Source organism: Pleurodeles waltl, chromosome 7 (assembly GCF_031143425.1).
Source record: "Pleurodeles waltl isolate 20211129_DDA chromosome 7, aPleWal1.hap1.20221129, whole genome shotgun sequence".
Classification (NCBI taxonomy): domain Eukaryota; kingdom Metazoa; phylum Chordata; class Amphibia; order Caudata; family Salamandridae; genus Pleurodeles; species Pleurodeles waltl.
Genome location: NC_090446.1, coordinates 137,919,715 through 138,063,893, shown reverse-complemented (window position 1 = coordinate 138,063,893; position 144,179 = coordinate 137,919,715). Strand labels below are relative to the sequence as shown.

At 46.0% G+C, this 144,179-nt stretch overlaps 1 protein-coding gene across 3 annotated transcripts; it reads right to left on the bottom strand.

Moving 5' to 3' along the window:
- Positions 1-59,417: 59,417 nt before the first annotated feature.
- On the bottom strand, positions 59,418-143,566 carry MAPRE1 (microtubule associated protein RP/EB family member 1). 3 transcript variants are annotated; one of them, XM_069243405.1, is made up of 8 exons: positions 143,439-143,566; positions 141,732-141,855; positions 124,695-124,840; positions 122,904-123,108; positions 122,455-122,535; positions 122,126-122,244; positions 86,236-86,388; positions 59,418-60,713 (listed from the first exon to the last, which is right to left on the bottom strand). In XM_069243405.1, exons 2-8 carry the CDS (start codon positions 141,850-141,852, stop codon positions 60,657-60,659), a joined length of 882 nt encoding a protein of 293 aa, XP_069099506.1. In that variant the 5' UTR covers positions 141,853-141,855; positions 143,439-143,566; the 3' UTR covers positions 59,418-60,656. The 3 variants fall into 3 exon arrangements, with proteins under 3 accessions (XP_069099506.1, XP_069099507.1, XP_069099508.1); XM_069243406.1 differs by having other exon boundaries at positions 143,381-143,455; XM_069243407.1 differs by lacking the exon at positions 122,455-122,535 and having other exon boundaries at positions 143,439-143,565.
- Between the last annotated feature and the right edge of the window lie 613 nt (positions 143,567-144,179).

Sequence of the window (144,179 nt, the reverse complement as noted above, 5' to 3'; positions counted from 1 at the left end):
CCCTGGGGTACAGCTACCCCAGGGCTACACACCAAGTAGGAAGCAGGTTTGGCAACTGGTTTCCCCTTTCTGCTCCCTGGGCTAGCCTGTCTGCCTAAACAGTAAAGCAGCCTGCCTCCCGAGTGTGACATCTGCCCTTCAAAGGTGGCTTCTCCATTGAAGTCTGCCTTCTAGGGCTAAAGCCCTAGTGGCTGGGGGCTGTGGCTTGGCCGAGCAGTAAGATGACCGCTCTCTAGAGAGGCTCTGCCAGCTGGACATTAAATCCGACAAGAACCCTTCACATCGTGCTGTCTGGCCTTATGCAGCTAACTCAATGAATTGCCCTACATTGCGGGGCCTGCCTGGTGAAGCCGAGGTGCTCCCGGACACCAGGAAGCATTGCCCTAGTGATAGTCATCGGCCCAGGCTGGGCCTACTGGGGGCCACAAACATTCTTGGCCGTCCTGGGGAGGTCTGCGACATGCTGTCTGGAATCGTCACGCTAGGGGCTCACGTGCTGACCCCACCAACCCTGCTGTGAGACATTTTGGACATCGCTGATAGGCAGGCAGACAGACAGACAGCTGCTGGGCTCACACACCGATCGAAGAACTGCGCAATATCCAAAGGGCCTGTCATCCATCCGACCCGATGCCCGCCTGCCCCTTGCCATAGGAGGGCATTATTGTAACACCCAGCCTAGCTGCAGTACCCACGAAGGGACACCCAAGCAGTTTCGACAGGTGGGCGACTCTGGGCAAACTACATTATGGCCTGGACCCTGTGAGTTGGAGCTCTGTTGCTGCAATTGTAATTGCTGTTGGGCCTCGACCCAGACTGCCCTCGGTGGTGACCCTGTTCTGTGTTGGCGGGGTCGCACACTGTGGCCCTCGGGTTTGCAGGGAAAGGGGGGGGGGGGGCTGGGCCTACCTCGATGATGGGTCTGCCTGTCTGGCAGGGGGCTTCAGAATCACAGCTACATGGCAGATCGTTGCCAATGACCTGCTTGACTGCAGGATAGGAACAGATCACAAGCCGCAATCATTCTGGCAACATACTCGGATGTGAGGTGAGTTCCAGCAACATCTAGGGGTACTGATGTTGCTGTGTCAACAACAGCAGGCCACAGAACGTAACAACCCTGGAGACCATTTTTCCCAGAGGTGCACTTACCCCTTGCCCAGCCCACCCGACCAGCCCTCTTATATCCTGATCCACACAATGGGTCTACCTGGTGCCTACCTTGCAGTGCCGGTGGAAATAAACCTTCAGCACCGAACACCGACTGGCCAACAACTGCATTCACTAGAGATGCCTGCCGTGGAGGGGTGGGCTGCGGGAACCTGCTGTGCTGGCTCTGTGCCCCACCTGCAGCAGTAGCTCCTATTGCCCCCCAACTGGCTTTTTCTCCCGGGCATGGAGGGACCCAGGGGTGTCTAGGTAACAGGAGGGGAAAGAAAAAGGAAAACAAAGAATACAAAGTAAAGAGACTTCACATTCCCCCCGCCCCCCCCCCCCCCCCTTCACGTCAGCTGCCAGGACTGCTTGCATCCTCCATGTGTGGTCAGAAACGTTGAATGCTATTTAACGCAAGTGCATCTGCGACCGCATCCACATCCTCCTATAGAACCTACAGTCGGCCACAATGGCAAAGAACAACACGAAACAGAAACTCTCCTTTGACCACAATCGTTCCAAACGGCTAACAGATCAGGAGCCATGGCGGGACCCATCACAGGAACCCTCAGACCGGGGACCTACACACTAGTAGACTGGACCACGTCAAACAGGGCAGATAAACACGAAAATCAGCTGAACCAGATGGAGAACTGTATCTCAGATGCTGACGACATGCAGGCAGGGGCCATCCTCCTCTTCAGAATGGACAAAGTCCTGGAGGTTATTAAAGGCAAGAATGAATACCTGGAGGCACACTCCACTGGCAACAACCTGCGAATCACCGCAATCCCATTATCAACAGCAATAACTAAAAGGGAGGACTCTGGAAACTCTTCTAAAAGATACCTTCACTGAGGACCTATCTCAGATGTTCATCGTGGAATGTGCTCACAGCTCCTTGGGGCTGTGCCCTCCCTCTGGAGCTCCTCCATGACCAATAATTGCTTGCCTCCTCAACTGCAGAGACAGACATGATACCACGACGGGCTCGCAAGCAGGGATCGATTTAATACCAGGGAAGCAACATATACTTTTATCCCGATTTCACCCTGCCAGTACAAGCAGAACGTTGAGAGTTCCTACAAGCAAAACGGCTGCTGCAAAAGGATAACATTCCCTATGTGCTAATATACCCAGCCAAACTTCGGATTACAGTCAGCAGCAAACAGCACTACTTCATGGATCCCAAAGCAGCTTTCAAATTTACAAAGCAGGTTGTGGGAAACACAGGCTCTCCCCAAGGATCAGACCATACCTTTGAGGAGAAACATTTAAGTGACAATAACTAAATTACCTGTTACAATGTGCTCTTCAGTGCTTAGTTTCTGTCCAGGTGGCGGGTCCCGCGCTCGAGCTATGCAGAAACCAAAGATCCGAGGCTCCCTACTTTATCTATTACTGCTTTTGGCCTGGACCATTGTAAGATGTACCAGTTCCTGCCAGCCCCTATTATACCTTGCTGGCAACCCAGCCATCTAGGTAGGGAATGTCTTCTGGTCACCCCTCACCCCTGGAGATAAGTCCCAATTTTAATGCTTTTCTCTTTCTGGTTTCAGGATCTGGGAGGGATCACATTTTTCTCAACTGATTTTGGGGGTTGGAGTGGGTGGAGAGACATATGGGATGTTTTCAATGTTCTATGCTTGCCGTCATGTAATGATTAAACTGTCAACATCTAAGCCTGTTTGTCCCACACCATATTCCCTTGTTAAAAGTAACCTGGGACCGCACATAACCAGCTACCACACAACTAGGTAATATGTCCACAATCAACTGCATTACCTGGAGCATCCGTGGGCTGAATGACCACAGAAAAGCACGCCTAGTGCACTCACACCTAACATGATATAAAATCAATATATATTACTTGCAGGAAACTCATCTGGCCACTTCAACAGCTCTGGGCCTACGGGCCCGCTAGTATGGTGAAACTCACTCTGCAGTCTATTACAACTACACATGAGTAGTTGCTATTCTGCTGTGCAAGGGCGTTTACTGGCAACCTACCCACTCCAGAATTGACAAAGAGGGCCAATTTGTTATTCTTGCAGGTACTTTATACAAACAGCCAGTAACCCTCGCTGCTGTATACAGTCTAAACCTTGATAACTATGAATTATTATGAATGAGTATGGAAATTCATAACTGAGATAGAACCACATGCATTTAGATGTGATGGTGATTTTAATGTAGTCTTAGATGACAACATTGACAGCTGTGGGATTTCTAGATGTTCACACCCACAAGCTGTGCGAACCTTCACCGCCACAATCCAAGACAATCACCTGGTCTGGTCTAGAATTGACTTTTGGTTGGTATCAAGAGATAGTCAGACTTGATCGCTAAGGTAAAACACTGACCACATACTCTGTGTGATCACACCCCAGTTTTGCTTCCGCTACGACCTCCCCAGACCTCACACCAGACATTCTCATGGTGAATCCTGCCAGGAGAGCTGCGTGACACGGCTTTCTGTGAGGAAATCCGATTGGCGATAGTGGAATACGTTGATCATAACAAAGGCTCTATACAATCCCCCTCAGTGCTATGGGAGGTATTCAAGGTGGTAATTTGTGGGGTGTACATTGTACAGCAGGTGGGAGTTCCTAAAGCTATTCGCGAATCACTTAGCAGATTGGAAAATATATCTCTTGCAGGGTTGCTGCGCAAACCCCATGTTTCCACATAAGTGACTGAGTTAATAGAAACCAATTCCCAATCAGTAACCTACACCCCAGAACTTTTAAATATAATCATGTCCTTTTATAAACTCCAGTACCGGCCCCATCTGAACTAGCAGCCTATTTTGATACCATACAATTAATATGGCTAGACTTGGTACATTGTGAATACCTTGACTCCCCATCATCACTGAAGAGATCATACACGTTATTAGGAGGCTTCCAGGTGATAAGGCACCAGGCTTTGACGGTTTTAACACAGCTTTTTATAAAGAGTTTGCCACTCTACTAGCTCCACAAGTCCTGGCGATGTATCAAGACTCCCTACCCACAGGTTCACTGCCACCTACATTGTGGGAAGCTGTCATTATTACCCTCCTGAAACCAGATAAACCAGCTGAACAGTGTGACAACTACTGAACCTTATCACTTATCAGTGTGGATATTAAAATATATGCAAAGGTCCCTTGGAAATAGGTGTTACATGGCTTTGGAGGGGTAGCCTCCCAAAGCCATCGGTACGCTTTGAAGGGCACATTTGGTGCCCTTCTTGCATAAACCAGTTTGTACCAGTCCAGGGACCCCCAGTCCCTGCTCTGGTGTGAAACTGGACAATGGAAAAGGGAGTGACCACTCCCCTGTCCATCACCACCTCAAGGGTGGTGCCCAGAGCTCCTCCAGGTGGCCACTTGATTCTGCCATCTTGAATCCGAGGTGGGCAGAAGCCCCTGGGAGCATCTGAGTGGCCAGGTCAGGTAGGTGATATCGCAGCCCCCCTCCTGATAGGTGGTCACCCTGCTAGGTGACCAATCCCCCCTTCCTGGGCTATGTAGTGTCTTCCTTTTGTGTGGGTCCTCAGATTCGACGTGCAAGATTCAAGCAGGACTCCTCTGCATTGTTTGGCTCATGATCTGGCCATTGGACCCTCCAAAAAACGAGAATTTGCAACTTCAGTGATGACTCCGCTCTGCAACACTGTTTCTCTGGCTCCTTCCAGCAACTGGAACATTTCCCCAGCTGTGCATCCTCTGAGGATGACGAGTCTTCAGCCTGCACAAGAAGTAAGAAGGAATCTCCTTTGGAGTGAAGGAATAACTCCCCTGCATCCACAGACACCAACTACAACAACCAATCTTCCCTCCTCCAGGGCTGCGTGGATCCCACCTCACTTGGTCCTCTCTACCAGCTGTCCAACTTGGGAGACGGTAAGCCCTTGCCTCTCTTTGCAGGACACCATGACTCTTGCAACTACCAAGGCTTGCTTGTTCCTCCTCCAAGGGATCTCCAGGCTCCGTGCAGCCCTGGCCCCCAGCACTCCTTCCCGCAAAGCACAGTCTCCTGCCTGATGCTCCAGCGACGTGGAACTCTTCAGGTGTGCTAAATGGGCCTCACTCTGACTCTTGTGCCAGCTGCCAGTGGGTTGCCTGTGGGGGCTGCCTCCTCTTTTTGTGACTCTCCCAATTGCTGATGTTCACCCTGGACTCCTCTCCTTGGGTCAAGTCCCCTGGACTTTGCTGGTCCTCTTCAGCCTTCAAAACCTTCTTCTCTGACTCTTGCATTTGCCAGGGCTTGTTGGTGGTTTTCCAGCACCACTAACTACTACATCTCGACTGCTGATGTGGGTCACTTGCATCACTCGCTTGGGAATCCTCTGTGGCTCCTGTGCTGCACTGCTGACCTTCTTCGTCCACAGTCAAACTGATCCTGCATCCACAGATGAGTGGGTAGTGGCTCCTGCCACAACCAGACACTCCATCTCAAACTTAGTCCCCTTCCTTTGCAGGTACTCTTCCGTCAGGATCCACATTTGGGTTCTTCCAGTCTTGACTGGGTCTTGCACAATCCTTTTCCAAAGTCCTCCTGCTAGTTTTGGGGAAAAAACAGATACTTACCTCTGCTCTCCTGGTCGCTGGGGGTCACCCTGGAACTCACCTCTTGGGGTTCCCCGGTCTCCTTTAATGCTTCCACCTCCTTGAGTGGGGAACTGCCTTTCACAGTCCCTTTTTTTAGTATATGGTTAGTTCCTCCCCTAGGGCGATCACTATTTGCTATTGCTTTTTCCAGTGCCTATTGCTTTCTATGCTATTTACTGATTCCTAATGTGTATTTAATAGTGTGTTTACTTACCTCTAGTTAGGGTATTGCCTATACAGTATTTTAGTATTTGTGTTACTAAACTAACTCACTAACTAACTAAACTAATTAATCTCCTCATCTGATAATATTCGGAGGTTGGTTGATGAGGGACAGGGTGTTGTTCTGGTCCTATTAGACCTTTCTGCGGCGTTTGATACCATTGCCCCCCACATCCTGTTAGAACGTCTACATCATGTGGGGATTAGGTACTAGGCTCTGAAACTTCTCGACTCCTTCCTCACCGACAGGTGGTCTACCGTAAGCTGCGGAGACTTCAGGTCCCCGGCCTACCTTTGCCCTGTGGGGTCCCTCAGGGGTCCTCAGTTAGTCCCACTTTGTTTAATGTTTATGTGGCCCCTCTGGCAGAACTTATACCTTCTTTTGGCTTCACCCCCACCTTATATGCAGACAACATGCAGATTATTATTCCTATCAATAAAGATGGGGAGATAGTCGCGGCTCGGTTTAACACCTGCATGTCGGCGGTAAGCAGTTGGATGAAGGCCAATTGGCTCAAATTGAACTGTGATATGACAGAAGTTCTCTGTTTTGGGATAGGTAAGGCACTATGGTACCCTAGTTGGTGGCGTAAAGAGTGTGGCACTTTGCCCCTACCGGGTTCCACATCCAGAAATCTAGGATTTCTCTGACGATCATTTGTCTTTCCAACAGCAGGTCAATCTGACCACAAAAACATACTTGTGGACATTGAGGAAGCTGAAGAAAATTTTCCCCTTTCTATCTAAAGAATGGAGAGTTACGGCCATTTTGTCGTTGGTCGGGTCCAGCTTGGACTATGGTAATGCCCTCTTGCTTAACCTGAATAAAAAAATCTCTTAAGAAACTACTGCTAATACAGAATACAACTGCTAGACTAATACTGAATCTGCCACGATCTGCCTCTGCTAAGGAAAGCCTTAGAAATCTTCATTGGCTTCCCATAGCCCAACGGATATCCTTTAAGGCTCTCTGCATTTCCCATAAAGCCGTGCATGGGATTGGACCCAAGCATCTTACTACTAAACTTCATTGGCACCGATCTACGCGGTTGCTGCGATCGGCCAATACCTTTCTCATCCAGGTTCCCCGCACTAAGAAGGTGAAGTGGGGGGATAAAGCCTTCACTATAGTGGCTGCGAGGACTTGGAATTCCCTCCTGTTGGAGCTTAGAAAAGAGCATAACTATTTGATCTTTAGGAAACGGGTCAAGACCTGGCTGTTTCCTTGATAATTGTCTATTTCTCTTTCACTGACATTGCTGCCCTCCCTCAGTCAGCGCTTCGATGCCCCCGGGCCGGAATGCGCTCTACAAATACCTCCATACCATACAATACAAAATAAAGTACCTTTAGTTTTGTAACACTATGTGGTTCTTTCATGTGTGTAAGTGCTGTGTGACTGTAGTGGTATTGCATAAGCTTTGCATCTCACCTAGATAAGTATTGGCTGCTCATCCACAGCTACCTCGAGAGAGCCCTGGCTTCCTACACACTGCCTACACATCACTAATAGGAGATACCTGGACCTGGTATAAGGTGATAACATCACAGGTGCTCACCTCACCACACCAGGTCAGCTTCCTACAGCTTCTATCGGAAGTACCAGGTGGCTCATCAGCCTGCACACTCTGAGTTGGTGTAGCACTTAATTTTTTGCAAATATCTATATAATTGTGGCAAAAAGTGGTTTAATGATCACAAATAATGATAATGGCATTTTGTTTGTATTGTTACTGTAAAACTCAAATACTAACAAGTGTCCTCTTGCAGGAGGGAGGTAAAACCTCCCTGGCCTGCCATCTGTCTTTTTTCTCTTTTTCGAGTCGTTGGCATGTCTCTCTTAGAGAGCAGAAAGCTGTTTCATGTAACAGCCTCCTTATGTGGCCAGGAAAGCACAAGAGTTGTAAAGGCAACAAAGTGCTAGCTTTGTAAAGCTCCACACTGCAACAAGTTACACTAATTCTGACTTGATATACAAGTCACGCTTAATATGAGTTGTTTGACACCTAGGAGTGGCCACTGTGGTTACAACTTTCAGGAGTTAGCACAGTTGAGGGGTCAGCATGCAATCATTCCCACAATAAAAAAGGCGGTTTCACATGTTTACTCTCAGAACATGTAACGTTCATGATCTGCCAGTGTCATGTTGCATCCTGCCCTAGGACTCAGTAGGCCTGCCAGAGGGAGTGACTTAAACAGATGTATAGGAAAAGAGAAGTAGCAGCTTTGCCATTGCTTTCAATGGCAAAGTCAGGCTAGCAGTACAGGACTGCTCTACCTATCTGCAATTGTGGACTGGGGAACTCAACTTTGGGGACCACTGGGGTGGAACAACCGGTGCTGCAAGCCCTGGGTTACCCCTTGAACTTACATGCCCCGGGTACCATATACTAGAGACTTGTAGGGCAGGAAGCGATTTACAATGGGTTATAATGACCACCAAGCTGAATTTTTATTTTAATATGTCTCATTTTCCAATATCCTACAGGTTCATGAATGTAAACAAGCAGGAGAACCTTAGGCTTACATGCCCTATTCCTTAGCATGAGATGAGGGTTGGGAGGTCTAGGTGCCATGAAGAAGGTAGGGTGACCAATTTGCCATAATAGAATCAGCCGAAATATGTTGGCAGATTAGAGATGCCGGAACCATTGAGTTCCAGCTAGGCATCCATAACTTCTTTAAATCATGCGTGGGCCCTGCAATGAATAAAGCTACTGGGTAAACCTGCAATTATTTTTAATTCAACTCAACCTCTGGAATTTTCCAGAACAAATTAATATTTATGAGCTCCTGAAAATGGTTAAGCCCTCTAGTAGGATTGTCCTACCAATGTGAGAAAAACGCAGATAACGAAGCATGCCACCAGTTGGTGGGTGAGTCTTTTTTCTTGATATTTTTAATATTCCTGTAGGAGACAGTACGGAATACTGCCAGAGTAAATGTTTAGGCATTTACATTTTTGGGGTAAATAATTGTGTTATAAGCATAACTTTCTGGATCCACACTGGCACTTATAATATTCACCAGTGGTGAATCTGCAGGTAAAAAATAGCCACCAGAAAAAAAGTGAAAGCATATGCATGTGCCATTACCCATCTGCATATGGATCATGACTCTATAGCAGCCGCAGAGCTACCAAGCACTTGCACTCACTTGTCATGAGGAGGCAGCAGTTTTGTTTGATTTACCCTTCCAAGAAAGCAGATGCCCATCTAGAGCTGTAACTCTAAAAAAAAAAAAACATATTTACAAGTTGCAAAAACACACTTGTTCTAAAAAAAGAAACAAGAGGCCTTCCACCAAATTGCATCAGATGCGCCTTCCGTGTTTTTCTTTTTAAAAATAAAGTTGGGTTAGCAACTATGGAACATGTAGTTGGGGAAGGATTGTAAGCACTTTTGGAAGTAGGTGTGAGAAACAGGGAGGTGGCTGTGGGGGGGTGTAGATATGTTTAAAAAATGTAAAAAGGGAAAAGGCAAGGAAGCAGCAGATGAAAGTGGTACGAATCAAAAGGGCAGGGATTTTAACAGGGAAGGTGCATATGAGAAAGAAAAAACACATGCGCATATATGGAGTGCTGAAAAGAAAAGTAGTTGAAATGTAAGCAGTAAAATAATACAGGCCATCCAACCAAATGTAAGGTCAAAAGGTAAAACTCCAGGAGAGGTACAAAGACGAGAAAGCAAGTGAGACTGACGAAATAATTAACCAATGGTAAGCAGTGGGCTCTTCCTAAGTACTGATATTTTCCATAATAGGTCTTCATCAACAGGTAAAACTGCCTGTAAGCAAGACTTATCCAGTGGCCAATCTTCTACTGAGTACACAACTAAACCATCTTTAAAATATTATCCGCTTTCCGAAGATGGACAAACAACCTTCCTTTTTATCCAGTACTTCTATATAATTGATCTTCAGAGCAAGAGTAAGACTAGATTTTCTAATTTACGGAAACATCGAAGTTGGCCAAAAAAATACCACAATCTTTAAACGTTGCTGCAGCAGATACTGATAATTTGTTTTTTAATGCTAGCTCAAAGACCGATGCACTGCCTGATGATAAATATGACCTGCTTCTACCAGCACTCACTTTGGTGAACACTGGAGGCTGCCCACACATCAAATAAACACAAAGCAGTAATTCTCCACATTCCCACAACCATCAAGCATCAGCTGTGACACCTACTGTGGAACTACAGACCGTGGATAACGTAAGACAACCTCCAATCGATCCTAGAAGGTGATGCATGTGCTCCAAACCAACTATTTTGAATACCTTACATATGTAACTTTGAGGGCACTAAAGGTACGTCCCAGATTCCAATTTTTTTTAGTGGACAGAATTCCTCAGACCTTTTTACCTTCGACTGCAAAAGCAAATCTGGCTTCAGTCTTTAAAAAAATATAAAATAAAGTAAAATCGGAACTTCCTTCATCGCAATGGAGGGAAGAGAGGTGGGAACCAGGGGAACTAGTCAGAAACGGCAGAATAAATAGCTTATTCCGCAATGTGAACGACTCTGATCTGGTGATCAAAACAGCCTACATCTTTAACTGGTATTAAACAGTTCTCGCACAGAGAACGATCACATGACTGTGCTACAAAAAAGGAGGCTGAGGGCAGCTCGTTCTTGGCTGCACATTCTCCTCTGCTGAGCCAAATAAACTCATGCTTAGTCTGTGATGCTGTTGCACTGGCCTATTAAACTAGTCTTTCTAGCCTGTGAACTTTCTGTACTGTTAATAGTTCTTTACAAAAGTTCCCGCAGTTGTATCAGCCCTCACAGTGAGCACTAATCATGAACAAACATTTGCAAAGCAATGGGTCTCGCATTTGCTCGAGTTATAGCTATTAGCGCTGTAAATTCCGAACTGAACCTTTCTTGCCACATAATTTGAAAATGAAAAGTAAAAAAGTTGGCATAAGTGAGCCAATTCAAAGCACCACGTTCGCCATGAGTATGAGCTCAAAGGAGAGAGACAAAAGGAAAAAGAAGTTTGCAGGCAGTCAAACATATCAGTAAAAGTGTGATTAGCCATGTAACAGGGTCGGTGTCCAAGGCTGTAACAAAACTCCTAAGGAGGGACAAACGTAAAGCATTTACCAATGATGAAGGATTTTTGAAAGGCAAGCCCATGAATGTGTGATAGTGATGGACATGCGGTGGGTGTGGTTAAAAGCCCACAAATAGATTACAAGTCAAAGCGCTTGTGCGTTCAACCTAAAAAAGCATGCTCATTACTGGATATACCACCCCAAAGAGCCAGTTAAACTCCTACACATTTATTTTGGCAAGATACCACGGCAACGCATTGGATGCTCTGAGGTCAGTGTGCCTAGCTGCCTGCATACCATCCTTCAACAATCAGAAACCATTCCTTAGGAACTCCTAGAAACCAAAGAATGCTTTAGCAAACAACTCTTACAAAGTCTGGGAATGTCTACCATATAGTTGGTATTACATTTTTTATCACCAGACAACCACATGCAAATACATATTTTCTAAAGAATTTATGCCCATATTTAAGGAAAATGACGCACAACTGTGCTCACTCAATTGTGCATCATTTTTCTTAACGCGAGCTAACGCCATCCATGCGCCATATTTAAGAAATTACGCACAATAACGCTAAAGAATGGCTAACGTCTTTAAAAAAAACAAAGCTGCTAGTCAGTGACGGGTGGCGTTAGTGGGTCAAAAATTACCGTAGGCTGACAAGCGTCAGAATATCTGCCGCTATTCAGCCTAGCGTCATTTTTTGACACAAAAGCAGCCAAAATATAACCCCTGTCTAAGTATAGAAAGGAGTGATTACCACAACCCCAATGCCCACTACAGGGGACCAGTGTTCCCAGGACAAGCCAACATACCCAGTGGCAGCCATGGGGCCCCATGTAAGGGGCCCCCAATGGTACACCACAAACAATTACCTGTGATGGGCTCCCCCCTCCAGTAGTGTCCCTGTGGTGTGGTGGTGGTGATGCTGGGGGTTTTGGGTGGGCAATTATGTGCCCATTCCATGGTGCTTCCCAATGGAAATGGGCCTACCAGCACATTAACGCCTGGTCTGACCAGGCGTTAAATAATTACGCTAATTGGGGTTAGCGCCATTATTTAGGTCCGCCTCTTAGTTGCGTGTTGTTTCAGCGTCAGGAGTTAAATATAGCGTCAGGAGTTAAATATGGCGCCAGGGGACTAGCATCATTTTTAGGAAGGGAACGCCTACCTGGCATCTCATTCTCGCAATGAGGCGCAAGGTGGGTTGGCACTTCCTAAAAATGGTGCTAACCCCAATATTTTGACGCTAGACTGGTCTAGCGTCAAAATATAAATATGGAGTTAAGTTAGCGCTGCTTTAGAGCCAAAATAAATTACGTTAAGGTGACGCTAACTTTCCTTAAATATGAGCCTAAGTTGCTTTTAAACCATCAAAGAAAATTTGGGAACATATTCTGCTTCAATTTAGCCAAAAATGCCTAAACCACTAAATCATCTGGTGTAGGAAGCGTCAACAAAAACAAGGGCTCACCCTTTGCTTCTAAGCAACAGGCCTAGAATATAATCTCTACACACAATGTACAGCCCATATCAATATTGTAGCCTAGACAGACCCACCAATCAATGCTTTCATTTGGCAGGAAAGGTAGAATGCGCTTTGAAATCCAATGATGGGAGTGGAGAGTATTAGCTGCTTCAATTTGAGGGTTAAGAGGCAGATGGCTCAGGTTTCCCATAACCAAAATGCCTGTGGGAAGGCACTCAAAACAGCAACATTTCAAAATTATTGTAATAAAATTTGTAAGTCATGATCCTAGCTATTAAAAATATTGGGAACTTTAAAAAGACAGCAATGTGTAAAAGTCTACTCCAAATATGTTCAACTTGCCCTCAACAGTCCAAAGGTTACAACTGTGCTTTTTATTACTGGCAGATTTTAATGGGGCCAGGGTTTAATACACCAGAAATACTGAAGGCCACCCCCATACACTGATTCACACTGAAGCTGCATTTAGGAAGGCCCACGGGTTCCAACTAGGAGTCACCTACTAGTCCAGCAGCTTGGCTTTTGGTTAGGGTTTTCTCCTCATCAATAGCTGAAGTAAGTCATCCACTCTAGAGTGTAGACACTCCTGGTCGCTAGACTGGATAAATCATTCCCCAATTGCACACTTTACACACAATATGTTGGTGACTTAGTAAAGCCATGCTTGCAAGATATTCCTTTGTGTAAATAAACAAGGGCTTCCACGCCCCCAACTGACCTCTCATCCTGGAACATGTCAAAACAACGTAAAGCCACTACAACCGTTTTATTAGAAACAACCAAATTGCTGATATCTGCAAAAGTGGCTAGGTAGAGGATTTGTGCATACATCAACCAGAAAATATTTCTTGGCCTCTGATACTTGAGCAGACACCTTGCTTGGCTAAGTTTTGCCTACTTCTACAAACTTTCAAATTCTTACTTGTGGGAATCTGTTTTAAAATTGTAAAAAGGTGTAAATGTGGACCCAGAATCCCTTTCAAAAGTAAAATCAAGCAACTACCAGTACAAAGTATTGTGGGATCTGGGAGCTGCTTGTTTCCATTAAGGAGAAGAAAATAAGTTACTCACCTCCAACTGTGGTTCTCAAATATGGGCATTTTCCATAGATTCCGATGCTTGAATCATTCCCTGTCGAAGGGGGAGTCCCACAGTACATTTAAAACCAGTATAGGTTATTTTTAGCCCATAAGGGGAAAAAATGAAGGGGAAAAAAATCACTTAATTAACTTACTGCCATCATTACAAAGGAATGAAACTCCACCCAATAAGGTGACAGCACCCTCTAGAGCACTCCCCAGAGACTTCACTCCCTCAGAATTTCAAGCACTAGTGATAAACTGAAGACGCGGGGAGATGGTGAGCCTCCTTAGGGAAAAGTGTTACGTACATGATAGTATTGTTTGCACATGTGTGGATTAGAATGGGTGGAACGAAATGGAATGAGGATGTTGAGTGTGAGGGTTATAGAAGGCAACGGGAGGAGACGAGTCGGGGCTGTATCGGAACATGCTTTAATAAATGGTTTTGAAAGAGGACTTTTAGTGTTATCTCAACAAACTTGGCAATGATTTCTGCAGGAAGCAGCCCTGACACTGGGACCCAAAACTTGACAGCAGCGTACAAGCCAAACACACTACGTACTGAGGGTACGGCATAAGGAAGTGCAACGGCACCTCAGACCACCGGTGACAAACTCGTTTTTAATTGTTTACGTAATGTGAGTTGAAGAAAATACAAATATACGTTATGCACCGGAGCGTATTTTTTTTAAATACGTTGAAGCGACTGTTGCGGTTTCTCTCGCACGTATGCTCCATGTTTCCTTCCATTATGCTGTCATGAGCGTCAATGATGTAATATGTTTTCACATATACCCGTTTTGCAATTCACATGTATCGGACATTAAAAAAAGGTAACGTTTAAGGAACACGAGTATATTTTAAACGTGACCACCATTGTTTTTTTTTTATGGAAAAAAAGGTTACTTTCAAGGGAAACAAGTACATTTCTAATTTAATCACCATTTTTACTACAATAAAGTAAACCTATTCAGCATTAATGGCTTCCAATGGTTCTTGAAACTTACCACCTCCACATCCGTTCCAATCTGTGGAAGGGGACAACGCTATAAAACAGCAAGATGATTTCACACCAGCAAAAAAGAAGAAAATACTTTTACATTGTCTAGGTCCTCAAGGTTTAAAAATCTACAATTGTATAGAAAAGAATCCAGATCAGCAGGTCAAATGTGATGTTTTTACAAATGCAATTGAAGCCCTTCACAAATACTACGCACCGACAGTATGGGTTGGGATCGATAGATTTAAAATCTATCACAGAAAGCAAATAAAGGAAGAATCAATTGAAGATTACATTTCTGCCTTAAAGAATTTAGCATTCACGTGTCGATTTGGGGCCCTACACAATGAAATGACTAGGGACCAAATTGTAATGCATGCTGCAAATCCTTCTATGCAAGACTGCCTTTGGGCTCAAGGAGAGGAGGCATTGTTGTTAGAAGTTGTAGAAGTAGTTAAAAAAAAAACAACTTATGGGCAGATGTGCAAAAGCAGTGCTGCTTGAAAACAAAAAGAAAAGTGATGCTTAAGAATGGATTAACAAAATTAAAGGTGGTACGAAAAATACAACAACTGTACGAGACGATATTACTCTACAAGACAAGTGTGGCAGACAAATAAAAAAAAAAAAAAAAGTAAAGTATATAAATCCACTGTGAAATTTTATAGATGTGGTTTTACGGGTCATTATGCGAATGACAAGAAGTGTCCAGCACAAAACCAGAAGAGCTCAGGATGTGGGACAGTATGCAAAAGAGAAAACAGAAATCCATAAAATTATTGGAGAACAACTCAGACTCAGAATCTTTAGTTTCAGATGATGACGACGACTTGATTATGTGTGTGTTCAATATAAGAGATCAGTCTGACTTGGAACATTCTCATACACCAAGGAAAAACACCTATGTGTGACATGTCCAAAGAAGGAATTGTAGTTACTATTAATGCGGATTACAGTTCTCCATATACCATCATCAGCCAATCGGTGTGGCTGGATAAACCTGAACCTAAATTGGGAAACAGGTTGGAGCCTCCAGACATTTCTCTAAAGAGTTTTACAGGAGTACATATAAAACATTTTTGGGGTATAGAAAAGTGTGTTGTGTGTTTAAAACCAGAGAAGCAGAGTGTAAATTATATGTTTCGAAGTCGGGACCACCAGTTTTAGGATGGTGGGACCAAGTGTAGTAAAGTACCCTCTTTTTGGCATGCTACCCCCAATTTCGGCCTGATGTCAGTGTGTTTGACTGTGTCACTGGGATCCTGCTAACCAGGACCCCAGTGCTTATGCTCTCGCTCCTCTAAATTTTGTCACTGCATAGTGGTAACCCAGTATTTCACCCAATATTGGCATACTGGTCACCCCTTTTGAGTCCTTAGTATATGGTACTGAGGTACCCAGGGCACTGGGGTTCCAGGGGATCCCTGTGGGCTGCAGCATTTCTTTTGCCACCCATAGGGAGCCCAGGCAAAGGGTTCTACAGGACTGCCATTGCAGCCTGTGTGAAATGGTACATGCACCCTTTCACTGCCATTAACACTGCACCAGGTCACTTATAAGTCACCTATATGTAAAGCCTTCCAACCCTGAAGGCTGGGTGCACAGTACCTGTGTGTGAGGGCACCCCTGTACTAGCAGAGGTCCCCCCATGTCATCCAGGACCATTTTCCAGGACTTCATGAGTGCGGGACGCCATTTTACACGTACATTAGACATAGATTAGTAGCTATGTACGGGTTCACAATGGTAACTCCGAATATGGCCATGTTTGGTATCAAACATGTTGGAATCATACTCCAAGCATTTTGCAAGCATTGGTTGTGTGATTCCATGCACTCTGGGGGCTCCTTAGAGGACCCCCAGTACAGCCTTCTGAGGTTTTCCAGGCAGCCCCAGCTGCTGCCACCTCGCAGACAGGTTTCTGCCCTCCTGTTGTTTGAGCAGCTGAAGCTGAGGAAGGCAGAACAAAGGATTTCCTTTGGGAGGAGGGCATTACACCCTCTCCCTTTGGAATAAGTGTTACAGGCATGGAAGGGGTAGCCTCCCAGAGTCTCTGGAAATGCTTTGAAGGGCACAGATGGTGCCCTCCTTGCATAATCCAGTCTACACTGGTTCAGAGAACCCCTGTCACTGTTCTGGCGTGAAACTGGACAAAGGAAAGAGGAGTGACCACTCCCCTGACCATCACCACCCCAGGGGTGGTGCTCAGAGCTCCTCCAGTGTCCCTTGGTTTTGCCATCTTAGATTCCAAGTGGGCAGGGCACTCTGGGAGCATCTGAGGGGCCAGTGCCAGCAGGGGATGTGAGAGCCCTCCCCTGATAGGTGCTTACCTGTGTAGCTGACCCATCCCCCCGTTAAGGGCTATTTAGGGTCTCTCCTCTGGGTGTTTCCTCCGATTCGGATTGCAAGACTCCAGCAGGAATCCTCTGCATCCTTTACTTCACCTTCTTACCAAAGAAACTGCATCTGAACCCTCCAGGAACTCTACAAACTGCAACAAAGAAGCCAAGATGACTTCTGCAACATTGTGTCTTCAGCTCCTGCAAGCACTGCAACTGTTTCCAGGTTATGCATCCTCCGAGGACTGCCGGTCTTCAGCCTGCAACAGAAGAACGAAGGAATCTCCCTTGAAGTAAAGGAGTCACTTTCCTGCTTCAGCAGACACCCCTCAGCAGCGACGACTGGCAGCTTGAGTCCCTGTCCTGAAGAAGTGTGTGGATCCAGCAACACAGATGGTGGACTGAAGAGGTCCCGACAATCCAAACGTCCAGCTGCCCAACTTTGGTGGAGGTAAGAGCTTGCCTCCCTACACAAGACAGTACCCCTGTGCACCGTGTGTTTTCCAGTTGCCAAGGCTTGTTGGCATCCTTCCACGAAGTTCTTCGTGCAGCTCCAGCTCCCAGCACTCCTTCCTGCGATGCGTAGTTCTCCAGGGGCATGGGATCCCTCTCTGTAGTGCTGCGTGGGCCTCCTTTTCCACCTTAGTTGACCCCGTGCTGTGGGACTCGTGTGCGTGCTGCTTGGTCTTCTGAGGGCTCTTTTAGTTGCTGAGAGTCCCACCCCAGGTAGAGGCCACCAGGTCCAAGGAGGCGCCATTTTCCGCTAACAGCAAACTTTGCATGGACCAAGGCTTGTTGACGGAATCCAATGATGCAAACCAGCCTGCAATCATCCATCCGGCATGGGACATCGACAACCAGGAACCCGCATCAGTCTTCTTGGGTGCAGTACTGACTGTTCTTCTATACCGGTGGTGGTTCTTTTTCACCTTCATCCGGGGTAGCAGGGGCTACTGTTCTTCCTGGACTCTTCAGTGCTTCTTGGACTTAGTCCCCTTCTTCCACAGGTCTTCAGGTCCAGGAATCCATCGCTGGTGTCTTGCAATCTCTTCTGGTTCTTGCTAAATCTTCTACCACATGTTCCTGTGTGTTCTAAGAAAGTTACTGTGATTTACTCCTGCTTTCCTGGGCACTGGGGTGGGTTCTATTACTTACCTTTGGTATTTTCCAACACTCCCAGCGCCCCTCTACACACTACACTTTCCTAGGTGGGAAACCGACTTTTGCATTCCACTATTTTAGTATATGATTTGGGTTCCCCCTAGGCCCATTTTCAATTATTGTGATTGTCACTGTTTTCTAACTGTTTTTACGGCTATATCTGCATTTTAGTCTATATACTGTGTATATTACTTACCTCCTAAGGGAGTATAGTCTCTATGGTATTATTGGCATTTGTGTCACCAAAATAAAGTAACTTTATTTTTGTAACACTGAGTATTTTCTTTCGTGTGTGAGTACTGTGTGACTACAGTGGTACTGCATGAGCTTTGGGTGTCTCCTAGTTAGGTCTTGGCTGCTCATCCACACATGCCTGGCCTATAGACTCTTGTCTACATTTCACTAATAAGGAATAACTGGACTTGGTATAAGGTGCAAGTACTTTAGGTAACCACTACAAACAAGGCCAACCTCCTACATTGGTGGTGCAGCAGTGTGATAAGTACTTGCAATTGCCTTATTTGGTCACTGGTGTTTTCCATAGGAAAGAGTACTCTGTACCTAGAGCTATACATACATATACGTAGTGACAGGATCTAGTCTCTTATCTTCCTTTCTAAGAGACTAGAGGTTAGGTAGAGTAGGTTTGTTTTCACTTACACTACTCTAACACTCACTACATCATGTCTACTGTTGGGCCTAACTCTGAGGTCCTGGGTACTCACTATGAGGGCATGACCTTCAAAGAACTTAAGGGGCTTTGCTTAGAGAGATGTAGAGAAGAACCCTATTAAGAATTTTTTGTTGTCTTCTTCTCCAGGATCATCAAGAGCATGCTGATAACCATGAGGATGAGGGGTATTCTGATCCCTTAGAATCAGAGAATCATGCTGAAGATTCAGGGGAGGACTCTTCCAAAGATCTATCCCCTAGCAAACCTTCTAGTGTAGCTGGCAGTGGGAGGGGTAGTCACTCTGGGAGGGCTCCCTTCACACCTAGAGGTGTGGTTACCAGGGTTACTAAAGTTACGGAAAGATCTACCTCTGCCCACTCTCAAATCACCGCAGTTTCTGAGGGATCCTATGGTTCAACTCCAGGTGATGACTCCATAAATAGGGAGCTCAGGAACCTGAGACTGTATATGGCCAGGATGAGGCTACAGCAGCAACAGCTAGCCATAGATAGGGAAGCCTTGACTGTGGAGACAGAGAGTGAGGCAGGGGCTTGCATAAAATTGTTCCTCCACAGAAGGCGGGGGATAACATCTACAAGTGGTTTGCTGCACTTGAGAGGGCCTGCACAATTCAGAGGGTCACTCAAAGGCAGTGGGCTGCTATTCAGTGGTTGTCCTTTTGTGAAAGGGGGAGGGACAGACTTCACTGTCAGAGAAGAAGACTCAGACAATAACAGTATTCTCAAAACTGCACTCTTGGATGGTTTTTGCTTAACCACTGAACAATACAGGATACAGTTCAGAGAAACCAAAAACGAGTCTTCACAAGATTGGAGAGACTTGGTTACATGGCAGCAAAGTGTCTGACTATGAGGGTCTATATAATCAAATTTTGAGAGAGTATATTCTGAATAACTGTCTGATTTGTTACACCAATAATTGGAAGACTCAGATCTGAACTCTCCCCAAGAATTGGGAAAGAAGGCACACAAATTGTTCAGAACAAAGGTGAGCAGGAAAGCTCATACAGTGGGTGACAAAGACAAGAAGAAGGATGGTAAGTCACATGACAAAGGTGGGGACAAAGATAAAAAGCAAAAGTCTTCATCAGGCCCACAATAATCTTCTGGGGGTGGGTCTAAATCCTCTTCCAACCAACAGAATAAAAGTCTGTGGTGTTATATGTGTAAGAACAAAGGCCATTGGGCAAGTGACAGTACTTACCCAAAGAAAAACACCAAAGCTCCCACCACCATCCCAACCCCCACTGCTTCCACTAGTGTCCCTAGTAATAGCAGTGGTGGTGGGAAAAAACACTACAATTAGTCAGTCCATTGGTGTAGCAGGGTTCACTCTGGGTAATGTAGTGGGGGTTGGTTTAGTTAGGGAAACCACTGAGGCTGTTTTAGTCTCTGATGGTTGCACTGACCTTGCCACCCTTGTTACTGTTCCCCTTAATATGGATAAGTACAAGAAACAACCCCTAATAAATGGTGTTCAGGTTGAGGCCTACAGGGACACAGGTGCCAGTGTCTCTATGGTGATGGAGAAACTGGTTGCCCCTGAGCCACACATACTTGGTCATCAGTACCAAGTGACAGACGCATATAACAACACTGTTAGCCACCCCATGGCTGTTCTGAATCTCAACTTGGGGGGTGGGGGTGGGGTAATGGTCAAAAGAACGTTGTGGTATCCACAGACCTACCTGTAGAGTGTCTACTAGGCAATGACCATGAGACTTCAGCTTGAGCTGAGGTGGAGTTGGAAGCCCATGCAGCCATGCTGGCCATTCCTGGATATATCTTTGCTTTAACAAGGGGTCAGGCCAAGAAGCAAGGAGGACAGGGAAGCATGGATCCTGGAACAATGGACCAAGTGGTCCCAAAAGCTAGGGGTAGAAATGGTAAACCCTTGTTGACTATCCCTCCCTCCACTGAAGATTCCCCTTCTGAGGAGGAGGAGTCTACTCTCTGTGCAGAGCCTACACCAGAGGAGCATCAGGCTGACACAGCTGAACTTTTGGGTACAGGGGGTCCTGCAAGGGAGGAGTTGAGTGTGACACAGCAGATCCGTCCCACACTTGAGGGTTTGAGACAGCAAGCTGTCAAACAGGAAGCAGGGGTTGTCAGTGACTCTCACAAAGTGCACTGGAAAAAACAAATCTCCTTTATACCAGGAGGCTGGTCATTCCCTTACAGTATACGGAGTTTCTTCTGACAGTAGCACATGACATTCCCCTTGCTGGACATTTGGGGCAAAGCAATACCTGGGGCAGACTTGTCCCTCACCTTCACTGGCCAGAAGACGCATAAGAGTTTTGTCGCTCGTCTCACTTGCAAAGCCAGTGGTAAGACTGGTGGCACCCCAAAGGCCCCATTGCTCCCAGTGCCAGTGGTTGGTGTGCCCTTTGAAAGGGTAGGGGTTGACAGTTGCCCCCCTTGACCCTCCTACTGCTTCTGGCAATAGGTTTATCTTGGTGGTAGTGGACCATGCCACTAAATATCCAGAGGCAATTCCTCGGAGGACCACTACAGATCCTGCAGTGGCAAAGGCCCTCTTGGGAATATTTTCCAGGGTGGGCTTTCCAAAAGAGGTGGTGTCAAAGGTAGTAACTTTATATCTGCATACCCAAAAGCAATGTGGAAAGAGTGTGGGGTAACCTACAAGTTCACCACACCTTACCATCCCCAGACATGTGTTAATTGAGAGATTTACTAAAACTCTCAAAGGCATTGTAGGAGGCTGGCCTGGTTTGTAGTGGTACCAAGGGGTACTTACACTCTGCACAGGGTCCAGTTACCCCTTATTAGTGTGGAAGAGGTGTCTAGCAGCTTAGGCTGATAGAAAAGGTAGCTTAGCAGAGCAGCTAAGGCTGAACTAGGAGACGTGTAAAGCTCCTACTATACCACTGGTGTCATGTGCACAATATCATAAGAAAACACAATACACAGATATACTAAAACTAAAGGTACTTTATTTTTATGACAATATGCCAAAAGTATCTCAGTGAGTACCCTCAGTATGAGGATAGCAAATATACACAAGATATATGTACACAATACCAAAATTATGCAGTAATAGCAATAGAAAGCAATGCAAGCAATGTACAGTCACAATAGATTGCAATGAGAGCACATAGGGATAGGGGCAACACAAACCAAATACTCCAAAAGTGGAATGCGAACCACGAATGGACCCCAAACCTGTGTGAGCTTGTAGAGGGTCGCTGGGACTGTAAGCAAACAGTGAGGGTTAGAAAAATAGCCCACCCCAAGACCTTGAAAAGTAGGTGTAAAGTGTACCTAAGTTCCCCAGAGAGCACAGAAGTCGTGATGGGGAATTCTGCAAGGAAGACCAACACCAGCAATGCAACAACGATGGATTTCCAGACGAGAGTACCTGTAGAACAAGGGGACCAAGTCCAAGAGTCACACTCAAGTCGGGAGTGGGCAGATGCCCAGGAAATGCCAGCTGTGGGTGCAAAGAAGCTGCCACCGGATGGTAGAAGCTGTGGATTCTGCAAGAACGAAGAGGACTAGGAACTTCCCCTTTGGAGGATGAATGTCCCACCTCGTGAAGAAGCTTGCAGAGGTGTTTCCATGCAGAAAGTCCGCAAACAAGCCTTGCTAGCTGCAAGGGTCGCGGTTAGGGTTTTTGGATGCTGCTGTGGCCCAGGAGGGACCAGGATGTCGCCAATTGCATAAGGAGACAGAGGGGGCGTCCAGCAAGACAAAGAGCCCACTCAGAAGCAAGCAGCACCCGGAGAAGTGCCGGAACAGGCACTACGAAGAAGAGTGAACCGGAGCTCACCCGAAGTCACAAAAGAAGGACCCACGACGCTGGAAGACAACTCAGGAGGCCGTGCACTGCAGGTTAGAGTGTCGGGGACCCAGGCTTGGCTGTGCACAAAGGAAATCCTGGAAGAGTGCACAGGAGCCGGAGCAGATGCAAATCACGCGGTACCCAGCAATGCAGTCTAGCGTGAGGAGGCAAGGACTTACCTCCACCAAACTTGGACTGAAGAGTCACTGGACTGTGGGAGTCACTTGGACAGAGTTGCTGAGTTCCAGGGACCACGCTCATCGTGCTGAGAGGGGACCCAGAGGACCGGTGATGCAGTCTTTTGGTGCCTGCGGTTGCAGGGGGAAGATTCCGTCGACCCACGGGAGATTTCTTCGGAGCTTCTAGTGCAGAGAGGAGGCAGACTACTCCCACAGCATACACCACCAGGAAAGCAGACGAGAAGGCGGCTGGATCAGCGATACAAGGTTGCAGTAGTCGTCTTAGCTACTTTGTTGCAGTTTTGCAGGCGTCCAGAGCAGTCAGCGGTCGATTCCTTGGCAGAAGGTGAAGAGAGAGATGCAGAGGAACTCTGATGAGCTCTTGCATTCGTTATCTAAAGAATTCCCCAAAGCAGAGACCCTAAATAGCCAGAAAAGGAGGTTTGGCTGCCTAGGAAGGAGGATAGGCTAGCAACACCTGAAGGAGCCTATCAGAAGGAGTCTCTGACGTCACCTGCTGGCACTGGCCACTCAGAGCAGTCCAGTGTGCCAGCAGCACCTCTGTTTCCAAGATGGCAGAGGTCTGGAGCACACTGGAGGAGCTCTGGGCACCTCCCAGGGGAGGTGCAGGTCAGAGGAGTGGTCACTCCCCTTTCCTTTGTCCAGTTTCGCGCCAGAGCAGGGCTGGGGGATCCCTGAACCGGTGTAGACTTGCTTATGCAGAGATGGGCACCATCTGTGCCCATCAAAGCATTTCTAGAGGCTGGGAGAGGCTACTCCTCCCCAACCCTGACACCTTTTTCGAAAGGGAGAGGGTGTAACACCCTCTCTCTGAGGAAGTCCTTTGTTCTGCCTTCCTGGGCCAAGCCTGGCTGGACCCCAGGAGGGCAGAAACCTGTCTGAGGGGTTGGCAGCAGCTGCAGTGAAACCCCGGGAAAAGCAGTTTGGCAGTACCCGGGTCTGTGCTAGAGACTCGGGGGATCATGGAATTGTCTCCCCAATGCCAGAATGGCATTGGGGTGACAATTCCATGATCTTAGACATGTTACATGGCCATGTTCGGAGCTACCATTGTGACGCTATACATATGTAGTGACATATGTATAGTGCACGCGTCTAATGGTGTCCCCGCACTCACAAAGTCCGGGGAATTTGCCCTGAACAATGTGGTGGCACCTTGGCTAGTGCCAGGGTGCCCACACACTAAGTAACTTAGCAATCAACCTTTACCAGGTAAAGGTTAGACATATAGGTGACTTATAAGTTACTTAAGTGCAGTGGTAAATGGCTGTGAAATAACGTGGACATTATTTCACTCAGGCTGCAATGGCAGGCCTGTGTAAGAATTGTCAGAGCTCCCTATGGGTGGCAAAAGAAATGCTGCAGCCCATAGGGATCTCCTGGAACCCCAATACCCTGGGTACCTCAGTACCATATACTAGGGAATTATAAGGGTGTTCCAGTATGCCAATGTAAATTGGTGAAATTGGTCACTAACCTGTTAGTGACAATTTGGAAAGAAATGATAGAGCATAACCACTGAGGTTCTGGTTAGCAGAGCCTCAGTGAGACAGTTAGTCATCACACAGGTAACACATACAGGGCACACTTATGAGCACAGGGGCCCTGGCTGGCAGGGTCCCAGTGACACATACAACTAAAACAACACATATACAGTGAAATATGGGGGTAACATGCCAGGCAAGATGGTACTTTCCTACAGGCATGATTATGGGGCTATCTGAAAAGCTCAGGAGGAGATGGGATGTCCTATTACCATGCCTCTTTTTTGCCTACAGGGAGGTACCCCAGAAGGGAGTGGGCTACAGCCCATTTGAACTCCTTTTTGGTCACCCTGTTAGGATCCATTAGCTCTTGTAAAACAGGGGTGGGAGCAACCCTGGAAGCCCCCTAATCAAGATATAGTGGATTATGTCATTGGCCTAAGACCTAGAATGGCTGAGTACATGAAAAAGAACACTGAAATCCTTCAGGCAAGCCTGGAGTTGCAGAAACAATGGCATGACCAGAAGGCTGTCCTGACTGTGTACCAACCAGGACAGAAGGCGTAGGTACTGGAGCCTGTGGCACCGAGGGCACATTTAGTGGTCCACACCTCATAGTGGAAAATAAGGGTGATGTCACTTATTTAGTGGACCTAGGCACTCCTAGAAGTCCTCAAGGAGTACTTTATGTGAACCGCCTGAAACCCTACTACGATAGGGCAGACTCAACCCTACTCATGGCCACTGATGAGGGACAGGAAGATGAGTGACCCTCTCCCTGATCTCTTCTCCAATACTGCAGCTGATGGCTCAGTGGAAGGAGTTATTCTTGCAGACTGTCTCTGAAGAGCAGAAGGAGGACTATAGGAACCTCCTGGGACAATTTTCTGAACTTTTCTCTCACACACCTGTTCAGACCACTTGGTGTGAGCACACCATAGATACTGGAGACAGTTTACCTGTCAAAAGTAAGACTATTTCAGGGACTCCATTAAGACTGAAGTTCAGAAGATGTTGGACTTAGGAGTGATTGAGCACTCGGGTAGCCCCTGGGCCAGCCCAGTGGTGCTAGTACCCAAACCTCATTTTCAAAACAGGATAAAGGAGACGAGGTTCTGTGTAGATTACAGAGGGCTCAATACAGTCACAAAGACTGATGCTCACCCTATACCCAAGGCAGATGAGTTTATAGATACACTGGCATCTGCCAAGTATCTCAGCGCCTTTGACTTGACTGCAGGGTATTGGTAGATCAAGCTATCGGATGAGGCTACACCTAAAACTGCTTTCTCTCCCATTGTAGGGCATTATCAGTTTACTGTTATGCCCTTTGGTTTGAAAGGTGCACCTGCCACTTTTCGGAGGCCGGTGAACACAGTAATCCAAGGTCTGGAAGCTGTTAGTGCAGTATATCTTGATGATATTGCTGTCTTCAGCTCCACCTGGGATGACCACCAGGTCCCCCTCTGGAAAGTGGGGAACAGATTGAACCACTACAGGGGAAGATCCAGACTATTTTAAACTGATATCCCCCTACAACACAGACCCGGGTCAGGGCCTTTCCTGGTCCCATTGGGTATTATAGGAGGTTCATCAAGAACTATGGATCCATTGTTGCCCCTCTTAATGACCTCACATCCAAGAATATGCCTAAAAAGGTATTGTGGACAGAAAGCTGAGGACCTTAAGCAAGCCCACGTGTACTGCACCTGTCCTAAAAAGCCCAAACTACTCAAAGAAGTTTTTTCTCCAAACTGATGCTTCAGAGGTAGGGGTTGGTGTTGTGCTATCACAACCTAATTCAGAGAGCAGGATCAACCTGTTGCTTTTATTAGTAGAAGGTTGACCCCCACAGAAAAATCGTTGGTCAGCCATAGAGAGGGAGGCCTTTGCTGTGGTCTGGGTCCTGTAGAAGGTAAACCATACCTCGTTGGGACTCACTTCATAGTTCAGACAGACCACAGACCACTCTTATGGTTAAAACAAATGAAAGGTGAAAACCCTAAATTGTTGAAGAGATCCATTTCCCTACAGGGGATGGACTTTACAGTATAACATAGACCTGGGAATAACCACTCCAATGCGGAAGGACTCTCCAGATATTTCCACTTAGACAATGAAGACTCACCTGGGCAAGGATAGCCTTATTGTCCCTCATTTGGAGGGGGGTTGTGTAGGAAAGTACCTTCTTTTCAGTATGTTACCCCCAATTTCTGCCTGATGTCAGTGATATTGACTGTGTCAGTGGGATCCTGCTAACCAGGACCCCAGTGCTTATACTCTCTGCTCTCTAAATTTTGTCCCTGCATACTGGTACCCCAGTATTTCACACAAAATTGGCATAATGGTCAACCCTTATAAGTCCCTACTATATGGTACTTAGGTACCCAGGGCATTGGGGTTCCACGGGATCCCTATGGGCTGCAGCATCACTTTTGCTACCCACAGGGAGCCCAGGCAAAGGCCATTGCAGCCTGTGTGAAACGGTGCATGCACCCTTTCATTGCGATTTGCACTGCAGCAGGTCACTTATAAATCACCTCTGTGTCAGGGGTTCCAATCCTGAAGGCTAGGTGCAGAATACCTGTGTGCGAGGGCACCCCTGCATTAGCAGAGGTGCCCCCATGGTGCCCAGGACCATTTTCCCAGACTTTGAGTGTGCAGGGATGCCATTTTACACATGTACTGGACATAGGTCACTACCTAGGTACAGCTTCACAATGGTAACTCCGAATATGACCATGTTTGGTATCAAACATGTTGGAATAAAACCCAGAGGCTTTTGCAATCATTGGTTGTATGATTCCATACACCCTGGAGGCTCCTAAGAGGACCTCAGTCCTGCCATTACAGCCTTTTAAGGTTTCCTCGGAAGCCCCAGCTGCTGCCACCTCACAGACATGTGCCTGCCCTCCTGTTGGTTGAGCAGCTCAAGCCCAGGAAGGAGGAACAAAGGATTTCCTTTGGGAGAGGGATGTTGCACCCTCTCCCCTTAGAAATGGGTGCTACAGGCATGAGATGGGTAGACTCCCAATCAATCAATCAGGGAATTTGTAGAGCACACTACTCACCTGTGAGGGTTTCAAGGAATTGTGTGTGTGGGGGGGCTGCTAATACTCGAACAGCCATGTCTTGAGATGTCTCCTGAAGGTAAGGAGGTCCTTCGTCTGACGCAGGTAGGTGGGAAGCGTGTTCACGTCTTGACGGCGATGTGCAAGATTGATCTGCTGCCGGTGGTTGTTCTGCAGATGCGTGGGACGGTGGCGAGGGCAAGGTCAGCGGAGTGAAGCTGTCGGGTTGGGGTGTAGAAGGAGAGCTGTCTGTTGAGGTAGTCTGGTCCAGTGCCTTCTGAGCGTGGGTGAGGAGTGAAGGTGATTCTCTTGTAGACGGGGAGCCAATACAGGTCTCTCAGGTAGGCTGTGATGCAGCAGTGGCGGGGAATGTCCTAGATGAGGTGTGCGGAGGCGCTCTGGATGTGTTGCAGTCTTTCCTGGAGTTTGGACGTGGGTCCTGCGTAGAGGGCATTGCCGTAGTCCAGTTTGCTGCTTATGAGGGCTTGGGTGACTGTTCTTCTGGTTTCAGTGGGGATCCATTTGTAGATCTTCTGAAGCATGCAGAGGGTTTTGAAGCAGGAGGAAGAGATGTCGTTGACTTGCTGGGTCATAGATCGTGAAGAGCCCAGGATGAATCCCAGGTTGCGTGCGTGCGTGGTTGGTGGGTGTTGGTGCGGTTCCAAGTGTGGAAGGCCACCATGAGTCGTCCCATGTGGAGGAGGGTGGAGCCGAAGATGAGGACCTCAGTCTTGTCGGAATTCAGTTTCAGGCAGCTGTTCATCCATTCAGCGATGGCCTTCATTCCTTCGTGGAGGTTGGTCTTGGTGGTGTCCTTGGTGAGGGAGAGGATCAGCTGGGTGTCATCAGCATATGAGATTTTGAGGTTGTGAGATTGGGCGATGTTAGCGAGCAGAGCCATGTAGACGTTGAAGAGGGTCAGGCTGATGGACGAACCATGGGGTACGCCGCAGATGATTTTGGTGGCTTCAGAGCGGAATAGAGGGAGGCAGACTGAGTTCTGCCGATGAGAAAGGAGGTGATCCAGTCCAGGGCTCTGTCACGGATTCCAGCATCGCTGAGGTGTGTGCGTAGGGTGTGGCGGCAAACAGTGTTGAACGTGGCTGAGAGGTACAAGAGGATGAGAGCCATGGTTTCGCCATTGTCCAGTATGGTTCTGATGTCATTGGTGGGGGCGATGAGGGCAGGTTTGACGCTGTGGTTGCTGCAGAATCAGGATTGGGATGGGTCCAGAATGTTATTCTCCTTGAGGAAATGGGTTAGTTGTTTGTTGACAATTTTGCCGGTAAAGGGAGCAAGGAGATGGGCCAGACGTTCTTGAGGTCCTTTGGGTCCACCTTAGGTTTCGAGAGGAGGGTGTTGATCTCGGTGTATTTCCAGCTTTCTGGGAAGGTGGCGGATTCGAAGGAACTGTTGATGATCTGGCGGGGTTAGGGTGTGAAGACAGAGCGTTCTTTTTTTGAAGATGTGGTGAGGGCAGAGGTCAGATGGTGAGCCGGAGTGGATGGTCTTCATGATTTCGATGGTGGTGGTGTCATTTATGTGGGTCCAGGAGAGCAGGCGGCTGGTGAGTCTGTGGTGTTGGTGGTTGACGGGGGGTGAGTATGAGTACTGAAGCTGTCATGGATGTCTGCAATCTTGTGGTGGAAGGTGGTGGCTAGGGAGTCACAGAGATCTGGTGATGGCAGGATGTTGTTGATGTTTGAGCCGGGGTTGGAGAGTTCTTTCACGATGTTGAAGAGCTCGTTGTGGCTGTGTGCGTTGTCGATGCGTTCTTTGAAGGCGGTTCGGATGAGATGGTGGTGTCTGCGGATGGCGTTCTTGAAGGCTGTGTGGTTGTGCAGTGTCTGATCTTGGCGCCACTTCTTTTCGAGTCTTCGGCTTAGATTTTTGGAGGTCGGAGGTGAACCAGAAGTCCTTTCTGTCGGTGCGTCTGTTGGAAGGATTATTTATCGGGCAAGAGTGTTGGCACAGCCGTCGATCCATTGCCTGACGTTGCGGGCTGCTCTGTCAGTGCTATCAATGGGTGGGTTCCGGGAGAGGGTAGTGATCAGTTGGTCTTCAGTGACTTTGTTCCATCTGCGGTGGGGAATCCGTTGCAGGTGATGGTGTGTTGTGGGTTTCTCGAAGAAGTGGATGCAGCGGTGGTCAGTACAGTGGAGTTTGGTGGTGTGGCTGAAGGAGACGTGTTTGCTGGTAGAGAAGATGGGGTCGAGTGTGTGTCCTGTGGAGTGGGTGGGTGTCATGACAAGCTGTTTGAGGCAGAGGGTGTTGAGCAGGGTGGTAGAATTGTTATCGTTGGTGTTCGAGGTGTAAGTTCAAGTCCCCAAGGAGTATGTAGTCTGTGGATGCGAGAGAGCGTGCGTGCTAATGACATCTGTGATGGAGTCGCTGAACTGCTGTCGTGGGCCGGTGGGGTCTGTAGACAAGGATCCCTCTCGGGGTGGTGTTTGGGTCGGTGTGGATCTGGAAGTGCAGGTGTTCGACGGTGCCGACGGTGTCTTCGGTGCTGGTCGTGATCCTGAGGCTGTTCTTATGGACGATGGCGATGCCTCCTCCTGGTTTGTTGGAGCAGTCCCCCTGCAGTGATCTTGTAGCAATCCGGGATGGCTATGGCGATGTCAGGTGCTGAGGAGAGGTTCATCCAGGTCTCGGTCAGGAAGGTGACGTATGGGGAAGCTGAGTCGAGTAGATTCCAAAACTCAACGGCGTGTTTGTGGACAGAGCAGGTGTTGAGTAGGATGCATCAGAGATGGTTGCGTCCTTTATTGGTGGGTCGTTGGCATGGAGGCTGGTGAAGGTGCAGTTCCGGCAGGACAAGGGTCCACAGATGAACTGCAGGGTGGCTTGATGGCTGGTGGGTGAGCGGCCGGAGTCGAGGGCGTGAAGGGTTGGTGGCGTTGTAGCGAAGACAGGTGTAGGGGCAGTGGGGGCGAGAGCCAGGGGTTCCGGTGCTGGGCGCAGTCTAGGCACGGACGGGCTTGCCTTTGGCGTGGCCACACAGCGGCCGCCATTAATTAGGGGGCTGGGAAGAGAGGACAGCTGGGAGGTGGGGCCTCCTACCTTACCCTCTGCGGGAAAACAATCTAAGATGGAGTCGATGCCCATGCGCAATGGAGCCGAAAATGAGGAGTCACTCGGTCCCGTGACTCGAAAAGACTTCTTCGAAGAAAAACAACTTGTAACACTCCGAGCCCAACACTAGATGGCAGGATAATGCATAGCATGTGAATCTGCAGCAGAACATGCCACGAACAGATGTACACTGGGTAAGTGACATTTTCCATATCTATCTATCTATATATATATATACAAATATATATATATATATATATATATATATATATATATTGCAACAGAAAGCCGAAGCACCAATCCACAGTAAAATCAAGCGTTTTATTTCCACTTCAGTGCAGCAGAAATTGTGAGTTCTCAATCCTGACGCGTTTCGGCTAATGCCTTGATCACAGGTAATATGAAACAGATGTACTTTCTCACAGTGTTTTTCAATCATCAGCACGTGGTTCCTTAATCTGAAATACAAATCCCATAATACACCTTAATGTTAGTTATTGCACTGGACAGTACACCTCCATCAGTGTCACTGGATACAGAGGGAAGACGTCTTGATAACACAGAAAATACTTTTCTCAATGTCCGCTATAATCGTTGGCTGCCAATTCTCTGGTGATTCTTAGCAGATACGACCGGCAGATGTGGTCTGCTATTGCTCCTTCCATAGATCAATTATTGTAGAATGTAAGAACAGGCAAGAAAGATCTTCCAAGAAGGCAAACCAGTTTCTTCAAAAATTATCAACTGTGCACGGATATTGCCAACTTAAGTTTTTGGCTTTTTTTGGGTGCTGTTCTCTGCAGACAAGAATGGCTTAAAGCTGCGTCCTTCAGACCTGGAGTCCAGAGTACAATTCTGGACATGCTGTTTGAGAGAGGCAGAATTTGGTAGACACATTAAGGTACTACAGTTCATAAAAACAGACATAGTAAAATCACTGGGTTTGCTACAAATGAGGCAAATTCGTTTGTGAGGGGACAGGAGGCAAGGGTATGTCCTCAGATAGAGGAGGATAGCAATTTTATTGATCATTACAGTGCCAGCCATTTCAGTAACAATACAGACCATAATACCCTCAACAACAGTACAGACAAACACCATTAGCAGCTTACAGCAAGCAAACTGCAAGTGGGAAATAAAACATCTTGGGGAAAAGACAACAAACAGTGACAGGACGAACTTGCTGGTTACTCACAAGTATGTATCAGAAACAACTGGGATCCAAATAAGGCTATTTACTTCATTGGAAGTTGATCATAATGGACAAATGGGTCTAGTCTCCTATGGTCATACACTGGAATTTACAAAGAGGCCACCTCATACGCCTCTTCAATGACAAAACCAATGATATTTAGAAATCTGACACATACCCTTGTAGCTGGGCCAATTGAGATTTCAGGCCTCACTGTGAAGCTTGCCTTTGCCATCTGACATGGTAGGCGAGCAAGACGCAGGAGGATACTAGGAAAAGAAGCCTTTGAGTTATCCTCACTGAGACTCAGGACAGAGACTGAAACATGGGAATCATTGCCCTAATGTGCTGGACTCATTGATTTGGGAAGGCATGAAAGCACATAATTTCCAGGATGGCTCGGGAGCCCTCTGTGAAGGAGTCAGGTTGATAAGGGCCCCTGCATGACAGTGATATAAGCATCCTACATGTTTATCCAGTCTCTGAGATCCTGGACAGAGAGAACTTGCGCTGGGTTAGCATTTACCCATGCTCAACAAGCGTATGATACAATGAATACCACCCAGTCAGAGAGAAAAGGCCCCCTCCCCTCTCCCCTGCTGCTTCTTGATCAAGCAACTGGATTGGAGGCCCATTTTAGACCTGCGAAGGATAAACCACTATCTAAGAAAACAGTACTTTTATATGGTTAGTCTCCACAACATCCCCCAGCTCCTGAACCATGGAGACTACATGACCCTAGACCTTCAGGATGCTTATTTTCATATTCCCATTCACCCAATGCAGTGACAGTTCGTAAGATTTAGAGTAGCTGGCATTCATTATCAGTTCAAAGTCCTCCCATTTGACCTCTGAGCCGCTCCATGCATCATCACAATGTCTTTCTCTAGCAGCAGTTCACTTAAGGCAGAAAGGGTATAAAATATTTCTATACCTCGGCGAGTGGTTGATAAAAGCCTCAACATGCCAGGAAGCAATCAAAGGGACAATGGCCGGTCTAACTTATTTAGGAACCTATTCTTTGCTTTAAACCCACCAAAAGCTTTGTTTCATCCATCAAGGACCATAGCGTTTTTGGAGCTATTTTAGCCACCATTCAGGACATAGCATATCCCAGAGGACAGATGAACTAGGCTAAGGCTATTATTGGAAAGATTGATGCAAAGAAAGTCCATTTCTTCTAGGGATGTCACCATGCATTCCTCTTACCATTTTGTCAGCTCCAAAGGCAACCTCTGCAAGAGGAATTGGACAGTCAGTGGCTGCAATCCTGTTGCTTTTTCAGGGACATCATCCAGATCACTCTTTCTTGGTGGACTCCAGATCACCGTGCCATAGGATTGACCTTCCTGCCTCAGATAGCTGATTTTGTGATGAGGGATGGGATGCTTAGCTTCAGGATATACAAATCAAAGGGATATAGGATCCACAACACACATCTTCATGTAAATCTGTTGGCACGCAAGGCAGTTGTATTGAGTCTGCAGGCCTTCCTCCCCAGAAGGCAAGGAGGCATAAGATGTCAACAGCGGTGTAGGAAAGTACCATCTTGCCTGGCATGTTACCCCCATTTTTCACTGTATATATGTTGTTTTAGTTGTATGTGTCACTGGGACCCTGTTCACCAGGGCCCCAGTGCTCATAAGTGTGCTTGAATGTGTTACCTGTGTAGTGACTAACTGTCTCACTGAGGCTCTGCTAATCAGAACCTCAGTGGTTATGCTCTCTCATTTCTTTCAAATTGTCACTAACAGGCTAGTGACCAATTTTACCAATTTACATTGGCTTACTGGAACGCCCTTATAATTCCCTAGTATATGGTTCTGAGGTACCCAGGGTATTGGGGTTCCAGGAGATCCCTATGGGCTGCAGCATTTCTTTTGCCACCCATAGGGAGCTCTGACAATTCTTACACAGGCCTGCCACTGCAGCCTGAGTGAAATAACATCCACGTTATTTCACAGCCATTTTACACTGCACTTAAGTAACTTATAAGTCACCTATATGTCTAACCTTTACCTGGTAAAGGTTAGGTGCAAAGTTACTTAGTGTGAGGGCACCCTGGCACTAGCCAAGGTGCCCCCACATTGTTCAGGGCCAATTCCCCGGACTTTGTGAGTCCGGGGACACCATTACACGCGTGCACTACATATAGGTCACTACCTATATGTAGCTTCACAATGGTAACTCCGAATATGGCCATGTAATATGTCTATGATCATTGAATTGCCCCCTCTATACCATCCTGGCATAGTTGGCACAATCCCATGATCCCAGTGGTCTGTAGCACAGACCCTGGTACTGCCAAACTGCCTTTCCCGGGGTTTCACTGCAGCTGCTGCTGCTGCCAACCCCTCAGACAGGCATCTGCCCTCCTGGGGTCCAGCCAGGCCTGGCCCAGGATGGCAGAACAAAGGACTTCCTCTGAGAGAGGGTGTTACACCCTCTCCCTTTGGAAAATGGTGTGAAGGCAGGGGAGGAGTAGCCTCCCCCAGCCTCTGGAAATGCTTTCATGGGCACATTTGGTGCCCATTTCTGCATAAGCCAGTCTACACCGGTTCAGGGACCCCTTAGCCCTGCTCTGGCACGAAACTGGACAAAGGAAAGGGGAGTGACCACTCCCCTGACCTGTACCTCCCCTGGGAGGTGTCCAGAGCTCCTCCAATGTGCTCCAGACCTCTGCCATCTTGGAAACAGAGGTGCTGCTGGCACACTGGACTGTTCCTCTGCATCTCTCTCTTCACCTTCTGCCAAGGAATCGACTGCTGACCGCGCTAGAAGCCTGCAAAACTGCAACATAGTAGCAAAGACGACTACTGCAACTCTGTAACGCTGATCCTGCCGCCTTCTCGACTGTTTTCCTGGTGGTGCATGCTGTGGGGGTAGTCTGCCTCCTCTCTGCACTAGAAGCTCCGAAGAAATCTCCCGTGGGTCGACGGAATCGTCCCCCTGCAACAGCAGGCACCAAAAAGCTGCATTACCGGTCCCTTGGGTCTCCTCTCAGCACGACGAGCGAGGTCCCTCGAATCCAGCAACTCTGTCCAAGTTACCCCCACAGTCCAGTGACTCTTCAGTCCAAGTTTGGTGGAGGTAAGTCCTTGCCTCACCTCGCTAGACTGCATTGCTGGGAACCGCGACTTTTGCAGCTACTCCGGCCCCTGTGCACTTCCGGTGGAAATCCTTTGTGCACAGCCAAGCCTGGGTCCACGGCACTCTAACCTGCATTGCACGACCTCCTAAGTTGTTATCCGGCGACGTGGGACTCCTTTGTGCGACTTCGGGTGAGCACCGTTTCACGCATCCTCATAGTGCCTGTTTCTGGCACTTCTCCGGGTGCTACCTGCTGCTGAGAGGGCTCCTTGTCTTGCTCGACGTCCCCTCTGCATCCAAAAACCCTTACCGCACGATTTGCAGCTAGCAAGGCTTGTTGGCGGTCTTTCGGCGGGAAAACACTTCTGCACGACTCTCCACGGCGTGAGGGATCCGTCCTCCAAAGGGGAAGTCTCTATCCCTTGTCGTTCTTGCAGAAACCTACGCTTCTACTGTCCAGTAGCAGCATCTTTGCACCTACAGCTGGCATTTCCTGGGCATCTGCCCATCTCCGACTTGCTTGTGACTTTTGGACTTGGTCCCCTTGTTCCACAGGTACCCTCGACTGGAAATCCATCGTTGTTGCATTATTGGTTTGTGTCTTCCCTGCAGAATTCCCCTATCACGACTTCTATGTCCTTTGGGGAACTTTAGTGCACTTTGCACTCACTTTTCAGGGTCTTGGGGTGGGCTATTTTTCTAACCCTTACTATTTTCTAATAGTCCCAGCGACCCTCTACAAGGTCACATAGGTTTGGGGTCCATTCATGGTTCACATTCCACTTTTGGAGTATATGGTTTGTGTTGCCCCTATCCCTATGTGTCTCCATTGCATCCTATTGTAACTATACATTGTTTGCACTGTTTTCTAATACTATTACTGCATATTTTGGTATTGTGTACATATATCTTGTGTATATTTGCTATCCTCATACTGAGGGTACTCACTGAGATACTTTTGGCATATTGTCATAAAAATAAAGTACCTTTATTTTTAGTATATCTGTGTATTGTGTTTTCTTATGATATTGTACATATGACACTAAGTGGTACTGTAGGAGCTTCACTCGTCTCCTAGTTCAGCCTAAGCTGCTCTGCTAAGCTACCATTATCTATCAGCCTATGCTGCTAGACACCCTATACACTAATAAGGGATAACTGGGCCTGGTGCAAGTACCCCTAGGTACTCACTACAAGCCAGTCCAGCCTCCTACAGCGGTCTATCAACACTATATCCTGAAGTTGACCCTGTGCCTGTGTCCATTGTTTTGCTAGGCACTGTTGTAAAGGCCGCATGTGTAGCCGTGCATTTAGGACAATAGCGATGCATGATGCCATCATGCCTAGGAGCTTCATAACAAATCTGACTGTACTGGTGATTTGGGTGTATGTTTAACACCATAGTTTGAAATGATTGAACTCTCTGTGGGCTTGGAGTGGCATTGCTTTTTGTGTGTTGAGTGTTGCTCCCAAGTATTGTTGTAGTGGGGATGGTTGCAAGTGAGATTTTTGGTAATTTATAGAGAAGGCTAGTTTGTGTAGGGTATCTATTACATACTGTGTGTGATTTTGACACCGGTGTCAGGTATTGGCTTTTATTAGCCAATCGTCGAGATATGGGAATACGTGCATGTGATGTCTTCTTATATGAGCTGCTACTACAGCAAGGCATTTTGTAAATACTCTGGGTGCTGTTGTTATCCTGAAGGGCAGTACCTTGAATTGATAGTGTTTGCCCTGTATGACAAATCTGAGGTATTTTCTGTGAGATGGATGGATGGATGGATGGGTATATGGAAATACGCATCTTATAGATCCAATGTTGCCATGTATTCTCCATGTTTCAGTAAAGGAACTACATCCTGTAGTGTGACCATGTGGAAATGTTCTGATTTGATGAAGAGGTTTAATGTCCTGAGATCTAAAATTGGTCTTAGTGTTTTGTCTTTTTTGGGAATAAGGAAATATAGAGAATAAACCCGTTCCCTTTTGGTGGTGAGGTACTAGTTCCATGGCTTGTTTTGTTAATAGTGCTTGTACCTCTATTTGTAATAGTTCTAGATGTTGTGCCGACAGTTTGTGCGCTTTTGGGGGAACATCTGCAGGGAAATGTGTGAACTCTATGCAGTAACCATGTTGGATAATTGATAGAACCCATGTGTCCGTGGTTATGTCTGACCAGTGTTTGTGGTAAAGTGTTGATCTTCCCCCTACTGGTGATGTGTGTTGGGGAAGTGTGACATTGGAGTCACTGTTTGCTGCTGGGGGCCTGCTTGGTAGGCTGAAACTTTCCCCTTGATCTTGGGAATTGTCCCCTGAATGATCCGCGAAACACCCCTCTCTGGTATTGGGACTGGTAGGTGGGTTTTGCTTGAGAGGTGGATGCCTCTGAAGGTTGCGGTCTAAAACCTCCCCTAAATTGTGGTTTTCTAAAATGTCCCCCTATACTGGGAAGAGTAGAGCGCGCCCATGGCTTTGGCCTTGTCAGTTTCTTCATCTTTTCGATGGCTGTGTCCACTTCCGGCCCAAACAGTTGCTGCTGATTAAACTGCATGTTTAATACTGCCTGCTGTATTTCAGGTTTGAATCCTGAGCTTCGTAACCAAGCATGTCTCCTGATTGTGACTGCTGTGTTTACAGTTCTTGCGGCATTGTCAGCGGAGTCCAGTGCATAACGAATCTGACTGTTGGAGATGGCTTGCCCTTCCTCTACTATTTTTTGAGCCCGTTTCTGATACTCTTTAGGTAGATGCTGAATGATGTCACTCATTTCATCCCCGATCGTAACGGGCAAGGAGGGCCTGCGAATTTGCGATACGCCATTGGTTGGCAGCTTGCGACGCCACTCTTTTTTCCGCTGCGTCAAATGCATCTCCTGATGATTGCGAGTTTGCACATTTCCTTGCGGCACCAACCACTACAGAGTCCGGTGGGAGCTGCTGCGTAATGAACACTGGGTCAGACGGGGTGGTTTGTACTTTATTTTCCACCCGCGGTGTGATGGCTCTTCCCTTGACCGGCTCTTGAAACACTTGCTGTGCATGCTTAAGCATGCCTGGTAGCATAGACAGGCTTTGGTGTGATGCATGCGTGGAAGCAAGGGTATTGAAAAGGAAGTCATCCTCCAATGGTTCAGAATGCATACTGACATTATGGAATGTCGCAGCCCTGGCCAAGACTTGGGTAGAAGAGGTGCTATCCTCTGGTGGAGATGGTTTTGAGGGGTAGCACTCAGGGCTATTGTCAGAGAAAGGGGGATCGTAGAGGTCCCAGGGATCTACATCATCCTGTGTTTGCATGGTATGTGTGGGTGACTGTGCAGTTGGCGTGCCAATTGGTGACCCTGTCCTTTGTGGTGACAATATTTCTGGAGAGAAATGGCGAGTTGGTGATTTCGCTCTAGCCACTTTAGTTCTTGGCAGATCAGACTCAGTCTCTGTCTGTGGTTAAAAAGCCGACTTTCTCTTAAATTTGAGAGGAGGGGCAGTTTAAATCCTTCCAGTATCCTTATGGATTGTATTCTTGCTTGAGTTTGATCAAACTCTTCAATGTCCAGCTCCTCTTCAAACCTGTGCCTCTCATTCAGTTGTTTGGAGAGCCCATGTTCCACTGTATAAGAGGAAATTTTCGGATCCGAAGCCGGTTTTCTCGGCACCGAAATGCCCATGGTGATGCGTGGCCTCGGCTCCGAAAGGCTCTTTCGAAGCTTATTGCCTTCGACAAGGCGATGTCGACTTTTTTCGACGCCGGTTTCTCGACTCGAGTCTGAAGACTTCGGCACGATTTTGGCCTTCTTCGGTGCCGAAGGTGTTGCTTGGTCACCGCTTTTTTTATGGTTCGAGCCATGGCCTTCAGGCAGTGGCGTCCCAAGGCCTTTTGTTTTTTTCGAGTGACTTTGGGGTTGGGTCGGGGCAGGCGTACTCACTTTTTGGCCCGCGGTCGGTCTATATCGGAGTCGTCCGTTTCCGATCCCTGGATGGAGATAGCCATCTCCTCCTCTTCGACGTCGAGGTGTTGCGACGATTTCAACGCCATCTGCAAGCGTCTCGCCCTCCGATCTCTTATGGTCTTTTTCGACCGAAAGGCCTTGCAAGTATCCTCTCTGTGCTCCTGTGACAGACACAGATTACAGACCCGATGCTGGTCTGCGTATGGATACTTAGCGTGGCACGTCAGACAGAAACAGAAGGGGGTCCGGTCCATGAGGCTTCAACGACGGGTGTGGTCGGGCCAACCAGGCCTCGGCTGGGCACGGAAGCCACGAAGGGCCACCGAAGCGGTTGTCTCGTCAGTGCTGATGTATTGATAGAAGATCTTTCCCGAACGCAACAATACAGATGATTTTTCGATGATTTTATTACTTTCCTGGTTCGAATCACGGAGCGAAGAGGAACACGTCCGAACCAGATGGCGGAAAGAAAACAATCTAGGATGGAGTCGATGCCCATGCGCAATGAAGCCGAAAGGGACAAGTCACTCGGTCCTGTGACTCGAAAAGACTTCTTCGAAGAAAAACAACTTGTAACACTCCGAGCCCAACACTAGATGGCAGGAACAGTGCACGGCATGTGCCCCTGCAGCTACACATGCCATCGAACATATATATATATTCATACACACACACACCACCCCCCTTCCTCCAAGATATAGTCTAAAACATACAGATTTTCTAGACACCTCTTTAAAATCAAAGAAAGCAATCCAATTGCTTCACTGGCGTGGGCAAGAAATCATTCTGCTGCTTACTCAGTGAAGGAATAGTGTGGGCAAGTTTAGTATGTTTGGAACAGTAGTGAGAAATTCTGCTTACTGGTGTAGGTGGACTTTTCATTACTATTTTAGAAATGCCACTTCTACAAAGTGGGCATTTCTCTATGCTTCTAACTAGTGCTTTTGCAGCCTGACTCCAATCCACGTCCAGGGAAGTGCAACAGCTCCACTTGGTACATACTTTCTAGACAGCCATCACCTAGGAGGGGCTGGGTGCGACAGATGAGACATCTGCATATGGATAGTCTTCCTGGGCTGGAGAGAGGATGGGTCATTCACACCTTACATGTGGATAGGCTGTGTCCTGTTCTCACACAATGGACTGATTAACCGCTTCTGATGTCTGGAGACAGGGCTGGGTTGAAAGGGTGTTGTGCTAGACTTGAAAGGACTCTTTTGAAGTTAGCTCATGTATAAGTAGAAGGGGCTTGCCACCCCATTAGAGGAGCATTTGTGGAACTGGGACTGAACCTCTGCCAGAAGGACTGCACCAAAAGACACATCTGGAATGCTCGTGTTTGTTACCCTGCTGCCTGGGATCTGCTGGGTGTCACAAAGGACTCATCTGGATTGCTTTTCTGCTTGTTCCCTGATGCCAGCCTGTTCAGACTCTGGACTCCCAAGGTTCTGTGGGACAGCTAGGAGGAACCGCCATTATTGCCCTGATTTGCTGGCCTGCCTGCTTTGTCCCCCACACGATGGGTTCTCCCAAGGGACAGTGTGTGATCGCTGATATTGGCTGGTTGCTCCTGCCAATAGAGCACTTGCGGAACATTATACTTTTACATTTATGCCTGCTGGTAGCAAGTGAAGCGCGATTTATTTTCCCATTCAGTCCCCCGCTGCTGGCTGGAGAAAAATGTCCCCTCCGCAAGGCTCTCTTCTTCTGGACAAAAGCACGGAGACGTCCCTCACTGAATGAGAGCGTGGGGAAGGACTATTTCCCTGTGGAAGCACAGCAAGGACCCACCTAGAGCAAGCCCGCCCGCCCGCCCCACTCCACTCCCTCCCCCCCCCCCCCCCCCCCCCAATCCCCTGGCCACAGGGAACCAGCACTTGCACCACATCATAACTTAAAGGAATTGCCACTACTTGGGGCTTCAGAGATACTTGTGCCGACTTATGCTGTGCTCCTGGGCACCCTGATTAAGGCAGAGAGCACCACACCCCTTCTCCAACCTCCCTGACTCGTGCTTCACAGGCTGTGTGCATCAAGGCCATGAGCTGCCTCCTCCCCGGAGCACATTACCAGGGAATCCTGAAACCTTCTCACAGCAACCAGCACCGATTCACCCCACCGCCTCAGGGGGCTGATACCAGTGTAGCGGCTCTGGGAGAAAGGAGTCTGCCTGAGCCTCAGATCACCACATCCCCAGTGGGCCACCGAGTCAACCCTGATCATCAGCCAGCACGGTCCCAGAGAATAGACAGGTTCAGAATGCCCAGGCTGGGTGCTCACTGCAAAGCCAACCCCTTGTCAGACCAAACTAGGGAAATCCTTTGAGGGCTGCAGGCATGACCAGAGCATCACTGGATAGTCTTGTGAAGGTACCATCATTCAATCCCAGCTGCTGCATGCTTGCGGCTGCAACATCAGAGCACACCAGACACTGGAGCCCACCCCCATGTTTCCTGCATGCACATGGTATTACAAATCTCTTGATGGGTGAAACAATGTTTCCATGCTCTACACTCAACCCACTGACTGTGGTGAGATCTGTGAGGAATTCATGGGTGTTTCACTCCTTTCAGACGGCATACCCCCTTCTTGGTAATCCCTTTGCTTATTCATGCTGTCCACGCCTTGATGGTAACAGAGGAATACACCGGTAATGTACTACCCTGTTTCACAATGTGTATGGTGTTTAGTGCTTGCATTACTAGGAAGAAAATAAATTACTTACCTGTAACTGTAGTTCTCCAGTATTGGAATCTTTCATAGATTCACATGCTTGAATCATTCCCAGTCGTCGAGATGGAAGCCCCCGGTATAAAATTACACAAGTAGTGTTAAAATATATTAACAAAAAGGCCCTAGGCCTCTTCACTTTAACAGTCTATCAGGGTAATTTTAGGAAAAGGACCAAACTTGAGTATCCACCAATCAGGCAACACCACCCTCTAGAATCCTCCTGAGAGAAGCTCCAGCACCTCAGATTTTCCAAGCACAAGCACGTTAAAGATAGGAAAAGAGAGAGAAAAAGGTGAAAGTGAGCTTCTCTGGGGAGGTGGGTGGGTCGCATGTGAATCGATGAAAGATTCCAATACTGGAGAACTACAGTTACAGGTAAGTAACTTATTTTCTTACTCCAGTATTGGAACTTTCATTGATTCACATGCTTGAATCAGAGTAGAGAGCAGTACTTAACCATATTGTCGCGCCGCTGTGCGTGGCACGAGCCGAACATTCGGCTCGGGCCGCAGCACGCGGTCATAAGACGCGCCGCTCCCCCAGCCTGCTCTGTACATTACGAGGCCCCAAATTGGGCATTGGGCCTCGTTCTTTTTTAGCGCACCGCGTGTCTAGGCAGGTCTGACCCCCCCCACTCACATGTTCTTTTCTTTCTTCTTTTTTCTGGACATCTGATTGTGCCTCCTTTTATGTTTTTCCCTCTTTCCCATAGTACCCTTCTCTTCCCAACATTCCTTGTTCCCTACTTTCTATGGTTCCTAGTCCATTCTGTTCTATGTGCTTTTCCCTATCTAAGATGGTGTCCTTTTACTTCCTGTTGGTCGTTTCCGGTTTGTTGGTATTTAAGGGCTGTGTTTCTTTCTCTCTTTGCGCTGCAACACTTTGTTTGGATGGTGTCTTCGCTCCTGCTTCCTTGTATTCCTGTGCTTGTTCTCGTCAGTTCCAGTGTATTTTCCTGTATTTTGTTCCTGCTGTTACCTGTTCTTTATGTGCCTGTTGCAGGATTCTATCTTTTTGGAGGTTTCCCCCCCCCCCACCCCCTCCCCCCCCCACAACCCCCCACCCCCCTCTGGCACTACTTCTGAGGGACACGGCCTGTTCTTGGCGTACCCATTGCCTGCAGCACCGTGGCTACCAGAAAGAGTCGCCCCTACTTGGGCTAAGGCCGAACATTCCAGAACAGGATCCACGCCACTCGCTCTGAAGCCTCCAGGGTAAAGCAGCATGTAAGTCGTGACACATATGATACAAAACATGCGCATATATAAAACATAAGTATATACATTTATATAAATCTATATACCTATATATCTATCAAGAAATACTTCAAAGAACATATGGTATGTGAATACTATCATTAATTATGTCCACTTTTCTCTATGTTACACTGTTTAACTCTGTAACCGAACATAAGGGATATAAACAATGTGCATATCTGTTGTGGGATGGAAAAGAAATGGCTCACCTTCACCTGAAGAGATTCCTGAGAACTGCTTGACCCACTGCTACCTCTCCCTGAGATAGAGATTCCAAGCAGTAGTGCTTTGTGAATGTATGACAGCTCATCCATGTTGTGCCCTACAAATGTCTTGTAGGGAAACTCCCACGAACAGCGCTGCTGACGAAGAGACTGCCCTCGTAGAATGAGCATGTACAGATGAGTGCAGAGGTTTACCCGCTGCTTGATGACAGAAACAAATGGCTGAGGCAATCCATCTGGAAATACTCTGCTTGGAGAGTGGTTGGTCTTTTCCAGGTGCACTGTATGCTACGAATAGCTGATTAGAGCGTCGAAAAGATTTAATTCTGTCCAAATATTATTGAACACATCTTTTAACATCTAAAGGAGTGTAATGCTCTCTCTGCCGGAGTAGAAGGATGAGGAAAAAAGGATTTGAAGACTAAAGGATCATTGATGTGAAAGTCTGAAGGAACCTTCAGGATGAAATGTGGATTAGTACGCAGCAGCAGCAGCAGTCTGTCTCGTTTAAACTGTAAGAACGGCTCTTAAATAGAGAGGGCCTGCACTTCGCTGACACGTCTGGCTGATGTGAGAGCCACCAATAAAGCAACCTTCCACGAAAGGAATTTGAGAGAGGCACGATGGATTGGCTCAAACGGATGCTTCATCAGCTGCGCAAAGACAATATTTAGGTTCCACGAAGGAGGTAGTGGTGGTCTGAATGGAGGGAAAACCCTGAAAAGACCTTTCAAAAACCTCTTGATCAGATGAAAGGAATAGAGCGAGGGTGAAGCATCCAAACGTCTGTATGCTGCTATTGCCGCTAGATGTACTTTAATGGAAGAATGTGCCAGGCCTGCTTGCGCTAACTGCAATAAGTACGGCAATATTTGCTCTGGTAGTGAAGATAGTGGGTCAACCTGCCACTGATGAGACACAAAATCGTTTCCATTTGCAAGAATAAGCCTTATTAGTGCTATCCGCTCTAGCTTTGGACAAGATATCCCTACACTCCTGTGGAATATTCGAATGTGCGAACTCCCTGTGCCCAGGAGCTACGCTGACAAACGCATCGACTGCGGATCCGGGTGCCATACTTGCCCTTTTGCTCATTGTTAACAATTGTGGAAACAGTTTCAGCGGAATGTGAGGCTTGATTGACAGAACAAGTTTCGCAAACCAGTGTTGGCGCGGCCAATACGGAGCTATTAATATCAGAGTGCACGGCTCTGCCTTCATCTTTGTGAGGACTCTTGGGATCAATGGAATTGGAGGAAAGGCATAAGCAAAGATGTCTAACCAGACTGTCGAAAACGCATTCGCCCAAGATCCCTTTTGGTGATGCCAACTTGCAAAGAACTGGCATTTGGCGCTGTCTTTGTTGACAAACAAGTCTATTGTTGGTGTTCCCCACTGGGAAAAGATGTAGTCCACTATCGACTGGTCCAGCTCCCACTCGTGGCAGCTTGATTTTTGCCTGCAGAGTGCATCCGCTGTCTTGTTCTCTATTCCCAGCAAATGCACAGCTGAGTGTGATGCCTTGCTGCGAGGCCCAATTCCAAATTCTCTGGGCTTCTCTGGAGAGAGTGAGATCTTGTGCCTCCTTGTTTGTTGAGGTAATGCATCATAGTGGTGTTGTCTGTTCTTATCACTACGTGCAATCCTGAGATTTTCGGGAGTAAAGCCTGTAAAGCGAGGTACACTGCTCTGAGCTCTAGCCAATTGATAAGCATTGCTGTCAATTGCAGTGGCCACTTGCCACTTACTTTAAGATCATGTAGCACGGCTCCCCAGCCTTCCAGAGATGCGTCTGTAGTGATGGTCCACGGAGCCGGATGATTTAGGAACAAAAGGCCTATTGATAGATGATGCCTTTGAGACTACCATGTCAATGCTCTGAGTATTGCTGGGGTAATGTGTATCTGATCTTCGAAGCTTCCTGAAACCTGGAGCCATTGACGATTTAGTTGCTCCTGTAACAGGCGCATCTTTAGAGGAACTAGAGGTATGCATGATGACATCATGCCCAACAGAGACTTGAACAGGCGGACAGAAACACAGCTTTTTTTTTTTGTATAGATCTTGTTAGTGTCAGTAACCTTTGTTGCCTGTCTAATGTGGGAAACGCCATGGTGGATTGCGTGTCCAGGTTCGTCACTAAAAAGGTGATACAGCTTGCTAGCAGAGGTTTGGACTTCTCCCAGTTGATGGTCAGTCCCAGATTGATTAGTAAGGAAACGCACTTTCTTGTTGATCTGAGCGCTCCTACGTAGGTATTTGCTTTTATCAGCCAATCGTCTAAATATGGAAAAATTTGGTGTTGCCTCCTTCTAAGGAAGGCTGCGATTCGTGCTAGACATTTGGTAAATATCCTGGGAGCTGATTTTAGGCCGAAGGCAAGGACACAAAATTGAAAATGGCTGCCGGCTACGGTGAATCTCAGGTATTTTCTTTGGGCAGGGTGGATGGGAATGTGGAAGAATGCGTCTTTTAGGTCTAGTGTAGACATGCAATCTCCCTGGTTGAGGCGCAGGAGGACAGCTTGTAGGCTGATCATACGTAATGATTGCTTTAAGTAGGTATTCTGTTCCCGTAAGTAGAGGATCGGCCTCCAATATTTCCACTTTTTTCAAATGAAGAAGAACCTGGAATAAAATCCTCTTCCCTGCTGTGCTCGAGGCATCTTCTCTATAGTTCCTTTAGAAAGCATTTTGTTGATCTCCTTGAGTTGTTGTGGGTATCTTGAAGGAGTCCTGCGAGGAGGATTGGAGGGAGGCAGTGGGGTGAATTCTAGAGTGTGGCCCCATTTCACTAACTGGAGGACCCACTTGTCTGATGTGATGACTTGCCATTGTTTGAGGAATAGAGATATCCTTCCGCCTAAAACCAAAGGAGGAGAGTTAGTCGTAGCCGGCGCCTCGAATGCCGGGTGAGTTGAGCGTCCTCTACCACCAGATCTACCATAAGCTGGTTGCGGCGGCTGCCTCTGGTGGTAGTACTGACGGTACTGTTGAGAAGAGGAAGGATAGATGGAATATCTATACTGCTGATATCCTCCTCGATATGAAGGTTGGCCACGCCCTATTGCTCGAAAGGAGGGCTTTTGATTTTGTAGGGTCCCTAATGACCTTGCTGTGTCTATGTCCGACTTAATGGATTGTAAAGCCTTATCAATGTGTTTTCCAAATAACGCCTGGCCATCAAAAGGTAAGTCCAAAATCTTATTCTGCACCTCAGGCCGGAATGAGGTAGCCTTTAACCAACCTTGTCTTCTAAGAACAGCTGCCCCTGCGAGCTGTCGAAATGCAGTGGTTGCTATGTCCATTGCACAGTCAAGTTCTGCTGACATGCGTTGACCCTCTTGCAAAGTCTTGTTTGCGTCTGATTTTGCATCCTCCGGCAACTGGCTAATATGTGGGGCAATGTCTGCCCACAGCTGCCTGTCAAACCTAGTCAATACAGCTAATGAGTTGGCAGCTCTTACCACTAGGCTAGCCATAGAGGAAAACCTTTTTACAATGTTATCTAATCACCAACCCTCTGTCTAGGGGTGCGGAAATCGGGGAAGAAGAATTTTTGGACTTTCTCTGCCGCTTGAGCCACCACTGAGTCTGGATGAGGGTGTCCAGTTAGACATGCTGGTGCATCGTACTTTTTGTCTAAATGAGGCAGTACTGCTGTGACTGTAGCAGGATTGCGCATGACCTTTAGACCTTCTTCCCACAGATAGTTAACCAGCGGAATAGAGCACACAGATTTTTGGAAAGGCTCTTTAAAGTCATAGAGAAAACATTCTGTTTGTTTAGATGGCATTGGCAAACCGAAACGCTTGGCAGATCTTTCTAGGAGATTGTGAAATCCTCTGATGTCATCTGGTGGGGACTCCACCTTTGATTGATGAGGAGGAGCAGGGATGATGTATTCACCCCACTCGGAATGAGTGTCCAGGAGCTCCCCTTCATGATACCCCTCTGACATGTCCGTATCCTGAGGCAGCGTCATATCTGGAGTAGCCACCTTCGTGAGAGATAAAGAAGCTGGTCTCTGACGTGGAGTGGTAACTCCAGAGACGGGAGATGGAGGAGGTTGCTCCCCTTGAGAAGGAAAACACCTGCTGTAATCACCTAACATTGCTCGGAGGTCAGAAAATGAGGATGGAATTATATGCCCCTTGTTGGTATGGTTGTTTTTCTCCATAAAATTGAGGGTCATAGGATTCATCATACTCATCCTCTTCTTGATACTTCACGTTCAATTGGGATGGACTATGGGCTGCTCCAAATGGCCCCTCATCGTCAGTCTTCATTTCCCTCTAACAGGTGTAATGGAATAAGGGGGGTCACTGTAGGAAAGTACCATCTTGCCTGGCATGTTACTGTATGTATGTTTTAGCCCCTGTGTCACTAGGATCCTGCTAGGCAGGACCCCAGTGCTCATAGTATGTGCCCTGTATGTGTTCCCTGTGTGGTGCCTATCACGGAGGCTCTGCTAACCAGAACCTCTGTTTATGCTCTCTCTGCTTTCTAAATTTGTCACTGCAGGCTAGTGACTAAATTTAACAAGTCTCATTGGCACACTGGTACACCCTTATAATTCCCTTGTATATGGTACTGAGGTACCCAGGGTATTGGGGTGCCAGGAGATCCCTATGGGCTGCAGCATTTCTTTTGCCACCCATAGGGAGCTGTGACAATTCTTACACAGGCCTGCCACTGCAGCCTGTGTGAAATAATGGCCACGTTATTTCACAGCCATTTTTCACTGCACATAGGTAACTTATAAGTCACCTATATGTCTAACCTTCACCTGGTGAAGGTTGGGTGCCAAGTTAGTTAGTGTATGGGCACTCTGGCACTAGCCAGGGTGCCCCCACATCGTTCAGGGCAAATTCCCCAGACTTTGAGTGCGGGGACACCATTACACACGTGCACTATACATAGGTCACTACCTATGTATAGCGTCACAATGGTAACTCCGAACATGGCCATGTAACATGTCTAAGATCATGGAATTGTCACCCCAATACCATTCTGGTATTGGGGTGACAATTCCATGATCCCCAGGTCTCTAGCACAGAACCCGGGTACTGCCAAACTGCCTTTCTAGAGTTTCCACTGCAGCTGCTGCTGCTGCCAACCCCTCAGACAGGTTTCTGCCCTCCCGGGGTCCAGGCAGCCCTGGCCCAGGAAGGCAGAACAAAATATTTCCCCTGAGAGGGTGTTACACCCTCTCCCTTTGGAAATAGGTATGAAGGGCTGGGGAGGAGTAGCCTCCCATAGCCTCTGGAAATGCTTTGATGGGCACAGATGGTGCCCATCTCTGCTTAAGCCAGTCTACACCGGTTCAGGGATCCCCAGCCCTGCTCTGGCACGAAACTGGACGAAGGAAAGGGGAGTAACCACTCCCCTGACCAGTACCTCCCGTGTGTCCCAGACCTCTGCCTTCTTGGAAACAGAGGTGTTGGTGGCACACTGGACTGCTCTGAGTGGCCAGTGCCAGCAGGTGACGTCTGAGACCCCCTCTGATAAGCTCTTACCTTTCTTGGTAGCCGAACCTCCTTTTCTGGCTATTTAGGGTCTCTCCTCTGGGGAATTCTTCAGATAACGAATGGAAGAGCTCACCAGAGTTCCGCTGCACTTCCCTCTTTGACTTGTGCCAAGGATCGACTGCTGACTGCTCCAGGACGCCTGCAAAACCGCAACAAAGTAGCAAGACGACTACCAGCAACATTGTAGCACCTCATCCTGCCAGCTTTCGATGGATTCCATGGTGGTGCATGCTCTGGGGGTCACCTGCCTTCACCCTGCACTGGAAGCCAAGAAATCTCCCATGGGTCGACGGAACCTTCCCCCTGCTAACGCAGGCACCAAAAGACTGCATCACCGGTCCCCTCTCATCCTGACTAGCATGGTCCCTGGAACACAGGAACTCTTATCCAAGTGACTCCCACAGTCCATTGATCCTTCAGACCAAGTTTGGTGGAGGTAAGTCCTTGCCTCCCAACGCTAGACTGCACACCTGTGTACTGCGTGATTTGCAGCTGCTCCGGCTCCTGTGCACTCTTCCAGGATTTCCTTCTTGCACAGCCTAGCCTGGGTCCCCAGCACTCCGTCCTGCAGTGCTCAACCCTCTGAATTGGCATATGACGTCGTAGGACCCTCCTTTGTAACTCTGCGTGGACTCCGGTTCACAAATCTTCAACAAGTGCCTGTTCATGTACTTCTGCGGGTGCTGCCTGCTTCTGTGGGGGCTCTGAGTTGCTGAGCACCCCTTGTCGCCTCCTCCAAGGGGCGACATCCTGGTCCTCAGCAGCATCCAAAAACCTCTACCGTGACCCTTGCAGCTAGCAAGGCTTGTTTGCGGTATTTCCACGTGGGACCACTTCTGCAACCTTCATCTCGACGTAGGACATCTTCGATCCAAAGGAGAAGTTCCTAGTCCTCTTTGTTGTTGCAGAACTCCAAGCTTCTTCCACCTGGAGGCAGCTTCCTTGCACCTTCATCCGGTGTTTTATGGGCTCCTGACCCCCTGACAAACACCCCCCCCCCCCCTCCCCCCAGGGACACTATCGCGACTCTTGGACTTGGTCCCCTTGCCTTGCAGGTCCAGGAATCCACCTTCAGTGCCTTGCAGATGTTTGTTTTTCTTGCAGAATCCCCCTATCACAACTATTGTGCTCTTTTGGGGTAGTAGGTGTACTTTACTCCTACTTTTTAGGGTCTTGTGGTGGGTTATCTTGGACACCCTATTTTCTTACAGTCCCCAGCAACCCTCTACAAGCTCCCATAGGTCTGGGGGTCCATTCGTGATTCACATTCCACTTTTGGAGTATATGGTTTGTATTGCCCCTAGACCTATGTCTGCCTATTGCAACCTATTGTAATTCTACACTGTTTGCATTACTTTTCTTATTACTTACCTGTTTTGGGTTTGTGTACATATAACTTGTGTATATTACTTACCTTCTTACTGAGGGTACTCACTGAGATACTTGCGGCATATAGTCACTAAAATAAATTACCTTTATTTTTAGTAACTGAGTATTGTGTTTTCTCATGATATTGTGCTATATGATATAAGTGGTATAGTTGGAGCTTTGCATGTCTCCTAGTTCAGCCTAATCTGCTTTGCCATAGCTACCTTCTATCAGCCTAAGCTGCTAGAAACACCTCTATTCTACTAATGAGGGATAACTGGACCTGGCACAGGGTGTAAGTACCACAGGGTACCCACTATAAGTCAGGCCAGCCTCCTACAGTCACCTTACTAGGTGAGGTGTGTTTTGGGGTTAGTTTTTCCTGAGGTTTGTGATGTTTTTTCCTCGTCTACGGTGCATACATGGCCTTGGGCGGCGGCGTAGATGATGAACGCATGGAGATCTTGATGGAAGAGAGCCTCCTGACGAGTCTACCGTCGACGACGGTAGAGCGGATACTGTCATAAGCGCAGTCGACGGAGTGTAGACATTCATCAACGATGACGTTGATGCAGTTCGCGTCAACGGTGGGGTACCTGTTGTCGTCAGAGCAGTCGTCGACGGTGGAAATGTAAAAGTCGCCGTTAGAACAACACTCACCGACTGTCTCATCGACGATGACTCGTCGACTGCTTTTTTAGCAGAAGCAGAGGATGGTTTCTTAAAGGGCACAGAGGAGGATTTTTTTTTTATGCCTCTGAACTGCTAGCAAGACCTCTCTCCCCTTTGTTGGAAGATTTCTGAGGTGAAGAAGATGGGCTGCAGCCCTTGTAAGACCCTGAAGCAGTCTTTTTGGGGGCTTTCCTTGAGTGATGGGAGGGAGATCTTGCGTCTGATCTCGCACGCTTTGATGACCTTTTAGATGTTGAAGAGTCATCACTCTGAGTCAAACTGGATTTTCCCTATATTTTAGTTTCTGCAGCCATATCAATAATCTGCCTTCCCGATCCTTTAGAGTCTTAGAGGAAAAGGTACGACAATCCTTACAGTCCTTGGCTGAATGGTCTGGATAGAGGCAGTAAATGCAATCCTGGTGAGGGTCTTCAGAATGAAGTCTTTTCTTTCCACAGGTTTTGCCATTCCTGAAAAGACCCTTCTCCTCCTTATCAGACATGTTGAAGATGGTTTTCAAAGCAAATCAGATAAGTTTTTCTGAGAGAAAGTGTGTTGACAAGGTGTGAAGAAAGAGCAGAGCTCTGAGGAGACTCCCTAGCACAAGGTGCAGTAGAAAATCTGAGGTGCTGGAGCTCCTCTCAGGAGGATTCTAGAGGGTGGTGTCCGATTGGTGGATATTCAAGTTTGGTCCTTTTCCTAAAATGACTGATAGACTTTAAGTGAAGAGGCCTAGGGCCTTCTTGTTAATATATTTTAACACTACTTGTGTAATTTATACCGGGGGCTCCCATCTCGACGACGGGGAACGATTTAAGCATGTGAATCTATGAAAGTTCCAATACTGGAGTAAAGCAAGTGACCCTACAGTAGTGTTGACTCATGTTCATTAGTCTTGAAATCTGTACATTCCCTGGCCTGATATTACATGTCCCTGCCTTGTTGGTCTGACATGCATATTATCAGGCTCTGCCTTATATGCAGCGGGGGGGTGTGATCATGACATATGGAAAGGATGAGGTTATTTCTGCATTCATGATTACGTGTACAACTTGATTTAAGTGATGATAACCTTGTTTTCACAGAGTATAGTAACCTGTGTGATGTTCTGACAACTGCTTGTGTAGCAGGGTATTACAGATACATGTTTTTGGTCTAATGTTTTGTGCAATACAGTTTATTTTTATATAACTTGTTGTGGAGTCTCCTTTGTGTTGTATTTGTTTCACTAGTGTTGGGTGTGTTGTGCAGATGCTTTACACATTGCCTCTGGGATAAGCCTGACTGCTTGTGCCAAGCTACCAAGGGGGTAAGCAGGTATTATCTGGGGTGTGTAACCTATGCACTCTGATTAGAGTGTTGGGCTCTGGCATACCCTGGCCAACCCGAACACCCATGTCTAACACTGATGATCAGCGGTGAGGATATGACTTGCATTTGCACAACGCCAGTGACTCATTTTGCACAACAACTCTGCACTTTAAACAGGAGAATCACAAAATACAGCACTTAGACTATTAAGTCATTTGTATTTATCACCCCTACTTCATATTATTACACCTGGGACTCTTGTTTTACACTTGTTTTGTTGCACTGATGTGGCTAAAATGAAGGCAACCTTTAGTTTTGAGGAATTGGTGTATTACACATTGGATGAGTAATGAAAATGTCACTTACCCAGTGTACATCTGTTCGTGGCATTAGTCGCTGCAGATTCACATGCTGTGCATAGTCCGCCGTCTGGTGTTGGGTCGGAGTGTTACAAGTTGTTTTTCTTCGAAGAAGTCTTTTCGAGTCACGAGACCGAGGGACTCCTCCTACTTCGGTTCCATTGCGCATGGGCGTCGACTCCATCTTAGATTGTTTTCCCCGCAGAGGGTGAGGTAGGAGTTGTGTATGCTAATAATAGTGCCCATGCAATGGAACAAATAAGTATGTACAAAATTAAGGTTTAATGTAATATTTACAAATGTTCAAGATCTACTTCTAAACGGCTACAGGCTCCCGGGGAGGAGGGTGGGCGCATGTGAATCTGCAGCGACTAATGCCACGAACAGATGTACACTGGGTAAGTGACATTTTCAGTTTGGTGGCATGTGTTGCTGCAGATACACATGCTGTGCATAGACTAGTAAGCAGTTATCTCCCCAAAAGCGGTGGTTCAGCCTGTAGGAGTGGAAGTAGTTTGAAATAAAGTTCTTAGTACAGCTTGACCTACTGTGGCTTGTTGTGCAGATAGCACGTCTACACAGTAGTGCTTAGTAAACGTGTGAGGCATAGACCATGTTGCTGCCTTACATATTTCGTTCATTGGAATATTTCCTAGAAAGGCCATGGTAGCACCTTTCTTTCTGGTTGAGTGTGCCTTTGGTGTAATAGGAAGCTGTCTCTTTGCTTTAAGATAGCAGGTTTGGATGCACCTAACTATCCATCTAGCTATACCTTGTTTTGATATTGGATTTCCTGTATGAGGTTTTTGAAATGCAATAAATAGTTTTTTTGTTTTCCTAATTAGTTTTGTTCTGTCAATGTAGTACATTAGTGCTCTTTTAATGTCTAATGTATGTAGTGCTCTTTCAGCTATTGAGTCTGGCTGTGGAAAGAACACTGGCAATTCTACTGTTTGATTTAAGTGGAACGGTGAGATGACCTTTGGTAAGAATTTTGGGTTGGTTCTTAGAACTACCTTATTTTTGTGTATTTGAATAAATGGTTCTTGTATAGTAAATGCCTGAATTTCACTTACTCTTCTTAGAGATGTAATGGCAATGAGAAATGCAACTTTCCACGTTAGATATTGCATTTCGCAAGAGTGCATGGGTTCGAAAGGTGGACCCATGAGTCTTGTTAAGACAATATTGAGGTTCCATGAAGGAACAGGTGGTGTCCTTGGTATAATTCTTTTTAGGCCTTCCATAAATGCTTTAATGACAGGTATTCTAAATAGGGAAGTTGAATGAGTAATTTGCAGGTATGCAGATATTGCTACGAGATGTATCTTTATGGAAGAGAAAGCTAGATTTGACTTTTGCAAATGTAGTAAATACCCTACAACATCTTTTGGAGATGCATGCAATGGGTGAACTTGATTATTTTGGCAGTAGCAAACAAATCTTTTCCATTTACTTGCATAGCAGTGTCTAGTGGATGGCCTTCTAGCTTGTCTTATGACCTCCATACATTCCTGTGTGAGGTTTAAGTGTCCAAATTCTAGGATTTCAGGAGCAAAATTACTAGATTCAGCGATGCTGGGTTTGGATGCCTGATTTGTTGCTTGTGTTGTGCTAACAGATCTGGCCTGTTGGGTAGTTTGACATGAGGTACTACTGACAGGTCCAGTAGTGTTGTATACCAAGGTTGTCTTGCCCATGTTGGTGCTATTAGAATGAGTTTGAGTTTGTTTTGACTCAATCTGTTTACTAGATATGGAAGGAGAGGGAGAAGGGGGAAAAGCGTATGCAAATATCCCTGACCAATTCATCCATAGAGCATTGCCTTGAGATTGCTGGTGTGGGTACCTGGATGCGAAGTTTTGGCATCTCGCGTTTTCTTTTGTTGCAAATAGATCTATTTGAGGTGTTCCCCACATTTGGAAGTAAGTGTTCAGGATTTGGGGGTGAATTTCCCATTCGTGGACCTGTTGGTGATCCCGAGAGAGATTGTCTGCTAGCTGGTTCTGGATCCCTGGAATAAACTGTGCTATTAGGCGAATGTGGTTGTGAATTGCCCAATGCCATATTTTTTGTGTGAGGAGACAACTGTGTCGAGTGTGTTCCCCCGTTTGTTTAAATAATACAATGTTGTCTGTTTTGACAAGAATGTATTTGTGGGTTATCATTGGTTGGAATGCTTTCAACACTAGAAATACTGCTAACAATTCTAGGTGATTTATATGAAACTGTCTTTGATGTACGTCCCATTGTCCTTGGATGCGGTGTTGATTGAGGTGTGCTCCCCACCCTGTCATGGAAGCATCTGTTATCACGTATTGTGGCACTGGGTCTTGGAAAGGCCTTTGTTTAAATTTGTACTGTTCCACCATAGAAGCGAGATGTATGTTTGGCGGTCTATCAACACCAGATCTAGAAGGTGTGCATGTGACCATTGTGATGCTAGGCACTGTTGTAAGGGCCGCATGTGCAATATTGCGTTTGGGACAATGGCTATGCATGAGGACATCATGCCTAGGAGTTTTAAGACCATCTTTGCGTGTATCTTTTGTGTTGGATACATAGCTTGTATCACCTTGTGAAAATTTTGAACCCTTTGTGGACTTGGAGTGGCTATCCCTTTTGTTGTGTTGATTGTCGCTCCTAAGTATTGCTGTGTTTGACACGGCAAAAGGTGTGACTTTGTATAGTTGATGGAGAAACCCAGTTTGTAAAGGGTTTGTATAACATAATCTGTGTGGTGTAAACACTGTTAGCGAGTCGGTTTTGATTAACCAATCGTCTAGGTACGGGAACACGTGTATTTGCTGCCTCCTGATATGTGCAGCTACTACTGCTAGACATTATGTAAAGACTCTTGGTGCTGTTGTTATTCCGAATGGCAACACTTTGAATTGGTAATGTATTCCTTCGAATACGAACCTTAGGTATTTCCTGTGCGAGGGATGTATCGGTATATGGAAATACGCGTCTTTTAGATCTAACGTTGTCATGTAGTCTTGCAGTTTCAGTAGTGGTATTACGTCTTGTAACGTGACCATGTGAAAGTGGTCTGATTTGATGTAGGTGTTTAGTGTTCTGAGATCCAATATTGGTCTCAGACTTTTGTCCTTTTTCGGTATTAGAAAGTACAGTGAGTAAACTCCTGTGTTCTTTTGTGTTTTTGGTACTAATTCTATTGCGTCTTTTTGCAGTAATGCTTGAACTTCTAGTCCTAGAAGGTCTATATGCTGTTTGGACATCTTGTGTGTTTTCGGGGGGACGTTTGGAGGGAGTTGGAGAAATTCTATGCAATAACCATGTTGGATAATTGCTAAGACCCAAGTGTCTGTTGTTATCTCCTCCCAAGAATTGTAGAACTGGCTTAGTCTTCCCCCCACTGGTGTTGTGTGAAGGGGTTGAGTGACTTGTGAGTCACTGCTTGTTTTGAGGGGTTTTGGGCCCTTGAAATTTTCCCCGGTTTCTTGGGAATTGGCCCCATCTGTATTGGCCCCGAAAGCCTCCCCTTTGATACTGTCCCTGGTAGGTAGATGGTGTTTGTGAGGTGGTGGCTTGTGTGGCTGGACCTCAAAACCCTCCTCTGAAAGTAGTTTTGCGAAATGTGCCAAATGTGCCTCTGCCCTGCGGGGAATAGAGTGCGCCCATGGCTTTAGCTGTGTCAGTGTCTTTCTTTAATTTTTCAATTGCAGTGTCCACTTCTGGTCCAAACAATTGGTGTTCATTGAACAGCATATTGAGCACTGCCTGTTGTATCTCAGGTTTGAAGCCGGATGTGCGCAGCCATGCGTGCCTCCTTATCGTTACAGCAGTAGTTATAGTTCTTGCAGCTGTATCTGCTGCATCCATAGAAGAACGGATTTGGTTGTTGGATATGTTTTGTCCCTCTCCAACCACTTGTTTTGCCCGTTGTTGGAATTCTTTGGGGAGGTGCTCAATGAGATGCTGCATCTCGTCCCAATGGGCTCTGTCATATCGCGCTAGGAGTGCCTGCGAGTTGGCGATGCGCCACTGATTTGCAGCTTGTACTGCAACCCTTTTCCCGGCTGCATCAAACTTTCAGCTCTTCTTGTCAGGAGGTGGTGCGTCGCCTGATGTGTGCGAGTTGGCTCTTTTACGAGCTGCTCCTACGACAACTGAATCTGGTGTCAGTTGTGATGTAATAAAAGCAGGGTCTGTGGGTGGTGCCTTGTATTTCTTCTCCAACCTTGGGGATTTTGCTCTGCTTTTAACTGGCTCCTTAAAGATTTGTTTGGCGTGCCTTAGCATTCCTGGGAGCATCGGAAGGCTTTGATAATTGCTATGGGTGGAGGACAGGGTGTTAAAAAGGAAGTCATCCTCGATAGGCTCTGAATGTAGCGATATGTTATGAAACTCTGCTGCCCTAGCTACCACCTGAGCATACGCTGTACTGTCCTCAGGTGGTGAGGGCTTAGTGGGGTACGACTCAGGGCTATTGTCCGATACTGGGGCGTCATAAAGATCCCATGCATCTTGGTCATCTTGGCTCATGGTGGTATGAGCTGGCGATTGTGACGGAGTCTGTGCCAGTGATATATGAGTTGCCGGTGGTAAAGAGGGTGGTGGAGTTACCTTCTTCACCACTTTTGCTTTAGTGTTTTTTCTTGTTGTTGGAAATCTAGTTTCCATTTTCTTCTGATTGGGGGAAGGGTGCTGATCTTCCCTGTACCAGTTTGTATAAAGATCCGCTTTTGCGTGTGATCTACAGCTGTTGTTTGTAATTCCTCCTCAAATCTGTGTTTTTGAAGTTGGGAGGACAGTGAGTGTTCCTCTGAGTAGGAACTGGCTTTCGGTTCGGTTGCTGGGCGTTTTGGCACCGAAACCGTGTCTTTTGTTGTTTTCGGCTCCGAAGAGATTTTCCTCTTTTTTGGTGTCGAACCTTCTTGGCGTCGACCATCTTCGGTGCCACTATCTCTGTGCCGAGCAGGTTCGGTGCCGCTGCCTCGGTGTCGACCCCTTTCTGCGGCAGTTTCTCGGTCCCGAGATTGCTGCGTGCCTGTGTCTCGACCCGAGTCGAACGATCTCGGCACCAGCTCGCCCTTTTTCGGTGCCGATGGACGGTCACCTACTTTATGGGTTGAGCCATGGCCTGTCGGCAGTGGCGTCCCCTGGGCCTTGTCTGTTTTTCTGTGTGATGCTTGTTTCAACGTCTTACTCACGGTTTCTTCGACGTCGAATTCTTCGGAATCCGATTCGTGGATGGAGAATGTTTCTTCTTCTCCCTCTTCCTCGAACCGTTGTCCTGTTGGCGTGGACGCCATCTGCAACCTTCTGGCTCTTCGGTCTCGGAGCGTTTTTCTCGACCGAAACGCTCGACAGGCCTCACACGTTTCTTCTTTGTGCTCGGGTGACAGGCACAAATTACAGACCAAATGTTGGTCCGTATAGGGATATTTACTGTGGCATTTAGGACAGAATCAGAACGGGGTCCGTTCCATCAGTCTCGATCTTGGACGCGGTCGGGCCGACCAGGCCCCGACGGGGGATCGAAAATTACCCCGAAGGGCTACCGGAGCTCTTCAAGATTCGGCGTAGATTCTAATCTAACCCGATACCGAACGAAACAATACCGACAAATTTTCCGTTGATTCTGACTTCTGAGGAAGGGGTGGTTGTTACAGGCATTGCTTCGGTTTTGTCTTGTGGAATACCATGCTGGGCGGGGGGAGGAGGGGAGCCTTTGGGTGAGGGGGCGGAACTCTACGAGGGGCAGGGGGGGGAAGGAATCGCTCCTGACCCCAGGGGTGCAGATTCTGGGTGGAGAGACCAGTTACAGGGTAGCACCCGTAAACTGGTGGGAGAGCCGAGCAGGACAGTTGACAAGCACCCTGACAGTTCTGGGATCTGAGGGTACCACTCTCTAAAGGAGGGTACGGAACCCCAGAAAGGGAAGAGGGAGGAAAGCCTCACCTGGCTCCTGTCCAGCCTAATGGTACAGACCATTACCTGGAGGACCAATCTCAGGAGTCCTCTGAACTGCTGGGAAGTGGCGTGGAGAAAGACATGCAGTTATTGCCACACTGACTTGGCAAGTCAAACTACTTGCCAAGGCCTAAACTTTTTTCTTTTCTTTTTAAATACCTACGTCAGCCTGACTGCTCCTGCCAAGCTACCACAAGGGTGAACTGGGGGTTATCTTGGATATGTAACTTACACACCCTGACTAGAGTGGTGGGTTCTGACTGCTTAGGTGCATATCCTAGCCAATCAGAAACCCCATTTCTAACAGTGTGGTAATCAAAATTAAACAGGAACGACAGCATTCAACGTGTGTGTGCTTCACAAAAAGTGACCCACCAAACAGCCCAAAAAATGCCCTTGGATGACTAGGACGGGACTCTCGTTATACAGGCATGTGCCCTTCGTGGTTGGTTCACCAGTATATTGACCCACCCTCGTCCTCCCATTCAAAGAGACACTAAGAAATGAAACATGTCAACCAGTATCAAAGATCTATGTACTTACTTGATCTTCGACCAGACTGTATACCTTTGCACAAGAGACTAGGCCGACTATCCAACTGTCAACTTGTTTTTAACTCAAGGACTTGGAACCCTATTAAAAAGCTAACCCCACCAAGTAAACAGTTGATTTTACTTCGCATAGTTTTCCAGTCTTCTGACCAACTAACTGAACACACTCACCTTGCCAGTCTTCCACTGGTGATCGAAAGATCTCTGGCAAAGAACTCTCCCACGAGGGCAGTTGGTCATTGCAGCACTAACCCAACAAGGATCAAGCCCAATGATGAAGCATGCAATCTTTGGGTGGGTGAGCGCACGCTTCCAGTGACTTCACAGAGATCCCATTGAGAGTCTGTTTAAGTCAATGTGGAACATTATACTCCTAGATTAACTGTGTATTGAGAAACAAAAATTAAAAGAAAAAACATCCCACAGCATAGTCTTGCCACATTTCAAAAAGTATCTAGAGGATCACTCCAGTAATTCCTAAAGCCAACCCTGGCTCCTCCAACAAACCCTAACAAGATTCCTCTTTCCTCAACACGTACCACCAACGATAATGACACGTTTCCACAATGTCCAAGCAGTGACCTATAACCCTATATTATGCAGAGTACTACTTCTCTCTTATTTCTCCACTTTTTCATATCCATTACTTCAGATCAAGTCCAATCTGTAGGGGTGCCCTAAACATGGTAGCAGGATTTCGGAGGTTAGCACTATAATCAGCCACTGATATCAATACAGAATAGCCATGAGAGACTGCTACAATAACTGGCTTATAAGATCCAAATAACAAATGTAAAAAAAAAGGCTAGTCAATTCAAATACATAACTTTATTTAGAAACATTTTCAAGTAGAAAAAACCCTGTCAATAAAGTCAAAGTGGAACATGTTTCTTCGATTAAATGAACTTTTCAGGGCAACAAAAGTCTAAAAGGCCACTAGAGAATCAAAAATAGCACCACTGTAGAGGAAACAATGGCTAGTTAATCACATTTTTGGCATATATTCTTAACTGACGGGTTTTTTCTCTGGATTCCATACAGATATCATGCATTACACAACTGTTTTATAACCAAGGTTTGCTTTCTACTACATCTTTTAGGACAAATTACCATCATAATTGTTGTAAGCACATCAGGATCAATCAGTCTGAGTACTAGAAACCCCTCCCCTTCCCACCCACCAAAATCCTGCAAGATACATGGAAAGGAAAGAATGAAACAGGCTCGACAGATAGCACAAAGAGACAGTGCAAGAACAAATCATTTTAAATACAAATATTAAACTTTGACATAACATAGATATGGAAGGTAGGGTAGGAGTGTGAGGATAAACTGCTGACAACGAAGAAGGGCAACAATTGTAGAATCAAATTCATAGGCTGCTAACTCCAACTTTTAACTAGCACATACAGTCATATCTGTGGCCACATACAATGTTCATTTCAGACTGTATGGAAGGTAACTTTAAGAAAATCTTAAAACCATGAGACACTTGAGTGCCTCTAGTTACAGGCATGACGCAGACTTCATTCAAGCCCTTCGATGTGGCCTACGGATCCTTGGGTGTTCTGTGGGAGTAAGACAGTCAATCCCGCAGCACCAGCTTGGAAGCATACTTTAAATACTCTTAAGGCATTTATTTGTCAAGAAGTTCCATTTCGCTCTGATCTAGCTTAACCATTTCGGCCTTCTAGGTCCAATAAACTTCTGTTTCTCAAGTATCCATCACGGCCTGCTTCATGCACCTGTGAAATCTCCAACTTTCCTGGCCATCAACTGCATAAACCATCCTGCATCGAGAAATGCTGACACCTTGCTGCACATACTATACCTGCTAGATGTTAATACTGCTCTAAGAAATGGGAAAAAGCTCCTACTCAACCCCACTGGAAAAGGAGTGAAACTTCAGCAAGTGCACTTTAAGAGGTGAGGTCTTTTGCTTCTGAAAGAGTCCTCCGAGAATAATAAAAAAAGGGAATATTTTATACAGATAAGCACATGATTTGGGGTGAAGAATTCCAATGATTGCTAGGCTGTTTTGAGGGGCATTAATATTCCTCTTGTTCTTCCGGTGGTGCTCCTTCATCTGGTACCACAAAACCCTCCTAAAAATGCAAAAGTAGTTTGATTACTAAAGTGCAAGTGATTTAGTTCAACATTTGTCCCTGTTCCCTTAAAATTCAAGGACAAAAGTCTGAAAAACATTACTGCCCCCCCCCCCCCCCACCCCATAGTGTGTGTGGCAAACTGATTAGACAGTCTACAGCAGAGGAGAGTATTATGTTCAATTGCTGAAGTGACGGCAACAAATGACACTAAACAAAATAAATTCCAAAAGGTAGCAGTTACCAGGAATGTATTGATTTGAAAAGGAGGATGGACAGGTGGGGTGCATTCACTGTACAGCATAGGACCACCATGTACCATTAACCACTCCACTAAACGTGCTATATATCTGCTCATCCTAACACTAACTCAACTACAAAGTCAGATAAGATGCACCTGTGGCATTCGTGCAATGCGGCATTTCACTGAAGCTATTAAAAAGGTACTCCCCCATAATTAAGGGAAGTCGTCGATTGGGGTAGGAGAGGTAAGCTGGATTGGCTTGCCGGCTTTGGACTGGTACTCCAAAAGGTCCCCCCACAACAAGTGTGAGGAAAAATGTACTTGCTTTCAGTAACAGTATTTGTTGGATACTATACATTTCAGTTTGTTGCTCAGTTCCAGGAGCCAGGCAAAATCAGGAAACCTAACCCCAAGCAACAGCTCTCCAGCGATGCCAGGTACTGCCATGTGGCTTCAGTAAAAACTTTGCCTGCCCATAATATGGCTTTAAAGGCATCAACTGGCATGTATCTGGTACTCTGGCCAATGGAGAAGAACCAATAAAAACATACCAGCAACAGCCGTAGACCACACACTGCATACCTTAGGATCGTAAGCGACCAGGGAGGAGGAAAGACTGTTTGGAATCTAGAAATGGAAAATGTCACTTACGCAGTAGTGTACATCTGTTCGTGGCATTAGTCGCTGCAGATTCACATGCTGTGCATAGTCCGCCGTCTGGTGTTGGGTCGGAGTGTTACAAGTTGTTTTTCTTCGAAGAAGTCTTTTCGAGTCACGAGACCGAGGGACGACTCCTACTTTGGTTCCATTGCACATGGGCATCGACTCCATATTAGATTGTTTTCCCCGCAGAGGGTGAGGTAGGAGTTGTGTATGTTAGTAATAGTGCCCATGCAATGGAATGAATAAGTATGTACAAAATGAAGGTTAAAGTAATATATTTACAAATGTACAAATGTTGAAGATTACTTCCAAACGGCTACAGGCTCCCGGGGAGGCGGGTGGGCGCATGTGAATCTGCAGCGACTAATGCCACGAACAGATGTACACTGGGTAAGTGACATTTTCCGTTCGGTGGCATGCGTAGCTGCAGATACACATGCTGTGCATAGACTAGTAAGCAGTTATCTCCCCAAAAGCGGTGGTTCAGCCTGTAGGAGTGGAAGTAGTTTGAAATAAAGTTCTTAGTACAGCTTGACCTACTGTGGCTTGTTGTGCAGATACACATTTACTAAGCACTACTGTGTAGACGTGCTGAGGCGTAGACCATGTTGCTGCCTTACATATTTCGTACATTGGAATATTTCCTAGAAAGGCCATGGTAGCACCTTTCTTTCTGGTTGAGTGTGCCTTTGGTGTAATAGGCAGCTGTCTCTTTGCTTTAAGATAGCAGGTTTGGATGCACCTAACTATCCATCTAGCTATACCTTGTTTTGATATTGGATTTCCTGTATGAGGTTTTTGAAATGCAATAAATAGTTTTTTTGTTTTCCTAATTAGTTTTGTTCTGTCAATGTAGTACATTAGTGCTCTTTTAATGTCTAATGTATGTAGTGCTCTTTCAGCTACTGAGTCTGGCTGTGGAAAGAACACTGGCAATTCTACTGTTTGATTTAAGTGGAACGGTGAGATGACCTTTGGTAAGAATTTTTGGTTGGTTCTTAGAACTACCTTATTTTTGTGTATTTGAATAAATGGTTCTTGTTTAGTAAATGCTTGAATTTCACTTACTCTTCTTAGAGATGTAATGGCAATGAGAAATGCAACTTTCCACGTTAGATATTGCATTTCGCAAGAGTGCATGGGTTCGAAAGGTGGACCCATGAGTCTTAAGACAATATTGAGGTTCCATGAAGGAACAGGTGGTGTCCTTGGTGGTATAATTCTTTTTAGGCCTTCCATAAATGCTTTAATGACAGGTATTCTAAATAGGGAAGTTGAATGAGTAATTTGCAGGTATGCAGATATTGCTGCGAGATGTATCTTTATGGAAGAGAAAGCTAGATTTGACTTTTGCAAATGTAGTAAATACCCTACAACATCTTTTGGAGATGCATGCAATGGGTGAACTTGATTATTATGGCAGTAGCAAACAAATCTTTTCCATTTACTTGCATAGCAGTGTCTAGTGGATGGCCTTCTAGCTTGTCTTAGGACCTCCATACATTCCTGTGTGAGATTTAAGTGTCCAAATTCTAGGATTTCAGGAGCCAAATTGCTAGATTCAGCGATGCTGGGTTTGGATGCCTGATTTGTTGCTTGTGTTGTGCTAACAGATCTGGCCTGTTGGGTAGTTTGACATGAGGTACTACTGACGGGTCTAGTAGTGTTGTATACCAAGGTTGTCTTGCCCATGTTGGTGCTATTAGAATGAGTTTGAGTTTGTTTTGACTCAATCTGTTTACTAGATATGGAAGGAGAGGGAGAGGGGGAAAAGCGTATGCAAATATCCCTGACCAATTCATCCATAGAGCATTGCCTTGAGATTGCTGGTGTGGGTACCTGGATGCGAAGTTTTGTCATTTTGCATTTTCTTTTGTTGCAAATAGATCTATTTGAGGTGTTCCCCACATTTGGAAGTAGGTGTTCAGGATTTGGGTGTGAATTTCCCATTCGTGGACCTGTTGGTGATCCCGAGAGAGATTGTCTGCTAGCTGGTTCTGGATCCCTGGAATAAACTGTGCTATTAGGCGAATGTGGTTGTGAATTGCCCAATGCCATATTTTTTGTGTGAGGAGACAACTGTGTCGAGTGTGTTCCCCCCTGTTTGTTTAAATAATACATTGTCATCATGTTGTCTGTTTTGACAAGAATGTATTTGTGGGTTATCATTGGTTGGAATGCTTTCAACGCTAGAAATACTGCTAACAATTCTAGGTGATTTATATGAAACTTTCTTTGATGTACGTCCCATTGTCCTTGGATGCTGTGTTGATTGAGGTGTGCTCCCCACCCTGTCATGGAAGCATCTGTTATCACGTATTGTGGCACTGGGTCTTGGAAAGGCCGCCGCCCTTTGTTTAAATTTGTACTGTTCCACCATAGAAGCGAGATGTATGTTTGGCGGTCTATCAACACCAGATCTAGAAGGTGACCCTGTGCATGTGACCATTGTGATGCTAGGCACTGTTGTAAGGGCCGCATGTGCAATCTTGCGTTTGGGACAATGGCTATGCATGAGGCCATCATGCCTAGGAGTTTTAAGACCATCTTTGCGTGTATCTTTTGTGTTGGATACATAGCTTGTATCACCTTGTGAAAATGTTGAACCCTTTGTGGACTTGGAGTGGCTATCCCTTTTGTTGTGTTGATTGTCGCTCCTAAGTATTGCTGTGTTTGACACGGCAAAAGGTGTGACTATGCATAGTTGATGGAGAAACCCAGTTTGTAAAGGGTTTGTATAACAATCTGTGTGGTGTAAACACTTTGTTAGCGAGTCGGTTTTGATTAACCAATCGTCTAGGTACGGGAACACGTGTATGTGCTGCCTCCTGATATGTGCAGCTACTACTGCTAGACATTTTGTAAAGACTCTTGGTGCTGTTGTTATTCCGAATGGCAACACTTTGAATTGGTAATGTATTCCTTCGAATACGAACCTTAGGTATTTCCTGTGCGAGGGATGTATCGGTATATGGAAATACGGGTCTTTTAGATCTAACGTTGTCATGTAGTCTTGCTGTTTCAGTAGTGGTATTACGTCTTGCAACGTGACCATGTGAAAGTGGTCTGATTTGATGTAGGTGTTTAGTGTTCTGAGATCCAATATTGGTCTCAGACTTTTGTCCTTTTTCAGTATTAGAAAGTACAGTGAGTAAACTCCTGTGTTCTTTTGTGTTTTTAGTACTAATTCTATTGCGTCTTTTTGCAGTAATGCTTGAACTTCTAGTCCTAGAAGGTCTATATGCTGTTTGGACATCTTGTGTGTTTTCGGTGGGACGTTTGGAGGGAGTTGGAGAAATTCTATGCAATAACCATGTTGGATAATTGCTAAGACCCAAGTGTCTGTTATCTCCTCCCAAGAATTGTAGAACTGGCTTAGTCTCCCCCCCCACTGGTGTTGTGTGAAGGGGTTGAGTGACGTGAGTCACTGCTCGTTTTGCGGGGTTTTGGGCCCTTGAAATTTTCCCCGGTTTTGTGGGAATTGGCCCCATCTGTATTGGCCCCGAAAGCCTCCCCTTTGATACTGTCCCTGGTAGGTAGACGGTGTTGTTTGTGAGGTGGTGGCTTGACCTCGAAACCCTCCTCTGAAAGTAGTTTTGCGAAATGTGCCAAATGTGCCTCTGCCCTGCGGGGAATAGAGTGCGCCCATGGCTTTAGCTGTGTCAGTGTCTTTCTTTAATTTTTCAATTGCAGTGTCCACTTCTGGTCCAAACAATTGTTGTTCATTGAACGGCATATTGAGCACTGCCTGTTGTATCTCAGGTTTGAAGCCGGATGTGCGCAGCCATGCGTGCCTCCTTATCGTTACAGCAGTAGTTCTAGTTCTTGCAGCTGTATCTGCTGCATCCATAGAAGAACGGATTTGGTTGTTGGATATGTTTTGTCCCTCTTCAACCACTTGTTTTGCCCGTTGTTGGAATTCTTTGGGGAGGTGCTCGATGAGATGCTGCATCTCGTCCCAATGGGCTCTGTCATATCGCGCTAGGAGTGCATGCGAGTTGGCGATGCGCCACTGATTTGCAGCTTGTACTGCAACCCTTTTCCCGGCTGCATCAAACTTTCAGCTCTCCTTGTCAGGAGGTGGTGCGTCGCCTGATGTGTGCGAGTTGGCTCTTTTACGAGCTGCTCCTACGACAACTGAATCTGGTGTCAGTTGTGATGTAATAAAAGCAGGGTCTGTGGGTGGTGCCTTGTATTTTTTCTCCACCCTTGGGGTTATTGCTCTGCTTTTAACTGGCTCCTTAAAGACTTGTTTTGCGTGCCTTAGCATTCCCGGGAGCATAGGAAGGCTTTGATAATTGCTATGGGTGGAGGACAGGGTGTTAAGGAAGTCATCCTCGATAGGCTCTGAATGTAGCGATAAGTTATGAAACTCTGCTGCCCTAGCTACCACCTGAGCATACGCTGTACTGTCCTCTGGTGGTGAGGGCTTAGTGGGGTACGACTCAGGGCTATTGTCCGATACTGGGGCGTCATAAAGATCCCATGCGTCCTGGTTATCTTGGCTCATGGTGGTATGATCTGGCGATTGTGACGGAGTCTGTGCCGGTGATATACGAGTTGCCGGTGGTGGAGAGGGTGGTGGAGTTACCTTCTTCACCACTTTTGCTTGTGGTGTTTCTTGTTGTTGGAAATCTAGTTTCCTTTTTCTTCTGATTGGGGGAAGGGTGCTGATCTTCCCTGTACCACTTTGTATAAAGATCCGCTTTTGCGTGTGATCTACAGCTGTTGTTTGTAATTCCTCCTCAAATCTGTGTTTTTGAAGTTGGGAGGACAGGGAGTGTTCCTCTGAGTAGGAACTGGCTTTCGGTTCGGTTGCTGGGCGTTTTGGCACCGAAACCGTGTCCTTTGTTGATTTCGGCTCCGAAGAGATTTTCCTCTTTTTTTGTGTCGAACCTTCTTGGCGTCGACCATCTTCGGTGCCGCTATCTGTGCCGAGCAGCTTAGGTGCCGCTGCCTCGGTGTCGACCCTTTTCTGCGGCAGTTTGTCGTTCCCGAGATTGCTGCGTGCCTGTGTCTCGACCTGAGTCGGACGATCTCGGCACCAGCTCGCCCTTTTTCGGTGCCGATGGACGGTCACCTACTTTATGGGTGGAGCCATGGCCTGCCGGCAGTGGCGTCCCCTGGGCCTTGTCTGTTTTTCTGTGTGATGCTTGTTTCGACGTCTTACTCACGGTTTCTTCGACGTCGAATTCTTCGGAATCCGATTTGTGGATGGAGAATGTTTCTTCTTCTCCCTCTTCCTCGAACCGTTGTTGTCCTGTCGGCGTGGACGCCATCTGCAACCTTCTGGCTCTTCGGTCTCGGAGCGTTTTTCTCGACCGAAACGCTCGACAGGCCTCACACGTTTCTTCTTTGTGCTCGGGTGACAGGCACAAGTTACAGACCAAATGTTGGTCTGTATAGGGATATTTACTGTGGCATTTAGGACAGAATCGGAACGGGGTCCGTTCCATCAGTCTCGATCCTGCACGCGGTCGGGCCGAACAGGCGGGGGATCGAAAATTACCCCGAAGGGCTACCGGAGCTCTTCAGGATTCGGCGTCGATTCTAATCGAACCAGATACCGAACGAAACAATACCGACGAATTTTCCGTTGAATCTGACTAACTTTCCGACCCGAAACACGGAGCGAAAAGGAACACGTCCGAACCCGATGGCGGGAAAAAAAAAAACAATCTAACATGGAGTCGACGCCCATGCGCAATGGAACCAAAGTAGGAGTCCCTCGGTCTCGTGACTCGAAAAGACTTCTTCGAAGAAAAACAACTTGTAACACTCCGACCCAACACCAGACGGCGGACTATGCACAGCATGTGTATCTGCAGCTACACATGCCACCGAACATGTAGTATCCACCAGAAGGAAAACTTAACTTACCCAGTTATCTGTTCAGGGCATGCAGTGTCCGGGGTTTTGCAAGCTGTTTTTCTTCAAAGAAGCATGTTCAAGCCACAGAACTGAGGGATTCTTCCTTCTGTGATACTGCGCATGGGCATTGGCTCCTTTGTTATATTGTTTTCCCCGCAGGTGTGAGAAAAGGAGTGTAGAGGAAGTATAGAGAAAGATGTCCATACAAATGTAACTATGTATGTACAACTATATACAAGTATAAAGTAACAAACTGACAGGCGTCTGGGGTAGAGGGAGGACGCATGTGAATCTACAGAAATACATGCCACAAACAGATGCTTACTGGCTAAGCAACTTTTTCCATTCAATGGCATGAGTGGCTGTAGATAAACACACACTACATAGATTGTAAAGCTGAACATCCATAAAAGCGTAGGTTAGCCTGTGGGAGTTGCAAATGATTGGAAAGGTTTTCGTAGCAAAGCTTAATTTACATTGGCTTGCTGACGTGCTTTGTAAATTTATGTGATGTAGACCATGTAGCTGCCTGACAACTAGGTATGACAGCTATAGGTATGTTTCCAATGAAAGCCATAGTGGCTCTTTTTCCCCTAATAGTATGTGCTCTAGGAGTAACCGGTAACAGTCTCTCTGCTTTAGCGTAATAAGTTTGTACAGTTTACTATCCATCCAGCAGTGGCGTTTCTGGCTATCTTACTGCCTGTGAGGGAGTGAAAAAGCTACAACGAGCTGTTTAGTTTTCCTAAAATCTTTTGTTCTGTGAGTGTAAATTATAAGTGCTTAACATTTGAAAAGTGTAAAGCTCTTTCTGCCACTAAGTCAGGCTGCAGAAAAAGGACTGGTAGTTCAATGGATAGGTTGAAATGGAATTGGGAACTACCTTAGGAAGTAACTTTGGGTTTGTGCAAAGGACCACCTTGATTTGAAAGAAAGGTTCTCCCACAGTTAATGCCTGGAACTCAATAGCCCCGCTGAATGATGTGATGGTAAGTAAGAATGCCACATTCCAAGAAAGATAATGAAGAGGGCATGAATGAAGCGTCTTAAAAGGAGGGCCCATGAGCCTAGTCAGCACAATATAGAGGTTCCGGGGTGGTGCAGGAGGCACTGTGGGTGGAATAACCCTTTTAAGACCTATTCTGAACAAGGAATTACTTTGCCTGTTCCACTGATCTGCAGCTATAGCTGTGGGATGTAAACAAAATGGAAGTGTAAGCTAAATTTGCTTTCTGTAAGTGTAATTTCCTGGACAGTATCTTTAATGGGAATAATATGTTTGGGTTGGCAGTAGCATTCAAAATGTCTACACTTTGCAGCATAACATGCTCTGGTTGAGGGTCTACGAGCTTCCCCGAGAATGTCCATACATTCTACAGGCAATTCCAAGTAACCAAACCATAACTTCAGGAGCATATTGCAAGGTTGAGTTACTTATGGTCTGGATGTCTGATCTTTCCTTGATTTTGAGTGAGAAGGCCCGGTCTGTTGGGAAAAACCTAGTGAGGAACTACTGAGAGGCCTAGAAGTGTGGTGACCCATGGTTGACGTGCCCAAGTGGGAGCTACCAGGATCGTGGTGAGAAAGGTTTGTCTGATCTTCCAAACCAGAGATGGAATGAGGAGAGGTGGAAAAGCATACGCGAATAAGCCAATAAGGCATGGAATCAATTGCTAATGCACCTCTGAGACAAACTCAAAAGACCTTTAAAAAGGTCCTGAAGACATGGCAGTTTCAAGCCTCAGATGAACTCTGCCATACCCATAAGGTGTAGATTTGCACTGCTGTCTTGGTGTAAGCACCAGGATGCTCATTGACAGCACGCTCTACAAATACCATATTAATTAATTCAAATATCCCCGACCAGTTCATCCAAACAGTGTTGCCCTTGGATAGGAGGTGTAGATACCTGGAGGTGAAGCTTGGGCATTTTGGTTTTCAGCTGTAGCGAAAAGGTCTATCTGAAGAGTTCCCTACCTTAAGTAGTATTTTTGAAGGACTTGCAGGTGGAATTCACATTTGTGGACTTGTTGCTGCATCCTGCTATGCAGGTCTACAAAGTTGTTGTCCGCTCCTCGGAAATACTCTGCCACCAGGTAAATGTGATGAACCAGCTACCATATTGCCTGAGAGAGCTGGGACAATTGGGACTGCATTGCCCCCACCATTCTTTTCTGTAAATACATAGCTTCTCATGTTGTCCGTACAGACTAAGACAACTTTTTGAGACAGGTGATAAGGAAATGCCTCAACGGCCAGGAAGGCTGCCTGAACCTCGAGGTAATTGATATGTAGCGTTTGGTGACTGAGATCCCAGAGGCCCTCTACTGTGAGGTCTTGGTGTGGTCAGAATTACCCGAGGCACAGGGTCCAGAAACGCCACCCTTTCAAAAGGTTGGTGTTCTACCATTGCAGAGCACAGTGATTAAGGCAGTCCAACACTAGATCGACCAGGTGACCCTGTGACTAAGACCACTGATGTGGCAGACACTGCTGCAGGGGACGCATGTGGAGTCTGGACAACAATGACAATCTAAGATGCCATCATCCCTAACAGGCAAATGACGGTCCTGATTGGGATTCTCCTGGAACTGGGGGGAGAAGAGACTAAAAACAACACAGGCCAGGTTGGGGGAGGGGCATGCTAGCACCAGCTCTGCATTCAGAATAGCTCCTAGATAGGGTTGCATCCAAAGAGGTTATAGATGGGATTTCACAAAGTTGATTGTGAATTCCAGTGTGTGAAGCAGGTCCACTGAGTGTGGTATGGGCACTTTCTTGGTATGCTGGCTCTGATGACCCGTCTATATTAGGGAACATGTGTATGTTTTGTCTTCTGAGATGTGCGGCAACTACTGCTAAGTACTTTAAGACTCTGGGATCAGTGGGGACTCAGAAAGCCAGCACAATCTTGGGTATTTTCGGAGTGCAGGGTGGATGGGGATATGGACGTAGGTGTCCTTTATTCTGCTTATACAACTGTGTGACTTTGACAGCCCTAGATCTAAAGTCTTGAACAATAACCATGTGAAAGTGTTCTGAGAGAATGTAGTTGTTTAATGGTCTGAGGTCCAGAATAGGACGGAGAACCATTTATTTTGGAATGAGAAAGTATAGGGAATATACTCCTGATCTCTGTTGATGGGGGAAAGGCTCACTGACCCCTTGACAAGCCAAGAAGGGACCGAACTTTGTCTTTGAGAAGTGGGAGATGCTCTTGGGATAATCTGAGTGAGGGGGGGAAACGTCTGGAGGAGCAGTAATGAGCTCCAGAAAGTAACCATGTCCGAAAATGGAAAGCGGCCATTGGTTTGTGGGGATTTTGACACGTTCTGTATGAAATTTTTAAAGTCATCCCAAGCATGTGTGGAGTTGGAAATAGGGGGGGGGACGACTGAGGTAGTCACTGCTTTGCAGTGAAGGAAGATCCTCAGGTGGCAGTGCTCTTACCTCTGCCTTATTTATTGCTTCTATACGCCACCCTGAAGAAACCCCTAGAGTATGATGCTAAAGGCGGTCTGTGGTGTGAAGCAGGCGCCTCGGAGGTTGTGGATTTGTAACCACCTGAATGTAGGTATTGCGACGAAAAGTGACCCTTTGTGAGGGGGACTGAACAGCATCCATGGCTTTTGCGGTGTCCATATCTTTTTTAGCTTCAAAGTTAGAGACCACTAGAGGGCAAAAAAAGTGCTCCTCTTGGAAGGGCATATTGAGCACTGCCGGCTGGACCTCTGATTTGAACCCAGAGCATCAAAGGCATGCATGTCTATTTACACACTAGCGTTAATACAGTGAGCAGCTGTCTGTAGCATCTAGGGCACAGCAGGAAGGGAAGCTCCTCCATCTCATCCCAGTGAGTCTGATCATGGGTGTTTGGACAGTCACCCTTTAGTCAGCGGCATTTTTTTTTTTTTTTTTTTAAACGTACCTGCGGGAGGAGACTTGGGCTGACTATTGGCCCTTTTCCATGCAGTGGTGGCCACTATGGAGACTAAAGGGACCCGAGACCTGACTATGTAGTGGGAGCAGACCTATATTTCTTCTTATCTACTCCAGGAGTGATACTCCTAGAGCAGACAGCCTCCTTAAAAATTTCATCTGTGTGGCAAAGCATGCCAGGGAGCATGGGGAGAAACTATATCCTGGTGTGTGGTTGTAAGGTTATCAAATAGGAAATCCTGTTCGATTGGGTCCCTATGCATCTCAACATTATGGAACGTGGCTGCACGAGCTACTACCCCCATTGATAAGATGTGCTATCCCCTGGTGGAGATGGTCATGCGGAGTATAAATCTGAGTAATTGGTCTACATGGGATCAGGGTTGTATGTGTCCCATGGATCTGGATCCTGTTGTGTCCCACCCAAATCTTCCCCAGTGTATACAGGGGATCCAGCAGGTTTAAAGTCTCCTGCAGAAGGTGAATGAGGAGGAGTGGGAGGTGGAAGAGAAGAATGGGGTGGAGGTGGTGTACAAGATGAGAGGAAGAGGCAGAGAAGGCTTGATAGTTGTGGAGGGAGCCTGGTCTTTAGTAACCTTCTTTAGATGTAGATAAGTGTCCAAAACCTCTTGGAAGGATAATTTTCCCTTGAAAAGTACAGGGTAGGGAAGCAATGTACCCTGACTCCCCTGGATATGAAGGCGTCATGGTAGAGCATCCATGGTCTCCAAAATGGGATACACAGGCGAATGCTTAGATGAAGAGTGGCTAGAGTCCTTTTGTTCCAAAGATCTGATCTTTTTCAGCACCAAAGCTTTCAATTGGTGCACTTTGCTTGGCACGGAGATGGAGACAGTAGCTGTTCGGACTGGTATCGAAGTACTGAGCCAAAGTTCGGATCAAGTGTCCAATGAAGACTGCCTTTTAGCCTTGTTATTCTGGGAGCTGGAGGGTGGGGCAGCCAAAACAGTTTCAGATCAGACCATGGCCTGGTGGCAGTTCAGTGACTTGTAGAAGGGGCTCTTTAACATTCGCCTTCAACCAGAAGGAGATGATCGTGGGAGAGGCAAATGTTACATACCGATGTTGGTCAGTGTAGAATTTAGAGTGACACAGAGGACAAAAACGAAACTGCATCCGTTCCATCAGCTCAGCATACTCATAGGTGCTAAGTGGTGAGGTAGGCCTGAAACAGGCATGGTCACCCCTGAGGATGCATGGTCGGGGGCCAGACCGACAAAAGGAGACTAATGCGAAGAAACAGTCGATAAAGGGAAGACGAAAGAAAAGATTTTGAATGGGAGAGAGTCTAAAGAGAGCAAACATGTCCGAACCAGACAGCAGAGAGAAAACCATCTAACAGAGTCTATGTCCAAGTGCGGAGTCACTTGACTGAAAATGCTTCTCCGTAGAATAACCTGAATATTTGTCATCTGCCAGGTTTTTATTATTATTTTTTGTTTATTTTGAGTACCAAGGAGCTGAAGGTTTAGTTTGCACATCTGTGTTTTAGTTGATCTGTAGGTATCCACTTTGTTTTCAAGCAACATGCTGAAGTTGCTGAGAAGTATGCAGTTGTCAGGAGCACCTGGACTAGTGCAAGAGATGCACTTTAAGTCGCCCATTGAGCATTCTTTAAGCTGGGAAGGTTGACTGGGATTGCAAGGTAGTTGGGTAAGCCTAGAGGCATCAGAGACCTGCTTTGAAAAGTTGAAGGTGGTGGGGTAACAGGTTCAGGAAACGGCCATTCAACTGTGTTGATTGGGTGTCACTGTACCAAATGAGTGTGCCAATGAGGGTCTTTTTTAGGCTCATTTTCCAGAAGTATGATGGTGGTGCAAGCATGCTGATAGAGGAGGATGTCCTGAAAAACCTGTAAATGAGGGATTAGTGAGCTGCAGCTAGCTGGAAGTGGCATCTAAGGAACCCTATTTAAATGAGTGCTGCTTGCTCATTTATGGTGTAGTACTAACAGCAGATAGAGGCATAAACCTTACTTTTCATGAGCACAGTGTGGAGGTTTTGTGGAGAAGAGTGACAAGGATGTGAAGAGAAGCCATGTCTTGGTGATAGAATGCTCAAATGTCTGGTCCATGGAATACTGCAGACTGCACTGATTAGCATGGGTTGATGTGCGTCACTGCCTAGGTCAGTAAAATGTGTCAACATGTGATCAAAGAGGAAAATTAACATACTGGAAGTTGGCTCTACGTGGTATGTCAATAGCTAGATATACAATGTAGATGTCTACGGGTTCCCTAATGAGTGAACATGGGCTTGCTATGCAGTGCCAAAGTGCTCCATTTGCAAGTGATCGAGCAGCCTTAAGCTTAACACAGAGGGGTGAAAGATCCACAAATACACACAAAAGTAAACTAAACAAGAAGCAGATCCACAACAATTTATAAAAATATCAAATCTAACTGTTTTGACATCAGAGAATCGTTCAGATAAGTAAATTTTGAATTATACATTTTTACCTTTAAAAAGTGGGCAATTGTTGCAATTTTTGGGTTCTGCAAGGTTATCCTATGCAAGTCGCCATGTTTGCAGAATTTGTTTTTCCTCCCGAACAGCAATCTCCAGGAGTAAAGGTGAGTGGTAGGCAGGGTCCAGGGCAGCACCAGCAGTACACCACTAGCAGCAAGCAAGGGGTGGCCGGGTGCAGAACAGCATCAGGTGCCCAATGCATTTCAAAAGAGATCAAAAGAGATCAGTCACTGCAAAAAGAGGTTGCAGGCTTTGGTCAGGAAGCCAGTCAAGCTGAACAAACAGCAGGGCCCAGGCCTCATGACTCTGTGGCACAGGTAGACACCTTTGGTCTTCACAGTTCATGGGTGACGGGCGCAGAGGTTTCTTCAGGTGTTGGATTGTCATTATCGGAGCAATCGCAGTAGAGGGGGTGCATGCAGAGGCTTCAGGTGTCATCAGGGATTCCAGTAGGCGGTGAAACCACAATGGACTCGAACTTTGGAGGGCTGGGGAACCATGTTGGCACTGGTGGCCCACTTCAACTTGGGCCAGAGGCAACAGGTGCAGAGGGGACTTCAGGTGTCTGGTTTCAGTGGTTCCAGAGGCTTCAGAATCCCTTTTTGGGAGTTTGGAAGAGAAAAGGTCTGCTGTTCACAGGAGGTCTAGAGTCTTTACTGAAGGCAGGCAGTCCTACCGGGTTTCTCGAGTCACAGCTGCAGATTGACAAGGGATGCAGACAGGCCAGCAGGGTTGGTACCAGGTTAGCTGCTTCTCAGGACCAGCATGTCTGGTGTCACGAGTTCCCCTAAGTAAAGAATTTAGGAGTGTTTCGAGGAGTATAGGGTAGTAATCCATGAACTACTTACCCCTGTGGTCACTAGATTCCCTTTCCCAAAACCCACAATAAAACCACTTCCTGTGGGAAGTGGGCATTACCCTGTCCCAGAATTCCTAAATCTGCCAACACCAAGATGGCAGTTTTGACAAGTTGTGTCAACATCAGGCAGCTCACCTTAGGGGTGAGACTGACCACAGGGTGGACACCTCTCCGAATACTCAATTTCCAGCCTGCCCAGGTACCAAAGGGGCCCTTGGGGCAGGGGAAGGGCATGTCCCTTGTGAGGGAAGCCAGATATGTATATCAAGTGTGGTGGGCTTCTTTGAAGCTCCCTGCCTTTGCTGTGCTCTGTGCCCCATAAAAGTTGAGACCATACCTCTCTGGTACTCACTTTGTTCAGACAGACCACAAACCTCTATTATGGCTTAAACAAATGAAAGGTGTAAACCCTAAATAGTGGAGGTGGTCCATCTCCCTACAGGGAATGTACTATACAGTGGAACATAGACCTGGGAGTACCCACTCCAATGCAAATAGACCCTCCAGGTATTTCCACGTAGACAATGAGGACTCATCTGGGCAAGGTTAGCCTAATTGACGCTCGTTTGGGTGGGGGTGTAGGAAAGTACTATCTTTCTTGGCATGTTACCCCCATTTTTACATGTATGAAAGTTTGTTTTTACCCGTCTCACTGAGATCCTGCTACCCAGGACCCCAGTGCTCAGTGTGTGGCCTGAATGTGTGTACTAATGTGTAGTGACTGTCACTGAGGCTCTGCTAATCATAACCTCAGTGCTTATGCTCTCTCTGCCTTTAAAATTGTCACTATAGGCTAGTGACCATTTTTACCAATTCAAATTGGCACACTGGAACACCCTTATAATTCCCTAGTATATGGTACCTAGGTACCCAGGGTATTGGGGTTCCAGAAGATCCTTATGGGCTGCAGCATTTCTTTTGCCACCCATGGGGAGCTCAGACAATTCTTACACAGGCCTGCCACTGCAGCCTGCGTGAAATAACATCCACGTTATTTCACAGCCGTTTTTCACTGCACATAAGTAACTTATAAGTCACCTATATGTCTAACCCTCACCTGGTGAAGGTTAGGTGCAAAGTTACTAAGTGTGAGGGCACCCTGGCACTAGCCAAGGTGCCCCCACAGTTCAGGGCCATTTCTCCAGACTTTGTGAGTGCAGGGACACCATTACACGTGTGCACTACATATAGGTCAATACCTATATGTAGCTTCACAATAGTAACTCCGAATATGGCCATGTAACAGGTCCAAGATCAGGGAATTCCCCCCCCCCCCCTCCTCCCCCCAACGCCAAATCTGGTATTGGGGTGCCAATTCCATGCATCCAGAGGCTCCACTATAGACCCTGGGTACTACCAAACCAGCTCTGGGGATTTCTCTGCAGCTACTGCCACCCCAAAGACAGGGTTTTGCCCTCCTGGGGTCTGGCCAGCCCAGTCCCAGGAAGGCAGGACAAAGGATTTCCTCTGAGAGAGGGTGTTACACCCTCTCCCTTTGGAAATAGGTGTTAAAGGCTTGGGAGGGGTAGCCTCTCCCAGCCTCTGGAAATGCTTTGATGGGCAGAGATGGTGCCCTCCTTGCACAAACCAGTCTACACCGGTTTAGGGAACTCCCCAGTCCCTGCTCTGGCACAAAACTGGACAAAGGAAAGGGGAGTGACCACTCCAGTCCATCACCACCCCAGGGGTGGTGCCCAAAGTGTGTCCCAGACCTCTGCCATCTTGGATCCAGAGGGGTGAGGGCACTCTGGAGGCCTGAGTGGCCAGTGCCAGCAGGTGACGTCAGAGACCCCTCCTGATAGGTGCTTACCTGACTAGGTTGCCAATCCTCCTCAGAGCTATTTAGGGTCTCTCCAGTGGGCTTTTCCTCAGATAACGACTTGCAAGAATTTACCAGTTTCTCTGCACCTCTCTCTGACTTCTGCCAAGGATCGACCTGCAGGATGCCTGCAAAACTGCAACAAAGTAGCAAGAAGACCACCAGTGACATTGTAGCACCTAACCCTGCAGCTTTCTCGGCTGTTTCCTGGTGGTGCATGCTTTGGGGGCTGCCTGCCTTCATCCTGCACTAGAAGCCACAAAGATATCTCCTGTGGGTTGACAGACTCTTCCCTCTGATCCAGCAGGCACCAAACTTCAGCATCACCGGTACTCTGGGACCCCTCTCATCCAGAAGGGCGTGGCCCCTGGAACACAGGTGGTGGACCAAAGTGACCCAGACTGTCCAGTGGTCCAACTGTCCAAATTTGGAGGCGTTAAGTCCTTGCCTCTCCTCTGCTAGGGCTTCTGTGCACATATCCACTAAATCCTTTGTGCACAGCCAAGCCCAGGTACCCAGCAGTCTGTCCAGCGATGCTCAAGTCCCCGAGTTGATCTCCGGCTTCGTGTGACCCTCTTTTGCAGTGTTGAGGCAACTGCCGTGTTCAGACTTCTTGAACCCTTGTTCAAGTGTTTCTGTGGGTTCTACCTTCTTGTGCGTGGGCTCTCTACATTGCTGAGGGGCCCCCTCTGTCCCCTCTCCCAAGTGGTGACATCCTGGACAGCACCCTTTTTATTCAACTGCGACTTTTGCAGCTAGCAAGGCTTGTTTGCTGTATTTTGCCAAGGAAACAACGCTGCATCCTCCAGCACTCCATGGGACATCTTCTGCACAAAGGAGAATATCCTAGCACCTTTTGTTGTTGCAGAATCTTCAGCTTCTTCTGTCCGGAGGCAGCCATTTTTCACCTTCATCAGGGGTTTAGTGGGCTCCTGCCCCCCTGGACACTTTAACGACTCTTGGACTTGGTCTCCTTCCTTTGCAGGTCCTCAGGTCCAGGAATCTGTCTTCAGTGCTTTGCAGTCTGTTGCGGTCTTTGCAAAATCCTCTATCACAAGTTTAGTATGTTTCTGGGGAAATAGTAGTACTTTACTCCTACTTTCCAGGGTCTTGGGGTGGGATTTATTGGACACCCTTAGTGTGTTCTTACACTCCCAGCGACCCTCTACACACTATACTAGCCTAGGGCTAGTATATGTGGTGTTGCCCCTAGTCCTATTGCATTCTATTGTATTCTACAGTATTTGCACTACTTTGACTGTTCTACTTACCCGATTTTGGTTTGTGTATTTTACTTACCTTCTAAGGGAGTATATCCTCTGAGATATTTTTGGCACATTATCACTAAAATAAAGTACCTTTATTTTTAGTAACGGAGTATTGTCTTTATTCTATAGTACCTATATGATATGCGTGCTATAGTAGGAGCTTTGTATGTCTCCTAGTTCAGCCTAAGCTGCTCTGCTATAGCTACCTCTATCAGCCTAAGCTGCTAGAACACTACTAATCTACTAGTAAGGGATAACTGGACCTGGCACAAGGTGTAAGTACCGTCAGGTACCCACTATAAGCCAGGCCAGCCTCCTACAGTGTAGAACAGCTATACTGAAAGAACTTCACGCACACTCCTGTGACAAGCTGATGTGATCTCAATGGGGTGAAACTGTCCTTAGGATGAGGAGACAGCTGTGTACACCCAACATAAAAAGATTCTGAAGATGCCTGGCTGCCAAGATGACATCCACTATTGTGGGAGGTAGAATCACTATGTATGGAGGTGTGCACAGCTGTCGGGGTGCAAGTTCCTCCTTTGCTACAGCTTGATCACAGGGCATATGCTCAGTCCCAGAGATTTGAGGTACCACACACTCCTGGCCCAATACAGAGATACTAGGATGCCCTGGATCTGACTGTTCTTGATCTTCTAAAGAATTTGGGGCAGGAGAGTGTGTTGGGAAAGCATAGTGGAGTCCTGTGCTCCACTCTAACCTTAATGTGTCTGAGAGAGCCTTCTCGGTAACACCAGCACAGAAGTGTTAATTAATAAGTTTGTTACTGGACGTTGGTAATGTTCTTTCTGGTAAAGACTATCTGTAACTTCATATTTTGAGTATTCCCCACATGTCATATTGCACCTGGAAACTTTAGTACCTCAGTGTGCCATCAGGTGGTGTGGTTGCAACACAGGAAAAATGCAGGCTTCACCCCTTGCGCAGTCCATTCCTTTCAAGCAAAGCCACAAGAGTGAATTGGTTGTGAACAGTATGCAGATTACTGGATTTAAGATCCTACTACTGGATGAAGTTCAGTCACAGAAGGATGAAGATGGAGGGTTGGTGCGGAACATGCGGCTAGACAAGAGTAACAGAAATTGTTACAGAAGGCAACTAACTTGAACTTCTGATAGAGACTAATTGCAGATTTCTCAACTTCTGAATAGATACCAAAGCAGTACCCATTAAGAGATGGGTGAGTGAATGGACTCAGACTATAAAGTCTTGCAGGACCCAGCAGGTCAAATGCCCCTATTGGCAAATCTGACTGTCCACACAATAGTGTTTCGTGAAAGTTATGGAGGGACGTCCACGAACCTGCCTGGCAAATGTATAGGACAGGGACTCCACGTGCTAACTAGGTGGTAGCAGATCTGGGCATGGAAGAATGAGCACACAGCCCCACCAGAGGCTGATTTTTGGCCAATGCATAGCAGGTCTTAATGGAGAGCACAATCCAGCAGAAGGTCCTCTTCTGTACATCCCTGCTTTTTCTTGCTGAAGCGCACCCAACAAAGAGGTGATCACTCATCCGCCTTCTTCCTCATAGGGGTTAGGCAAAGCTTAGAACATCGTCAGGGCAATGGTTAGACGTGGAATGGAGTCACAGCTTTTGGCAGAGAGGCTACCCAAGTCTGCAGAACCAGCCAGTATGGAAAGACACGGGAGGTAGCTCGCTCAAACACCATGTCGCTGAGGAGCATGGTCTTGAGGACAAGCTGTAAGGGGCCAGACACCTGTGAAGTGGCTCAAATGGAGTGCACGCCAGAAAGGTGAGGACCAAGTCAAGGTCCCACTGTGGCATGAAGTTATAGGGAGGAAATAAGTATTTTAGCCTTTTCAAAACTCACATTATAACATGCAACCTAAACAAGGAGGGATGATCAGGAAACTAAGACTGCTGAAGGACTACCTTTAACGATTCCATAGAAAAGCCTTAACAAGCAAGAGACAAAACAAAAAACTTCAGATAACTTGTGCCATATGGGGTCAAAATGGGTGCCACCACAAACTTGCTCCAGCAACAGGCATTTTCATCAGGGAACCGAGAAGCAATGCATCATTCACCCCTCTCAGCACTGGGTGAGGAATGGAGGAGAGTTTGCAAAGGACCCAATTGAGATTCAGTAGCCACCACTGTACATCCTTTTGCAGTCTCCCCTTAAATCTAATCATGGTCGCAGAGGTCCCCACAAAAATGTCAGATCCCCACTGCAGAGCCAATATGCCACTTGGCATGCGACTAGCAGGATCCAGAAGGCAGTCAGTCACATCAGCCTCTGTCGAAAACTCAGATAAACAGGACATAGGATTAAAGATCTAGATCATGGGTCACAATGTCCTGAACTCTTTCTGGGTGGAAAGGCACAAAAAAAAAAAAAGAAGGACTGTCCAGAATGGCTAAGATGAAGCAGGGCATCTGAGGAGTCAAGTGTAACACTGGCACATTGCTAGTGAACCGCCAAAGACAGGAGGTTTCCCACAGTATTGAGTATGTTGAAAACTGCATGAGGTGACCCCTGGCTTCAGCAGCCACTTGTTAAGGTTGTGAGAAGACTGGCGCCCAATCTCTGAATCTATGATACTACTACACCCACCATCATTTTTGCAAACACCCAAGGGCAACCTTGAGACTTAAGAGGAGCACAGCAAACTGAAAATGCTCCAGGCCTACTATAAACCACAGGTAGCATCAATGGACCAGCATGTCAGATATTTGGAAATCGGGGTCCTGCAGGTCCAACACCACCATACAGTCTTCAGGGTCGAGGGAAGACCAGACCTGGACCAAAGTAAGGACTTAAAATTTCTCCTTCATTAAGAAGGCATTGAGGGTGCAATTAGGATTAAGACTTCAGTCCTCCTTGGGCACCAAGAAGTAGCAAGATAAACAACCTCAACCTATTTCGGGTACAGGCACCCATTAGATAGACCCTTCGGGGAAAAAAAAAGGCTCTGCACTTTGATTAAAAACAGACTGTCCTCAGTCGGTGGGGCCGGTGAAAGGTGCAGCAGGGTATAAAGGAAAGGTAGGTAAGAATAGCTGGATTCTGCCTCTCACAGGATTGCCACGTTACTGTAATGGCCCATTAACACATTTGGGAGAGGCTAGGGGCTTCGGGGTGATAGATTGCCTTGGATGCAGAAGTGGCGTGCACCATGGCCTACAAAGCTAAACTGCTGACTTCCCTGTGGGTTCCGGACAGGCCAGTGGTTGTGTACCTCTGCCAGAGCCACGAAAGGAGCAGCTGAACAGATGCTGTTGACAAGGTAGGGTGGACCGTTCCAGAGACAGCCATAGTCCTGTTCTCTTTAAAGCTAACCAGAATTGGGCATACCAGTCGACTGCAGCCATGCACAGCAGTATATGGCAAAACTGGTGCCAATGGCATCGGAATCACCTAAACAAGAACCGGTTGTACATCGCGCACACCAGGACGTATGCTTCCCCCCCCCCCCCTGCACTGGGCCCTGTTGTCCAGGCCCTCCAGTGTATTTGCTTCAACCTCTCAAAGTAAGTGTACAACTGGCTAAGACTAGAAACGTTTAATAAGGCCTACAAGTCCCTGGTAGAAGGTACCTGAGGCACCCAGGGCTACTAAGTTAAATGTCACTAGTGGACTTCAACAATTATTGTGCCACCACTACAGTAATAAAGGTGAAAGCGTGACTCCAGGCCTGTCATTGCAACCTTGCACAGCATTTTAATAACTGCAAACATGGCAAAGGTTTTGCCTACAGCCCTTCTTCCAGGTCACAACCTTCCTTGTTATACTGAGCCCAAACAGCTCCTGCGCTGTCAATTAGTGAACTGTTGTAGATGGTTTGAGGTTCAGCTCCACCCAGGCATTGTGATTTGTGTATGCCAGTGTCCTTAAAAAATCCTTGCTTGCTACTGGGTAATCTTATCTTTTTTCTTTTTTGTCCCCTCCAGGAGATCTGACCAACTACTATCCAAATACACTGTCCACCATTTTAAGATGTGTTCAGGGACTACTTTGATCTTTCATTTGGAGAGGAGTGCTTGCCTTTCCGAGCTCTGTGTAAATCCTATGTAATTATATACGTAGTTGTATTTATGTATAGCACTTACTACCCCTGACAAGGAGTCAAAGCGCTTTTTGTTGAGAAGCGAACTATTCTGGAACCCAAAAGGATTAGTATAGGGAGGTGAGAGTACACTATTACTAGTTAGGGAAATAAGAGTTAATTTGAGCAGTGGATAGGTCAGTGTTAGTTGGAGTGACTAGAATAATGGAGGGACAGAAGAGGGAAGAATCCAGAAAGTGTTAATTGGGAAATTATAGTAGTTTGTAAGAGTCTTGAGCTCAGTGGAGGCACTCCCCCCTCCCCAAGCAGTCACTTGTTACCTGGCGTGCCCCTTCCCAGGACAGCTCCATATGTGTGCAGTATGGTACTACATGAACATAAGGCCTGCTGTCCTGAGGTAAGACCTGCTGCGATCAGGGAGCTTCATTTTGTCTGGTTTTATACAGACCTTATGATGGCTCTCAGTCTCCAGCTGTACAAAACATGTGTCTTTCGTGGGACATGAAGTTACTGCATAGGTAGCAGGACGAAGGCATGCAAAAGCTTCTCGTCTCCACATACTTTTAGTTGTGTTGCTAGCTGTTGAGAGCTGTAAACTGTATAAAAAAAGAAAATAATAAATAAAAAAATAAAAATAAAAAAACTTGAATTCACTTCAGTCTGACAACAGGTGGCTGTCACTTCGTGGGCGTTCTTCCTGTTTCCTTGAAGACCTTGTTTAGTTTGATGCACTAGTCACGCGTAGTTGTCTGCAGAAAAGGAATTAGTTATTGGACAGTGAGCTGCTTCTATAAACTTGTTTCCTTACTGTAAGGAAATGCCTCCTTGGCATGGTTACCCCCTGACTTTTTGCCTTTGCTGATGCCAAGTTATGATTTGAAAGTGTGCTGAGGCCTGCTAACCAGGCCCCAGCACCAGTGTTCTTTCCCTAACCTGTACCTTTGTTTCCACAATTGGCACACCCTGGCATCCAGGTCCCTTGTAACTGGTACCCCTGGTAACAAGGGCCTTGATGCCAGGGAAGGTATCTAAGGGCTGCAGCATGTCTTATGCCACCCTGGGGACTCCTCACCCAGCACAGACATTGCTTGCCAGCTTGTGTGCGCTGGTGGGGAGAAAATGACTAAGTCGACATGGCACTCCCCTCAGGGTGCCATGCCAACCTCACACTGCCCATGGCATAGATAAGTCACCCCTCTAGCAGGCCTTATAGCCCCAAGGCAGGGTGCACTATACTATAGGTGAGGGCTTAAGTGCATGAGCACTATGCCCCTACAGTGTCGAAGCAAAACCTTAGACATTGTAAGTGCAGGGTAGCCATAAGAGTATATGGTCTGGGATTCTCTCATACACGAACTCCACAGCACCATAATGGCTACACAGAAAACTGGGAAGTTAGGTATCAAACTTCTCAGCACAATAAATGCACACTGATGCCCGTGTACACTTTATTGTGAAATACACCCCAGAGAGCATCTTAGAGATGCTCCCTGAAAACATACCCGACTTCCAGTGTGGGCTGACTAGTTTTACCAGCCTGCCACACACCAGACATGCTGCTGGCCTCATGGGGAGAGTGCCTTTGTCACTCTGAGGCTAGTAAAGCCTGTACTGGGTGGAGGTGCTTCTCACCTCCCCCTGCAGGAGCTGTAACACCTGGCGGTGAGCCTCAAAGGCTCAACCCCTTTGTTACAGCGCCACAGGGCATCCCAGCTAGTGGAGATGCCCGCCCCCTCCGGCCACAGCCCCACTTTTGGCGGCAAGGCCGGAGAAGATAATGAGAAAAACAAGGAGGAGTCACTGGCTAGTCAGAACAACCCCTAAGGTGTCCTGAGCTGAGGTGACTGACTTTTAGAAATCCTCCATTTTGCAGATGGAGGATTCCCCCAATAGGATTAGGGATGTGCCCCTCCCCTCAGGGAGGAGGCACAGAGGGTGTAGCCAACCTCCCGGCTAGTAGCCATTGCTTACTAACCCCCCAGACCTAAACACACCCCTAAATTGAGTATTTAGGGGCCCCCAGAACCAAGCAAGATAGATTCCTGCAGCCTGAAGACGAAGGACTGCTGACCTGAAAGCCCTGCAGAGAAGACGGAGACACCAACTGCTTTGGCCTCAGCCCTACCGGCTGGTCTCCCCACTTCAAGAAAAACTCCAACAGCGACGCGTTCCCCAGGGTCCAGCGACCTCTGAAGCCTCAGAGGACCAAGAACTCCCGAGGACAGCGGCCCTGTTTCACAAAGACTGCAACTTTGCAACAAAGAAGCAACTTTTAAAGACCACACGTTTCCCGCCGGAAGTGTGAGACTTTCCACTCTGCACCAGACGCCCCCAGCTCGACCTGCGGAGAACCAACACTACAGGGAGGACTCACCGGCGACTGCGACCCTGTGAGTAGCCAGAGTTGATCTCCCCCCCCCCCCCTTGCTCCCCAGTGACGCCTGCAGAGGGAATCCAGAGGCTCCCCCTGACCGCAACTGCCTGCTTCAAAGAACCAGACGCCTGGTAAAGACACTGCACCGCAGCCCCCAGGACCTGAAGGATCCGACCTCCATTGCAAAAGCGACCCCCAGGTGGCCCTCTTCCTTGCCCAGGTGGTGGCTACCCCGAGAAGCGCCCCTCCCCACCCCCCCGCCGCATCACTGAAGAGACCCCTTGGTCTCCCATTGCGAAACCGCCACCTGTTTGCACACTGCACCCAGCCGCCCCCGTGCCGCTGAGGGTGTAATTTCTGTGCTGACTTGTGTCTCTTCCCCCCCCCCCCCCCCCCCCCTAACCCTGCTGGAGGGAGGCCTCCACTATGAGGGGGGACAGGAGTAGGGGGCTTCATCAGAAAAAGCAAGGTCCCAGTAACATGTTTGTTGCTAAGTGCTAGCTGTCTTGTTTACTGGAGGACAAAAGCAGGGTTTGTTTCAGGTGCCCATGAGAAGTGTCAGTCAGGCTGTCGTTAAAGAGCAGTCAAGTTTCCCATGAGGATTGCCCAGGCTATAGCACCTCAGTGAGAACATTGTCTTTTACCGCAAAGGTCACTGAAGATCCAAGACCTCTGCTGCCTGTCTAATAACCATAGAGGGTCCAAACAGAGAAGCTAGTGGAGTACTGGAAGGCTGATCCTCTGCAAGGGCATTTTTTCGTCAGGATTTAACTATTGGGCTGGGCGTTTTTAAACTGGGCCAAAACACTACTTCTAAGTGGATTCAGAGTTGAACAGGACAATGGCACAGACAGTGACACAGCAGGAACCGGGAAGGATTGTGGTGTTGAGTGGAGTCTGCCCCAAAACCAGAGCTCAACTAGAAGCTGGCTCAAGAGGCACAGACCGCATCAAGGTTAGTCTCACTCACAGTATCTCAACAGGAAGCCTCCTCTGACCTGTAGAGGCCAGAAGGCACACCAGAGGAAGCCAGTAGGGTACCCAAGATGTGGAGCTTGGGCTCCCATAATGCCTCAATCTCTCACTGCATCCCATAGTGAACTGGAAAATCTGGGAGGAGAGATCAGCTGTAGAATCAGGGCCACTTTGACATCCTTGAGACTTCTCAGAGAAGAGTTGCGAGGCCGGATAGGACCTTTTTTTTGTGTTTAAACCTAAAAATCCTTGGAGCAGGAAAGTGGGAACAAGTTCATGTCCTTGATTTAAGAGTTGGCCTTTCATGGCTTCCTGCAGTGTTCTGCGACAGTGAAGGAAGCTGCGTCGCAGATTGCCTTCAGGTTCATCAAAACACTCCCACACACAATTAAAAGTACTGGCCACAAACCCACACCAGAGGCACACCTTGTGGGGTTTGTCAGACATCTGTTTGGGACAGCCCTAAAGTTATAGTTTTAGAAAGGTACTGGACCCCTTGCACACAGGAAATAATGTGTGTTATGCTCATTTGAGGGTGTGAAACAGCTTCAAATGGGTACCACGAAAACTAGTTTATCTCCCACAATGCCCTCCTGATGTTATAAAATACAATAAACACTATTCCTTTCCATATAGGGGCATGTGTGCCTTACCTCAAACCCAATGGCAAGCCACTTTCCTTGGATTTAGTCTCCTGCCACGCAGTCTTCTTAGAGAACTCGCTCTGTAAAGTCACTAGCTTTGTGCGAATATTAGTTTGTTCAATGACACTTTGGTGTTATCTTTCAATGGTGCTCATCATTCACCAACAAATACTGCTGTATCCTAATTTCACACTGAACGTGGTGGTGTAATTTGCCACTGTGATGAAGTTAGTTTAATCTCCTTTCATGATAATTAGAAAGCAAGGTCACTGGTATTCGGAAAACGTTTAGAAGTGCATAAATAAAAAAACCTCACTTACATCTGTGGCATAGAGAATTTCTATAATCTTCTGTAGTACCGGGTCAGTTTCTCCTTCATTCTCCTGGCAGATCAACTCAATGTTTCTCAGCTTCCCAAAATAAAAGTCTCTCTCCTTCTCCAGGTCTTCCACCGTTACTTTGAGTACATTAATCTGAAAAGAAAGTCAGTACTATTATGGGCATCAAATTACAAGGTTTGTTTCAAATAGGTTGCTCCAAAATAATCTGCTCTATGTGCCAAATACAGACTTCCACCTTGTGCAAAAACAATATAGAACATGAACTCCCTATTTATTTGATTTGTAACACTGTGTAAGGAATAAAACCATTGCCACAAGAGGTTTGTAAGTGACACCAGAGAGATCACATAGGATCATAATGCACACGATTTCATTATGAGCTTTGAGACTACATATTTATTGAGGGACAATTATTTTGAGATCATGAGTTTGGGGTGGATGGACGCGAGCGGGGGTGGGAGCGGACTCTGGACGCGAGCGGGGGTGGGAGCGGACTCTGGACGCGAGCGGGGGTGGGAGCGGACTCTGGACGCGAGCGGGGGTGGGAGCGGACTCTGGACGCGAGCGGGGGTGGGAGCGGACTCTGGACGCGAGCGGGGGTGGGAGTGGATTTGAATGGGTGGATGTGAGTGAGGGGTGGGTTGTAGTGAGGGGGTGGGGTGCAGTGGGCTGGAGTGATGGGGTGAGTTGGGGAACTGGTTTGGAGTGGGGTGGATGTAAGGGGGTGGGGTGGAATGGAGCGATGGGGTGGAATGGACTGAGGGGTCTGGTTGATTGGATTGAGTGAAGAATTACGGGCTGTTAAGAGGTCAGGTCAACAAATTGTGAACGTGGAGGCTCCAAGCCCTTTTTAGTTAAAAAGTGTCAAGTGAGATGCATGAGCTAGCTCTCGCGGGCTCGTCCCCAAAAAGAAATAAAGTGCAGTTAACTCCCATCTAGTTTACATTTGAATAGAAGTCCACGTAGTCACACAATATGGGCATACCAATTCCTCCTGTAGAGGTTTTTGAAGGTGTGGACGTTCGGACAGTTTTTGAACTTGCTAATACAAAGTTTTGTTCTTTATGGAAAACCAATCCAATAGTCTGCCATTGACTAAGCACAAAAGTAAAGGTCCATCCACCATTTTGGAGGGAAAGTGCTATAGCAAAGCTGACAGTGCAGGTACAATTTAATATTTTATGCAGAAGTCATCTAGATGAAGCTGTGCTGTTTATTATGCTTCAGTGGAACTATTTTGCTTGCTCTGCATCTGCAGATTAAAATGTACAGTATTCTCACAAGTTCATAAGTGTAATTGTTGATTTGTGTGCTTTTAAAGCACAGAAAGCAGTGGTATTAACCCCAATTTTTCAGTCTATAAGAGAAAATGGCTGTGTCCTTGTTTGTTCTTAAAAAAGGTAGTTAAAACCAGATTCCAGTCGCTGTTCAGATTCCTCATCTACAGAATGTTTGAGCAAAGAAATGGAGGTTGTAGGCAGTTTTCCCTTTTCTGCAGGACCACCCAGATTTTTTTGCCTTTTGCTGGCCCCCACATATTTGGCTGTAAGAAGAACCTGGTTGGTGTAGCCAACCTGTGCTCCATCACAGTTGGTGGCAAGTTGCTACTAGGTCTCGTTCTACAGGGACCATTGACTATCACCACCAGCTTACAAATTTACATAGGAATAGCAACACCTCTAATTTCCCCAAAACACCTCCCCACCCTAAATTGTGAGTTGTCATTATGGTGAGTGATTGCCCATTAAATGTCATTTTTCTAATTTGCGTTGAGATTATTGTTTTGCATTTTAACGATTAGCATTCTAGTCCTGCATACATACTTTACACGTTGCTGAAGTTGAGCATTTCTGCTCTATGCCACAACAAACAGGACTGAGTTCGGATTAATTTAGCGACTGAGGGTTCACCTTGATAAAGGTTGTGATTATTCCTTGGGGTGGTCACCTATCCCAAATAATCCAGATTTTTACAGTAGCTGTCTAAACCTCTGCATTCTTCGCTGCATTTTTCTTTCTGTAATCCAGCGTTTCACCAATTATCACTCTTTGAAGAAACACCTTTTACCAGCCCGGCCCCTGCCAACAGTGCAGCCCGGCCCCCGCCACTCCTTATCCCACCCCATTCCACTCAAACAATAAGTCACCTTGACATTGCAGACTCACACTACCACTAAACTCCACAACACTACTACCCCTACTCGACAGCACTGTACACAAACAAATCCACTCAACACATTATTTTAAGACACTCCATGCCAGCAGCCATGCTTAACAGCAACCACACTGGTTTACAACATGGCAAAAACATTGCCAAAAGGCAATATAGCTTGTGTAGGTGAGACCTATTGGATTTGCCAATGCTTGTTTTTACTACCCTCACACACCTTTTATGCAAGGAAGTTTTGAAACAAATTTGTACACTGCTTGTATTATAGGGAATGTTGGAAGCTGGCCTGGTGTGTGGTGAGCACATAAGGTGTTAACACCGTATACCCGATCCAGGTATCCCCTATCAGCGAAGTGTAGCAGGGGGGTGAAATTCCTATAGCCTGACGCCCAGGACAACAGGTTTTCATGTTCTTTTGTCTTTGAGACAAGTAAGCCCAACCCACTGTAGCACAAACCCTTTGGCTTCCAGTTTACAGGGAAGGGAGCTGTCTGCTGTGGAGGTAATATTTGTGTCCATATGTTAATGCTGTTCAAACTTGTATTAATGGTTCATTGATGCAAAGCTTTTATTATTAGGGTGAGCGCAATAAATAAACGTAATGTCACACTACCTGCAGTGGTTCCAGTAAAAATAAGCGTATACATTTGAAAAGTTTACTATAAGACTACGTACATTTCCGCCAGAATGCTACCTGATTATATGCAAATGTTTGCAGAAGCTTGTAAGAAAGATTGGCGATTCTTGGCTTTTCATTAACGTGTTCAGAAGAAAAAAAAATGCAAGTATGAAAAAAAAAAGTTTTGCTAAATTACTGCAACATGTTAGGTACTATTTCTTGGAAGCATCATTCAGTAAAAGGGGTTGATGCATTTCCCAAAAAATATTCATAATGGAAACTCAGTGTAACCATTTTCAACAAGATTATAGGGAACATGAAAATAAACAATCACTGGCAAAGCCAGCCAGCCTGTCTAACACTGGTTGTCGGTCTTTTGGTTTTGTTAATGCGCGTCTCATTTTGACATGACTTTTGTAACACTTTGTAATGGGAGCTGCCAAGCCCTCAGCATTGTAATACACACTGGCAAAAGGTTAAAAGTGTTTTGGTCTCTAAAAGAACGAGTTACTTACCTTCGGTAACGACTTTTCTGGTGGATACATTAGCTACCTGTGGATTCCTCACCTGATGAATACTCCCATGGCGCCAGCATTCGACGGAAATCTTCTTACTAGTCTCTGCACGTCGACGAGGACGTCACTCTAGCCCACGCGACGCCGTCTGACGTCATACAGGCAATAAGAGGTCCTCGCCGACGACAGTACCAACATTTTTTACGTGCATGAGAATAATAATAACCCAATGTAATGAAAGGGCAAAGCAACATCTCTTAATATTGTAAATCACACAACATTGCAATAAAATAGCTGTAGATTTAATATAACTTTTTTTTTTAAACAAATAAATATATTTATACATACGAATCATGTATATACACAATATATATAGATTTATATATAAATATACACATATTGAAAATGTCACTTACCCAGTGTACATCTGTTCGTGGCATCAGTCGCAGTAGATTCGCATGTTCTGCAATAGCTCGCCATCTGGTGTTGGGCCGGAGTGTTACAAGTTGTTTTTCTTCGAAGAAGTCTTTCGAGTCACGGGACCGAGTGACTCCTCCTTTTGTCTCCATTGCGCATGGGCGTCGACTCCATCTTCGATTGTTTTTCCCCGCAGAGGGTGAGGTAGGAGTTGAATTGTAGTAATAGTGCCCATGCAATGGAGTGACTAAGTATGCACCTATTTAAGGTTGAGATGATACATATAGAAATAATTGAAGGTAACTTCCAAACTGCTACAGGCTCCCGGGGAGGCGGGTGGGCACATGCGAATCTACTGCGACTGATGCCACGAACAGATGTACACTGGGTAAGTGACATTTTCAGTTCGATGGCATCTGTCGCTGTAGATACGCATGTTCTGCATAGACTAGTAAGCAGTTATTTCCCCAAAAGCGGTGGATCAGCCTGTAGGAGTGGAAGTAGTCTGAAATAATGTCCTTAATACGGCTTGACCTACTGTGGCTTGTTGTGCGGATAACACGTCTACACAGTAGTGCTTGGTGAATGTGTGAGGCGTAGACCATGTGGCTGCCTTACATATTTCTTGCATTGGGATGTTTCCTAGAAAGGCCATGGTAGCACCTTTCTTTCTGGTTCAGTGTGCCCTTGGTGTAATGGGCAGCTGTCGTTTAGCTTTAAGGTAGCAGATTTGGATGCATTTAACTATCCATCTGGCTATACCTTGTTTTGAAATTGGGTTTCCTGCGTGAGGTTTTTGAAATGCAATAAAGAGTTGTTTAGTCTTTCTGATGTTTTTTGTTCTGTCAATGTAATACATTAATGCTCTTTTGACATCTAATGTATGTAGTGCCCTTTCAGCTACGGTATCTGGCTGTGGAAAGAACACTGGAAGTTCCACTGTTTGATTTAGATGGAACGGTGAAATAACCTTTGGCAAAAATTTAGGATTGGTCCTTAGGACGACTTTATTTTTGTGTAGTTGTATAAAAGGTTCCTGTATAGTAAACGCCTGAATCTCGCTTACTCTTCTCAGGGAAGTAATGGCGATGAGAAATGCCACCTTCCAGGTTAGGAACTGTATGTGCAGGAGTGCATGGGTTCAAAAGGTGGACCCATAAGTCTAGTTAGGACAACATTTAGGTTCCATGAAGGAACAGGTGGTGTTCTTGGTGGTATAATTCTCCTAAGGCCCTCCATGAATGCTTTAATGACTGGTATTTTATATAGGGAAGTTGAATAGGTAGTTTGCAGGTATGCAGATATTGCTGCAAGGTGTATTTTAATGGAAGAGAAAGCCAGGTTAGATTTTTGTAAGTGAAGCAAGTAACCCACTACATGTTCTGGAGTTGTGTGTAATGGTTGTATTTGATTAATATGGCAGTAGCAAACAAACCTCTTCCATTTACTTGCATAGCAGTGCCTGGTGGATGGCCTTCTTGCTTGTTTTATGACTTCCATACATTCTTGGGTAAGTTGTAAGTGCCCGAATTCTAGGATTTCAGGAGCCAGATTGCTAGATTCAGCGATGCTGGATCTGGGTGTCTGATCTTTTGGTTGTGCTGTGTCAACAGATCTGGCCTGTTGGGCAATTTGATGCAGGGTACCACTGATAGGTCTAGCAGCGTTGTGTACCAGGGTTGCCTTGCCCAAGTTGGTGCTATCAATATGAGTTTGAGTTTGCTTTGACTGAGTTTGTTTACCAGGTAAGGAAGGAGAGGGAGAGGAGGAAAAGCGTAAGCAAATATCCCTGACCAGTTCATCCATAGGGCATTGCCTTGGGATTGTTTGAGTGGGTACCTGGATGCGAAGTTTTGGCATTTTGCGTTCTCCCTTGTCGCAAACAAGTCTATCTGAGGTGTTCCCCAGAGTTTGAAATAAGTGTTCAGAATTTGGGGGTGAATTTCCCATTCGTGGACCTGTTGGTGATCTCGAGAGAGATTGTCTGCGAGTTGATTTTGTATCCCTGGTATAAACTGTGCAATTAGGCGAATTTGGTTGTGAATTGCCCAATGCCAAATTTTTTGTGCTAGCAGGCTTAACTGCGTGGAGTGCGTCCCTCCCTGCTTGTTTAGATAATACATTGTTGTCATGTTGTCTGTTTTGACGAGAATGTATTTGTGAACTATTATTGGTTGGAAAGCTTTTAGTGCTTGAAAAACTGCTAGCAGTTCTAGGTGATTGATATGCAGTTTTGTTTGATGTACGTTCCATTGTCCTTGTATGCTGTGTTGATTGAGGTGTGCTCCCCACCCTGTCATGGAAGCATCTGTTATTACGTATTGTGGCACTGGGTCTTGGAAAGGCCGCCCCTTGTTTAAATTTATGTTGTTCCACCATAGAAGCGAGAGGTAAGTTTGGCGGTCTATTAACACCAGATCTAGAAGGTGACCCTGTGCTTGAGACCACTGTGATGCTAGGCATTGTTGTAAGGGCCTCATGTGCAGTCTTGCGTTTGGGACAATGGCTATGCATGATGACATCATGCCTAGGAGTTGTAATACCATCTTTGCCTGTATCTTTTGTGTTGGATACATGCGTTGTATGATGGTGTTGAAATTTTGAATTCTTTGTGGACTTGGAGTGGCTACTCCCTTTGATGTGTCTATTATGGCTCCCAGGTATTGTTGTACCTTGCGTGGCAGAATTTTGGATTTTGTGAAATTGACGGTGAACCCGAGTTTGAAGAGGGTTTGTATGATCTGATTTGTGTGATTTGAGCACTGTATGAACGAATGGGCCTTGATTAGCCAGTCGTCCAAATATGGGAACACATGTATTTGCTGCCTTCTTATGTGTGCAGCGACTACCGCTAGACATTTGGTAAAGACTCTTGGTGCGGTTGTTAATCCGAAAGGCAGTACCTTGAATTGGTAATGTATTCCTTTGAATACGAACCTTAGGTATTTCCTGTGAGATGGGTGTATTGGTATATGGAAATAAGCATCCTTGAGGTCTAAAGTTGCCATGTAGTCGTGTAGTTTTAGCAATGGCAATACTTCTTGTAGTGTGACCATGTGGAAGTGGTCTGATTTGATGAAAGTGTTCACTACTCTGAGGTCTAGGATTGGTCTCAGCGTTTTGTCCTTCTTTGGTATCAGAAAGTACAGTGAGTAAACTCCTGTGTTTATTTGTGTGTTTGGCACTAATTCGATTGCATTCTTTTGCAATAGTGCCTGCACTTCTATCTCCAGGAGATTGGAATGGTGTGTTGTTAAATTTTGTGCTTTTGGTGGTATGTTTGGAGGGAATTGTAGAAATTCTATGCAATAACCATGTTGGATAATTGCTAGAACCCAAGTGTCTGTAGTGATTTCCTCCCATGCTTTGTAATAATGACCTATTCTTCCCCCCACTGGTGTTGTGTGGAGGGGGTGAGTGACATGTGAGTCATTGTTTAGTAGTAGGGGTTTTGGGGCTTTGAAATCTCCCTCTATTTCTAGGGAATTGCCCTCCTCTATATTGTCCCCGAAAACCTCCTCTATACTGTCCCTGGTAAGTGGACGGTGTTGCTTGTGAGGTGCTGGCTTGTGTGCTTTGACCCCGAAACCCCCCTCGAAAGGGCGTTTTACGGAATGTGCTGTAATTCCCTCTGCTCTGCGGGGAGTAGAGTGCGCCCATGGCTTTGGCAGTGTCCGTATCTTTTTTGAGTTTCTCAATCGCTGTGTCCACTTCTGGACCGAACAGTTCTTTTTCATTAAAAGGCATATTGAGAACTGCTTGTTGAATCTCTGGTTTAAATCCAGACGTTCGGAGCCATGCATGCCGTCTGATAGTTACAGATGTATTAATTGTCCGTGCAGCTGTATCTGCAGCGTCCATGGAGGAACGTATCTGGTTGTTGGAGATGGTCTGTCCCTCCTCAACCACTTGTATCGCCCTATTTTGGAAGTCCTTGGGCAGATGTTCAATGAGATGTTGCATCTCGTCCCAGTGGGCTCTGTCATAGCGCGCAAGTAGTGCCTGGGAGTTCGCGATGCGCCACTGGTTTGCAGCTTGTGCTGCGACTCTTACCAGCTGCATCGAACTTGCGGCTTTCTTTATCTGGGGGTGGTGCATCTCCAGATGTGTGAGAGTTGGCCCTTTTCCTAGCTGCTCCTACAACAACAGAGTCTGGTGGCAGCTGTGTAGTGATGAAAACCGGGTCCGTAGGAGGCGGCTTATACTTCTTTTCCACCCGTGGTGTGATTGCCCTACTTTTGACCGGCTCCTTAAATATGTCTTTTGCGTGCCGGAGCATACCAGGGAGCATAGGCAGGCTTTGGTAGGAGCTGTGGGTGGAGGAGAGTGTGTTGAACAAGAAATCATCCTCGACCTGTTCTGAGTGGAGGCTTACGTTATGAAATTGTGCTGCTCTAGCCACCACCTGAGAGTACGCGGTGCTGTCTTCTGGTGGAGATGGCTTTGTAGGGTAGGCCTCCGGGCTGTTATCTGACACTGGGGCGTCGTATAGGTCCCATGCGTCCTGATCTTGGTCACCCTGGCTCATGGTGGTGTGAGCTGGGGAGTGAGATGGAGTTTGTGCTGGTGAAACGTTAATCACGGGCGGAGGAGAGGGTGGTGGTGTAATTCTTTTAACCACTTTTGGTTGTGGTGCTTGTTCCGTCTGGAACTCCAACCTTCTCTTTCTCCTAATGGGGGGAAGGGTGCTTATTTTTCCTGTCCCCTGCTGAATGAAGATACGCTTTTGCGTATGGTCCACATCAGTTGCTTGTAGCTCTTCCTCAAACCTATGCTTTTGCATTTGGGAGGTTAGCGAGTGCTCTTCTGTATAAGAGCCTGAAGCTGGGTCGCTTGCAGTTTGTTTCGGCGTTGAAACTTTGTCTGCGTGTTTTTTCGGCTCCGAGGTGACTTTTCCCCTTTTCGGGGCCGAAACCTCTCGGCGTCGATCTGTTTCGGTGCCGCTGTCTCGGCGTCGAGCCGTGTCCACACCGGTATCTCGGTGTTGAGGCTTGTCTCCAGCACTTTCTCGGTCCCGAGAAGGCTGCGTGCCGGTGTCTCGACCGGAGTCGGACGATCTCGGCACTGTTTTGGCCTTTTTCGGTGCCGACGGTCGGTCACCGAATCTATGGGTCGAGCCATGGCCTGGTGGCAGTGGCGTCCCCTGGGCCTTGTAAATGTTTCTCTGTGTGTTTCTCGACGTCTTACTCACGGTTTGTGTATCGTCGAATCCTTCGGAGTCTGAGTCTTGGATCGAGAAGGTACCTTCTTCTTCCTGTTCCTCGAACTCCCGTTGGGCTGTCGGTGCGGACGCCATTTGAAGTCTTCTGGCTCGACGGTCTCGGAGTGTTTTTCGGGACCGGAACGCACGACAGGCCTCGCAGGTGTCTTCGCTGTGCTCAGGTGACAGGCACAGGTTGCAGACCAAGTGTTGGTCTGTGTAGGGGTATTTATTGTGGCATTTGGGGCAGAAACGAAACGGGGTCCGTTCCATCGGCGTTCTTCAGCACGCGGTCGGGCCGACCAGGCCCCGACGGAGGATCGAAAAACTACCCCGAAGGGCACCGGAGCTCTTCGATCTTCGATGCGGTGTGGAATCTAAGTACGCCGATCCCGAACGCAACAATACCGACGAAAATCTTCCGAAATTAGCTAATTTTCCGTTCCGAAACTCGGAGCGACAGGAACACGTCCGAACCCGATGGCGGAAAAAAAACAATCGAAGATGGAGTCGACGCCCATGCGCAATGGAGACAAAAGGAGGAGTCACTCGGTCCCGTGACTCGAAAGACTTCTTCGAAGAAAAACAACTTGTAACACTCCGGCCCAACACCAGATGGCGAGCTATTGCAGAACATGCGTATCTACAGCGACAGATGCCATCGAACATACAAATATCATATATGCAAAATGTATTGCAACTTTGAAGACCAAAAGGAGCACACTCAAGGATTGCTTGGAGAGACCAAAAAGGCAACGGGGAGGCGGGTGGGACCGTGAGGAATCCACAGGTAGCTAATGTATCCACCAGAAAAGTCGTTACCGAAGGTAAGTAACTCGTTCTTCTGATGGATACAACTACCTGTGGATTCCTCACCTGATGAATAGAGTCCCAAAGCAGTACCACGCTCGGCGGTGGGTGCCTAAATGGTCAAACCAAGAAATCCTGCAGCACTGACCGTGCAAAATGACCGTCCCTTCTGACCTCAGAGTCCAAACAGTAATGTTTCACAAAAGTGTGCAGGGACGACCAAGTTGCGGCCTTGCAGATGTCGACCACAGGAACACCCCTGGCCAAGGCCGAAGAGGCCGACTTAGCTCTGGTGGAGTGAGCTCTAATGCCCTCAGGCGGATCCTTCTTTGCCAAAGAGTAACAGATTTTAATGCAAAGAACAACCAACCTGGAGAGTGTTCTCTTGTGGACTGCCTTTCCTCTCCTCTTGCCCACGTATCCGACAAACAGCTGATCCTCCAGCCTGATATCCTTCATTCTGTCGATATAGAAGCTCAACGCCCTTTTTGGGTCCAGGCGATGTAGTCTTTCTTCCTCCTTTGAAGGATGAGGCGGAGGATAAAACGTGGACAAAGTGATTGTCTGAGCCAAATGGAAGGGTGAAACAACCTTCGGAAGGAAAGCAGCCTTGGTCCTCAACACCACCTTATCCCCATAAAACGTTATATAAGGGGGTTTAACCGATAAGGCCTGCAACTCACTCACTCTCCTTGCAGATGTTATAGCTACAAGGAATACTGTTTTAATAACCAAATACCTTAAGGGGCAAGAATGCATAGGCTCAAAAGGGGACCCCATAAGGAAAGTCAGGACCAAGGACAAATCCCATTGAGGCATAACGAATGGTTTTGGAGGATATTGATTCAGAAGACCTTTCAAGAATCTGAGAACAATAGGGGATTTAAATAACGATGGTTGGTCTGGAAGACAAATGAAGGCTGACAAGGCCGACAAATAACCCTTAATGGTAGCCACTGCACAACCTTTCTGCGCTAGAGACAGTGCAAAAGACAAAACATGTGACAGATGAGCATGTAAGGGATCAATCTGTCTCTCCACACCACATAACAAATTTAGACCACCTATTAGCGTAGATAGATTTAGTGGAGTGTCGCCTGGCCGCTAAGATAACATCCACTACATCAGGCGGGAGAGAGAAGGAACTCAGGTTGCCCCGTTCAATCTCCAAGCATGTAGGTGCAGACTCTGGAGGTTGGGGTGTAAAACCTGCCCCTGCGACTGCGAGAGGAGGTCTGCCCAGAGAGGGAGACGGAGCGGAGGGCACAGTGAGAGTTGGAGAAGGTAGGAGTACCATACCCTCCTTGGCCAATCCGGAGCTATTAAGATGACTTGGGCCCGGTCTTGGCGAATTTTCCTCAACACTCGAGGAATCAAGGGTATGGGGGGAAACGCGTAAAGCAACTGGTCGCACAAGGTTATCTGAAACGCGTCCCCCAACGCTCCCTGCATCGGATACTGGAGGCTGCAGAATAACGGGCAATGCGCGTTCTCCCGAGTGGCAAACAGATCTATCCGAGGAAACCCCCACATCTGGAAGATTAAACAGACTTGATCTGGATGGAGACGCCACTCGTGGTCTGCCGAGAATTGGCGACTGAGACTGTCCGCACGTACATTTAAGACCCCGGCCAGATGATTTGCCACCAAGCAAATCTGATGGTCCTTTGCCCAGGACCATAGCCGAAGAGCTTCTCTGCAGAGAAGGTACGACCCTACTCCTCCCTGTTTGTTTATGTACCACATCGTGGTAGTATTGTCCGTCAGGACCTGTACCGACTGACCACGAAGGGATGGGAGGAAGGCCTTGAGAGCCAGACTTACAGCCCGTAACTCCAACAGATTGATATGAAACACCTGTTCCTCTGGAGACCAAAGCCCTTTGATCTCCAGATCCCCCAGATGAGCTCCCCATCCTAGGGTGGAAGCATCCGTTATGACCGTGGCCACTGGTGGCGACTGCGCGAACGGCTTTCCCTGTGAAAGATTGTTGCCCGCAATCCACCACTTCAATTCCACAGCAGCATCTCTGGAGATCTTGACAGTACCTTCTAAATCTCCCTTGTGTTGAGACCACTGCCTTCGGAGGCACCACTGAAGAGCCCTCATGTGCCAGCGAGCATGCGTGACCAACAGAATGCAGGAGGCGAACAGACCGAGCAGACGAAGGACCTTGAGGACTGGAACTACCGCTCCATTTCGAAACATTGGAACCAATTCCTGAATATCTTGAATCCGCTGAGGCGGAGGAAAGGCTCGACTCAATGTTGTATCCAGTACTGCCCCTATGAACAGGAGGCGCTGAGAGGGCTCCAGGTGAGATTTGGGCACGTTCACCGAAAAGCCCAGGTCGAACAACTGGGTTGTTGACTGCAGATGATGCGACACAAGCTCCGGGGACTTGGCTTTGATCAACCAGTCGTCCAAGTAAGGGAATACTGCTATCCCCTTCCTTCTGAGCTCCGCCGCAACCACTGACATCACCTTTGTGAAGACTCGAGGTGCTGAAGTAAGACCAAACGGGAGGACCGCAAACTGATAGTGCTGCGACCCTACCACAAACCGGAGATACTTCCTGTGCGACTGGAGTATCGGGATATGAAAGTAAGCATCCTGCAAGTCGACAGACACCATCCAATCTTCCTTGTTCAACGCCAAAAGCACCTGTGCTAGGGTCAGCATCTTGAACTTTTCCTGTTTGAGGAACCAATTCAAGATCCTCAGATCCAGGATTGGTCTCAACTGACCATCCTTTTTGGGAATCAGGAAGTATCTTGAGTAACAACCTCGACCCTTTTCCTGCTCTGGGACCAACTCTACCGCGCCCTTTGAAAGGAGGACTTGAACCTCCTGTTCTAGCAACAGGAGGTGTTCTTCTGAACAATAAGATGGGCGGGGCGGGATGAGGGGCGGGAACTCCCGAAAGGGAAGGGCGTAGCCTTTCCCCACAATGCCGAGAACCCAAGTGTCCGTGGTGATAGACTTCCACTTGTGGAGAAAATGCTGTAATCTTCCCCCTACAGGAGAGGAGTGAAAGGGAAACGGTGGAAGCCTAAGGCTGCTTCCCCTGCTGCACCCCTCCAGAGGACGAGGAAGAGGCAGAGTGCTGTTGAGAGGCTCCTCTGGTACGGGCCCCACCCCTCCCCCTCCCTCTAAATGACCTATAGGGGAGGGAAGAGGCGGGTTGCTGGAACCTCCCCCGAAAGGAAGAGGAAGAAGAGCCACGCCCAAATCCCCGAAACCTCCTGAAAAATCTAGAAGAGGCAGAGGAAGAAGGAGCTTGCAGTCCTAACGATTTGGCTGTGGCTCTGCTCTCCTTAAATCGTTCCAAGGCCGAATCTGCCTTGGCTCCAAACAGTCTGTCCCCATCAAACGGGAGGTCCAGCAGGGTCGACTGCACATCCGCAGAAAACCCTGAGTTTCGGAGCCAGGCCTGTCTTCTTGCCACCGAGTCGGTCGTGTCCAGCCCAGACTGGATAATCTGGGTCGCGGCAGCCTGGGCGTCCGAGACCACATCCAAGAGACCCTGGGGGAGCTCCGTAAATGAAGACGAAATATCATCCATCAGAGCATGGATGTACCTCCCCAGAATGCACATTGCGTTGGTGGCCTTCAACGCCAAACTGCATGACGAAAATATTTTCTTGGACTGCGCATCCAGTTTCTTGGAGTCTCTGTCTCCAGGCACCGTCGGGAAGGAACCAGGCGCTGACTGAGGAACAGGAGGCTTGCACCACCAAGCTCTCCGGCGTAGGGTGTCTAGAGAGAAAGCCAGGGTCAGATGGTGCAGCTCGATACCTCCTGGCCACAGCCCTATGAACGGCCGAGGAAGACACCGGCTTCTTCCACACCTCCAACACCGGATCCAGCAAAGCCTCATTAAATGGCAAGAGAGGCTCAGCTGCAGCAGAGGCCGGATGCAATACCTCTGTCAGCAAATTCTGCTTCGCCTCTGCCACCGGCAAAGGCAGGTCCAAAAAGCTCGCTGCCTTCCTCACCACAGCATGAAAGGAAGCAGCCTCCTCCGTATATTCCCCTGGAGATGAAAGGTCCCACTCAGGGGAAGTGTCCAGCCCACTGGCTGTATCCAGACCATGTAGTCCGTCTCCAGAGTCCTCAATCTCTCCCTCCTCTAAGACTCGCTGGTACTCCTGCTCTTCTAAAAGACGGAGAGCACGCCTCCTCGAATGAAGTCTCTCCTCGATACGCGGAGTCGACATGGCCTCCGCCGACGTCGAAGAACGGCGCCGATCTCCAGAAGCATCTGACGCCGCGTCCGGCGCCACAGGCAGCTTCGGCGCCGAGGTAGGAGCCGGAGGACGAGGTCTTGGAGCCGATGGACCAACCGGAGTCACAGGGCAAAATCCTGACTTCGACGGAAGGGCAACCTCCGGGGCCGAAACATCCGAAGCCACCGGAGCGGCCACCGGCGCCGAGCCCACATTCCCAAAAGGGAGAAAGGGCATAAAGGGTGCCGGCCGAAGAGGCGCAGGATCACCCAACGAAAAGGCCAAGGGCCCCGAAGGACCAGCCGGAGCAGCTCCTGGAGCCATCTGCTGAAAGATGGTATACATCGCATTAAGAAACGCGGTACTATCGGCTCCAGGAGTGGGAAAAGCCAGATACTGGGGTGCCTGGATCGAGGGCGACCCCGACCTCGACGTCTGCGACGCCGGAGAAAACACAAGAGGCTGCACCACCTCAATCACTGACGCCTGACCAGGCGAAGTCGGTGACGCCGGAGAGGGCAACGGCGTCGATGGATGCGGCGTGACCGTGGGGCTGACCTCCCAAGTCCTCCGACGCCGAGCCGAAGGTGACCTCGAACGAGACTCCTTGCTGGAATGACGTCGTGAGTCTCTACGGCGCCGAGAGTCTCGATGACGCCGGTGAGACCTTGGCGAAGAAGACTTCTTATGATGTTTCTCCTTCTTCTTTGACTTTGCCATGAATAACTTGGCCTCACGCTCTTGGAGGGCCTTCGGATTCATGTGTTGACATGAATCGCAAGTCGAGACGTCGTGGTGGGAGCTCAAACACCATAGACAGTCGGAGTGAGGATCTGTAACTGAAATCTTGCCCCCACACTCTCGACAGGGCTTGAAACCCGACTTCCTCTGATACATTATTACCGCAGAGAAGACTACGCAGCAGACAATACACTGTAACCACGAAGGTAACAGTAGCTCCCTCGAAGATAACCGTTTCGAATGCACGGAAAAAAGGGAACTGTCATCGGCACGTCGGCGAGGACCTCTTATTGCCTGTATGACGTCAGACGGCGTCGCGTGGGCTAGAGTGACGTCGACGTGCAGAGACTAGTAAGAAGATTTCCGTCGAATGCTGGCGCCATGGGAGTATTCATCAGGTGAGGAATCCACAGGTAGTTGTATCCATCAGAAGCATACTTTTCCACAGTAGTTCCTGGCACTGAACAAAAATAATTTGTGTGCCAGTATGTCCCTTGTGGAAGAGCCAAGAGAGAAATAGAATTTTAAGAAATGGAAAGTGTCTTGGTTAACACCAGACCTAATTAGGGGCCCCAATTCTTAAAGAAAGTCACAATAGTGCATGCATGCTTGGTCTTTGAATTAGCAGCTTTCACTAATTCACAAGAATTTACAGAGATAGACCAGGAAATCGTACTCATGGAACATATTTGTGAACTTTATTTTAGCAGGAGCAACTATGCATGTCTAGATTTGCTCACGTGAAAATGTATTGAATGTTTACAAGTTCACCTTCCCTCCAACCACTTTTGTCCCAACCCTGGAAGAATGTCCTCTTCTGCCTTAGTGAAGAGTAAATATCCAACCTCTCAGAGTATGGAAAAAGATTAGAGAAGAGCTAGTGAAAATCCTTGAAACATTAACATTAGTAGGTTTGCATAAACTCAAAGGAATTCCAGCCTTGGAAATACCACTTACTGCTATTTCCAGTCCCATTATGTAGATTAGCGGAAAGGTGGCAAAATAAGGAAATTGCTTAAGTAGGGATTGAAATTGCTAGTATTCAAGCCCTACTGTAGTATTACCGCTGGCATAATCACAGAGGATATCAGAGCTCTTACATGAGATTGCTGCTATAAATTTTGTTGCCGCACTACATTGCACCAAAGGGCCAAGTAGATTTTTGTCTTTCTTTTTACAGGACAAGTAGATTTATGAAGCAACTGGTCCCATGGACAAGTAGATATTTTATTAAATTGCACACCCCTGTGTAGGCAGTGTCTAGGAAACCAGTGCTCTAGAGGAAGCTGTAGATGAGCAGCCAAGACTTATCTACAAGACAAGCACAGCTTATGCAATACCACTATAGTCACACAGCACTTACACACATGAAAGAACCACAGTGTTGCAAAAAAAAATAAAGGTACTTTATTATGTTAACACAAATACTGTATAGGCAATACCAAAACAGGGAGGTAAGCAAATACACTTTTATATAACATTAGCAATGAGGAAATAGCACAGAAAGCAATAGGCATTCGTAAAAGTAATGGCAAACAGTGAGGACCCTAGGAGAGGGCCAAACCATACACCCAAAAAAAAAAAAAAGTGGAATGTGAAAGGCAGTCCCCGCCCCAAAGAAGTGGAATCAGTAGAGGGGAGCTGGAGGAACTAGGAACCCCAATAGATAAGTACAAGGGTGCCCCTTGGCGACTAGGTAAGGAGAGTTAAGTACCTGGTTTTCCCCAAAACCAACAGGAGTTCTTTGGAAAAGGACTGTGCAAGACCCAGATAAGTCTGGAAGAAACCAAAAGGTGGATCCTGACAGAAGAGGACCTGCAAAGAAAGAGGGTCCAGTCCAGTTCGTGATAGAGTGTCCGGCTGTCACAGGAGCCACAACCCACTCTTCTACGGATGCAGGACCAGGTTGACAGTAGATGAAGAAAGTCAGCGATGCAACACAGGAGCAGAAGAGGTGTTCCATAAGGGATGAAAGTGATGTCCCACATCAGCAGTCATGATGCAATCGGTCAGTGGTGCTGGAAAACAATCAAGACTTGGCAAATGCAAGAGACGGAGAAGGTTTTGCAAAGTTGATGATGACCAGCAAGGTCCAGGAGACTCGACCCAAGGAGGGAGTCCTTGGCGACTCGCAGCAAATAGGAGAGTCACAAGAAGAGGAGGCTGCCTCGACAGGTGACCAACAGGCAGCAGGAGTTGCAATGAGGCTCACCCAGCACACCTGAAGAGGAGTCCCGCATCACTGGAGCAGCAGGCGGGAAACTGCTTTGCAGGAAGTAGTGCTGAGAGCCAGGATTCCACAGAGCCTGATGATCCCTGGAAGGAGGAACAAACAAGCCTTGTAGCTGTAAGAGTCGCAGTGCACACGGATACTGTCTTGCAAGGAGAGGCAAGGGCTTACTGTCTCCCAAGTTGGACAACTGGTAGAGAGGACCAGGGGGACCACCCCAGACCACCACCTGTAATGCAGGATCCACGCAGCCTCTGGAAATGCTGTGAAGGGTACAGATGGTGCCCTCCATGCATAAGCCAGTCTACACCTGTTCAGGTGAGTGACTACTCCCCAGTCCATCACCACCCCAGGGGTGGTGCCCAGGACATCTCCAGTGTGTCCCTGGTGTTAGCCATCTTGTTTTCCAAGGTGTGGGGACACTCTGGAGAGCGGAGTGGCCAGTGCCAGCAGGTGATAGAGACCCCTCTTGATAGGTGCATACTTGGTTAGGTAGCCGAAATGTCCAGTGGAGTGACGGAGTCATTTCCCTGCTCCAGCAGGCACCATCTAAGACAACCAGTTCTCTGGGACTCCTCTCCTGGCAACGAGCGAGCTCCCTAGAACACAGGTGGTGGACCCCTTCAACCCAGACTGTTCTAAGGTACAGCTGTCCAAATTTGGCAGAGGTAAGAGCTTGCCTTCACGGTTTGAGACAGTACCCCTGTGCACCACGTCATCTCTAGCTCCTGAGGCCTCTGAGCACTATTTGCAAGAATCCTTCGTGCACAGCGTGGCCCAGATCTCCAGCACTCCAACCGGAGATGCTCAACTCACTGAGTTTTTCTCCGGCAGTGTGGGACCTTCTTTTGTAGTGCTGCAGCAACTACAATTTGCACCTTCTTTGTTCCCCGTGTCCTGGGTCTCCCATGGGTGCTGCCTGATCATCTGTGGGTTCCCTCCCATGTTGGGAGCTCCCTCTGATCTCCGATAGCCACACGTACGTAAATTGCGGGATGTACAAAGTCCTAAGCAACCAAATTTAGAGGAAGAGAGCAGTCACTGGGGTCCTAGCGAGCTGGACCCCAGTGAACACAGTCAAAACACACTGACAGCAGGCAAAATGTGGGTATTTTCCAATAGTGAACATCAATCTAAGGGAAAACAATTTGACACCAGAAAGGTATAAAAAAAACTTTCAGCATGTCATATTTTCTAATAGTGTACAAAATGTCACTGGCCAAAGAAAAATGGAACAAACATTGGAGATCATTCTCTAAATCAGTGACAGAGGAAGCACCTTTGAAGTGAAGGAAAAAAAAAAATATATATATAAAGTTAAATGAAAGATGTCAAGGTTACTGACTTATGGTTGGTAGATTGACAATCATCCCTTGAGGGATGTGGGTGTTTTTTTTTTTTTTTTTTTTTTTTTTTTTTTAAATGGTGTGTGATTTAGTGCTCCTTATGTACTGAAACAATCAGTCTTAGACCCTGTTTGACTACTTGTCCGCTTATTCCAAGCCTGATCAAAATCCAACTATGCTTTCAAAGTCTTCCATCACGCCACAATAGACATCCCGAGAGGTCCCTCCCACACGACCCTTCCCACCTCCGCAGCCCCAACTTTTCACTGAACTCTTCCCAAAATTCAAAAACTGCATGAACAAAAGTAGAAAAACAAATCCAGCACATTAAAAGCACACAGCACTACTCCAGCACATGTAATTTATTACACCAAATGAGAAAGAAGGTGGGGAGGGGTGGCGCTCATCGTCAGCAGGTCCAGACCCAGAGCAGTTATGTGCTGTCCATATAATCCCATAAGTCACTCTACTAGAGCTTGTGTATCATCCCACGCCAACATACAAGGGATCACTATATGAAGAAAGGAAGACAACTAAGGGACACTGGGGCATAATATACCTGTCTCTGCACTCCTATGGCTCCTTCAGGTTCCAATATGGACCACAATCTCACCCTCGGAAAGTGTGAGCTGCATATTCAGTGTCTCAATTTTATACAGATTTTTTTTTTTTTTTTTTAAATGAGATTGCTAGCCTAAGTCAGCTCACTAAGAATACAGAAAAACAACATTGCACACCACAGGGTACCAGTTCAACTCATACAGTCAATACCTGTTACTACTGACGATTCTACAACCTGCTTAACAGGACATCCAAAGCCACACTCATCTCTCAAGCTGCCCAGCAGCACTATAAAAATCCATCCATTCTTGTTTCACCTCTGACAGACAAAGGCGGCAGGCGACTGGACAATACAGGGAAGAGGTTCTCCTGGATGTCAGCAATCACTGTCCAGGCAGCAAATACCTTAGCAACTTTAGAACGCTATGACAGCCAGATGTGCCGATATGAGTAGTTTCATAGACCTCATACCCGAAGATTAACGACCCAAGGCGGAGAAAATATTGCAGGAGGGGAAACATTTTCTCAGAAATCATTGCATTAGACATTACCTCTACAAAGTTAGCAAAAAGCAGGACCAGCAATCTTGCACTGCCAGGGTTGGTTGACGGATTTCGCATTTAGACCAGAGGTTCACTGCAAGACATTTGATATGGCCTACGATGGCAAAACCCTGTTTCGTAAGCATACGGATGATGCTTTGCTAGCAATTAAGACAGACGCGGATACTGCCTGCTTTACTGGGACACTACAGTATAAAAGACAGCCCTTTTGCAGGCGCTTCTCTTTATTTAGAGGTACTTACAGGTAGAGCCAGCCACAATCACACTATAGGCCTACTTCTCACCAGGCGTACGTCAACCACCTGCAGCAGCCCATAACAAACAAGATGGCAGAAGGAAACTGCCCCATTCCCCCGGAAAGGTCAGGACACCAACCGCAAACAAAGATTTCCATTGGGTACTGGCTGCAATTCTTTCCTTTCCACAGACCAACCTAATAGGCGCAAACATTTAAAATTGCCCACATCAATAGAGACTGATAACATAGGACAAATGGGTGCTAGAACTAGCGCCTTCTGGTCAGAAGTGGAGTTTTTCTTAGGATAGTTCCAGAGGTTTGTGCACAAAAGCGTACTCACCTCATCTTCACTTACTAAAACAGGAAGCATCTCGGATGCTCTCCAAGGGTGGGATAGAGAGAGAAAGAAAAAGAAAAATAATACACAAAGTTCCCACTCAGGTTTTTACTCGTGGTTCTTCAGTCAGGAGAATGGAGATAGATTCTAGATCTCGGGCAATTAAACAAATTTCTGCGCTAACTATCCTTCCGTAAGATAACCCGGTCATTTATCCTCCACCTCAACTGCTTTACACAAAACCTTAAAGCACGGGTACGCACGGGCAAAATAATCTCAGACTCCTATATAATTGGCAGAGGAACCAGACAAGGCTGCCCACTGTCCCCATTACTCTTCGCCATAGCAATGGAACCACTGGCCAGATCAGGGTCACACTTTGGGGGACTTCTAGTGGGAGCACAGAGACCCCATATTGCATTATATGCAGACGATATGCTACTTTTCTTTGGAGACAAAGACAAAGAACTCCTTGGGGCAATGGCCATGTTAGAGGGCTTCGGCGAGGCTTCAGGTCTTAAGATAAACTGGAAAAATCAATCAATCTTCCCGTTAGCGGAAGGAGTCCAAACGATGACTGATACCAGGGCCCTCCCCTGGACTCCCACGACATTCCGATATCTCAGCGTCAATATATATCACAAACCCTCAGACCTATTAGACGGAAACCTATACACAGCAATCAGGAAACTTAAAAAACTGATATACAGTTCTGGAAGACACTAGCCCTGGCAGTTACAGGAAGATAGTACTTCCAAGATTTCTATATTTCTTCTCCACCATTCCCCTAATCATACCCAAAGCAGTATTTTGATGACTTAAACTATCATGTCTAACTTTATATGGGGACCGGGCAGACATAGGCTAGCTCTGAATACGCTCAAGAGACCTACCTTAGAGGGAGGGCTTGCAGCCCCCGATATGGAAACCTACTACTGGGCAGGTCAACTACAATGGCTGGCAAGATTCCTAAACGAGGATGCAACAATTTTGGAGTCACAGAATAATACTAGATCTTTATCCCATACACTGTTGTAAGTGCTAATATCCCCGGAAGGGAAAAAAATATATCACTGTCCCCAGATTGGCAAGCAGTTCAATTCTCCTGGTAGAGAGCAGTCAGACGCTCACACTCCATATGCACCTGACATTCCAATAACGAGCCTAGTAAGTCTGATAGGAACTCAAGCTTTAGCCGGTTTAAATAAACCAGTCAGACACAATATCACCACACTGGGAGACTTATATCATAATGGGCAACTCCGGACCTTCCCCGAATTACGCGCGCAGTTCGATAATCCACCAGGAACATTAATATATTATGCAATAACTAGAACCATCCAAAGAACCTGGGAACACAAGAACCACCCATACATGAGGGCTGCAGAGTTATTTGTACCAGAGGAGGAGATAGAGGCTTGGTATCTATACTATACAAAAAAAAAAACACTACAAAAAGACACTTACCCAACTAGACAGCCTTAGACTAAAATGCAAACTGAACTAGAGACCACAATAGAACCACAACAATGGGATAGAATTACAGCACATATATACCCAGTATCAAGAAATGCTCAATTTAAACTAATATTTACATTTACCATAGAGCCTCTCACCCCCGTAGACTTGCAAAAAATTTTCACCTCCAGCGGAAATAACTGCCCCAGATGCAAGGAACTAGATGCAGGCCTGGAGCACATGCTTTGGAACTGCCAGCAGGTAGTCCCATACTGGATAGAAGTATTTAAAACCTTGGAAACAATAACGGAACGCAGACTGCAACCTTCCCCGATGTCAGCACTGTTGGGGGACTTTCCCTGCCCAGCTAACAAAAAACAAAACAAAAAAAAACTACTAATTTATCGATTTAGCATTACTGCTAGCTAAAAGAGAAATAACGAGTCACTGGAAAGCATCAACAGGCCCTCAAATACAAGGATGGTTAAGTGCAGTGTTAAAGTGGGTGGAAACACAAGGACTTATATTACATAGAGAGGCAGCTCAAGGAAGGAGGTCCAGAGATACTGTAAGCCAATGGGACACAATAATAGATGAACTTAAATACCCCGAAGAACCAGAATCAGAACACTCACAAAACGTATCTAAGCTCTGATGAAGCCTCTTAAAATACATGACAAGAAGTTAATGACCCGAAGTGACACTGACTCACTGTACAGTATTCAAATATATATCAGGAAATAAATAAAAAAAAATAACAGTTGCTGGGTGTAAGGAGGGAGGAAGGGGACAGTTGGGGAGTATTTAACATTGTGCAAATGGTAATGTTAACTCATGTTTGGAAAATAAAAGAGGTTGTAAAAAAAAAAAAAAAACATTATATCTATATAACTGCTTACTAGTCTATGCAAAGCAGGTGTATCTGCAGCTACACATGCCATCGAACAGAAAATATCACTTACCCAGTGTACATCTGTTCGTGGCAGGAGACGCTGTAGATTCACATGCTTTGCACATCCCGCAATCTAGTGTTGGGCTCGTAGTGTTACAAGTTGTTTTCTTCGAAGAAGTCTGAGTCACGAGATCGAGGAACTCCTCCCATTTCGGCTCCATTGCGCATGGGCGTCGACTTCATCTTAGATTGTTTTCCCGGCAGAGGGTGAGGTAGGAGTTGTGTATTACAGTAATAGTGCCCATGCAATGGAGTAAATATGTATGTACATAATGTAGTTTAAGGTGATATATTTACAAATGTTCAAGATCAACTTCGAAACGGCTGCAGGCTCCCGGGAAGGAGGGTGGGTGCATGTGAATCTGCAGCGTCTCATGCCACGAACAGATGTACACTGAGTAAGTGACATTTTCCGTTTGATGGCATGTGTAGCTGCAGATACACATGCTTTGCATAGACTAGTAAGCAGTTATCTCCCCAAAAGCGGTGGCTCAGCCTGTAGGAGTTGAAGTTGTTTGAAACAAAGTTCGTAGTACTGCCTGGCCTACTGTGGCTTGTTGTGCTGTTAACACATCCACGCAATAGTGTTTGGTAAACGTATGAGGCGTAGACCATGTGGCTGCCTTACATATCTCAGTCATTGGAATGTTTCCTAGAAAGGCCATGGTAGCACCCTTCTTTCTAGTTGAGTGTGCCTTTGGTGTAATAGGCAGTTGTCTCTTTGCTTTGAGATAACAGGTTTGAATGCATTTAACTATCCATCTAGCAATGCCTTGTTTGGAAATTGGATTTCCTGAATGAGGTTTTTGGAAAGCAACTAATAATTGTTTTGTTTTCCGAATTTGTTTGGTTCTGTCAATGTAGGACATTAACGCTCTTTTGATGTCTAACGTATGTAGTGCTCTCTCAGCTACAGAATCTGGTTGTGGGAAGAACACTGGTAGTTCTACTGTTTGATTCAAGTGGAACAGTGATATGACTTTTGGTAAGAATTTTGGATTTGTTTTCGAAAAACTACTTTATGCTTGTGTATTTGAATAAATGGTTCTTGTATGGTAAATGCTTGGATTTCACTTACTCTTCTTAGAGATGTGATGGCAATTAGAAATGCAACTTTCCATGTTAAATATTGCATTTCACATGAGCGCATGGGCTCAAAAGGTGGCCCCATGAGTCGTGTTAAGACAATGTTGAGGTTCCATGAAGGAACTGGTGGTGTTCTTGGTGGTATAATTCTTTTTAGGCCTTCCATAAAGGCTTTAATGACTGGTATCCTAAACAATGAAGTTAAGTGGGTAATTTGCAGTTAAGCTGAAATTGCGGTAAGATGTATCTTAATGGATGAAAAAGCTAGTTTTGACTTTTGCAAATGTAGCAAGTAACTTACGATGTCTTTAGCAGATGCATGTAAAGGTTGAATTTGATTATTATGGCAATAATAAACAAACCTTTTCCACTTATTTGCATAGCAATGTCTAGTGGTTGGTTTCCTAGCTTGTTTTATGACTTCCATACATTCTTGTGTAAGGTCTAAGTGTCCAAACTCTAAGACCTAAGGAGCCAAATTGCTAGATGATTCTGTTGTTTGTGTTGAGTTAACAGATCTGGTCTGTTTGGTAGTTTGACATGAGGTACTACTGAGAGGTCTAGTAGTGTTGTGTACCATGGTTGTCTTGCCCAAGTTGGTGCTAGGAGTAAGAGTTTGAGTTTGTTTTGACTCAACTTGTTTACTAGATATGGAAGGAGTGGGAGAGGGGGAAAAGCGTATGCAAATATCCCTGACCAACTCATCCATAATGCATTGCCCAGAGACTGATCTTGTGGGTACCTGGATGCAAAGCCTTGGCATTTTGCGTTTTCTTTTGTTGCAAATAGGTCTATTTGTGGTGTACCCCAATTTTGGAAGTACGTCTGTAGTACTTGGGGGTGAATCTCCCATTCGTGGATTTGTTGGTGATCCCGAGAGAGATTGTCTGCTAATTGATTCTGAATTCCTGGAATAAACTGTGCTAATAGGCGAATGTGGTTTTGTATCGCCCAATGCCATATTTTCTGTGTCAGGAGAGACAACTGTGTTGAGTGTGTCCCTCCCTGTTTGTTTAGGTAATACATCGTTGTCATGTTGTCTGTTTTGACAAGAATGTGTTTGTGGCTTATTATTGGTTGAAAAGCTTTTAACGCTAGAAATACTGCCAATAGTTCTAGGTGATTTATGTGAAACTGTTTTTGCTGAGTGTTCCATTGTCCCTGAATGCTGTGTTGATTGAGGTGTGCACCCCACCCTATCATGGAGGCATCTGTAGTTATGACGAATTGAGGCACTGGGTCTTGAAAAAAGGCTGCCCTTGGTTTAAATTTGACGTACTTTGTGTGTTGTGAACACCGTTTTAGTGTGTTGGTTTTGATTAACCAATCGTCTAGGTACGGGAACACATGTATTTGCTGCCTTCTGATATGTGCAGCTACGACTGCCAGGCATTTTGTAAAGACTCTTGGCGCAGTAGTTATTCCGAATGGCAACACTTTGAATTGGTAGTATACCCTTTGGAATACAAATCTTAGGTACTTTCTGTGTGAAGGATGTATTGGTATATGGAAATATGCATCCTTGAGGTCTAGTGTTGTCATGTAGTCTTGTTTGAGCAGCGGGATTACGTCTTGTAATGTCACCATGTGAAAGTGGTCTGATTTGATGTAGGTATTTAATGTTTTTAGATCTAATATAAGTCTTAGTGTTTTGTCCTTTTTGGGTATGATAAAGTACAGAGAGTAAACTCCTGTTCCTTTGTTGGATTGGTACTAATTCTACTGCTCCTTTCTGTAGCAATGCCTGGACCTCTAGTCCTAGAAGATCCATATGTTTTGACATAGTGTTTTCGGTGGGACGTTTGGAGGGAATTTGAGAAATTCTACGCAATAACTGTAGGAAGTTGGCTCTGTATGTGCTATTTCAAAGTAAGGAATAGCATGCACAGAGTCCAAGGGTTCCCCTTAGAGGTAAAATAGTGGTAAAAATAGATAATACTAATGCTCTATTTTGTGGTAGTGTGGTCGAGCAGTAGGCTTATCCAAGGAGTAGTGTTAAGCATTTGTTGTACATACACATAGACAATAAATGAGGTACACACACTCAGAGACAAATCCAGCCAATAGGTTTTTACATAGAAAAATATCTTTTCTTAGTTTATTTTAAGAACCACAGGTTCAAATTCTACATGTAATATCTCATTCGAAAGGTATTGCAGGTAAGTACTTTAGGAACTTCAAATCATAAAAATTGCATGTATACTTTTCAAGTTATTGACAAACAGCTGTTTTAAAAGTGGACACAGTGCAATTTTCACAGTTCCTAGGGGAGGTAAGTATTTGTTAGGTTAACCAGGTAAGTAAGACACTTACGGGGCTTAGTTCTTGGTCCAAGGTAGCCCACCGTTGGGGGTTCAGAGCAACCCCAAAGTCACCACCCCAGCAGCTCAGGGCCGGTCAGGTGCAGAGTTCAAAGTGGTGCCCAAAACACATAGGCTAGAATGGAGAGAAGGGGGTGCCCCGGTTCCGGTCTGCTTGCAGGTAAGTACCCGCGTCTTCGGAGGGCAGACCAGGGGGGTTTTGTAGGGCACCGGGGGGGACACAAGTCCACACAGAAATTTCACCCTCAGCGGCGCGGGGGCGGCCGGGTGCAGTGTAGAAACAAGCGTCGGGTTCGCAATGTTAGTCTATGAGAGATCTCGGGATCTCTTCAGCGCTGCAGGCAGGCAAGGGGGGGGTTCCTCGGGGAAACCTCCACTTGGGCAAGGGAGAGGGACTCCTGGGGGTCACTTCTCCAGTGAAAGTCCGGTCCTTCAGGTCCTGGGGGCTGCGGGTGCAGGGTCTCTCCCAGGCGTCGGGACTTTAGGTTCAAAGAGTCGCGGTCAGTGGAAGCCTCGGGATTCCCTCTGCAGGCGGCGCTGTGGGGGCTCAGGGGGGACAGGTTTTGGTACTCACAGTATCAGAGTAGTCCTGGGGTCCCTCCTGAGGTGTTGGATCGCCACCAGCCGAGTCGGGGTCGCCGGGTGCAGTGTTGCAAGTCTCACGCTTCTTGCGGGGAGCTTGCAGGGTTCTTTAAAGTTGCTGGAAACAAAGTTGCAGCTTTTCTTGGAGCAGGTCCGCTGTCCTCGGGAGTTTCTTGTCTTTTCGAAGCAGGGGCAGTCCTCAGAGGATGTCGAGGTCGCTGGTCCCTTTGGAAGGCGTCGCTGAAGCAGGATCTTTGGAAGGCAGGAGACAGGCCGGTGAGTTTCTGGAGCCAAGGCAGTTGTCTTCTGGTCTTCCGCTGCAGGGGTTTTCAGCTGGGCAGTCCTTCTTCTTGTAGTTGCAGGAATCTGATTTTCTAGGGTTCAGGGTAGCCCTTAAATACTAAATTTAAGGGCGTGTTTAGGTCTGGGGGGTTAGTAGCCAATGGCTACTAGCCCTGAGGGTGGGTACACCCTCTTTGTGCCTCCTCCCAAGGGGAGGGGGTCACAATCCTAACCCTATTGGGGGAATCCTCCATCTGCAAGATGGAGGATTTCTAAAAGTTAGAGTCACTTCAGCTCAGGACACCTTAGGGGCTGTCCTGACTGGCCAGTGACTCCTCCTTGTTTTTCTCATTATTTTCTCCGGCCTTGCCGCCAAAAGTGGGGCCTGGCCGGAGGGGGCGGGCAACTCCACTAGCTGGAGTGTCCTGCTGGGTTGGCACAAAGGAGGTGAGCCTTTGAGGCTCACCGCCAGGTGTGACAATTCCTGCCTGGGGGAGGTGTTAGCATCTCCACCCAGTGCAGGCTTTGTTACTGGCCTCAGAGTGACAAAGGCACTCTCCCCATGGGGCCAGCAACATGTCTTGGTTTGTGGCAGGCTGCTAAAACTAGTCAGCCTACACAGATAGTCGGTTAAGTTTCAGGGGGCACCTCTAAGGTGCCCTCTGTGGTGTATTTTACAATAAAATGTACACTGGCATCAGTGTGCATTTATTGTGCTGAGAAGTTTGATACCAAACTTCCCAGTTTTCAGTGTAGCCATTATGGTGCTGTGGAGTTCGTGTTTGACAGACTCCCAGACCATATACTCTTATGGCTACCCTGCACTTACAATGTCTAAGGTTTTGTTTAGACACTGTAGGGGTACCATGCTCATGCACTGGTACCCTCACCTATGGTATAGTGCACCCTGCCTTAGGGCTGTAAGGCCTGCTAGAGGGGGGTCTTACCTATACTGCATAGGCAGTGAGAGGCTGGCATGGCACCCTGAGGGGAGTGCCATGTCGACTTACTCGTTTTGTTCTCACTAGCACACACAAGCTGGCAAGCAGTGTGTCTGTGCTGAGTGAGAGGTCTCCAGGGTGGCATAAGACATGCTGCAGCCCTTAGAGACCTTCCTTGGCATCAGGGCCCTTGGTACTAGAAGTACCAGTTACAAGGGACTTATCTGGATGCCAGGGTCTGCCAATTGTGGATACAAAAGTACAGGTTAGGGAAAGAACACTGGTGCTGGGGCCTGGTTAGCAGGCCTCAGCACACTTTCAATTGTAAACATAGCATCAGCAAAGGCAAAAAGTCAGGGGGCAACCATGCCAAGGAGGCATTTCCTTACAATAACCATACTGGATAATTGCCAGTACCCAAGTGTCTGTTATCTCCTCCCAATATTTGTAAAAATTGCTTATTCTCCCCCCCCACAGGTGTTGTGGATGTGTGACTTGGAAGTCACTGCTTCTTTTGAGGAGTTTTGGGGCTTTGGAACTTCCCTCTTCTTTTGGAATTGTCCCCCTCTATATTGCCCCCGAAAACGTCCCCGCTGATATTGGCTTTGATAAGTGGGCCTTGCTTGTGAGGTTGCGGCTTCTGTAGGTTGACCTCGAAACCCTCCCCTAAATTGTGTCTTGCGAAATGTGCCTCTGCTCTGTGGGGAGTAGAGTGCGCCCATGGCTTTTGCCGTATCAGTTTTTTTTTAGTTTCTCAATAGCAGTGTCCACCTCCGGCCCAAACAACTGCTGTTCATTAAAAGGAATTTTCAGCAAGGCTGGTTGTATTTCCGACTTGAATCCTGACATACGCAACCATGCGTGTCTCATTGTTATTGCAGTATTTACTGTCCTTGCAGCTGTATCTGCTGCATCCATTGCTGACCGTATCTGATTATTTGAGATACTTTGTACTTCCTCCACCACTTGTTGTGCCCTTTTTTGGAATTCTTTGGGTAAGTGTTCTATGAAATGCTGTATTTCGTCCCAATGAGCTCTATCGTATCTTGCCAGAAGTGCTTGTGAGTTGGCAATGCGCCATTGGTTTGCTGCTTGTGCTGCAACTCTTTTCCCCGCAGCGTCGAATTTGCGACTCTCCTTGTCTGGAGGTGGAGTGTCTCCTGAGGTATGAGAGTTTGCTCTCTTGCGAGCTGCCCCAACAACCACAGAGTCTGGTGTTAATTGCTGCGTAATATAAACAGGGTCTGTTGGCGGTGGCTTGTACTTTCTCCACCCTTGGAGTTATGGCCCTGCCTTTCACAGGATCCTGAAATACTTGTTTGGAGTGTTTTAGCATTCCAGGGAGCATAGGTAAGCTTTGGTATTGGCTATGAGTGGAGGATAGTGTATTAAACAAAGAGTCATCAATTGGTTCTGCATGCAAGGTGACGTTATGAAAAGCAGCTGCCCTTGAGACCACCTGCATATAGGATGTACTGTCTTCAGGTGGCGACTGCCTCGCAGGGTAACAGTCTGGGCTGTTATCTGATACCGGAGCATCATAAAGGTCCCATGCGTCGGGACCATCTCGACTCATTGCAGTATGAGTCGGGGATTGCATCAGTGGTGGAGTGGCTACCGGTGATGTGTGCATTGAAGGTGGTGGAGATGGTGGCAGAGTTGTTTGTCTTGCCACCTTTGCCTGTGGCGGCTTGTCCTTTTCTTGAAAGGCAAGTCTTCTTTTCATTTTGATTGGGGGAAGAATGCTTATCTTCCGTGTCCTTTTGAATGTGGAGCCTCCTTTGAGTGTAGTCTGCCTCCATTGATTCAAGTTCTTCTCCGAACCTATGTCCTTGCATTTGGGATGTCAATCCATGTTCCTCTGTGTAGGAACCTGTTTTCGGTTCCGAGGCTGGATGTTTCGGAATCGCAACCTTTTCGGTCGCCTTTTTGGGCTCCGACGAAACCTTCTTTATTTTCGGCGTCGTGGTGTCTCGGTGCGACCCATTTCAGTGCCGAACTTGCTCGGAACAGCTGTCTCGGGCCTGAGATTGCTGTGTGCCGGTATCTCGACCGGAGTCGGATGACTTCGACACAAGCGTGCCCTTTTTCAGTGCTGATGATTGGTCACCTATTTTTCGGGTTAAGCCATGGCGGCCGCTGGGCTTTTGTGGTCCTCGTGAGTTTTAGGTTTAGACGTCTTACTCACGGTTTTCTGCGTTTCTTCGGGATCAAGCTCGTCTGAGTCAGACGACTGAATGGAGAAGGTTTCTTCTTCCTCCTCGAAACGCCCTTGTCCTGTCGGCGCCGACGCCATCTGCAGTCTTCTCGCTCTTCGGTCTCTTAATGTCTTCCTCGCCCGAAACGCTCGACAGGCTTCACAAGTATCTTCCTTGTGCTCTGGAGACAAACACAAGTTACAGACCAGATGCTGATCTGTATACGGATACTTGTTGTGACATTTTGGGCAGAAGCGGAATGGGGTCCGTTCCATCAGCCTTGGAGACACGTGGCCAGGCCGACCAGGCCCCGACAGGGGAATCGAAAAAAACCCGAAGGGCCACCGGAGCTCTTCAAAAGTCGGTGTCGATCTGTTGTAACTAACCCGATACCGAACGCAAACAATACTGCGATTTTTCCGAGATTCTAACTTTCCGACCCGAAACACGGAGCGAAAAGGAACACGTCCGAACCTGATGGCGGAAGAAAAAACCAATCTAAGATGGAGTCGACGCCCACATATACATATCCTCCAGCTTCTTAACAGCAGGGATATTACGTGACATTGCTGGATCTCCAAGATGCCTATTTTTATTTTATTTATTAAATTTTTTTTTTTTTTACACACCCATCTAACCCAACCATCGTAACTACCTTTGCTTTACCGTAGCCGGTACCTATTACCGATTCAAGGTTCTGCTTTTCAGCATCCAGGATTTTCACAGTGTCTCGCACCAGTGGCAGCTGCACTGCACAAGCGGGGTTTTCAAAATGTCCCTTACTTCAGCAGTAAAAACTCAGCAAAAGAGCAAAAACTCAAAGGACCGCATTCACCTCTCAGCATGTGAGGAAGGGGTCCCTTTTGAGCTCTGATCTTTCTGTCAGATGTTTTTTCTTCAAATGACTAATGGCAGGACACCTCCCCTCCCAAAAGTAGTTCCATCCCAGCCACCATAATACTTGACACAGAGGACTCAGATGATGGACCCTTTGGACTGGATTGCATTCCTCTAAAACAAAAAAGGAGGAAATACAAATATCTGGAAGAAGGTGGCCCAAGACTACGGAAATGCAGAGCTTCCAGATCAAAGACATTTAGGGGCTCATAAAGAGTTTGGCGGCCCCAACGCGGGATCGCCAAACTCACGGGGAGGAAGCCATAGCGGTCGCACCCCTCAGCCCTATTACAAGGTTCCCCCCCCCCCCCAGCCTAGCTGACTGATGGAAACCTCGAAATAGTGTGTTCCGTCGGTCTGATCGGCAGAAACAGTGCTACAAGACAGCACTCGGCTCCCTTAAAGGAGCCGAGTGTTATTTCGGAGCACAAAGGGGGCTGATCAGCACCCTCGAAAATGCACAAAGTAGGCAAGGTGCATTCCAATTGTGCTGGCCAAGGGCCTGCCTGCACTGCCCATGCCTCGGAATAGGTAGTGCAGGGGCCCCCTGCGACTCCCTGCACTTGTTTTCCACCAGACATTTCATGGTGGAAAAATAGCCACAAAAAGGCTGGTGGAGAACAAGGCTATCAGCAGCAGGGTGGTGCCAAGATCAGCGCAACCCTGCCTGATTACAACCAAGACTGCCGTCACACCGTCGGGATCTTGGACCCTGGCAGAGATTGCCATCGGTTGGAGGTCCAGCCACTAATATCGTAATGTGGCAGTCGGCCCGCAGCAGCGTTCAGACCACGAGGCTGGTGGTCTTGAGACAGCCAGCCTTGTAATGAGGCCTTTAGTCTTTCGTGCAACACCAGGATGACGAGGATGATTGAACGCAATATGCTGTAGACAACACACAATACAAACATCACAAGATGAGATGTTGCAGTTACTCTAGCCCTTGATCCAAGTCATGCATCTTATGCTGTCCGACAACTATAGGCACTTCCCTCAAAAGGCAGATTTTGAAACCTCCCACACTGACTGCACCAGACCAAACACCAACCACACCAAACCAAACACTCAAAGCATTTTTTGCCTCCAAGTAATCCAATGACTCCATCAACACACTATTAACCTCAAAACACACAGCCCATTACTCCACAGGCACTCGAATCAGATGACAACCAGGAAGACAGACAGTAAATTCCCAGTAGTCAGGCCCCAGATAGGATACCTAGGTGGCTACTACACCATATGAAGTTGCTCCCCCAACAATGGTCTCGCTCTCTCTCTCAACTGATATCAAGGGCTCCCGCAATTTAATAGAAGGCTGTCAAAAAGATCCAGTAGCAGCAAAACCGAATGACTGTTAATCACATGGGACAGTGGGCCTAAAGATTATGAAGACACCAGCCAATTTTGCGGCGATTATTCCATGCATGAATAAACAAGCATTGGTAAAAGCATTAGGTTCCAACTATAGGATTAATAATAAATTAAGAGGTGTGGGAGCAGTGTATGAGTGCAGGGAGAATGGTGTGAGTGCTCTGTGCAGAGCAAGTAGTGCATGAATGAAAGTTAAGTGTGAGTGCAGGATGACAGAGCCTCAATGCATGGTGATGGTTGTGTACTTAGTGCAGAATGAGAATTGTGTGAGTATACAGGGTGAGGGATGTTAGCCTATACAAGATAAGAGGTGCTCGAGTATATGGTGAGCAGTACGTCAATAGTATTACAGCAGTATGAGGTGTTTGAGTTCAGGATTAGTGGTGTAGGTGGTTAGTGAGAGTAATTTGAGTGGTGGGCGAGAGGTATGTCAATGGTGTGCGAGTGCAGAGTCAGCAGTGTTTGCATATTTATGATGTTGCAATGTTATAACTATCAGCTTGTGAGGCTGCATTGTATTGATAGCACATTTTATTCTATAACTGCTTTTACTCTGTGTTTATTGTAATTAATTTAAATTTACAGAATAAATGTATTCACCATTTCTCTTGGGTGAAATTAAATATTAAGATCCTGCCACAACATTAGGGTGTTTCTTACCGTGTAACAAATTATGCCATTCATTGCGATTTCTGGTTTTATCAACGTTTTAATGGATCTATTATTTTTTGACAGGCCTGGGCTGTACTGGATTGCTTTCTCATAATTTTAATTATGACAAAATTCATTTAATTCTTAAAAATGTATAATCATAGGCAATGGTAAGTTCTAGTGTAGTTTATTTTATCGGATGGTTGAGTGAAGTGTTCCAAAAGATGTTGTGGAGATGCAAAGCAAACCCCATCCGTCCCCCTTCCCAAACTAAAAAGGGATCTTAAGCTTTTATTTCCTTGGACTTGGAACACTGTGGGTATATTGGCCACAAGTATTAATGGCATAAGATGAAACATTCTGTTGGGGAATCCTGAAAAATCTATAAATTTGTATGAGCGTGGGCAAATACAGAGCTGACCGACTTCTCTACGTGATGACAAAAAGCTCTCATTCGGATTTGAGACAGGCAATTAGATGGTGGACATAAAAAATTGCATTCCATGACAGACTTAAATTTTAACTCTGCAACATAAGATTATTGTAATCCACCACAAGGCATGGTGGCTGACTCACTTACAGGAAAGTTAATTGCCAAATACTATATTCATGCCAAGGAGTCATACCACAAGATGAGTAGCTTTGTACATTTATGGGTCCAAACTTCTGTGGGTGCATAAAGTACAAAGACGTTTGCAAGGAAATCTTCTCAGGGCCCAAACGGACACTGAAAAAAGTGTGCTGAAAGAGCATGCAGATCAAAAAGCAATTCCTAACTGGCCAGCATGGTGCATTGGAGGATTCAGATAGCATCCGACAGTGCCCTGCAGCTTTCAAAAACAAGCACGCTTGAAATGCATGCAGCCACAGAGATTAGGTAGAGGGTGGAGATCAAACAAAGCAAGCGTTGTGCAGGCAACAACAAAAAAAAAAAAGGAAGAGTTCCTCAAAAGCTGTTAAGAGCAAACACATGACAAACAAACATTGGTAAATGCTGGAAGTGGTATGCTACAGTCAATAGAAACAGGAAAATTACGTGGCAAGCACAGAAACCAATTAAAAGTGTGGGATGTAAGCCCCTTTTAAGATTTATATTGTATACAACAGATTTCACAAGCACAGTGGAAGAGCTGTGCAGGCAAAACCTAAAAGTGCAAAGCACCAGAAAATACTACTGGTGGTCTCATTGACAATCCCTGAGCAGACTTGGAATGCAAGCTGATCAATGGGTATCTAGAAACCCAACGCCACAATGACCGCACTGCCAGATAGAGGGCAGGTAACTATACAACATTGGAAGCCATGCAATTAAGCACCTCAAACATTTTAGCAATACTCAATACATAGGACCGTCAGATGTTATAGCTAGCACAATTAGATGATACCAAAAGCAGAGGTGAAAGTAATTCTTCAGGAAGGAGAAGGATCAACTTTGGCTATTACTGAGGTGGCTGTAAGATGAAACAGTTTCAGACAAGTGCATCGTTGTTGACTGACCAGTTACCAACAGACAGTACACTTGTAGGGTAAAAATAGATGTCATTACATCTGAATGATGAAAGCCATTCCAATCATTACATTTTATATGTGTGTGTGTGTGTGTGTGTGGGGGGGGGGGGGGGGGGGGGGGGGGGGGGGTTGGTAACTAAAGTACTTTTCACAGAAGGATGCCCTTCTTCTAGCCCCCACACCAGCTAAAAGAGTCCGAGGTTCAAAACGTTTAATATTAAAGAACCATTCCTCCACTTTAAAGACAAGGTTAGCTCGAGACAGTCTGCACTTCATATTGCAAGTGCCATCAAACTTCCCTGTGAATAAGCCAGAGGTTCTAAAAAAGTTTTCCCCTAGAACAAAGTAATAGAGTCAGCACTTCATGCTATGGCTATTAAAGGATTTTAGAATTGTACAGTGACAAAACGAAACAGATAAGCCTGACCAACTAATAGCATATGATCACGCATGAAACGCCAACCATTTTGGGAAGGCGAAAAAAAAAAAAAAAACGTTCACTGGGCGTCGTTGGCAATAAGTGCTTTGTCAAAGCAGACAAGTCACTGCAAGGGGCCATTAAACAAGAAGTGTCTACATCCTGTTTTACTTATTTATCCATATCTCACACGCAGGGCAGCATTACACAAATGGATACACATGTACGCACTTAATCCTGCCTAGGTTCAGCGTCACAGATTCAGCAGTAGGGAATGCAGTCCTTTGTTCTTTATTCTAGAAAGGTAAAGGTGTTTAGTTACCTCTTGCAGATTACTAATCATTTTTGTTACTAACTTGCGGTTCTGATTCAAGTACGTGAATATTTGAAAGCGCTGATACTGGCTAAATTAATAACCTGCAAATGGCATTTTCCAGTATTTTATTGTTCAGATTCACAAGCGACCCACCCTCCTCCCCAACTCAGGCGCTATGAAGTGTGAACTATGGTAGTCTGAGTGAGGAGAGATGAATGCTGTTCTCTGCTCTGTCTGGCCGAGACACGGATCTTTTAGAATGATGTGAATAGGTTACCATTATGGCTATTTGAAGCTATTCTGTGTTTTACACTACACAGCTCAGTGTCTACTTTGGAACTCCCACAGGACGACAGGGAGGACTTCTGCATGTGACTACAAAATAATTCTATTAGAAAACAATTAAAAAGGTAAATAACTTTTCTCCTTAAGTATAAAGATATTTAACAAGCATTAGCTTTAAAGGAATTTTTGCATAAAGTGGAGCAGTAATGGACACGTATTCCTGAGGAAGCAAACTGCTGTAGAATAATATTGGTGAAGGTTAATAGAGCTGCTGACTATTGCACTGTCAAGCCAAACCTAAACATCCACATAAGTTAATAACTACCATCATTCCATCGGTGCGGTTACAAGAGAAGGACACCATAAATTACCTATTTATCTAAGACACCTAAATGTCCATGTAATGTGTATGAACCTGAAGGTTCACGCTCCGTCAGCTGGATAATCAGAAGAAAGTTCCACATCCAAACTTGACACTTTTCTAATCCACTTTGATACAAGGGTGAAACATTTTAATACTTCATCAGTACTTTACTTTTAGGTGTTTAATTTTTACACCTGCTCATCAAAATATAATCGCCAGTTTGAATACAATAATTGACCATAACAAACGTGGAGAAAACCAACCTGCTGTATAAGTTCTGCTGACTCATCCTCCCCATTGCCTACAGCTTTTTTATTTAATGCGGGCCCAGGTTTTCCAACTACAGCGTTTCTTTGGGGAGCGACTGCTGTTCGTTGTGGAGCTGAAAAAGAAAAAGTATAACTTTAAAACATATAGGCTACTCAGAAAACAGGAACCTAGTGCGAGCTCATCCCCAGGTGCTGTTACTTTGCATAGTCTCAAACTGTGTTCACCGAAAGTATTGTGGTAAGTTTAAAGACCATAGAAGTGCAGAACAGTCAGCCTTCAAACCAGCTCTGTGTGTATTACTAAATTACAACATTGCATGTACCAATTTTTGCCATTTTCTTAATGCCTTGAGAGGAGTCTGTTCTGGCGGTCTTTGCTTCTGTGGCTCCTACCAAAAGGTCATCTGGAAGAAGTACAGCAATTCCCCAGGTTAGTTTTTATGAAGCTGGGTTAAATCATAAGGCAGGGAGACAAGACACCATTAAAGATGAAAAGGATACCATGATTTGGAAGAAGCACTATTGACTACGGATTTTTCCATATGTACACACACACACACACCTTTTTGTATATGTCGCGTCACTTTGCTTTCATTAAAACAAGTGAAAACAAAAGGAAATGGTGGGGTTTTGAAATGTAGCTACATATATTCCATCACCGAGTAGAAAGCAGTTTCATCATATGCTACCTGCTTGATCACAGCCCACTGGGCTCAGAGAAAAAGCACTGCATACCCATGAAAATAATTTGTTGATAAAATTATAACTCTACCTGAACTGGAGTTGAGCGATTTCTTCGGCTTATTCAGGACAGGTGCTGCAAGAATGGGTGCTGCTGCAGTCTCCTGGCCTTGTCGGGCTGCAACTGGATCATAATCTTTTCCATCATAATTTGCATCAAAAAACTTTTTGAACCACTGAACATACTCAAAGTTGTCCTGGAATTTTCCTTTCACCAGCTTATCCACTGGAATGATCTACAGGGAGGAAGTATGAAGTCACATATTCAAACCGAGATTAAACGTATTTTACTCAGTGTCCGTATGTGAAAAATGACCCCTAGCAATGCCAAATCTGAATTCAATATCAAAATGAAAGTCTGAAAGAGCTCACAAACTCATTTTCCATTTCACCTTTATCTGATGCCCTACTTCACCAATCCATGGTCTTGCCTTCCAGTGCTATGGACGTAGAACCTTGGTGGTTAATAGAAGGAACTTGGCTATGGAAAGATTTATAAATGAAGCAAAGGGGCTTGAATTGTATGTAATCTCTCCATGACTGGAAAAGAGTGAAGTGACCAGAGATTATGGATTATAGGTTTGACACATTTAAACTAAAATATAAACTGATCAGCAAACTGGTGTTCCCTATAGTCTGGAGAGATACTCCTTATGAAGAACAGTGTCAAGACTTACAATATTGCAAGCGAAAACAACACACCCACAACTATAAAAAAAGAAATCAAAGCAATTTGAGGTTCGGCCACAAACTTAAGAGGAACATCCATAAAACCGATACTAAAAATGCAGGTGAAGGCTATATAAACGTTTAACAATACTCCCCGATTCTGATCCTTCGTGGCTGGTGTAGGAGGAATAGTTCAGAATGCCAACAACCAAAAGGGATATTACTCAAATGTACAGAAAGCATACAGACGGTCTCAATTGTGTGTCTAGCGGAGCAAAGAAAAAAATTGCTGCTTCAAGTTCTTAACCTGCCTAACATAGGCGGAGCCTTGTTAAGTGAACGCTCAAATTTACCTTGTTTGCCATTACACGAAGTAACATACTATTCTGATGCAATAAAGCTTAATTTAATGACAATTTTCAGTAATATAACATTATATAGGGTTCGGCTTGGTGTAAGTCTACCACAGACAGAATTTAACATGCAACAATCCATTTGAAACCTAAATATATACACACATAATTGTAGGGTGTTTGTTTCCAGTAAAAGGAACACTTAAAATATTGATTGAATATTAATACAGTGGTTAGTTTTAGGACTAGCATTAGGGCAAGCATACCCTATTTGACAAATATTTTTGAACTTAAGATGTTAGCAACATTGATTGGGGTTAGCGTCCGTGTAAGGATGTCTTCTTTCAGTTTAAATTGAAATAACCTCATTTTGGCAGTGGTAGTTTATTGGAACAGGAGATTTGGGGAGGGGGGGAATATAATAAAAATAAAAAAAATTTAAAAAAAACAAGAAAAAAAAGCAGGCAAGGGAATGTGTAAAATCAGACATAGAAAAAGTTAACGTCAGGCAAAGAAGTGGCACATATAGATTCATGGTATGCATTTGATCATGTATTCTACCACAACACAGCAAGAGTAGTTTGTGAAACTACATTTTCACAAGCAGACTTTAAAATCTGCATCTTTCAATGAGATTTTTCATTGGGCACTGCAACTGAAATAAGAAGGTTTCTCATTTAACAACACTGTTTTGCAAGAGACTTTGCATTTCTGACTACTAATGTGCAATACAAACTCCTAAAAGACTACTACATTGTACAAGGTGAGGAGTAACAAAAGCAAATAGAAGAAAAACCTACTTTATCTACACCCATTTTCTTAAATGCTGCTTGCAACAACTTGAAGTTATGAATGTATTCGTGCTCTAGTTTGGCTTGGAATTTAACTTTCTTTAGCGGCATCGAACCAGGGAACAGCATGTCCATGAACTGACAGTATACACTACCTGCAATCAACAATGAATACAATATTAGAACAAACTTTCAGATACTGTGTAGTAATGTACTTAAATTCAGATTGTAACAAAGGCAGATTAAAAACAGACAATCAAGGTAACCAAACTAAAACCTGGATACATATAGTCAGAGGCAGTTTTACAAAGTGATTTCTATTTCAAAGGAGATTCTGTGTAACAATTTTCTGTGTGCACAAACATCTGTCCTATAAAGGAATTCTATTTATTCCTACTTTAAATTAGTCTTGCACCCAAAAAACATTGTTATAACATCATTAAAAGGGAGTCTCAATCTCTGGGCGTGGCTCAAACTACAAGTAACCCCAAATTAAATTCACATGGGCTTTCCCATTTTAAAATACAAGACAAGCAGGACAGTTACTTGCAAATCCATTTCATGAGCGGAGACGAAGGGAGGAGCTGAGGATTTGAGTAAGTGATGGATTTTTAAACAAGTCACTAAGTGAGCCACATTTTCTTTTTAAGTAAGCCAACAAAAAAAAAATCTGTAGATTTGTTTTTTTAAATTTAAATCTACGGAAATTTTGAATGGAACAGATTTGTTTTTAACACTTTCAAAGACTGCTCCAAAAAAACCTGCTAGACACTGCAAAAAGGTTTAAACCTCATCCTACCCCCCCCAAAAAAAAAAAAAAAAAAAAAAAAAAAAAAAAAACACACACACACAAAGCTGTATTCAATCATCTTGGACCAAATAAATGGTTGCGCCATGCATGTTCGATTTACTACAAGCAAAAATAGAAAACTTAAGCCTGAGGACACATTTTTCCTCTTTACACGCATGGCCTTGTACCATACTTTACCTTTCTTGACAGCAGAACTTAATATTTAACAATTCTTTACAATTGTTGAGGGTGCTGAAGGATCCCTCTCACAAGTCATTATCTTTCTGGACACTCAATGATAAACTGAATGAATACAACACTGCCCATTTACATGTACGCTTTATACCCTGATGTTTTTCGCGTGTAGCTGATGGATTAAATGTCTACAGTAAGGTAAAAATCACAAAGATGACTCGTGATTAGTGGGAGAGTTGCCCTGTTTTGTCATTTTAAGAGCTATGTGTGAGGCTGTGAGCAAAAGTATATTTCCATGTGTATTAGTATCATGAATTTTATCTTTTCACACTAGCTATGCATGAATGTATGTTACTAGTCCATTTTCTCCAAATGTGTTGTTGCCCGACTTTTGTACTGTCATGGCATAAACTATTTGCTACATCAATTGTACTGAAAATTTAAGAAGTAAAATATCTTTAAAAAACTCATTATACAGAGGAAAAAAATGACATTGCAATCACATGACAAACAAAGATTTAATCTAAAAGGGGATCAGTCTCAGTCCCTCTACCAGCTTTACCAATTCATCTAAACAGCATTTTCTCCATGAAAGCTAAACAAAAGCTGACCAATTTAAAAGCAAGCATGTCAAATTTTAACTATTCAGTAGATAGCAGCTCCAAAGACCTCACCTGTACCGATAATATCCACTGAGCAAACAATTTCCTATAATGAATAAGAAGTTGTCTGGCACGTGGAACACAGTCCACTTCTCCTCAGGCGTGACTGCAGCAGTGTCTTCTGGTCTGGTGCTGGAGTTCCTCGGGGGGGGGGGGGGGCAGTACGACAAAGCCAACAAGTGGACTCAGGTCTTGCGAGGCTGGGGGATGCCCTTCTTTGAAGCCTATGCCATGGAATGCAGGTCATCCTGTGGGGAGGGGTGTGTAACAACCCTGCCCAAGGCAGCTTTGTCTTCTGACCTTCAGATAGTGAAGGCCCTCAACCTAGGGATCGGTGGCAGATTTTAATCTGTTGGTGGCAGACTGGCCAGAACAGGTCAGTGAGCTCACCCACAGCTGGAACTAAGGTGGCCTGGGGAACGTGTACTGCTCAGTGTCCAACACATTTAGTTTAAAATGGCTTACCTGTTCATTTACTAGAGCTCAAAATTGACAGACATAGCAGGGGAATATCTGCTAGAGCACAGATGCCCCCATATGTAATATAAAGCACCCTGCCTTAAAGCTGGTTAGCAGAGTGGCCTGGAGCGTAAGTAACCGCAGATACAGGAATTCCTTCTATCATCAATCCATAGAAACTGGCATGATGCATTATTCTCTTCAGTAAATAGAGCACAAGACCTGGAAAGCTTATAACTGAGAACAGGGCAACTCTTTCCTGCACCAGGAACAAAATTAAGATTCTAGCTTTTGTACACTCTTCCTTCTTTTTCCAATCACTATTAAACCCTCACAGACCAGAGGCAGATTTGGTCCTATGGAGGTGGGGGCCTGTACGTTTCAGTTTTAATAACAGGCCTTTAAGATGTTGATTTGTGAGAACGGAGGTCTCGACAAAAATGCTTTAATTTTTCCTCAGTTTGCACAGATGCTAACTCCCCAGCAAATGCAAATGAATGGATAGACCAAAGTAAATGCGGATTGTGTAGTTCCCACCTAATATTTGATGTTTTACGGTTGTCATATGGAATGGCTTGGTAAGCAGTGTTATTGTACAAATATGACTACCCACCAGTGGAATGTTTGCGGTGCTAGGTATGTGCGATTATTCTAATGTATGATATTTGAGATTGTGCATCAGATAGCTGAAGTGCTGTAAGAGGTATGCATTTTTCAGTATGTTGATACTATATCAAAGGGCATATCTGAGGTGTTGCGTGCTCAAGCAGTGTCTACTGCAAATAGTCAGGTTCCTGTGCTTTAGAGTGTGTGAAGGGTACGAACCATAGGATGCTGGTGTATTTCCCAGTGCATTACTTTGACATTGTGTCATGGATTAACATGGTTAACAGCTGTTGGAAGTTACTGGAGTGAGTTTTAGTTGGTCATCTGACTACCTGAAAAATACTCTGCTATTACTGGGAGTAGACTTACCTATCTCCACCCTTTCCTTTGCCTAGTATGCTCTCAGCCTGCCTGTCTTCTCCCCAAGTTTCTTCTAGCAGTGTAGTTCCTGCGATTATTGTGCCACAGAAGGTTTGTGCAGAAGGCACAGCCTGCCTCCTAGCCAGTAGGTCCCTTCATCATGCAGACTTTTCTTTATTCTTACTTGTTCACCGTGGAGACCCTCAAAACTGCTGAAGCTATCCAATGTTTCTCTCATATGTTTAGCACGATTCACTTCTGTAACGGACACAGAAAACATTTGCAGTCTGGTTAACAAGTGAAAGTGTGGATAACTACCTCAAAAACAGTGTGCTATTGTCACATAAACACACTGGAGGGTACAATGTCAGGTTGAATATTTCCCTACTTCAAGAGGCTTAACAATACAAGCATACGATGCATCGTTAAACTTGTTGCTCTTATAGATTCCTACACATTCATAAACAAACATACGTTTTGCCCATTCTGGATACAGAGTCAAATAGCTTTTTGGTGCAAAGATCCTATCCAAGCCGTATTTGATTTAGGTTCAGACTCCCATTACTTAACTGTTTCCAAGATTTTAGGCCTGAGAAGCTTGGTTGATAACAGGTATGATGTAGACCGGATGGATTTTGCAAGGCTGAACATGATGTTAAACAGATGTGCAATGTTTATGCTCGGACTTGCAAAGCATACCGGATTTCAACAACAATGTAATGTGTATGGACACCAATAAGTTAAACCTAATTACAACCTTGGCATGTCAGATTTGTAAGCAGAGCTGAGTGCTAAATTCAGGACTTCAAGTTTAGCTTCTTTTGAGCAGAGGAAAATCTGTGGGCTAGGGCATTGCAGCTCACCTGGAAGCTCAGAAATCTCCTTCCAAACAGTTCCAACTTTTCCATCACAAGTACGACTTCACCGTTTTTAAGAATATGCGGTGAACATGGGGTGATGGATGTGCCTTTATTATTATGCAAATATTGGTCAGCTACTGTTTCTACAGTCTGCCCCAGAGCGAACAGAGGCAGGGGACTTGAGTGCTGTCCAGGTAAAAGAACACTGAAGCAGGAGCCATTATTACATGAAAGATGAGGAGGGAACAACAATACTCTGCAACACAATTATGAATAGCTGGAGGAGCTACATGCGGTGGATGAGTGAAGTACTGTCCAGGTAAAAGAACACTGAAGCAGGAGCCATTATTACATGAAAGATGGGGAGGGAACAACAATACTCTGCAACACAATTATGAATAGCTGGAGGAGCTACATGCGGTGGATGTGTGAAGTACTGAGTAGTTTAGTTCAAGGTTGGCAGGCAATCAGATTAGCGATTTTAGATGCATATAAAGATTTGGCTATCTGGGTGACTGGAGGACTACTAAATGACGGGTTCCTAGGCCTTCAACAAGAATGTGCAGGGTACATAATAAGTGGGTTTAAGCTTGTGAAGGTCTTTTACACAATGAATTATATGTGCATGCTCCCCATAGATCACATGGACACATATTTACCGTTAAAGAACAATTGGGTCTTTGGTTAGCCTGATGGGAATGCTAACTTGACTGGCTTGCAGGAACATAAAAACATTTAGTGAATTGGTGTCCTAGACATGACTAAAGCAACAATAATGTTGCACGTGATTTCGTTTATTAGTTCCCTGGTTGTAGTTTTTAAAGATTTGCTACAATGAAGGAGTCCAGGTGAATCAGTCTCTTAGCCTACTAAGATTTAGGTCCTCATTACGACCGTGGCCATCTTAAGACCGCCAGGGTCGCAGTGGCAGTCAGACAGCAGCCAAGGTGGTGGTATGACCACTACATTACAAAAGCGGCAGTAGCACCGCCACAGGACACACTGATGACCCTAATCTACCACTGGCTGGCAGAGACTTGGCATGGGCAGTGCAGAGCCCCCCCTCACCCTCCCCGGCCAACCATGGCACAAAATTCACTGTGTCTTGCAGACAGTGACCTTAGCAACGGGTATTGATGCACCCTACGCACCAAAGCATTGCCGTCACCTCTATTACGAGCCGGTGACAATTCTGTATGAAGTTTCCCACAAGTCCAGTGGGAAACTTGGAATGGGGCCGACGGGGAGGCAGCAAACTGGTGGCAACCTACTCGTCGGGACTTCGGCGGACGGACTTTTCCATCCGCTGAAGTCATAAATCAACTCCTTTGTGTTATGAGAAGTGGACTCAGACTTCATGCCACTGAATTTATATTTGGAAGCCTTAAGGCTATGTGCTGTAGAGCACTAGTTAGAAATTCAGTGAGTAATAGACTTGGACGTGCAAAACAAGATAGTCTGCTCAAGAGAAATTACAATTTAAAGGAGTATGTCAAAACCACATCTGTCTGTTCGTAACTGCAAAAATGCATTAATAAATGTGTAGATTTAGATGACAAGGTTCAGAGAATGTATCAAGACAAAGTAGTGCTAACCAGACCTTTGACAATTCCTTTTCAAAATACAGTAATGCACCCCACCGGATGACCAATATATTGGCTATAACATGCTGCTAAAATTTAATATGGAAGGGTGGGCATCACTGTCTGACGAGATGTAGGTGGTTTCAAAACTGTGAATATAGACATTTGCTAGGCATGGGGCACATTTACTGCGCACTGACGTTCCAAGGAACTGTAAAATATCTTATCCTCAAACTGAGGAAAAAATCAAATTATTGTTCATAGCTAGTTTGGCACATTCCATAATGAAGGAAACTGGAATTATATAGTCATCAATATTCTTTATTCACTCAGAAACTGATCATAAAAGCACCTATTTACACAATACATCTATCTTCAAGTAAAAGAATCTTACTAAATTCGATATAGAAAAATCACAATCTAGAAGGCAATTCGAATCAAAAATATTTTTAAAAACGTAATACGTCAACCCTAATAAATAAAAAAAATCATGAAGTGCATAGTGGATTGGGCAGAGACCGCATCACATGGACAGCACTGAAGCGACATGAACCACGAGCCTGACCAGGGAAATGCAACCAAACAATACCAAACAATGGATCATATTAAGGCAAAGTCTTGAAAGATAAGATATATGCTCAGTGTTCTCAATCCTGGTTAATTACGGCTTCATCCCCGTAGAGGTAAAGATCAGCACCTATCTGACAAGCGAAACCATGTCAAGGGCCTTAACCATTCTTATATTTTCCCTAACCTCGTGAATTTTTTCTTCCACAAACATCTTCAAAACAAGGATTATAAGTTGCTGGATGGTTAAGAAAAAAAAGAAAAAAAAGTAAAAAAAGTATTCAATCCCAGTTGAGACAACCATTTGCAATGCACTAGGGTCTTGCATTTCTCCAAGTTACAGCTATTATCAGTTGTAAACTCCCAACCGGATTTCTCTTTCCACATGGAAAGAAAAAAAATAATTTAAAAAAGCGCGATCGTTCTGCTACAGTTCACCCACAATGAAGCCTATGGGCAAAAGTGCAATTATCTAAGTAACCGGCAAAAGTGCAATTAACTATGTAACAGGGTCGATGTTATGCAAAGCGCTCAACTTCTGCCAAGCGAGATCGCGATGCGAACAAAAGATAAGAAGTACTCAACAAACCTGATGGGAAACAGTGAGCCTTGCATGTTTTCAGTACTTGATCGCTGCGCTGGAGGAGGGCTAACCACCGGAAAAGGCATGACGTATGCGTGCCTTCCACTAATGAAAGCAAGCAGATTTTAACAGGCAAGCCCACGAATCAATGAAAGACAATTGACGTGGATGGGGCTCCAACCCTTTTCTAGGTCCTAAAGTGTTACTTTCTGACCAGGGAATAGCAGACATGTGACTCATGGTCATGCAGTCCGATATTATCTTGCGTGAAAGAAAAGTCTCAGGACTAGACAGCAATTTAAGCCACAATAAAAGTAGGGCTGCTCCTACTTGGTCCTCCAGAAAGCCAAGACCACGCTCCTGATGGGAAACAGGACTGGGTGTTTTCTTTGGTATGGCCAGTAGTCTGCACAAAAATTTGTTTTCAGCTGCCTGCAATTTACCAAAGACAGCCCGCTGCCTGATGCATGGCATTCACTCTTATAAAGTGTAACCATTTCTCAGAGAGGCCTACAACCTAGCTTTGTTACAAATCCACAAATGGATTCACCTGATGCCACCAGCTTCTGTGTTCTTAAAACAGTGAGCCTGTCCCAACTCATGTTTACATCAGATAAAATTCATAGGAAATTAAAACTGGGCACCTTTGCAATTAAGAGTACGCCCAATGAAAAAAACCTCATGGTTCTAACATTATTTGGGACACTGGTTAAAATAAGAAAAATTTGGTGGTTGATCTTCAATTTAAGATCGCCCATAAGACCATTAAAAGCACCTAAAAGTGCCTGCAGCCCATTAGCTGTAAGTGCAATTAAATCTGCACCATCAGAGTATAAACGTACAGGGGCCAAACGTGGCCCTATCTTAAGAACATCTTGAACGCAATACTTCCAATGTGTGCACAAATCGCACACCTTAATTTTTTGGCTGACATCAAATAGCAAAATAGGACAGTTATTAACAGGGAGGTTGCTATCCCGTTTCTTGTATAAAGGCACTATGATTTCCTCCAAGAGTAATAGTCATGGGAATTATTCAGCAATGACTGCATAGTCTCAAAAGTCTTGCCCTGCAGAACAGTTCGGTTCTACACCGATAAAAAAAAAAAGTGTGGTCGTTCATACATTCTACTCACATAGCGACAATACAAAACATCCAATTAGCTACTCCTACTTTTAGGCGCTGTAGCCCACTCCACAACTTTGTAGGGGTGTTAGGAGGATGACACTTTTAGGTGAATGGGAAATTTTTCCACACTTGCTAGGAACATTACATGTTAGTTTAGTTTGTTGATTAAAAAAAGCCTTATTTTAGACCCAGCTATTTCTGGGAGGGGGGGGGGGGAGAACACTACTAGAAGAGTGTTCCTGGGAAGGTTTGAAAATTGACTATGCCGCTGCTCTTAAAGGTGGTGGTGGGTCAGAAAGATGGAAAGAATTAGCAGGAAGGGTCTTAAAACACCATCAAAAAGATGCAAGTTGCTTCAAGATACAGCAAAAAACAAGCACTGAAAAATCTACTTGCCCACTATGGCATGTCATATTTTATCAGGGCAAGCTATTTTTAGGACCTACTCGCCCCCTTTGGCGAGTTGACAAAAGGTGTTCTGTGGAGCCATAAAGCGAAGGAGCAATAAAGCCGCCTTTTAATCTTGTTCCTATCTTGCCACATTTGCTCTGTGCTTAGAGACAGAGGTCAAAAGGCAGTTAGTCTTCTTACACTTACTTTTCCTTTTGACTGCAGTTCAAGGATTTTCTAAGGTGGACTGTCTGGCCTGCTGTGCAAACTGTGAAATGAAAGGCTATAGTGCAGGTTTTCCATAACATTTAAATAACTAAATCAACTTTAAAACCATTTCAAACTTTTCTGTAGTTGTGAAAGTCCATTTTTTGTACTTCTGTATGGTTAAAATCATTAATAGGATGAAAACAAATCAGAACACTTCACTTGGTGATGTGCAAATGATACGTTTTCTGAAACCCAGTTCACACAGCCTATTGTTACTATACAATATAGTTTTATAAGAAAAGCTGCAAGTGCACCATCATACTTTAGTAATATAGTTATTAAAAGTGAGTGTTTAAACAAACTGGGAAACACTCCTGCCTCAATGGCAATTCTATTAGTAAACAAAGAGGCAAGTCATGGATCATGTGTACCCTTATGTGTGGAGCAAATGTTTAGTCTATTTAATCAAACACAAGTTTTTTTTGTACAGCAGAAATGCAGATCTCACATATTTGAAGGTGCACTCATGTGAGAATAAAGAAAAAGGAGACTCTAAACTGAAATATTGCCTAGGATCACATAATTTAAGACTTGTTTACTGGTGAAGTACATAACAGTGCAGGGCTTGACGAAAACGCACAGTGGGGACTTACGACTGATATCCCTTCCCAATGTGGAAGTAAAAACATGGGCACGGTAGCATGCTTAGATGTGGGCTGGTGTCCTTTGCTGGCTAAATGGGCCCATCAAGGAAGACCTTTGCCACAATTCTTCTTGGAATGGCCTGAGGGAAGTGCCAGACGATGTGCATTTGGTAGACTGGCCAAGCAGGTGAAGAAATAATACAACTGTCTAAAGGACACTGACCCCTCCAGGTACTTTTAATCATAGGGAGCCTACGTCAAACAATATCACCTGATATGGACAGAGCCCATCTCGTAGCTTAGGGAATAGAACACCTATCCTGAAGAATTGCCGTTGATCCAGAGGGGACAATATGAGACAAACATGTTCACCAATGTTTGACCTCCTGGGACATAATTTCTCACAAGGTGCCGGCTGTTTTTATCATTTCATATAGGCTCCCCGTGATTAAAAGTACCATAACGGGGTACTTCGGTAGCCAAATGGTGGGTGAAGGCTTGTGCTCTGCAACTAAGTTGCCTTCAACTACCTTTTTTTGTTGTTGCTTCCAACATATCACAATAGACTGCTTGCACCACTACTTCAGACATGTACACACTGTAATGATATTACTTTGCGAGGGAGGACATAAGTTTGACCGGAAATCCTCTCTCCCCTCCTTACATAGCCGGTACCACATTATGCTTGCCACAAGCTAGTTAGTGGGAATTCCTCCTGAGCCCTAACCAATGGGGTGAGAGAACCTGGGGTCAACTGGGATTGTATTGGGTGCACAATGGCAATCTTAGAGTTATTACACCAGAAAAATATGGGGCATCCACACAAAGTAGGATTTCCCCACACACATGAACAAGACAGAAAATGAACAGTCAGTAAGTAAGAGGGCTACTGGGAGCACAGCGTTGAATCTCAACAAAAAAAAAAGGCTCAGCAGGATTACTACCCCAAAGAGACTGAAGTAAGAGAACCTATAATGCAGGAAGTAAGATGCTCAAGAAATTCAGGAAAATTAAGTGCCCTCCTGCATGAAGATCCCCACAACACAGTAACAAAAATAAATAATAAAATAAACCACACAAAATGTGAGTATACACACACATTCAAATAATAGATGCGTGTCCCTACAGATCACCCCAATTTGAAACTAATCCGCCCTCTCCCCCGCCCCCGAAAAGCAGATAACCATTTCAAGATCATGGGTGTGGAATTGCTATAGCCCGACACCCAGGACAATGTTTGGGGTCAGGGACCACAAGTTTACATGTGTATTGTGTCCTTGGGACAAGTAGGCCCAATTGCCTACAGCACACACCCTTTGGCTGGCAGTTTACAGGCAATGGAACTGTCTGTAGTTGAGGAAATGTGTGTCCATATGTTAATGCTGTTTTAACATGGATTTATGGTTCATTAATGCAAAGTCTTTACTGTTAGGGTGAGCGCTCTAAATACATGTTTTAAGATTAAACTGCAGTTCTGACAATGGTTCCAGTATATTAAAAAAAAAAAAATGTACACAAGCTTGAAAAGTTTAATATGAAGCTACGTATAATGCTCCCAGAATGCTACCTGGTTAGATGCAAATGTTTGCAGAAGCTTGTAAGCAAAAGTGACAATTGTTTACTTTAGAAATAAAAGGCTCAGGAAAAAAAATATATATATATACAAGTAGAAAAAAAAAAAAAAAAAAGTGTTGCTACAGTGAAATAGGTACCATTTCTTTGAAGCATAATTTAGTAAAATGTGTTGATGCATGCTAGTATTTACAAAAATATTCAGAATGGAAAAAAAAAGTGTAACCATTGTCAACAAGATTATGGAAAACATGAAAATAAACTAGCACTGGCAAAGGCAACCGATCAGACATTGGTTGTCTCTCTTTTTGGTTTTGAAAATGTGTGTCTTATTTTGACATGGCTTTTGTAACACTTCAATTTTGTGGGAGGTGCCAGGTCCTCACTATTGTAACAAGCATCAGCAAAAGGCAAAAAAAGTTTTTGGGTCCCAAAAAGCAAACATTGCCACTATGCAGGGGGCCCCTCAGCACAGCACCTGTCCCAAGTGAGTTCAAGGGGGGGGGGGGGGAGGGGGCGGCAGCTCCATGTTCTCTGCAGGGACCCCCACCAGTTTAAGCCACGGATTGCTACAGTAGCACCTGGCACTGAACAAACCTACTCTGTGTGTCAATATGCTCCTTGTGGAAGAGCAGAATGTGATCACTCACAGTAAAGCCAGCCAATAGAGATAAAAAACAGAATGTCATAAAAACAAAATGTCTTGGTTAACGCCAGAACTAATTAGGGACCTAATGCTTAAAGAAAGTCACAAAAGTGCACCCATGGTGTATGTCTGATTTAGTGGTCTTCATGAATTCACAAGAATTTACAGAAGTAGACCAGGAAATCGTGTGAAGTGTGTTTTAGCACAAGCAAATAGGCACGTGTAGAATTTGCTCATGTGAAAATCAAGTGAGTTTACTCCAACCACTTTTTCCCCAACCCTGGAAGAACTACTTCTGCCCTTGTCAGAAATAAATGTATAACCTTACTCAGTATGGGAAAAGATTAGAGAATATGTGGTGAAACTCCTTAGAACATGCATGTTGGTAGGTCTGCACAGATTCCAGCCCCCGTTTGTAGATTTGCTGAAAGGTGGCAAAATAAGGAAGTTGCTAAAGTAGGGCTTGAAAGTGCTAGTATTCAAGCCCTACTATAGTATTAGCCCTGGCATAATCAGAAAGGCTATTATCAGGGCTCTTGCATAATGAAATTGCTGCCATAATTTGTCACCACACTAGATAGAACCAACGGGACATGTAGATTTTTCTTTTTTTTCTTTTTTAACAGGACAAGTGGATTTAAGAAGCACCCTGTCCCATGGACAAGTATATATTATATTAAATTCCACACCCCTGCATGGTTCTTGAATGAAATAAACCAGAGGTCAAGTTTAGTGATGACTAAGGTGTTTGAGAGACAATGGAAACAAGTATCTGAAAGAGGAAAGAGCACTGCAGGTTGTGGTAACCTAGATTTCTCCTACTGAAGCGCAATTATGGTTTTACTAAAGGTAGTAATGTGACCAGTGGCATCAGTAGTAGGCGAAAAAATATATATATTTTAACTGGGTAGCTGCTGTGTAGCAGTCACATCTTAGGGCCTTGTACAAAAACTGACTTCTAGTTTATAATGGTGCTCACATGGTATCTACTCCATGCAACAATTGTGTTTACACAGATCATGAACCAGAGTTTATGATTTCTGAATTATAAATATTGATACTAAAGCACTACTCACAAAGTCCAAACAAACATAAGTCGGCTAGCTGGCAGCAAACATGTTTCATCAGAACAGTGGCTTTTTCCAAGGCAAAAAAGATTCAATATATCAGCTGCAACTGTTCGGGGTATCTAAGATCCAGTCCAGGGCACCAACTTCAGATCAAGAACACAAGAATAAGCGTCCTCTAAGCGTTTTGTGAAAAACTATTGCACCATAAATAGGTGATAAGTAGGAACACCCAAGTACTGTGTTTGTATTGGTGAGTGCTTGTTCCAAAAGTTATATCATTGATGTGGGAAATGATAGCCTTGATAAGATTCCAACTCTGTATGCCCAGCTAGCATCTGGTTCAGAGTAAGTCTCTTACTCAGATGTGATGAAACGTGTTGGCTGCCACTGGCAACGGAACTCTTATGACACGTTTCAGCTGCTGGACTATTTACTGGACTTTGTGAAGAGTGCTTAGGTGTCGATATTTAGCATGCATCAGTACTAGTATTGGTACCAGTACTTTATGGTATCATTAGATTAAGCAACTTGGTGTGGGGCTGTACTAAAGGTAAGTGACTGCAGTAGCATTTCACTACAGGATTAGTTTGTGTAACAGTTTCTCTACTAACAGTACTTTTACTAAACCAGGGATACTAGTAGTTTTAGCAACAGAATTGTGGCCACAGTAATAATATCTTGATTGTACTAGTGCAAGAGGAATTTGGTGACCACCTGCACAGATATAGGAATAATTATACATGCAGCTAAAAAACAAAAAATTATATATCTCTCAACACTAATTAGTGCAGTATTCCCAGTAGTGATATGAACGGCATTTCTTCGGCATCAGTATTAGTGTGCTTTTCGTACAAGTAAACGTAGTAGGAGCTGTGAAGGAAGGGTCCCTAGCTGCAAAGGCAGACATGCTACCAGTGGCAAAACAAAAAAGACGTAAATGATCTGTAATGCATGTAATATTTTGTAAGCTAAAACTTAAATCAAATAGAACGGCATATAATCAGTCTCCTGAAGTTAATGCACCTTTTAGATAAAAAATAAAAAAATGGAGTTCATTAAATAAACTCTACTTGTTGGGTAGCGTGTGAATTTATATTTAATAACGTTAGAAGTACAGAACCAAAGACAATTTACCGACCATTGAGCCTCCCACTCCCAAATAAGCCACTGAGTGCCTTAGGATCAATGGGTATTTTTGGCCAGTGCCCATTCCATCTGTTTTCATGGTCTGCACCTCACAACTCGTCCACATGCACCCCTTGGGATCCATTTACCTGATAGCACACACTTGAACCTGTTTGAAGGTAAAACAGTACTTGAGGAAGTTACTTTATACCATTCCATCCTTGCACCGCCTTGATTTATGATGAAAGCAGGGTGTAGAGTATCCGCTCCCTCCAGCGCCATGTATCCCACACTGAAAGGAGGATGTCCGGGTTGTGAAAACGAACGCCACTTTAAAATTGAAATTTGGGTTCTACTTGGAAGCAGGTATCCCTCAACCAAACACACTCTAGTCTAGCAAGACAGGATGTTGGTTTGCAGGCATTACATGGGAGCCATGGAATTAAAACAGGTCTATTTTCTGCCCATTACAACAAAATGCGCTTTAAAAAGTTTCTTTGGGGCTACATTGTTGCAATCCAGTCTGTGATAACCTAGGCATTTTAAGCATCAGTGCATGTATCAGCCTTCTTGCACAGAGCGCTCTGGGCCACATAATTGCAAATAAAGACTGGGGCCACAGGTGGATCACGTGGTGGAGGAAAAACTAAAGAATATAAGCACATCAGTTAGTAACTTCCATTTACTGCTACAGTTTCACTTCCTTCAGTCTCCTGGGAAGACTGAAAAAGGATGGCAGAAACAGACAGCCAACAGGAAAGCTAGTTATGGTCAAAGTAATATACCAGCATCGATTAACTAAGAACATCAGTAAATGTTAATTTAACACCTCTGTAAAGAAATGGCTCCCTGTTGCAGTTACCCCCCACTTTTTGCCTGATACTGATGCCGACTTGACTGAGAAGTGTGCTGGCACCCTGCTAACCAGGCCCCAGCACCAGTGTTCTTTCACCTAAAATGTACCATTGTTTACACAATTGGCACAACCCTGGCACCCAGGTAAGTCCCTTGTAACTGGTACCCCTGGTACCAAGGGCCCTGATGCCAGGGAAGGTCTCTAAGGGCTGCAGCATGTCTTATGCCACCCTAGGGACCCCTCACCCAGCACAGGCACGCTGCTTGCCAGCTTGTGTGTGCTGGTGGGGAGAAAATGACTAAGTTGACATGGCACTCCCCTCAGGGTGCCATGCCAACCTCACACTGCCTGTGGCATAGGTAAGTCACCCCTCTAGCAGGCCTTACAGCCCTGAGGCAGGGTGCACTATACCACAGGTGAGGGCATAGGTGCATGAGCACTATGCCCCTACAGTGTCTAAGCAAAACCTTAGACATTGTAAGTGCAGGGTAGCCATAAGAGTATATGGTCTGGGAGTCTGTCAAAAACGAACTCCACAGCTCCATAATGGCTACACTGAATACTGGGAAGTTTAGTATCAAACTTCTCAGAATAATAAACCCACACCGATGCCAGTGTTGGATTTATTAAAAAATGCACACAGAGTGCATCTTAGAGATGCCCCCTGTATTTTACACAATTCTTCAGTGCAGGACTCGCTGGTCTGTGCCAGCCTGCTGCTGAGAGACGAGTTTCTGACCCCATGTGGTGAGGGCCTTTGTGCTCTCTGAGGACAGAAACAAAAGCCTGCTCTGGGTGGAGGTGCTTCACACCCCCCCTGCAGGAACTGCAACACCTAGCAGTGAGCCTCAAAGGCTCAGGCTTCGTGTTACAATGCCCCAGGGCACTCCAGCTAGTGGAGATGCCCGCCCCCCTGGACACAGCCCCCACTTTCGGCGGCAAGTCCAGGGGAGATAATGAGAAAAACAAGGAGGAGTCACTGGCCAGTCAGGACAGCCCCTAAGGTGTCCTGAGCTGAGGTGACTGACTTTTAGAAATCCTCCATCTTGTAGGAGGATTCCCGGAATAGGGATGTGCCCCCCTCCCCTCAGGGAGGAGGCACAAAGAGGGTGTACCCACCCTCTAGGACAGTAGCCATTGGCTACTAACCCCCAAGACCTAAACACACCCCTAAATTCAGTATTTAGGGGCTCCCCAGAACCAAGGAACTCAGATTCCTTCAACTTACAGAAGAAGAGGACTGCTGAGCTGAAAAACCCCTGCAAAAGAAGACACCAACTGCTTTGGCCCCAGTCCTACCGGCCTGTCTCCTGCCTTCTAAAGAAACCTGCTCCAGCACCGCTTTCCCCAGGACCAGCGACCTCTGAATCCTGAGACCTGCCCTGCTTCAAGAGGAACAAGAATCTCCCGAGGACAGCGGCCCTGTTCCAAAAAGACTGCAACTTTGTTTCAGAGAAGCAGATTTAAAGACCCCTGCAATCCCAGCAAGAAGCTGGAGACTTGCAACACTGCACCCGGCGACCCCGACTCGACTGGTGGAGAACCAACACCTCAGGGAGGACCCTCCGGCGACTCCAAGACCGTGAGTAACCAAAGTTGTCCCCCCTGAGCCCCCACAGCAACACCTGCAGAGGGAATCCCGAGGCTCCCCCTGACCACGACTGCCTGACTCTAAAATCCCGACGGCTGGAAAAGACCCTGCACCCGCAGCACCTGAAGGATCGGAACTCCAGTGCAGGAGTGACCCCCAGTAGGCCCTCTCACTTGCCCAGGTGGTGGCTACCCCGAGGAGCCCCCCCCCCCCCCCCTTGCCTGCCTGCACCGCTGAAGAGACCCCTTGGTCTCCCATTGGAAACCCGACGCTTGTTTGCACACTGCACCCGGCCGCCCCTGCGCTGCTGAGGGTGTACTTTTTGTGTGGACTTGTGTCGCCCCCGGTGCCCTACAAAACCCCCCTGGTCTGCCCTCCAAAGACGCGGGTACTTACCTGCTGGCAGACTGGAACCGGGGCACCCCCTTCTCTCCATTGAAGCCCATGCGTTTTGGGCACCACTTTGAACTCTGCACCTGACCGGCCCGAGCTGCTGGTGTGGTGACTTTGGGGTTGCTCTGAACCCCCAACGGTGGGCTACCTTGGACCCCAATCTGAACCCCGTAGGTGGTTCACTTACCTGCAAAAACTAACATTACTTTACCTCCCCCAGGAACTGTGAAAATTGCACTAAGTGTCCACTTTTAAAACAGCTAAATGTGTTTTATGTAAAAAGTATATATGCTATTGTAATTATTCAAAGTTCCTAGAGTACTTACCTGCAATACCTTTCAAATGAGATATTACATGTAGAATTTGAACCTGTGGTTCTTAAAATAAACTAAGAAAATATATTTTTCTATAACAAAAACCTATTGGCCTGGAATTGTTTCTGAGTGTGTTCCTCATTTATTGCCTGTGTGTATGTACAACAAATGCTTAACACTACTCCTTTGATAAGCCTACTGCTCGACCACACTACCACAAAATAGAGCATTAGTATTATCTCTTTTTGCCACTATCTTACCTCTAAGGGGAACCCTTGGACTCTGTGCATGCTATTCCTTACTTTGAAATAGCACATACAGAGCCAACAGACAGCCAACAGGAAAGCTAGTTATGGTCAAAGTAATACACCAGCATCGATTAACTAAGAACATCAGTAAATGTTAATTTAACACCTCTTAACCACAATTATTTTCCAGTTACCTGAGCAAAGCTGTTCAATTTTCGTTAGGTTCAGCTGCAGGGACTCGTTGATCCATGCAAGCATATCATGTCGACTCAGGTTATCACTGGTCACAGAAGTGGAATATACATTGACTGCCATTTTCTGAAGGAAAAAAAAAAAAAAAAACAGAAGGAAAACATACCTCTCCATTACCAAAAGGAGACAGTTTTTGGTGCATCCACCATCACAGTGGTGTCATTCCCATGAGCTTTACCAACCACTATTTTCCACATTCTGAATTTAAAATTAATTGGTGCGTAAAAGTCATACAGCTAGGCCACATAGTATAAACCGGTCTCCCACCGGATAACCAAAATAAAAATTAATATACTATAGGAGTAAAATACTGCCACGACCCAAACAACTGTACACCCTTATTTAGTAGGAGTCCACCAATATCCAAAATCGTCTCTCACCATTTTATCACACATTTCTTGAAACATGACCTCCACTAACTGCTAACTGAGCGCCACCACAGTAAAAAAAATGCAGTCAGCTTTAATTGTAAGAAATTAACTTTAACTAGAGTTCTGCGCCAATGAATCCCAGTTTGGCCAGCACAGGTTCAAACCAAGCATTATCTTTCATTTGTCACAGCTTGGTACCAGAACCCCTATTATAAAACACCCATCGATTCAAGACCACTCTTCTCCCAGCAAGGGCACAATTTTTCATATGCCCCCCAAATCGACGCCTGCAACCCTCCGAATTGCGGCAATATCCCACTCATCTAATCTTAAGTAATAACCAGGCAGCTATTACTTTCTACGCTGCATTATGAATGCCGCAGTTTACCCTAACTGAAAAAAAAATCCACACGAGTCCCAAACACCAGCACCCTCCGATTAACCTACAGAAGCCCAGCACCAAAGCCATTCTTAAGAAATCTCGTGATCACCCTTTCTACACTCCATCTTTACATCATCTGCAAAATTATCTTCTTTTAAAAAAACGCTTCTTTCAGTAATCCATATATTCTTTCCGTAATTAACTCTAGAACTGTTCAGTCATTATGGCTTCACATTGCCGGGTGCATTATGCCACCAAGAATTCAACTGTCAGTAAACAGCCGTCCAAAATTCATGTTCTCCCCAACCATAGCCTTCTGGTCTGCACGAGCTCCATCCGCCGACATTTCAGAACCCCGTAATAGGAATGCTCGCCACCCCCCCGCCCCCCTCCATTATACTCCACTGCCTTATGATCGTTCTCCCTCGGCATAAGCAACGGCATTAGCCCCGGTACCAGCCACCCCCTACAAAGAATTTCAACGGATGTAATTGCATTTCATCGAAATGGTCCCATGATTCTGACACGTCCCAATTTTTAACCCCATCAGCCCTAACTCTCCACTTCGCCTAGCCGTTGCTCACTCCTTAGTTCCTCTACAGTGCAAGGAGCCTGTAGATCGGGTAGGCGCGTAAACTACGTGCGCTCTACCCGGCACAGCGGGGCCATTGCAAATCTCACATTTCACTAACGCCTCCCCCCGCCCGCCGGCAACCCCATTAGGTCCCGCATTCTAGGCCTCGGTTCATTTAAGCACATGTCCCGCCTTCCGTTACACCCAGGCAGGGCTTCCCGCAAAAGCCTACACTCATACGTGTTGCAACCAACAAGACTATACCTCTGAAACTCTAATAACCTTCGCTACCAAAGCCTCCGCATCAAAGCTCTCCCGTTACCTGTACTACCCGTCGCGTTCAAGCCGGCACCGCCCGTGTTGACGTCATGCGCAAAGTGGCCATCTTCGTCTGCGGCTTTACGTCATCTCATGAATAATTCAAACGGCCATTTTGCGCGCGCTACAAAAAGGCGTGGCAGACACAAGGAACGAGGAAGACTCAGGAATCCCAAGTGGGTTCCTGTCCGTGCTGTAGATGTAGAAGAAAGACTAAACTGTCAACGAGAAAAGAACTTCAGTAAACTCTAAAATTCTGCTATCAGGCGCTTGAAACGGTTTGTTGCAGTCGCCATGTGCATTTAGTGCCTTCGGAAAAACAAACCTGTTTCTATTGCTGAATAGCTTGCAGTGTTAATTCTGTGACCGGACCGCCAGCGAGGATTGTGCATTCTCTTCTCCACTTTAATGTCACAGAAGTGTGATAATAAGCACATAAACGAAAGACGTTTAACACTACATGACTCATGCGTCCAAGAGAGTCTCCATAGTAACCACAGCCCAATCAGATAACTGTCAGCTGTATATCTTCTTATGACATCCCTTCATCTTCCTTACAAAAATGTGCACCTTCTTCAGCAGGTACATGCATAACAAAAAGAAAGGCATAGACTGGTCCTGGAGGGGTGTGCCAGGACAAACTGCAAGCAAACGAGGAAGCCAATGTCTACTCACATAGTGGCTGGCTGGGCCCAGATGGGCAATGTTAACTGTGCACTCGCAGTGGAGAGAAGGAGATGGCTGC

Coding starts and splice junctions, on each gene's coding strand:
- MAPRE1 (XM_069243405.1), bottom strand. CDS start 141,852: ATGGCAGTCAATGTATATTCCACTTCTGTGACCAGTGATAACCTGAGT. Junction 124,841..141,731: donor AATTGAACAGCTTTGCTCAG/GTAACTGGAAAA, acceptor TGTTGATTGCAG/GTAGTGTATACTGTCAGTTC. Junction 123,109..124,694: donor AGAAAATGGGTGTAGATAAA/GTAGGTTTTTCT, acceptor TCCTCCCTGTAG/ATCATTCCAGTGGATAAGCT.